Source organism: Phycodurus eques, chromosome 5 (genome assembly GCF_024500275.1).
Source record: "Phycodurus eques isolate BA_2022a chromosome 5, UOR_Pequ_1.1, whole genome shotgun sequence".
Lineage (NCBI taxonomy): Eukaryota > Metazoa > Chordata > Actinopteri > Syngnathiformes > Syngnathidae > Phycodurus > Phycodurus eques.
In genome coordinates this window covers 1,918,272-2,062,450 of record NC_084529.1, presented here as the reverse complement: position 1 = coordinate 2,062,450, position 144,179 = coordinate 1,918,272, and the positions used below count along the sequence as shown (strand labels likewise).

Here is a 144,179-nt window from a genome sequence, read left to right as displayed (position 1 = left end):
CCAGTTGATTTGTAATGAACTCTAATACCTTCTGATTCATGAAATAGTGTTTGTCAGGCTTTGAAGACAGGTTGAAAAGCTTTCAAGAATATAACATGAATTCGTACATTAAAAAACTTGAGGTAATGAGAACAATAAGTTCATGAACGCACATTGAATATCTTAGAATTTCATACAGGTATTCATCGATTTGGACCACACAAAATAACACAGTCAAGACATTTGTCAAGTTTAACCTTCTGAGATAAATCCGTACTCTTATTGTACTCTATTTCTCCCTGTATGAATACACACTTGAACGTCTTCTTGACCTGACACTCCCTCCACCGGCTGTTATCTCCTGGCAAATCTCATTTTTACGATATGAAATCCTTTTTTTTCCATTTCAATGTGATATTTATCGTAAATAGATTGAAAAATGTCACCTGGGAAATATCATTTATACCATGATAAGTGAATCATATTCAAATCCAAGTGTCATTGATTGAAGTCTGAGAACAAAAAAGCACAGCTACAGGAAACACGAAATGGACCTTGGACTTTTTGGATGTAAAACCTATGACTAAGGCAGATGCACTGTGTTATTACATTTGAAGTATGTAGAATGAGACGGCTTATTCCAGAATTCCAGAGGTGGGAGTAGGTCGCACTTGTGCAAGCAACTATGATGCAAGCGTTGTAAATAAAAGTAAAGAGAATTAAATCACTGTACCACTAAAATGAGGAGACCTACAATTACGGTCACCGCTCATTGGTTCGTGTTCAAAAAAACTTCGCTCTTTGGTAGCACGCACTGGGAGCCTCTCCATCTCAAATTCCCGGGCTGAATTTTGGGCCCAGTACGTCCCTGGATGGATCCGTTCATATCCACTCATAGCCACCATCCATCCATCCATTCATCCATCCATGGTTGGATGGATACATTATTCATCCTGTGAGGGAAATTAGATTTATTAACTATGACGAAGTTTTAAAAACTTTCCACATGACTAGGTATTCGTTGTCAAGAGTGAAATGGAAAAAAGATCATGCTTTACACACGTGCGCGCACGCACACACTCGTAATTTTTAAACGATGACGATGCTATGTGACTTCATGACCATGGAAAAACTTTTTTATTCCCGGTGACAAGTTTAGCAGCTGCTCTTGGTAATACAATACAGGGTTTAAACAAGTGAAGCAGTGGGTGACTTAGGACAGAATAGTGAAATATCCAGCAAATACAGGATAAAACAAGACAAGACAAAGCATGGCTCAAAAAACCCCTATGATGAATAAAACAAATGGATGCACGTTTCCCTTGCCAGGACACAGGTCACCGGGGCCCTCCTCTGGAACCAGGCCTGCAGGTGGGGCTCGAAGGTGAGCGCCTGGTGGCCAGGCCTCCACCCATGGGGACAGCCCGTAAGGAGGGGATGCTGAAGAGTGCTCCCGCTGGTGACTCCATCGTTCTATTGGGGACTTCAATCCTCATGTGGGCAATGGCAGTGAGACCAGGAAAGGGGTGATTGGGAGGAACGGCCCCCCTGATCAGAACCTAAGTGGTGTTCTGTTATTTGACTTCTGTGCTCATCACGGATTGTCCATTACGAACACCATGTTCAAGCATTAGGGTGTCCAGACGTGCACTTGGCACCAGGACACACTAGGTCGCAGTTCGATGATCGACTTTTTGATCGTGTCATCGGACTTGCGGCCGCATGTCTTGGACACTTGGGTGAAGAGTGGGGCAGAGCTGTCAAGTGATCACCACCTGGTGGTGAGTAAGCGCCGATGGCAGGGGAAGATGCCGGTCTGACCTGGCGGGCCCAAGCGTATTGTGAGGGTCTGCTGGGAACGTCTGGCAGAATCTCCTGTGAGAATGCGTTTCAAGTCCCACCTCTGGGAGAACTTCAGCCAAGTCTCAGGGGAAGCGGGGGACATTGAGTCTGAGTGGACCATGTTCCGCGCCTCAATTGCCGAGGCGGGCGACCGGAGCTGTGGCCGTAAGGTAGTTGGTGCCTGTCGTGGCGACAATCCCCGAACCTGTTGATGGACACCGGCGGTGATGGATGCCGTCAAGCTGAAGAAGGAGTCCTATCAGGCCTTTTTGGCCTATGGGACTTTTTCCTCCGACATGCCTTCCCATGAGGAAGCAGAGTCTGGGGTCTCTGAGGCAGGCTCTCCTATATCTGGGGTTGAGGTGGTTAGAAAGCTCCTCGGTGGCAGTCAATAAAAGTTCATAACTTTCATAACTTTTATTGACAGAATTTCTAGGCACAGCCAAGGCATAGAGGGGGTCTGTTTTGGTGGCCTCAATATTGCATCTTTGCTTTTTGCAGATGATGTGGTTCTGTTGGCTTCATCAAGCCGCGATCTCCAACTCTCACTGGAGCAGATCGCAGCCGAGTGTGAAGCGGCTGGGATGAGAATCAGCATCTCCAAATCTGAGACCACGGTCCTCAGTCGGACAAGGGTGGAGTGCCCCCTACGGGTCGGGGATGAGATCCTGCCCCAAGTGGAGGAGTTCAAGTATCTTGGGGTCCGGTTCACGAGTGAGGGAAGAATGCAACGGGAGGTCGACAGGCGGATCGGTGCGGCGTCTGCAGTGATGCGGACTTTGTATCGGTCCGTTGTGGTGAAGAAGGAGCTAAGCCGTAAGGCGAAGCTCTCAATTTACCGGTCGATCTACGTTCCTACCCTCACCTATGGTCACGAGTATTCTTTCTCACTACTATATTGAATACTGCTCATTATTGGATGTTTTTCGTGCGCTTGTGCTTGTGCTCTTCACCCTTTTGAATTCTGGCGTTTTCCTGCTATTCCTCCTTGCGCTGCTCCTTCTTTGTTTTAGTCCCTGTATGTTTGAACTTTGATCATTGCTATTCCCCCTACTTGTTAGTAGCACTTTATGCTTCTTCTTCTTCTTTTTTTTTTGGGGTACTTTGTATATTACTGTTTTCCCTACTCATCAGTAGTGCTTTGTTTATTAGTCTTTTATTTTTCTACTTAATTTCCCTACCCATTATTAGTAGTGCTTTATGACACCAGTTTTCTTATTTTGTGCTTTATGTAAACATACTTTACTACAGTATACCTACTAGTTAATATGCACCCATTGTTTGAACTTCACTTGACTAAAGACTGAGTTACTTTTTCTACGCTCCGTGTATGCTTTGGGGTCAGACCAGTTGCATGTCATTACAATTAAAGACATAAAGACAATAACTTTAGTAATTTGACTCATCTATTTATGTATAGAGGTGCTTGATGGCAAATAAACATTTTTGATCGAATTTTGTTGTTTTAAGTTTACATAGTTCCCAAAATTCCCAAATCAATTCCAATTGAAATTTGCCCCTTTTAAATAACTACAAAATGCATTACATTTGCTTATGTAAAAAATGTGTCTTTTTCTTTCTATCAAAAACAAAGTGGTCCTGTTTTCTTTACTTTCTTTCCTGTGGCCTTCAGCTTAGAGGTCAAAGTGCACGGTCGTACACGAAAAACAATCACTAGAGGAGATAAAATTTTCAGTGTTCAGTGGAGCAGATGATGCAAATATTGAGCACGAATGCATGTCATTGACAATTGCTCTGATGTATTGTCTTGTAAATCTCAAACTGTATTGTGCCCTGAAAAAAATAAAATAAAATAAGGCATGGGGTCTGTGTGTACAGTGAATTGTACACATTTAGCGACTCACACACATTTGAGCAGATGCCGTCGACATCCTTCTCATGTGTGGTCCTCCAAGATACAGACCATCAGCTGTGCAATGCACCGTATTCTGCTGCCAGGCTAATAAATGGCTTGTGTCAGAGGCTGAGTCAGTCTATCGGTTGCTCATTTGGAGTTTGTCTGGCGGTTGAGTTTCGAACTTTGCATTCTCGCTGCTCTGCTCAGTGACTGGCAAAGTCCTAACTTTATTGATTTCTTTCTTCAGTGCTCTTTGTCAAAATATCCAAGTGCAGCCCTTAAAGACCTCCGCCATTGCTTGACATCTGCAGCCTCACACGACTCCTCTTATATGACTTGACTGTGGTGCTTTGTTTTTGAAGCAGGTGGGATGATAGGCCGTGTGAGTGGAAAATGATTGGAGAACGCAATCTACACCCTCTGCATCTCTCTCTATTGTTGTTTCCCTCTGTATCTCTCCCTCTTCCTATTCTGACACAGAGAAAATATTGTACAACGACTGGCGTCCCATTGAATCCGTGTTGTGATTCATCGCCCAATTTCAAACTGCCAAGCAGCTAAATTGCACCGGGTCTGCCAAAATTCATCTCAGGAACACGCGGGAGATGTGAAAAATTAAATGTCATGGCGGCACAGTGGAAAACTTTCACCTCTCGTCGGGCAGAATATGCTCGCTTCATTCTGTCCTGATGGATGATAGCCCGGGGCTATACTTAACCTACTTAGTAATGTCATGTACTGCAGAATGTGTTTACTTTTGAAAAATAGCGAGCAAACATAAACTCTATCAGAGCTCGGCATCTCAGCAGTCTTCCACCAAATAAAGTGGCTTTTTATGTTGATGCTGCGATTTATTTCCATTCTCACTATACGTGTGCGGTAGGTCACCCATTAACCAACACTGGAGGTGAAAATGAATATTAGAGAATGCCTGCATTGTTCTGTATCAGTAAGAGTGATTATGAATGTTTTCACATGGCTACTCTCCTGCTGCCAATTTGAAGTTTTATGGGGGAAAGCGACATGTGGACACGTGAACAGATAAAGGTACATTATCGAGCGTGAATAAGAGCGAGGGTGAGAGACAATGGGCAGAAAAAAGCGGAGAAAGGATGTGGTTGGGTGGCAGGGAGAGGATAGGAGGGCTGAGCGATGACTGGCTACTTTAGCAATTAAAATGTGGGGCAAAGACACAGAGGCTCGGTTTGACCGAGAGACTGCACCATTCATCATCCCAGCTGCCATAAAGCAGCAGTAGATGGAATCTTTGATTTGAGCTTCACAGAAACATAAATCAAAATCCAAACCATGGCCTGTCAGGGCCATCGCCAGAATAACCCATCTGAGGGAGAGGGAGAAAGAAGGTGGAAGAGAGGAGAGGTAAGGTTGGAGAGAGGAGTTACTTTTCTGGTACTGCACACAGGCACACACATACAGTACGCAACGATAGATAGACACACACCTTCATCCTTCCATATATGTGTGAAGTTCATCCGCAGCTGCCTCACAGCGCTGCACAATATCCCAACCCAGGGATCGTTGATCAAGTGGCTGGCTCCTGTCAGTGGCCAGTGATGTGCCTGACCTGCCCCGCCCTGCCAACATCCCCCAGCCCCCAGCCCCCCGCCCCCCGCCCCCCCTCTCCTCATACCCTCAAATACAAGGCAGAGAACAAGGAAGTGAGGTCATGCCGCATGTACACCCATCCATCTAAATAGCATGACAACGACAGCTAATAAATCATTCATTCATTGTTTAATCTATTGTCCGCCTGGGCAAAAGTCATGCAGCTGATATGAAGACAGATTTACCCCATGCAGGTGGCGCCCGTTGGAGATGCATTTTTACTGTTTTCTTATCATTTGGAATGTGTTCGTAAGAGAGCTTGGCGCAATTAAAACCAATGATGATTTAAATAACATGTAGGATCTTTTATCAAGCTATTGCCCAATGGATTTAAGTCAATTTAGTCATACATTTTATTTTGTCTTTGGGAATATTCGGATTTACTGGGGTACCCTTGACTGAAAGAGCAACGATTGTTCATTGACGAGGAACTTTGCATCGTACTCCCATGCAAATACACGCTGATCACATTTTCACCCGGGATGGAGCGGAATGACAACTCAAGGTCACAAAAGGTACACTTTAAATGCGACACACAACACCAAAAGGATAAATATTTAGGTTCATCATCCACAGCGATCCATGTTTAATATAGTATAATTAGAGCAAATCTGAGTGAAGGCACCGCTGAGGTAACATCCCTAACATAACCCTATTATGGCGGGTTACGTTTCCCCGGTGCGGCATCATTGTACAACACGTGATGTGCAGCAGCTCGGGACAGGTTAATGAGGCTACATTTGGGAGATGCATCTCATTACAGTAGCCAGAGGGAAGGTTACTAAACAACACTGTTTGCATCTACCTGCGCTTGAAAGATGCATGCTTTAAATTAGACAGAAAGGAGCAAAAACCCAGCGGATCAGCACATTGTTGTGCTTTAAACGAAACACACAAAGTACCCAATGCCCAATTCTACAACGAAGAGGTCATGTGCGAGGGTGCCACACAAGCACCATGTCTGACCTGTTGTTAAAGCAACTGTTTCACGGGAGATGAGTCTGATGCACATTATGATTTAGAAGCCATTAAAAGCTATGAGGTAGTGTTGCTCTCTCAGACAGCCATCTTCAACTGATGGATGATTGAGCTCGGGACGGGCTGGAAAGTGACAACGGGAGGTCAAGAGAAGGCGTACGTTCATTTATGTGACGCCGTACAGCGGCTCGAAGCGCTGTGTGGCACACTTGTCTGTGCCCGCATGCGGAGCGTGGCATTAGTCAGAGTGTGTAAAGCCCTAGCGGTCAGACGGGAGATGGGTTGAGGGAGATGAATGGGAGGCCGGTTCACTTTATTACTGTCACTCTGCTCTCTCCCAGGCTGCTCCAACCTCCCCACTACCACCCGTCCATTAATCACGTTACGGCCCCCTCTCCCTCCCTCTCTCAATGTCTAGATCTCCTCCTTCCACCTTCCTCCGCCATCAATACCGCTTTCAAAACTCTCAATTTCTATTCCCTTCCGGTTTTCATAGCTAATCTGCCTCTCTTTGCTTTGCATTCCTCTAAGGCTGGGCATATAGGTATCAACAGCAGTTGATGACAGAAACATTGTGAGAGCTGTGACATCAGTCAGTGACATCACTGCCAACCTCCACAGGGCGGGCGTGAAGGTATAACAATCCACTGTTCGAAGAAGACTTGGAGAGAAGAAATATACAGGCCATAGCACAAGATGCAAACCACTCATCGGCAAAAAGAATCGGAAGGCCAGATTGGATTTTGCAAAGAAGTGCAGAGATGAGAAAACGAACTTGGAACAAGGTTTTATGGACGGATGAGACCAAGATTAACGTCCACCAAAGTGATGGAAATTGTATTCAATCATAAATCAATCAACATCATCGGAAGTCCTCCAGAAATGCGTTTACATTTTGGAGGTTTGAGAAAGGAATCAATTGGACAAATGCTGGTTAAGGCATTGCAACGTTGTATTTGAAGCCACAGGAACTCAATGGACAAGAGCAGCATTAATGCTTAATAAATAGTGTTGGGAATGACGGTATTGTAAGTAACAGGGTTACTAATGCCGTTCTTTTTTTTTCAGTAAGGGATAATCAAATTAACGACTGTTTTAAAGGTTACAACGCCGATACCATTGCCGACACTGAAATGGGAGACATTATGCAGTGGTACCTAAAAACTGTTATTGGACCCGGCTTGTTGAGTCAGGCATAGCAGAAAATGTTTTCTAGTTTCAAGACCATCTTCAAGACGCTAGCTTTTTAAGATAGTTTTCAGAATTCTAGCGAAGCAAGTATTGCTTACCCCATAGGCAGAATTTTTTTATTTTATTTTTTTTACTCAAAATAAGAAAATCTGACCAAATTTAAGGAAATTTGTTTTATTTCTAGTCAGGCATTTTCTGCAGGTAGAGGACAATTTCATGGTAAGCCAATCAGTGCCAGAGTTCAAGTACTGTTATTGTCCCCTCAAAGCAGTCAAACAAGAGAAGTAGATTCAACATTGGCGAGTCTGGCCTGTGTATTTAGGATCGTAGCTTTTAGGATGGGAATAGAGGCGCTACCGGTACTTCATTGTCACTGATGTAAAAGGCAAGAGCATACATGTAAAGTGTCGATTATGTCCCAGAGAAAGGTGTTTGTCTGCATCTGTTCTGAGTGACACTAATCTCATGAAACGTCTTAACAGCACACGGTATATCAGTTTGTGTTGAATTTACATTTAAAGCACTCTGTTGTTGAACTGTTACGGAGAATATTTTGTTGAAAATACCTGAAAGTAAAGTATGTACCAACGTTCTGGAAGCTCTGTGACAATTTTACTAGCACTGTAACTGTAACTAATCACTTTTCTCAAGTCATTTGTGCATAACTGCTAATGGATTTAAAGTCATTCAAATGCATTTGGCATTTTAACGAAATTTCTCAGCGTTGAAATGTCATTTTTTCACTAACCGCTCGACAAAAACCTTTTAGGTAAAGTAAGTTGTTTTGTGTGTAAGTATTATGAGGTAGAACCCAATGATTTCTCCCAGGCAGTAAGCAAATAAGGATTAATAATGGACCGTTTCTTCAACTGTTCAACATGCTTGTCTCATAATTCTGAATGTATTTTTAGATGGTTGTCCCAGTAAAAGGTTAATTATTCTTTTAAACAATTAGTTTACAGTATAGATTTTGTGTTGATTTATTTCCTACACTTTGCTTGGCATCCATCATTTGAGGCTTTTGAGAAGAGGAGTATTTATTCCTTCACCACCACCAAGTGCTTTGCTGCTCTTGTGTTGGCTCTCAGTAAATATAAAGTTTCTGGCCCTAAACCCGCTCCATATGAAAAGTGCCTTGACATAGCTGTTGCAGTGACTTTAAAATGCAAGTGTACAGTACAGTATATCAGGGTGAATAAGAGTGCGTTTTGCGCGTCCATTAACATGCAGACGTAGTTGAGCAGTAGCATTTCCCCTGCAGCGATGCCACCAGCTCTCCCCGTGTCCCAGCAGCTATCAGCCTCGCTGCTGCTCCCATGGGCCACACATCACACACGAGTGCTGTGTTGATGCTTTTGCTCCATTCTGGAGGTGTGTATATATATATATATATATATATATATATATATATATATATATATATATATATATATATATATATATATATATATATATATATATATATATATATATATATATATTTTTTTTATATATATATATATATATATATATATATATATATATATATATATATATATATATATATATATACACACAACTGCCGCTGCCTCTCCCGGGTACCGGGATGAGCCGCGTGCTACGCGGATACCTGGGCGGAGGGAGGGAGGAGGCCCCCGTAGGCTGGTTGCGCCGCCGCTCCCCGGTTCCTACCGGTTAATGGGTCGGCAGGGATTTAGGAAGGAGGGTGGAGGTGGACAGAGATGGATGGCTGCTGACAAAACTCTCACTGACAACCAGTGAATACAGGGCAGCCTAGCAGAAAGGTCAGAGCAGGGATGGATAAAGGACCGCTTGACTTTCAAAGTTCCCCCCTGCTTGGTGCCACACTCTGACGGTGTGCTGAGGGAAATGTTTTCAGCTCGTCACTTGTTTTTCCCACATCCCTTCAATCGCTTAAATCCTTCGACGAATTTACAATAACTCGATACTCTCTCTTTTAAAAAGTCAAGCCAGTACAGAACAGTATATGCAAGAGCCCTGACATTCGTATTAAGTATCGCCGGTAAGCTGAGTACTTTCTCGAAGAAGAAGTAATCCAAGTCTCTCTAAATGAACTCATCTGACGTTCACCCCAGGGGCTTGGTTGCTGTGTGTTTGTGTTTGTGTGTAGGTGATGTGTTTATTGACTCCGGCGGAGGAGTGGATAAGAGCAGCGCCTCAGACTGAAGAACACTGATCCAGTCAGATGTCACAGGCCCTCAGAACTGCCTCTAATGGGGCCCGAGGGACTCTCTATCTTTCCCTCCTTCCTCCTCTTCTTCTGTCTCTGCCTGCCTCGCTCGTTCTCTTCGTCTCGCAGTGTATATCAGGCCTCCGCCTTTCTGCTCTGTACAGGGCTACATACAAATACTGCTAAATCGACGATGCGATGTAACGTCAATCAACGGTGTGGCGCCAACAATGATTCACACCATATGCTTGGAGAAGCGCATTCATCCAAGTGACCCCGCAGTGCATCTTATTGTGTTTTTCTGCACACACAAATTGCTAGGAGGAAAAAAAATAAGAGAGGTATTTTTTAAAAGTCAAAGTTGGAAAGACTAAAGTTTTACACCACTTCATTTACAGTATGTAATCAAATGTTTTGTACATTTTCTGAGTCTGCCATAATATAGTAGAGTGAGGTGAACACTTAGGGCAGTGGATGTCTAAAAAAAAGTACACTTTGCTCTCCATCGCACACTTGCACATAAAGGTTTAGTAGAAATTGTACCGAAATGTTTAAAAAAAAAAAAAAAAGGGTTCTTCTAGCTTAAATGCAAATGCATTGCACTTGAAAGTCAAATGGGATTGCACTCTCCGGGGACAAAATGTACGTTACATGAAAAGTCATGCATTTATTGGTTTAAAAAAAAAAGTTTCAACCACTGTAACTATGCTCAGTTTGAAAAATGCAATGCTATGGCGTTTGAGATGCGACGGTTTCATACATTCATTGCTAATAGTCCCGCCTGAACTGATTCCGTGTGAAAATGTCCACGCGTATCCGTATTTGATTGGCCTACTTAGCGTGAGCCTCATCATGCGCGATGAGCGAAGACACCGCCCGTCAGCGGCCCGGATAAACGGGAAGGGACAGTTCTCGGCAGGACACCCATTCCTCCCACCGCTCCTAGAATGCCATGCTTCAGCCATGTGTCCATCAACACGGTCGGGAGGCGTCCATTTTTGAGTCCTCACGTCCACTGTCTGAGGCACCCCTGTCTCTTGTACGAATCGTGTGACCTTTTCCCCACGTCAGGTGTCGTGCCCGGTTACGTCAGAGTGGCGGCACGGTGTCAAAATGTGGTCGTGTTTGCGTCTGTACACTCCGTTAATGGTTTTACCCAAAGAGCACTGCTTTGGAGTGAAACACGATCTGATAGGAGATGACAGCGGTGACACAGGCGGGGCAAGCCAGGCTTTATCCGACGAGGTGGCTCTCGTGTCGCTGGAAGCATCCTATTAAGGAGGGATTATTTAGGGTTCGAGATGAAAACTCAAGAATTTTCTATTGCGCGTGTGTGTGTGTGTGTTTATGTGGCACGCCCATTATAAGGTAGCACACGAGAGAGCACATGCTGACCTCGCAACCCCTCACATGCTTTGATTTACGCCCATACAGACATTCGATGTCTTTTCACTGTCTCATTAGCCCTTTTCTTCTCCTCCATTACTTTTTCTTAGGGTGGACAAAGCACATTGTGCTCACACACCATTGCCTTATCACGTTAGAGTTGACTGGGGCTCCAGAGCTAGGGCCCCCCCCCCCCCTCCCCTAAGGCTTCTTTACCCCCCTCACACCCACTGCGACTGTGCACTCGCTTGAATAAGGGTCAGTCCAAGTGACCCTCCAGTTCTGACACACTCCACATTTTCCTCAACATTAAACAACAAATTGTGGCATTCGTGTCAGTTTTACAGTACTTCAGTGGACCTTACGCAACGCTGCTGTTAACTGAAAATGGATAACAATTGTGACATTTTGGCTGTTTACATGACGATGCTTTAACCGACTCTCAAGATGAATGTTCTCGACAACAACACTATTACGGCGTCCTTATAAATGTTGAATTTGATATGCGTTAATCGTTCACTATAGGCATATGTGAATACGACTGCCATTCGGACTGCTGAGAAATGTTCAACAGGCAAATGAAAGGTCAGAAGACGAAGATGTTAAACATTTTCTGGATGACTCTCGAACCCCTTTACAAAGCACATCTGCCATTTCAAAGTGATGATATAGCAGATATACAGCAGTTCAATGGATAAATATGATTCAGAATGCACCTGCTTTTTGCATTCAGCGCCTTCCGGTCTTTGTCTCTTTCTGCCGCTGTTCATTCGGCGTTGTGTGCTATTGTTCCATGCTGTTGTTCCCGTCCTTGTATATTTGTTGTCATATGATTTAGCAATTTCACGATGGTTTATTGTGTGGCATTTGGTTGTACAAATGGTTCAGGCAAGTGGCAAGGTTTTTCTTTTCTTTTTATGCCTCATTTCTCTTTTCGGCATGAATATTTGGTGATCAACAGTATCAAAAGCTGCACTAAAATCAAGCAGAACAAGCATTGGACATTTACGGGTGCGAAATGTCATTCAATATCCCGAGAATAGTTGTTTTGGAACCAGCAATACCCAAAATGACCCTTGCTTTTATCTTAATGGAGAACGTAAGACTGGCATCGAAGAGGCTCTCACACTTTAACCTAGGAAGTAAATTCAACAAAAATGTCTTTCAAATGAAGATGATATACATAAAGCTTCGGTAACTTCCGCACGTCATTTGCGACGAAGGCAACAGATGTCAGTGTTTAACCAGGGAGCGAGGTTAACAGCAGGAATAGTCCTCGGCTTTGGTGACACAATCTCAACAAGAATGGCACAGCGGTGCGAGTAAACGTTCTAACTTGGGCATCAACATCAGCATCAATACTACATTAAAAACCGCAGACCTTTGCGCCAGAAAGCATATGCCATTGCTTTAGTCATTTTTGCACGTTCTTGCAATTTGGCATTGCTTTAACAACGCTGTTGCTTTTGCAAGTAAAACGTTTTAAATATAACTGTTTTAACTAGGTCATTGCACCCTAAAATGTTGCTTTTGTCAGATCTGCATGTCAATGCTTTAATTGTTTTCTGGCCATAATTGTTGAGAGAAAAAAAAGAACCTCCTATAGTAAGTCTTTTTTTTATAATTACGTTTCCCCTGTGAAACGCAATTGAGGTGTTGTTTTTTGTTCTGGTGTTTAACTTGTTTGGAAGACCTGTTTGAAGCCTCAAAGCCTCAGTTGCTGTTAATATGGCAGAACGGCACGGGTGTATTTGATAACCACGGCAGCTCCAGTATGACATCCACAGCCAAACGATGGCTCCCAGCTCTGCAAACAACCGCCACACCCTCGATCCATTTTTATTGTATTTGAGCAGCAGTGTTATATTTCCTGGCCTGCCCTTAGCACCACACACACAGGGCACTCCAAACAAAAAATCCATACTATCGACCTGCCAGTGTCACCACAATTACTCTTCCCAAACAGCCATTGAGGACAAATTACATCTGCACTGCCTTTTCACCCGGTCACTATGGCTGAGGAGTAGCCTGCCCCACTCCGCCCACCCCAACACACACCACCAGCTCCTCCTCCTCCTCCTCCTCCTCTCTCCGTACGCCGTGCCTCGATTTGCCACCTAAGTGCAGCGATGAATATGAGGACAACAACTGGGGATTGGAGGTAAAGAGTGTCTGAATTTAAGCAAAACATACCGTGCACGCTTCCAGATATTACACTGCTGATATTCAATGCCAGGTGAGCTCTCTCAGTAGTTCCAGCCCATGACATGTAATGCAGACATCCAGAAAAATAGCCGACTGATCATGCATCCCATAAATATAGCCGAATGTTCTCTTTCTGGTGGCAGCCCCATGCTGTGCACTACATCTTCCTACACTCACTCCCACACGCAAACACGTGCTCAGACCTCCAGCAGTGATCAGTCCTTTCGCTATGTGGTGTGAAGAAAACCACTTCCCCTGTCTATGTGCATACAGAAGGCCGACAACACAGAAAACCCTCCGCTATTGATTTTCTACTCTGTATACACTGCCAAAAGCATTTATTCACTATTGGCAGAGGTGCTAGCAACAACCGGCGTTTAATGCCCCTCAGCTATTACGTTTCTTTGCAAGTAATCTCCGGGAACGCTCTATCTCTCCGACATCAGACAGCGTGATAAAATTTTCCTGATGTTATGATGGCCCAGGAGGACATTTAAATGATTTCTGGTGCAGGTGGTGTATACCGGCTTTTCTGCACTTGATTCTTTTTTTTTTTTTTTTTTAGATGCTGTGCGGGTCCCCTTTTTGAATCAGGATCATCAGTCACCACCTACACGTCCACAAAAGCACATGCACACAAACACGCACGCACAAACACGAGCATTTCGACACACGTTGTCATTGTCGTAAAGAATGACAGGGTCTAACATTGCTCTAACTGTGATAGCTGCTGTGCAATTTCCACTGCATTTCTCTTCCTGTGCTCGAAGCCCGATCATGTCACTGAACTTGTTTCCGAAGATTAAAAGGTGATTCTCTCCACTGTCAAAACATACAAATCTACAAAATCGATGTTAGGAAATTAATCGTATTATTTTCTATTAATACAGATGGAAAATATGCTGATAATTGCCTAGGCAGACATTGTTTACCTTTTTTTTTTGTGAATGAATCTGACTTCGACTCTAAAGTTCCTACCTATTCTTTAGATTTGATAATATACAGTACACGCTATTGGCAGGACAAAGAACTGCTGGAAAAAATATGATCAAATTAGATATGTCCATTTTCTGTACCGCATGTCCTCATAAATGTCACGGGTTAGAAAAGCCACACTGGCACAGGGAATAAATGCAAGCAAAAACAAGGAGTGTGATTTGAATATAAAACACTTATTCCTTAACAAGCGAGTGCAACTTGATTGAAGTACAGATAGATGTATGTACCTGTTTTCGAAACATGCAACACATAAAATTACAAGTACAGTAAACACGTTAGTTGGACCCTTAAGGCGTCTTTATACTCGCACGAACGGCGACCGCGCTGACGTCATAGTTTGCCTTTATACTCGAGCGCAACGCTAGTTCGCTTTGGCTATGGTCTTTTCACGGCGTAATCCAACTCATAAGGTCCTGACGACGGTATGTGGGCTTTGCCCAAAATGGAGCGGCGTTTCCAAGTGAAAATATACACAAATTCAACAAAAAGAGTGTGGCGTGACGAGACGGCCATTCACTGGCTGGAGCAGACACTGTCTGAAATGTTGATGCATCTGATACCGGAAGATCGATCCTCAACAATAAATGTTGATACTTTGGATACTGCCACAGTCATTTGAAGGACTGTATTTGCAGACCTGTATCACAAAAGAAATTGGTGTTATTGAGCTTTAGCAGAAGGAGCACATAGCGGCACAATCTCGGTGCAGCAAAAGCCATTCAATAAGAATCGCACGCGAGCACCGGCTGAATCGATTTGGAGGATCCGCTGAATCGGTATTGAATTTCGGGGCAGAGAATTGCAATGAATTGATGAATCGATATTTTTACCCACCACCTAATTCACATACTTTCTGACTGGAAGATTAGGAACCGTTTTAGAATAACACCTAAGGTCAGGGCCAACCAACATTAATTAATACAATTGAAAAACAACATTTACAATAAATGAACAATAATACAATACAATTCCGAGAGAAAGAGAGAAATATTGGCCCTTGCTGTTTTAGACATGCCATAAATCATTTGGAATGGAAAAAAAAGTCACTCGTTGTGTTTCGGGCCTGTAAAGTGTCATAGATGACAGAAACAAAACACACATTTTTGCATGTCTCGGCGAAATAGCAATAAGAATGTATCCAAATAACTTGACAACATACTACGCTCCCTCTTTGGATCCCACATTCATGCACAAATCTGTGTTCTAACATTATAAAGGCCCACCTATCTGACAGCGTGTGTGCGTGTGTGTATGTGCGAGTGAGTAAAACATTCATGCATCTGCAAGTGTGTACTTGTATGATATATGGTGATCAGTCACAGGAGGGGTTTTTACTGCGTGATTATTTCTGCTGTGACACTAACGAGCTTTGGCTGCAGATCCACTGCAGACCAATTACACAGGAGTGGAGGCTGCTTGCTTATTACAGTCAGATAATCAGCAGGTTTTACCCTGCGTGTTACAACTCCTGCTGCACACATGAGCATTTGATTTTTTGCAGAATATGCACGGCTGAACGTCTGCGACATTTTTACATTCATTACTCCCTCGTGTGCGTAATGCGGCCCTTTTAAATGGAAAAGTAACCGGTGCCAGATGCCGTCCTCTCTATATCAGGGGCGAGTCTAGCTTTCTGATTTATCACTCCTGCATTGTCTCAATTGTATCTTGGGTGCACCAATATGCCACCTCTGCACATATCAGATTGCGTCCGTGCTCAGTATGAAGGATTTGTGACTGCAGGGGAAGCGCACAAACAAGGACAAGACACATCCAAATCTCTCCCTGCTCACTTTTTGTTTTTTTCCATACGCCACTGTCAGCACTTTCCACTGAGAGTTAAAGTTGGGGAAGAGAAACCTTTTGATGTTAATGTGGGTGTTTGCGCATGATCCACTCTAATCATTTTCATTATTTCCTCTAATTACCTGAAAACCAGCTAATGAAATCCTCAGGAATCCTATCTTGTTATGTATGTGCTCATGTCCTCGCCCATTTGGCACGGCTGCCATTAATTTCCCCATAAACAAATACAATTAGCATAAAATGTTTCATTACAGGCTCGTGGTCCTGGTTTGAAGCGTGCAAAAAAAAAAAAAACACACTATGTATCTTTTTTTTTGCATCCCCCTTCCATTTTAATGTGCACAATGGAATGAGCACAATTTAGAAAAATATGTAATGTTTGCTGTCCTTGGGGGGGCGTACCAGCACGCATGTTTCCACACCTTTTTGTTTGTATTTTGTTTGAAGGTTTTCCTTTTTTTTTTTCCTCCACAAACATCCCTTCCAAGGTCGACTGCAGAAGTGGTACAATAGGTTCGGGCCTAGGTGGACTGATGATGAATGTGTACTTTCCATGACAACAAAAGCATAATGACCTTATTCTATAATGAATGGATTCATCATTAAAACTCTCTGGCCTGAGGCAAAGTCTTTTTTTGCATATTCTGATGTCACCTCCTCTCACATGCATTTGGAGTGTACGCCTCGCGTACTGTGCTTGTGTAGGTGAGTGTGTGGTATGTCTCACAGTGCTTGCATTCACGTTTGTTCAAGTGTGTGTTTGTGTGTGTTCGGTGGCCTGCGCGGTGCAGCATCAATCCTGACAAACAAACAAAAAAAGAAAACAAAGAAGCTAAACATGCTTGCTCCAGGACACTTGTTTTCAGTCACACTTTATTTACACGTTGATTGCCAAGAATGCGCACAACGCGAACAAGGAGTTTGCCCTGGTGCGTCAGACTCGATACACCAGGAACAGGAATTAAAAAATTTGATTCAGAAAATAATAAAGTTATTAAGTCATCATCTAAATCTGATGATGATGATAGTAATGACAACAGTAATACATATCACGTGAAACAACCCTGAGTGGATATGCACGATAGAGCATTTGTATTGAAATCCTTTTTTAGTTTGGATTCAGAAGCGGTCCTGCTCATGTGCTGGGTTGCGAATGACGTCCACCGAAGATGGGAAGTAACTGCTTTCGTGCTAGGATGGAATCCAACCTTCGAGATTAAACCAGAACTGTCATAGTTGCCATTGTTTCAACTTGAAACTCATGGTCACTTGGTGCGACCAGTTAGGTCCTGAGGTATTTGGACTGTGACAGACTTTTTATGATTCGGTCTTTATACGGCATCAGAATGATTTGAACTGATGCTGATTATTAAATATATTCCCCCCCCCCCCCCCCCCCCCCCATTTCACCAGATGAATAAATATTGATTTTGATCTGCTTCAGAAGATCCACGCGGCGCAATTGTGTGCTGTTGTATTGCGTTTGTGTATAGCGTTGAATGGTCTATAATTCCAATGCCATAAAGTTATTGCAGTTAACGAAAACGAACGAAACAAGGCAAATTAATTTCATTAATAAAACAAAATAAAAGCAGGTGTTTATTTTCTGTTTACAGAAGTAATTAAAACAAACTAATTAGGAAAATGTTATGAATTGATGTCTTTGTCAATGAATTTAATCTGTCTGCCTTTTCCACAATCTAATTCACCAACATCACATTTGACCAACGGTCTACCTACCGTGCTAGACTTAGACGTGGTCCCACCAGGTGTAAGTTTAGATCGACTTTCGACCGCCAAATTGTCACGTGCGCCGAATGCAAGTTGAAGGACACACCCTTGTTATGCCGGTGCGCCCGCAAGGTGCAGCCGGTTTGCCAAATTGGTCAACACACTCAGCGAGTACTGCGCTTGCATGAAAAGCGAGATGCGGCGTCTATGAAAATAGAGCCCCTGGTCGTGAACTGCAGCTCAACAAGCCTCACTGACACAGTGTAACGAAAACATGACTAGCTACCTCATTTGATATAGCCTACCGTCGCTAGTGAGAACGTATTGTTGTTTTTAGTGGTTCTAGCCTGATGTTGGTCTGACTAAATACGGTGAGGAAAGTTGAAAAAAATTGCAAAATTGTTAAATTGCAAGAGAGTCATAGCCAACAACAAATAATTCCTGTTCGCACACACACACGCGCGTGCACGCGCACACACACACAGGCAGGCAGGCAGGCACGCACCCATCCACGCATACAATAACACAGTTTTTTCCTCTTTTTTTTTCTCTTTTCGCTCACACCTGTGTGCACACACAAGCAAACACACACCTTTTCTCCCAGTGAGGATTGCAGGAGAGACAATCCTTTTTATTTTGTCTAACCTTGAAAGCAGTATTATGCACTGCACATTTGGTGGGCTCCAATACAACACCTGTATTTGATATGCGGATCCTTGTACATCTGTTTGTTTTTAGTAAGGTAATACATTTTATTTAAATGCAATCTTTTGTTGAGTTTTTATCACACGGTACTTTTTTAATCTTATTAAAAAAAAAAACTAATAAAAACTAAGAATTTTCCAAACACACATTTTCCCCTATTAAAAACTAGCAAGGCCACTAAAAACTAATTCAGACGAATTGAATTTAAAAGCAAAAGTTAAACTGAAATAAAAACAAATGAATGATAAAAGCCAATCTATTATAACCCTGTAGTAGTGGTATTAAGAGGTGGATTAAGTTGGGTAAGTCCACACTGAAGGCCCAGGTACCAAATGCAGGGCCTGCCACTGCATTCGAGAAATATGGCATTCACCATTTAGGAACGCCATTCATTCATTGACATCCAGTAAATATAACTATCATTTGTAATAGAGTTATACATTGATTTTGGAGTGCATCAATTTACGTGCCATCATTCGGTTGATGTTTTTGCTTCGTGTCACGAGTCAAAATCGGAGGCGCAGGCCGCAACATCCGCCCAGCATCCTGCATACAGCTCACAATTTAAAGGACCTATAGCGTCCAAATGGCCTACATTTCACAAACAAGCTCTCTTTATGTGCTGTGTTTTTTTGCTCAAGAAAATGAAACTGGCAGTCATTTCCAATGGGATGAATCCATTTCGGAGCAATTTGTAAATCCCAATCAATGCGCGTCCGTGTCTTCCTGTGACGTCATCGCCAGAACTCGAGCCCAATTGGGACATTGCAACATTGCAACATTGCTTCGTGTCCGAAAACTGCGATCAATCATCACCAAAATGTACAGGTATGTGGATATTTCCACTCATACCCACTTCAACCTCTGAAAATATCAGAAAAATAACCCCAGTATTTTTTTTATTTACATTTTATGTTAAGCGTTTTTGATGGTCGGGACCAGTTCGCTGCCTAGCTGGTGTGGACAAAGGAATTTACAGCGATTATTTTGATCACATCATTGAATGTTTCTGTCACCAAAGGTCTATGATTACTTCAAAAGTGACGATGGTTAATTTCTATGGCTAATGTTATTCGCAAAAAATTAAATGTTTGCACAGACAGACAACTAACTTGCCCGAGGCCTGACGTTATGACTGTTACTTCTGTCGGCAGTCACGTCAGAAGTAAACACAAATAGTAGTTATACCAGTTATACCAGTGCCATAATACAGTCCATGTTAGACCAGACCATGTTAAGCACATGATGTGGTATTTTTTGAGTCATGGGCTGGTGCTTTCCTTCTGAAGAAGTATTACTTTTCAGTCTGTTACGCACGAAAGTCTTTCATCTGTCCGCAAAATCTGATTCCAGAACATTTGAGGCTAATCGATAGCTAATCTATCATCTGTGACAGATCTATGATCTGTCAGTTTCGATGGTGGGTAGGCCATTGGGTTATCGTTTGCAGCGGTAAAGTAAATAAATGATGAATGAATACAGTTGCGCTCAAGTCTGTGTGATGCGGTGCCTTTGTAGACTGCTCTAACTTGATTGTTTAACTAATAACTCTCTGACAGTGGCAATCAAACATTATTATTATGAACTGCTTAAAGGGTGCAATTTGAACTACAGACGATGAATGTTGTTTGCCTCCACTGCTACTTCCACTTCTCTAACAAGAGACATTTAATGGCTGCACAGACACAGCACAGATAGATTGACAGTGGTCAATTATTGGAGTCTCTCTGTACTTTATTGATCCCCGGTCGGACAAGATTAGTAGCTTTGTGTGGATTGCCGTCCTGCAGGTCGTGTAACATGCTCTAACCCCGCCATGGATGCAAATGGCACATACATCTCCTCAACCTCCCCATACGTCACCTGTCAGACAACCAACACAGAATCGGGGTCACACTGTGGTTTAGGATAAACGCACATGCTCACACTCTCGAATGTAAACTGCCTTCATGTTTTCTTTAAATGCCATCAATGTTTGCATCCTCCTCTTATAAGAAAGAACTGAACCAAATCTGCCATTCTTATTCACATAAGAAGAAGCCACAGCGAGCTCAAGGTGTGCTGGGGGGGGGGTTGAAAATGGTGAGCTCGCCCTCTTGTCTGCAGTCAGGTGAGATGACAGGAGATTGCTGCTTGGTGGCTCTGCGGGACCTCTGACAGCCTGTCACAGGGAGATCACTGCCACATGCTTGTCTGTCCACAGCGCTGACGGCTGACCCGTCCAACGCGGTCCAGCCCGCCGGTCATGCCATCTCTGTCTGCTGTCAGACGTCTCTGACAGCTGACAAGACACCTGGGACCTGAGAGGTGGGGGGCACAGCTCTGCTACCTGTATTGACATCACAATGGACTGCAGAAGAAGACTATGATGGGGGAAGGTGGGGGGGTGAACTCGGCTGTGTTTGCGAAAACAACATTTTAACGCACAAGGGATGTACCTCCTGTTATTTGCTAACACAAACGCATTATCTTTCTGTGGACAAAATGTGGTTGAATTGTATTTGTGCAAAGCACGCAAGTCTCTTTAGAAGTGGAGACAAATGAAGCTGGTGAGAGTCTGCGGTGCAGAAACATATGGACCATGTCATTTATCACGACTGCTGCTGAAGGAATGAGAGGCCGTCACTGGCTTGGCATTGATCCGTGCACCAGTTCACCATTGTTCCCAGCAGCACCTGGTGGACTTCTAATGGGGACAGGCAGCCATTTGGGAGGTGTTACTTTCTTTCTTTTTTTTTTTTTTAGTTTATTTATGATGCATGTACACAGAGTACAACATTATGACGACTTGCAAAATGTAATGGGAGCCAATACAAGAGTTGTAGCAGAAAAGCAAATAATGGCTAGTTTTGATTGACATTGTCAGGTATTGTTTTATATTGATTTAACAATATCTTTATTGTCAATGTTGTGAGGTTATCACACAGGTTGCCTTTTTCACGATGCATTTTTTGGAGAGTTGTGATCATTCCTTTCTTTGAGCTACTTGAATCAGTTATTAATGTTGATAGAGGACTGTCAAATAAACGTCACCGCATATCCACTTTTTATCCAAATAAATTGTATACTCTTTGCGCTGTTTATATTTGTTTTATTCTATTCAGAAATATCAGTTTATGTCCTAATATTCTCTCCTGCAGTTAAACTACATTGTCATTACTATTGTATATTTGATAATAATATGATAGTATTTTGGCAGTTGTTTACAGTGAACACCACCACAAACTACAACCACAATAACAAATATGATTAAACTGAGACCTTTGTGACTGATTTGTTGAGTGAAGACAGCCTTTTGATACAGCGCTTGCATTGGATGCCATTTGAATGCGCAAATGTTCCCAACGATGTGGCCAGTAGTGTATTTATCATTCGAAACGCGTACAAAACAGTCAAAGTTAATGGTACCTAGGAGCCCGCAAAGTACCAAAAATTGAAAAGATGACAATCTGCGTGCACTTGTTCCAAAGTGAAGCCCACATGCATGCGACTTATGTTTTGTTGTGCGCTGCTGTGAAAGCGGTGATATTTTTACCTGGCTTTGGTAAAAAACACATTTGCTCACTCAGCATTGTCTGTCTGCAGTAATTCATCACACAAGCTTTGGGCTATTGATGGAACCAGCATCCGTTCGCAGGCCCCTGCCAATGATTCACTCACTAAACCCATCTGTCAGGCGCTCTGCGCTCTGCCCTCTCTTCCTCACCAACACTATTCTGCTCCACCCTCCTCTTCTTCAGTGATGGATGGATCAAGTTGTTGACAGCCTGAAATGGCCACGATCGACATTAAAAACACCGCCCGGATTCTGTGTCGGCGGTTCACGTAATCCGTGCAAATATTCAATCTGTTTTTGTCCCAAAGTCACCTGCAGCGCTGCGGGAGAACCATTTACAACTTTGGGAAAAGAGAGGCTGTGTAGCAAAGTGATTTCTGGAGGTGATTGGTAACTGTTTGAGTATTCACGGCTTAGCCGGGAGGACCGATCGATAAATCAACGGCTCGCCGAATCCATCCCGATTGTGCTATTAAATGCTCTCGATACAGTCAATGATGGAGTGTGGCCGACGCCTTTCTGAGAGGAGCTGCTGGAGTGCCAGAACAATGAAGCACGGGCAAAGGGGATAAAGTACCTAAGTGGAGACGCAGCTGAAGGCCTTGCCGTGAGCACTGATCAGTGGCCTGAGTCAGAGATCCGCTGTGGCATCGTGTGCCATCTGTGGGTGGAGAGGGGCAAGTGCGTGAGGACGTGACAAAAAGGAACGGCACACATTAGTTTGGACTAAATCAAACATAAAGCAATACAAAACGAGGAATTGGTTTATCCTTTTCCGAATTGAGATTTGAGATTATTTGATTCTTTGAAGGGAAGCCGAATCTGCAGGTCTACCTTATAGCAAACTACCACATGACTATTATTATCATTGATAGTTAAATGAATTTTTACCCACTTAAGAGGTGCCAGGATCGAATATGGGCTCAGCAGGCCGTCCTGTGCGGAGTTTGCACTTCTTCTTCCCCACTTTCCGAAAATGTTAGGCTAATTGTAGAGTCTAAACTGTCCACGAATGAATAGTTGTTTGGCTATATGTAAATTGGGACTGACCCAAAGTCAGCTGGGCTCGGCTCAACCTTGCTTGTGACCCTGAGGAGGACGCACACTATTGAAAATGAAGAACTATCAAACGTTAGTATTATTAACTTTGTGAAGGCAGATTTTTTTCACATACCTCTTGCTAATCTTGTGGTTGCTTCAATTTGAACCACACCAAGCCAAAAATAAATGTAAAAAAAAAAAATATATATATATATATATATATATATATATATATATATATATATATATATATATATAAGTGTGTCATGACAGTTGTTTGAAAAGCTATCCCTGCACCTGCCTCTAATATTTCTTTGAATTTCTTTTGAAATGACTTCGGCCTACACTGTAATTTAAACAAATGACTCAACTTCCTCTCACCAGTCCCAACGAGAGTATTGCTTTCAAGGTTAAATGCACGTGCACAAAGTGTTTTGGTGCAAACATAGTGGAGAACGCTCTTTTCTTCACACATTTATGATGACAATTACATGAGCCCGTCTATAACAAACACGTTTTGTAGCACGAATGTGTCAACAAAAGAGCAAATGAGGCGGTCTGCACTCGCGACGTCTCTTTCAATCCTCCACGTAGAGGCCGAGAAGTGAGAGAAGTGACCTCCTCCCATCGAAGTGGACCGCTCACGTCCTGTCTCGAATTGGAGATGTCGCGTAGGCTGCGTTGCTTCGTCACAAGACATGTCCCACTTTTGCGGTCGCCGTCGCTGGCCAGCAGTATGAAAGTGTCTGTCAGGAGCGCTGACATGCGTGCCACTTCACGGGGCGACTGACAGTGGGCCACGCCACGCTGTCACTTCTCCCACGTCCATCGCCTGAGGATAAACATGGACACACACAGACACGCACACAGCGTCACATGCACTCATACGGTAATAGCACCGGAGTAAACAGAGCCGGAATCATTGAGGGACTTGACTGACAGTTTGGCCCAGGCTGAGGAGGCCGTGTAGCTCTGTATCAGGCCTCGTTCTTACAATCTCCAGCTGTCACATCAAACATGCTGCTCCTGTGCTGCTCCACCTCCACACTCAGGGCCACCACCACAAAAACACCGCACCGCCCTAGCCAGACACACTGAGGCCTCATCTTAAATGCGTCCTGACATGTATCATGCACCCTATTAGTGAGTGAATATCACATTACACTGTCAGAAATAGGGGTACATTCAGAGTGAGTTTCTGTTTCCTCGAAGTACCATTGCCACGAACTCAGCCCACCGGGGATAATTAGTGGATTCCAAGGTAACCGGACCAACTCCACCACTGTCCGCTGTCACCACCCTAGTACAGTGGGTGGGGTGAACCCTCGCAAGTCAAACAGTTTCACACCTATGGGCAATTTGGAGTCCTCAATCAACCTACCATGCATCTGTTTGGGATGTGGGAGGAAAGCGGAGTACCCGGAGAAAACCCACGCAGGCACGGGAAGAACAAGCAAACTCCACACAGCCGAGGCCGGGATTTGAACCCCGGTCCTCAGAACTGTGAGGCGGATGTGCAAACCAGTCGTGCGCTGCGCCGCCCTTTCATACTGTTTTTTTTGTTGTTTTTTTTTGCTTTCTTTGGCACTTTTGTTGACAGAATACAAGTGATGATAAGCCCTGTAGGTGGTACTTATCAAATGTTCTCTCAATGTTTTATTGTTTATAGTTGTGCTTAATAATAATAATAATACAAATAATAATAATCAACTGAAATCAAATCGTAGTAGGTGTATTTACTGTAGTGACAGTACGTCATTACTGTACTACTACTACTTCTACTACTACTACTACTACTAATATACATTGTATAATGAGCACAAATAGAATATATTAATACATGTAATCAAAATCAGAGGTCCATTACACGGGCAGTGATTTCTTATGATTCTATAATGTATTTCAATCAAGGATCTTACTTTACAACGTGTGCAGTTGCCGCTTCTATTGACTTACAGTGCCCTCTAGAGCCTGATAGATTCATTCAATCGATTGGGTGTTGAAACGTTGACGTTTTAGAGACAGTTTGATCCAAAAATTGTATTTATTTATTCTGAGGACCGGGGTCCAAATCCCGGCCCCGCCTGTGTGGAGTTTGCACGCTCTACCCGTGCCTGCGTGGGGTTTTCTCCGGGCACTCCGCTTTCCTCCCACATCCCCAAAACATGCATGGTAGGTTGATGGAGGACTCCAAATTGGCCGTAGGTGTGAACGTGAGTGCGAATGGTTGTTTGTTTCGATGTGTCCTGCGATTGGCTGGCGACCGGTTCCGGGTGTACCCCGCCTCTCGCCCGAAGATAGCTGGGATAGGCTGCAGCACGCCCGCGACCCTTGTGAGGAGAAAGCAGTAACAGATAATGGATGGATAGATACTTTATTTTTTTATTGATTTAGCTTATAAGCCTCAATTGCAAAACAATGACTGAAGTGTGCCCATGTGGTAGCCACGCAGTGAATTTGCTATGATAATTGTAAAGTGATCCTCCATTGTCTTTTAGGTTTAATGAACAAGTGTGTGTTGATTATAGGACAATTTTATGTTTCATACGGGTCAGAGGTCAAGGAACGTTCAATTCCACACTGTTTCATCAAATCTCTCCAGTAGCGCCATTTTTTCTGTGGTTGCAAAAACCTGTCAACAGGGGGCAGTATGCACTCATTAAAACATACTGAGCAATGGCGCCTGCAACATGGGTATTAATAATATTAATAGGCAGCAGATGTACTGTTCCATTATGTCTAATCTGATTCTTACTTATGCATAGTGGATGCATTAATTCTCAAACGGCCTAAATTTAAAGCTACTTAAATACTTCAGGGAGTGTAAAACCATCCTCTTATCTTCTCCTATCTCGCTGCACGATGCATTCCGCACATGTGAGTGTCTGCGAAGGCCACAGAGGCATGCGGAAACTCTGTCCCTGCGAGGTTTAATGTCACTACCGCTCAACTCCAATGCGGGCCGATTAAAGGTTCTGTACGCCAATCATCCGAATTTAGGCCAAAACGATATATTGGCTTTACACATAAATGATTCATGTTCAAACCATCAGTTTTTATTTTCTAAATTAGAAGATGATGTTGATGATAAACCAGAAATAATGTATTCTTTGTCTCGATGCTGTCCTCAGTCACTCCCAGCAATGAAGGCAGAAGGATTAACTCGAGAGGATTATTCATATTATGCAGATGAGAAGAATGTCTTGTTGTACTTTCTGTCTGGTAAGCATTTTTGGGCTTCAAATCAGAAGAAATCACCATTTATGTAAACACGTGTGGATCCAACTCCAAATACTATCAAAGCGGCTCTTTTATTTCAAAGGAGATTGATAAAGCAAATGAATAAAATAATTTGTCATCACAAAAATGGTTTCATGAGTCACTAATAGCAAAACTAAACATCTCGTGGGAAATTTGCCACTTCACTTGCAGACTTAGATCCAAACAACTTTAATGACAAATGTACTCCCCCCCCAAAAAAAAACATCAACACTTTTGTTTTGACAGTACAGACCACGAGTCTCAAACTCATGGCCCGGGGGCCAGAGCCGGCTCGCCACATCATTTTATGTGGCCCAGAAAAGCAAATCCTGTGGTTCAACTGCATGTCTCATGCTAAAATACCAAAACTGGAGATTATAGGTTACAGGTTTTTAAAATGTGGATGGAAACCGGAGTACTTGCTCAACAAAACATTTGAACCTTGACCCTTTGAACCCTCGAGTTGACTATGAGGCAAACGTGCTAACCGCTACGCACCATGTCGCCCAAATTGAAGACATTTCAATAGTAATTCGTTCACCCGGCAGTCGATTTGCACGCCCTGGACTGGTCGATACAGTTTGCTTTTAATAGATACCTTTGGCAGTGAACTAAGGCTTCGAACAACCTTTTCAGCGGGCAAAGAACTTGTCAGTCTGCTATGACCACCGTTTGCATCACGCAGGGCAACGCAACTTTACACAACTTTAGGTTGTTTCGCTCGCTGTGCCGACAGGCTCTCTGCCCTTCTTGAACGTCCATCTTTTGCTTGAATAAAGCCGTTTCCTTAAACTGTATTGCACATTTTGTTCAATAATGCTTACGAATACAGCTTTAACCAATTTAGGAACCAAGTGACAGAGACATAAGCTTTTCAACAAAATCACAAGTATCGTGTTTCTATTTTTGTTGAGTGTACCTTTGACACGAGGAGCTCCCCAAAGTGTTTACTGTAGAGTGCAATGCCAAGTAAACAATACATCACATGAGATCATTCATTTGATATCCAATAAGTTCAGGGCTCAATGTTTCAACAATCCACAGTACATTTAGAATAGACTTGAGTCAGATGCCATCCACAGCATCCCAATTAATCAGCATCAGCTCGCTTTGGGATTCGTCACCGATGTCAGAGGACGTTCACCTCCTTTCATTGTTCAGGTTTCTCATCCACTCTTCCCGCAGTTCACTTGCCCTCTGCTCTCCTTCGCTTTGTCTCTCTGGCTCTGCGAAGGCTTGGAGTCTCCTCTAAGGTCGCTGACCACAACTCGGAGGGTTCTGAACTTGTCCATCCTGCTGCTCTGGGCCCCCTGATTCCTGATTTCGGAACCCTGAGATGCACTGAGCGAGCGCACCGGCGCTCGGCCGCGCTCCTTCCCGGACGGATGCCGTGGTGTGGTCCTGGTGCCGAGTTCCTCCGGGTGCTCCATGTCTCTGATGACCTCGCACAGGTAGCGGGCCAGGTCCTGACTGGAGAAGGAGAGGGGCTTCTTGGAGCGGCGGAGTGTCAGAGGAGAGGACAGGGTCTCGGTCTCTGAGGGGGGTACGGCCAGACGCAGAGCAATGATGGCGCTGCCGTTCCCGTTACACATCCCCTTCCTGTTGTGCTCGCGGGGGGGCTTCTTCTCGGGGCAGGGGGTGATGCCTTGCGGATAGCTGTAGCGGAGCGACTGTGCCGAGCTTGGATGGAGGGAACGCTGCAGCTCCACCATATTGAAAGCATTCTGAAAGAAAGAGGGGAATGAATTTCAGAAATAGGCCCCCTGTGTAATCTTTTTAGGAACTTAAGAGATAATAGAAACCGGTAGTGCCACATGACACCAATCTCGGGCGGCTCAGTCACGTGCGAGCAAATGAGGCTGCTCTTGACACAGAAATGAAGATCCAGCTGGAAGGAAGAGACGTTGGCAGTAAAAGCGCACCATTAGGCCATTAATTAATTTTCTGATTGCAAAGAGGGGAAGCAGCTATTACCGGCACTATTAAAATAGTGGAATTAGCAGCCTTTTGTATGGCTCAATTTTACACGCCTGCCTCTTAGGGAGTTGACAGGAGGCTTTCCTTACAAACAATTGTACTGAATGCCTGCGTGTTCTCTTATATGTATTCTACAAATGAAAGATCCTGCCGGGTGATCATATTCATAATATTTACATAGTCCCGTGCATACATTTCAACCGTGTAAGCAAGGCACCAGTTCAGAGGCCAAACTACCATCACGCAAAACTTCAACATGTCTCGTGAGTCTTCGGCATCGTGAACATCCGTACCAGTAGTACCAGTGACGGCAAAGATTTGACGACCAGCACGTGACTGGAAAAGGAACTTGTGATGTAGGAGATTGGCAAACGCTGACTGCGGAGTACAATATGACTAAGGAGCAAAAAAAAACAACGTCTGCGATAAAATAAAAAGGATGGAAAGCTGCATTTAGTCATATCTAAAGAATAGACCCCCACTGCTGCGCGTTCATCATTGTGAGTACAGAGTTTATTGTTTTAAAACGCTGACAAAGCAGAACTTCCAAAGTGGTACAATTTTAGTTAGGCATAATATGCCGCAAAAGTCAAACAAAACAGCAAATCTCCTGAAACGTCTTCAGCTCAATAGGCATCTAAAGCATATATGTTCAATATGTTTTGCTTTTTCTACAACGATGAGTATTATCGATTAAAATGGAAGCAGAATGTGACCGAGGTCAGGCGTCTTGACAAATTGAAACACACAAAAAAATGAAACTCACATATAATTCTGAAGTTTCCAAGTTGTTCATCCATCCGTGCATTGTCTACACTGTCATTTAATTCATTTATTTTTTTTTTGTCCTGTTTCCAATATTTTCGATGCGAGAAATTAAAACTTTCATACAAACTGCTGGATTTTGTGCTTAGTTCATGAGTTACCTCTTTAGTCTTCAGTTTGATTCAAGTTCCATGTGGCCTTCATTGGCCTTCAAAGACTGTGTATCTGAAATTCTTTGGAACCATGAGTATATATATATATATATATATCACACACAAACACAAACAGGGAAAACAGAATACAGCATTAGCAAGCATTGTTGCATAATCAGGTCCTGGATAAAGATCGGGTGCATTGTTTCCCATGTCTTTGGATGGCTTATGAATTATAATGTACAGTAATCAGGTCTGCTCTCTCACATAGACCTTCCCCCTGATAGGCTTTCCTCTCAAAATGTGTTTTCTGAAGTGACGTCACTGAATTATTTCATTTGTCTTCCTCCATTTTGCATCTCTATTTGGCGAGAGCTGTTAGTCAGCTGCCGGTCCCATGGCGGGAGGGCGGTCATAAGTAAATCCAGCAACATTTAGCTCCGGGCGCAAGATTCGTGCGCCCCAACATGGTCCTGTCTCTTGCATGAGGAGGAGCCACTGAGCATACAAATTTTAGCAAGCGTGCAAGATTTTTGCCTCCCCAGGGCGAAAACACGTCACCAATCAGACAAAACAGACAGACATCTATCTTGCTCATCGGAAAATAGATATGAATACATTCGTTTTTTAAATATGTATTCATTTTTTCATGTCTTGTTCAAGGTAATGCGGTGAATGGCGGGGCCGTGCCCGAGCGTCTTCTATTGGCCAGCCACCACTGGCCGCGAGCCTAATGAGGACAAATACGAGCAAATGGGTGGATGGATAGTATTTTCTTGCTTGCACTATTTACTGCTTTCCCTGCTTCTATGGGTTCTTCTGACTCCATTATTCCTTTCACACCAACAAACCAAGACAAATCTTCAGCTTTCTTGTGGGCTTAATTAGGTATCCTTTGATGTCATGTATTGACTAATCACATCATTCCAAATATTTACCACAACAAAGTAAAGGCTTAAGTTTGTTACGTAGTACATACACATTAGGAAAGGGGTGGGGGGGGGGGGGGGGGGGGGGATATAAAATGAAACACTAATAATGTAAACTCTGTCCTTAATCCCTCATTTTTCCCCCCCCTCAGTGATGCCACTGTGTGCTATTAAAAAATAAATATAGCATAACAGTAGTTAAAATGGTCCACAGGGATTTACTCATATATCACAGTGTGCCAATCGACCAGGTGCACGACCCTATACCCATTTATTATTTTTATTATTATTATTATAGCTAGTAAATAATTCATTCAAATACATGGTATAGGAGTTGGTAGATCAGCAACAGTGACATACAGTCAATAACATCTTACAGGAAACACACAAAAAAAAATGTCTGCCAGACGTCATTCCAAAAATGAATAAGCAAGACAGACATCAGTCAGTATGTGTCCTCCTCTCACTCCTGCTTGGCGATTCACTGCCTGCAAGCTTGCCTATATTTAATATACGTAACTATGTTTACTTTCAGTTACCTTTACAACAATAGCGTCTATTTATATTATAAAACTAAATGCAAATCAATGCATTTTCATTCAGGCATCATTACTGCGACCACAGACCCAGCCAGTCCCTGCTCTTCACTTAATGCAACTTCTGATATGCACTGCATGTGAATGCACCAAATCAAGTGTATTTTCTTTATACAATTAAGACAATGCTGTAAGTCTAATGTTCCACTTTCTGCGTGAGGCCGGCAACTCTGCTTCACTTCCACACCCGCTCAGGACCTCAGCATAATTTTGCCCAGCAGCATTCTTTAAATCAAAGGTGTCGAGGCTGCTCCCGATGGCGTGCAGCTCGGAAAAGAAATCCGACATACCGTCATTCACCGGGTCTGAGTCGGAGCTGACAATGCAGGTATGCAGCATTTGCCATCAGCTCGTGGCCAAGTCGTCATGAACACAACAAAAAGGACGCAGTTTCTGTGCTGGATATGCTGGATTCATAACGGTACAGATTTAACAACACTTGCAGAGTTTTTCCTATCAATACAATATATAATGGACATAAGCAAAAGCAATCCATAACATGAAAGTGTTGCGAACAAGTGGTTAAGACAGTAATTATTATTTCATTAATGGAAGCACTAATTTCAGTAACCCCCCCCCAAAGAAAAACAAAACACAAAAAAAACAGAAAATTGTCCGAGACTTCTGAACGCAAAACATATTGTAGCCTGTAATGTTAACAGCACCACAATGTTTTAATTGTGTGGCCAAAATGTCTCAACAAGTGGCAAAATACATCATTATCTATTAGCGGAACATTACGTAAATGTTCATAATATGAGCTTCAATACAAGAGCTTTTCCGTATTTACTCATATAGTGGCGTGCGTATTAATTCAAGTGTACAAAGTAACTTGTGTCTTCAGGGTTAACGCGCTTATGAGCGTCGAGGCCTTGTGAAGTTCATTTGTCATAATAGTATTAAATAACATTTTAATTTTCCTTTCAAATAGTTACTGAAAGTAAATTCAAAAGAATATATATTCATCCTACTGGCACTCGCACTTTAATTCATCTGGAGTGCTTCCATAGGCGTAGCTGTTCTGTTAGCAACAGAGTTAGCTAAGCAACGTAGCCGTCATTGTGAAGGTATTGACAACCACCTTTTTAGCAACAAGTGTGCAGTAACCTTGTTTCCCAGTGGGCAAAAAATGGAGGCAATCAGAATCATGTTTATTCACTACGCAAGAGACATAATTAATGTATTGGTGGATGATGCACCTGTCAATTTATTGAAGAAGCATGGTGTCCATTAGGTCTCCAAATGTAATTGTTTTGTGCTGTGCCTCACAGTTCTTGACTCAGACCTTTCTGTGTGGTGTTTATCCTCCCGCCGTTGTGAGGGTTTTCTACGCGCAGTCTGGCTTGCGCCTGCATTCCAAAAACTTGCATGTGATTCTGAAGACTCTAATTTCTCCCACGAGTGCGAATGTTTGCTTGTCTATATGAACGCCAGTCCAGACTGTCAGATAGAATAGGCTCCAGCTCATTCGTGACCCTAAACAGTGATAGAAAATGGATAACTAGATGGTATTATGTCAATACACAACAAATAAATAAGCTCGTTTTGATAATAATAATAATAATAAGGCAGCACGGTGGACGACTGGTTAGCGCATCTGCCTCACAGTTCGGAGGGCTCGGGTTCAAATGCACCCTCACCTGTGTGGAGTTTGCAAGTTCTCCCCGTGCCTGTGGGGGTTTTCTCCGAGCACTCCGGTTTCCTCCGACTTCCCCAAAACATGCAAGGTCACTTAATTGATGACTCTAAATTGCCCGTAGCTGTGAATGTGAGCGTGAATGGTTGTTTGTTTATACGTGCCCTGCGATTGGCTGGCAACCTGTCTCTCGCCTAAAGTGAGCTGGAATGGGCTCCAGCACGCCCGCGACCCTGGTGAGGATAAGCGGTGTGGAAAATGTGGAAAATAATAATCATAATCATCATCATCTTCATCATCATCCATGCAGATTTTTATTTGTACTGTACATATTGTTATTTCAATATGACTATAACGATGTATTTAGAATCAGAAATCATTGAATTGGGCATGTTTACCCAACGTAATATTATTGTTATTATTCCTATTAGTTGTAGTTTTATAAGCATGCCCATTGGCAGGGAATGCATTTGGTACCTTGGCCTTCAGCAGGGATTTACCTGACTTCATCCACCTCTTAATACCATCACTATCAAAAACACAAAGAGGACTTTCTGGCCCTGTCTCCTCACCTGAGTAAAGCCTACATAGTAAACATACTGTACATTCTGTATGCTTGAAACAATAATGGATATTTATAATGTTTACTACCTGGTCCTGCTCCCCTCCTCCTTCCTCGTCGTAGTTGAGCACATTCTCCCGGATGTCCTCCCACTCGCTGTGGTGCGCCGATACATGGTACACGCCCTCTTTCAAGTCCTTGTGTCTCCTCCAGCAGGAGTACAGAAAGAGGCCCAGCATCAACACTGAGGGGTGCCAGAGAGCGGGTAAACTTTGGGTTATGTCCACCCCAACACCCCAAGAAATCCAGGAAGTAGGTGAAAATGAAATGTACAACATAAGTGGGAAGGGCTGAGTGAAGCGACACGTGGTGAATGAACAGCGTGTATTTCTCACACAATGTAAACAAAAAGAGGAAGGCGGCTGGCATTTTGCAGGCTATAGTTAGTCCAAAAAGACCTATTAGTTCCTCTAATTGTGACGGTGGAACATACTAATGGAATACAGACCCAGAGGCCTTTGCATCCTTTTCCGTATATGTTCTCTATCTTATCAGGCGCCAGGTCCCTGAGGGCCTCTGGACTGAATCGCTACCCGTCCCTGCTTTAAGTCAAAGCCTCGCTGGTTCGGCTGAGAGCACACAGTGGAATCCTGCCAGAACGCGCCGCGGAAAGGTCCTGAAGCATGCGTATCAATCAAAGCAATTGTGTGCTGATTTATACATGGTGGACTGACCTTTGAAGTCAATTAATCGCAACTGTTTTCTCTTAACTTTTTCTTTCCTGACTATATGTTCTACTAGTTAACACTGGTACCAATTGTTTTCATTTTTTTCTGCCTGTAGTTACATTGGTGCTTCCCTCGCTTATTACTCATTCAGTAAGACTGTGCTCTTGTTTTTTATTTCATCTCTCACACTGGATGGAAACTATTTCCAGCGTGCGAGGTATCGGTCGAATTGGAAGTTGGCAGACAAATCACATTAGACTGGAGTTACAATGTACAGTAATTGCTTCTAAAGAGAAGCATGCACCAGCAGCCCTTTGGGGTCACACGTACAGGCAGGTATTCATAATAAAGTCACCACACAGAAATGCCTTTCCTAATTAAAAGCTACCGTATTTAGTGCGACTTCACTTTCACTCCTCTCTATACTGGATTGTGCACAAATTGTCCGACCAGACCCAGATAACATCACTGAAAATACCACAATCCTGATGAGTGCCACTGAGACTTCATCTGTGCTCCTCGTCTGCTGAAAGGAGCTGATCATAAAAAAAATATATATACAATATATGCGATGCTCTATGCCTGCCCCAACAGCCCACTCCGAGGTGAGATGCAGAGTAGGTGTGCACCGTGATCAATAATCACTTGGAGTGGACACAAACACCACAGCTATCCATCCATCCATAATGGTGCTGCCTCGTTGCCCTCTAAGCGCTACCACAGCCTGCACCGCTTTGTGCATTATGGATGAATGGGGGAAAACAACCACAACATCTTGATCAAAACACTTGATCCCGTTGGCTGGAACTGCAGTCGTAGGTTAATTAGGAGTAAAGAGCACTGAGACAGTATGAAACATCAGAGGACGGATGGGGGACAGAAGAAAATTGATGAAGGGACAGAAGGAAAACATCATTTATTCTCACGGGATAAAACAGGCACTTTACATGATCCATGGCCCATATGGGTTGTTAATTTGTCCCACTCTTTGCTCACAAATGGGCACATTCGACGACGGACTAATGAGGCTTGGCCGATCAGACATAAGCCAGGCTCAGTCAATAGCCCACGCCGGATTCACACTCCAGTCTGTCTGTGATGCCTTATGTAAAGTTTAATAATGGATGATCATTTTAACTATTAATGCTCACCGAGGAAGAGTCCCCCTTTAATTTAGCACTAAGTTAGTGGAGTATGTAGCCTATTGGATGTGAGCGCTTATGTACGGCCGTGCTTCCTGCTGTGACAAGACTGGGGATGAAATAGACTGTACATACTGTACAACCGGATGCTCATTGCCCATTTGTAAAACGGCTTCATCTTTATGTTTTAATTCTGGGAGCATATTTATTCAACTCGGTCTATTAAAAGGTGTAGAAATGTAATAAGTCACAGAAGACTGCTCGTTTGTTTTTCTTTTGATAAGTTCTATTATGCACCTGTTGCCTGCTCACAGAAACGACTGCTCTGCCACGGTGTCAGCCTACTTTAAATGTACAGCACTCTTTTGGAGCGAGTCTGTGCAGGTGGGGCATGATTTGAATTCATCATCAGATGTTGAGGTTTGCGCTATACATTTGACTTTCAAGTGTGCAATAAGAGTCCCAACATGAGCCACATGCCCCGGAGGAGAGTGTGTTATGGAGGCAGGGTCCGTGTACCGAGGCTGGCCAAGCGTTTTATAAGACTATCTCTGACACGAAGACTCATAAACAACATGGCGCCCCTACAGAGACGAGCGAGGGCAACAGCATTCAAGGCACTCACACACGTTTGCCCTTCTACATATATGAGGACCCGACATATACCGGAAGACCTCTGGAATTAACTAAACCACGACCAAAAGTGTTAGTTTGTCTTTTTAAGTGCCCTGTGTGCTACAAGGGCATCAGCACATACATATTTAAAAAGGCAATAGCGGCGGCGGATGTGGTTAGTTATATAACGGGAACCTTTCAAGATCTTACACAAGTTACGACGCCATCCAGCATCACTTTTATTAGATTGTTTACACTGGTGGACTGTGTACCTTTGCTGGCGCATTGCTAGAGGGGAACTGATCAGTCAATATTCTGTATGCAATATTTTATCAGAAGACAAATAATAACGAACTGAAGCTGATGGCGTTGGTTAGGAGGTAAAATAACAAAGAAAAAAAGTCTATTCTGGGATCTAGTCCAACACCTCTTTTTGCGACTGAAATTGTTGTACAATTGCATGTGTACTGTTACAACTATAAACAAATCGCTACAGTTTCTACCAACCCCCCAAAAAACAAGACACTTTATAGGCCTGTCAATGCTCAGCATTTGTTTGTATAATTATCATTTTTTTAGTAGTTATATCAATTTTAATCAGCAACCTACATTCTCAAGGGGACCGTGACAGTAGTGTAGAGCGAGCATCTCTCCAACAACTGTCTGCATTTTCTTTCTGTCCATCAGGATTTGCAAAATGTATTGCACACATTTCCTATGCTCATGGTGGAAACCTTTGGGGGTATTTTGTATTTAACCAAGTGAATTAACATTGACATCTGCTTTTAAGTATTTGTAATCTTTTATTTTAGAAATAATTTGCTCCAAACCTAAAGCAAAAATTACTCTCCTGTACTTACTCATTGACAATCTGATAATAGCTGACTATAAATCGGCGGCTATCGGTAATCAATGAGTGCACTCTGGTATTAATATCGACATGTTTTTGTACCCATAATGGCCTTTTTGAAACGTTTTTTTTTTTTTTTAAATCACTGAGTAACTGTATATTTCATATGTCACAAATTTAAATTATTTCATTTTACATCATTCTTACATGTTGTGATCTGGTGATCATTTTTAAAATATGTATTTAATATTTTGTATATTGAACAACCACAACTCACATACATACACTATATATGTACACAGATATATAGAAGGAAAGACAAAAAACATTCCAGGGGAAGTGAATGAGGCAATGTTTGAGTATAAAATCAGTTGGAGAGATGAAAGGTAAGGCAGGGAGTGAAAATGACCTTTGAATCCAGCGTGTAACATTGAAAGCGATAGGACACAGCAGAGAGAGGAAACAGAGAAAAACAGAAAAACACAAAAGAAGCTCGCTGATTCTGTGGAGACTTTTATGACTCTGCTGTCATTCACAAATTACGACATGTAATGTCCTTGCTTTGCTGATCCTATTGCACTGCAGACATTTGCTTCACCTTGCACCTTATTTACAACGGGGACATCTTCATTTGGCACAAGAGATGTACAGCATGTGAGCAAACCGTTATGAGACACACAAACAGGCATGGCAAATCAAAACAGTACATGTTTTGGACTGCTAGCAGCATTAAGTTAATAAAGAAAGAGACAAAGCCAAGTGATTGTGAAAGATGAGAAGGCAAACAAAAGCATGTCAAAATGACAAGACAGGCCAAGAGAAATACAAGAGTCACCACAAGTAGAAGAGCACATAGTCAACATAGCTACCTAGAAAGGCCGTCACACAGATGCTGATGGCAAACATGGAGCTGAGGCTCAGGCTATTGCCATCTTCGTTATGGAACATGGCGAGCGTCACCTCGCAGTGCCGTCCGCGGTAACCCTCGTTGCACTGGCACGTGTAACGGGAGGGCGAATGAGCCACGCAAGTGCCATAGCGACACGGACGGCTGGCGCACAGCGTGTAGATGCACGTTTTGCCTGAAGAGCTCTGCTTAGTGATGTGACCTGGAGGGCACCTGTTCGGAAAGGAAATGAGACGTTCGAGACTATAAGCTCAATTATACAGACCTGATTATCAAATCTGTCTGACTTTGTATGAAACAATAATGCACTGTTAAGTGTCAATGCTATAGACTTTTTTAATGCATGCATAATGTCAACTGCTTCGTATGGACAGTATGTATGTACTGTTTGTACTCTATGTACTATATGTACTGTACATACACACACACACACACACACACACACGCATCCAAGCTGGGTTAGCTCATGGGTTAGCTTGGGGGGCACATTTATATCGCTCAAAAATGCGCGCGGATATAATAGTATTGAATTTTCCATTATAGTTAGTTTTTTATATTGTTTTGACTTTTGTTTTTCAAATTCACTTAGTTTTAATTCATCTTTAGGGCAGGTTTGCTAGTTGTTGTTGTTGTTTTTTTAATGCTTTGTTTTAGTTGAGTTTTGATTAGTTTCAGTATTAGTTTTAATTGTTTTTATTCGGGGTTTTTGTCAAGTGTGAAGAAAAACACAATAAACTGTGAAAATGTCATGTTGTTGCAGTAATCCAAACACCTGCTGTGTCAGCGAGACAAACTCCTTGTCAGCTTTCACATCTGCCTTTCACGCCGGGAAACAGCATTATGAGACTTCCGGCAGTTGTCCATTCTTCTGAGTTTTCCCCAAAAGACGAAAAAACAAAGTGGAGGTTCCATGAAGGCGCTAGCTAGTCGGTAGCCGTATGACATCACTTCTAGGCGACACGCGGTATGTGAACTACAATTCCCGAAAGACTATTTGACCTTCCTTCCGTATCTGTAAAATAATATATATATACATCATGTATGAAATTAAGTGACAAAGACGAAAACGGACATTTTCTCCGTAATTATAGTTAGGCTTTACACGATCAGGATTTTTGGGGCCGATCACCAATCAGCGAGTTTAAAAAACGATAACCGCTCACCGATCCGATCACAAGATGGAGCAATGTGTCTATTTAAATAAAATCATTTACTGTATATACTTGCGTACTGTATACTGAGTATGTTCAAAAGTATTCTCTTGTCAGATCGTGTATTCTAATCAGTCAGGTCAAACCAACATTACAACATGACAGACAAAATGGGTGCTAACTTACTGTAATTCAATTACTTTGTTGTAATTAAATTACTTTACACACACCAAACCTTTCGAGCATGATTCGATAGAACCCCGGCATGTTTACGTACAACCGCTTGCTAGGCTACATAACGTTTTGTTGCCTGCTTGCGAGCCGTATCGTATTAAAAGTACATGATCGTACCTCGAGCATCGGGAATATATCATAATGGTATGGGCTTAATTACTACATTTGCAATTTTTGTTCTTCTTCGACCAGACCAATAACGTAATAAGTTATTATGTTATTGGCCTCAAGTTATTATGTTATAGGTCCAGGACTTTTATTATGTTGTTGGCCAGTTATTACGTAATGGGCCTATTACATTTTAAAAAGGGGAAATTTATGTTATGAGCCGTTATCACGGTTTGGTAAGTTATGTTTTTAAGTTATTACGGTATGGGCTTCTATAAAGTGTTCTCTGTGACTGTTTATCACAACTACCTACTTTTCCACTTTTGTCTGACTCAGCTGAGTTCTGGGGCGGCCCCCAGCGCCCTCTATTGACCAGCTGTCACTAGTTTAAGGATAGTAACGTGCTAAACTTTCGGAGTAGATTGCGAGACCTTTTTGCTTGCAGTCATTTCCTGGTCTTTGTTTTCCAGAGTGAAAAAAAGCTGGCAGATGACAAGTTTAATGACCTCCTTAAGCTCTGCCGCGTTGTTGTTTCATGATTTTGGAGATAAACATGACAATGATGCAGATGAAGTTGTGAACATATTTGCATTTGGAAACTGACCATTGGGACCTTCAACATACAACATTAAAGAGGTGAGGCTTCTTGAGGATGAGATGATGCAAAAGGCAAGAAAAGCAAAACAAACCATGTACACAAACAATTCTTCAATTTAAAAAGAAGAAATTAATCAATAACCTCTAGAACAAATAAAGTGCATGATTGCATATTTTTCTCCTTGGTGAGTAAAAAACATCGAGTCAGTTCAAGAACGCTCTTAAAGAGGTAGATATATCATTGTCAAAGTCAGTAATCGAGAGACGCCTTCATGAATGTAAATACTGAAGGTTTAATGCAAGGTGCAAACTACTGCTAAGGCTCAAGAATGGAAAGGAGAGATTAGAATTTAATAGAAAACATAAAAAAAACTGTCTCAATACTGCAGTGTATTGGGCTACATTAGTATCTTCTTCTAAATGTTGCAAAACTGATAGGATGGCCCTTGTGAATACAGACCGATAATGACCCAAAACACAGACTGAGAGATTCGAAAGGAAAAACATACCAACAAAACAAAAGATAAACAGAAGATAGAGATGGTCCCAGAAATAAGTACCAAGTTGCTCTTCATTTTGATTGGTAATTTGCCTAGTAACCTTTTGATCAAATAAAATTAGAAGATATTCAATTTAAAAAATGGTTGCAAGGGGCAGAACAATATTTCAAACTTATTGTGTTGGAAAATAGGCACAAAAATCTCTAAATGCTTCTGGAGTTTCAATTGTTCACTCTCTGAAAAATGTGAAAAGGAACCGAGATGCTAAGATTGGCTTCTCAGAAGTAGTCCCTCATTATATTCATGCAAAACCTCCGAATATTTTTCACCTCTTGCCCTTAACACCTTGTACCCCGAGGCTGTGCTGTAGTCACAGAATTCGGCTGTTCGGGTACCGTGTTAAGTCACTTGCAGTTTAGGAAGAAGAAAGACGTTTTTGGGAGAAGGAAATCAAATGGCGGTCATGCTGACTTTAAATGCGTTGTCAATACAGTGAGAGCTGTTTCTTTCTAAGGTAGACATCATAAAAAAACCTATTGTGTGTCAAAATTCCATTGTTTCTCTCTCTCGCTCCGTCTCCCTCTCTTTCCGTCTCTCTCTTTTTCCCTCTCTCTCCCTCCCTCCCTCTCTGCATTGCGATACCTTCATAGTTTTTTGTTTTTTTTTAACTCATACCCTGCAGTATATAGTATTTGTGTTGCACACTACACAGTGGAGCATATCACACACACGCAGGCATGCGAGGAGCGATATCACAGAATGAAAGGGGCGTGCAAATTATGTGCACCTTCTGGGTTGGGGGTGGGGTTGGTGCCTTGCTCATGGGCACCTAAACAGTAGCCAGGTAGCAGACTAGCATCCCTCCAACAATTAGTAGGCATTTTCACTTTGTCCACTTCGTGACTGGAACCCTTCAGTTCCAAAAGCACAAGTGCTTACAGATGAGCTCCTGCTGTCCCATACGAATGTCTTCCTATTTACAGTATATAGTTGTTTGTTACCTACTAAAAGGTGCAATATAGTGCAGACCTCTGGTCGTGTCCATGGTCCATGCCCCACCCAAGTATCATGGAAAGCAGGAGAATTCTGCCCTCAAGCAGTGAGATAAATAACAAAAAGAAGTGTACAACAGTTTGGCCATGGCAAAGGTCTGAAATCCCAGGGTGTTGTTGTTTAGTAATGTGATGGTCTGAGGCCCGTGTATCCTGTGTGTACTACTGGTTGAAAACAAGGTTGTATGTGCACCATACTAGTATAAAGAACATGCCCGCACGTGCAAACTTCAAGGGCTGTTTACTATTCTTCAAACTCACCGTACCTGCACTCATGTTGCCTCCAGAGGTCTACACAGACTAGGGGAGGGGAACAGGGGTGTTTCCTGCAGGCTTCTGAAGAGCAGCCAAGGGAGACGCCCTGAGCAGAGACCACCTGAAGCCCCTCTGAAGGCTGCTCCCTGTCGAGGGAAACGGATCGACCGCTAAATCTCAGGTCTCGCATGCAGCCTGTAAAGGAGGAGAAACAAGTGCCACAAATATACAATAAAACAACAGACCTCAGGCAAAATCCTTTATGTACACAAGCTTAATCCCTGGGAAGGAACTAACCTTTAATACACAAAGAATATAACACCTGCAGACCAAGGGGCACTAATGCCCTCATGTACACAAACACAACACAGCCCTTAGGCTAAGTTGCATGGACTTTTTGGGACGATGTTGTCTCAACTGCCCTTTTAATTTGTATCTATTTTTTTTTTTTTTTAATTTTCACCAAAATGAGGTCGACCACATCATCTAAATACAGAGCAGTGCCACTGACTCACTTTTGCTCATTCGACAAAACCCAAAGGATCACTCTGAGCCATATAGTGAGGAGGCATCACAATCAATGACTCCCTCAATTTAATGTGTAGTTAACTCCTCTGGGTACTCTGTATTATGTTACCAGTTAATCTCTACAAATTAATTTGCTAACTCAGTGATTGATCAGCCATCAATAAGGCTATTTAGCCAACAATTAGTTCACTGAATCACTTTTCTGAACATTGAACGCTTCCAATTAGCGGCACCTACCAAGGAAGCTTCTGTTGTGTCCCGAGGGGAAAGAGTTTCCAAGCATCACAACAGAGGGGTCAATAATGATCTCCTGACTCCGCCCAGGTGAGGCCATTATCTCTCGACGCCCACCGCCCCCATCCACGCGCAGGGTGAACTCTCGACCGAAGCGATCCAACTCCAACTCGTGCCACTCGCCATCATCCAGGTTATGGAAAGGCAGTGTCAAATTGTAGTCTCCGTCTCCGAGATTGTAAAAAACGGCCAGCAGACCCTGAACAACCTGAAATATTCAGTTGCACAGTAAACATCAACTTTTTTGGGATGGGCTCCAGATTAGTGGGATCAAAACTGTCATTCTGGGATGGATTTGTGAAGCTTTGGGTCTGCTCCAACAAATTATGATGTGCTGTCTTATCAGTTACAGTATGTCTGTGTGAATCAAACTGTAAAAATGGGTGACACAAATTCTCCACTGATTTGGATTGCTGCCATTTTGCACTGTGGGGACTGGCAAACACGGAACTTGATCATGACAATATAGCTTCACTGGAGAGCAGAGAAAAGCAGAAGCAGAGAAAATGGTTGGGCCAAGTAATTAAAAACAAAAAACAAACAAAAACAAAACAAAACAAACGAAGACTGTGGTGAACCTTCCAGCAAAATGGAAATCAAACTTTCAGTGGCAAAAAGGAATGCTGCAATTTTGCAGTTGCTTGCTGCACAACAGAAGAGCGAATCATCCCAAAGGGAAGGTATACAAGAGCCAACAATTATCTTCAACAGTTAAGGCTGAGTGAACCCGATGGACTCAACCAATGAGGGGCTCCAATAACTGCAGCTCCTACATGTCTAAATCTTAATTGGAAACAGTGGGGCAAGATAATTCACATTCAGCCCAGCCTGCATTAACTATTGCTCACTCAGCAGGACATCTCAGATGGCTCTACCCCAGTAGAGACACAAAAGCACACAAACAAACACACATTCTCACATCCTGGCCCAAAGTCTATAATACATAAATCAATAAATATTGTTATTACATTATTAAATTAATATTAAAATAAATACATACATTAAAAAAAACGAAATAAACTACATATTACGTATGTGAATCTGTAAACTTGCAGAACAACTCCCATTGATCAGTACACCTTTTCACATAAAACAGTAATATTAGTTTTTAATTGATTATTTATTGAGTTGTGATTTCAATGCAAAAATCCATCTAGGCCTTTCTATAGCTATACACTTTAGACTGGTCGTCATGTCATGGTAGGCTAGATATAGACAAATGACAATTCACACCTACGGACAAGCTTTCAATTAACCTAACAAGCAATGTTTTTAGGACGCTAAATGCTTCTCCACCGTGCTGCCAAAAGCAAAAATCATATACGGTATGTATATTACATGTTTGCAGTGTATCTGCTGCCGGCCTCTGGCAAACTTTGGTGGAAAATATTGATATTATCCTATGTCTATTTCTAAGAGGCAAACAGAGATGAAAAGGCTCCTGTGTGCTGTAGTAGACGCATATCAAATCTTTTATACAAGCTCACCTCTTCATTCTACTGTCACTAAGGGAGAGCTACAAGGGAAAGAGAACAACGTTTCCCTTATGTTACGTAGAAGTCCCAAAGAAGAACAAGCCGAGGCCAAAACATTAAACAGCACTAAGACAGGATGTTTGCCAAAGTTATTCAGAATTCAGCCTCAGTGAAACAGGTTCCTTGCAAACAGCTGACCTGTGATTTTATAAAATGTGACAGTCCAAACACCATCTGACAGCCATATATCTCCAGGTGCTGTTTGAATGGGATGAAAGTTATGAATAATAAACAAAAAAAAACAAAAAAAACAACCTCATAATGTTCATGTCCTGTCAGCAGTGTGTCATTCACAAGTAAGTGTGAATACATTGCATTTATATAGTGCATTACTACCTAACCAAAAAAAATAAAATAAAAATACACAATCATTGCTTTCCCTTTGATACTCTTGGGAGGTGGTCGTAGGCCACTCCTTGGAGCCGGTTTTGATGAGCAACCCACTCCACAGGAGGTTTGGCAAAGAGAGAGGCAGGCAATGTGAGAATATCACTTGGAGTGAGCAGTGTCAAAAGCTTCAAGTGCACTGCCAGAGACGTGACCTTCACTCAAGTGCACTCGGTCCTCCAATTACTGTGCACATGCTTTCTCTTGAAAACATTAACCAGAGAGAGAGAACAAGATTAACCTTTTTTTTTTTTTTTTTAATAGAACACTTTTTTTAATAGAACACTTTCCATAGCGATTTTCAGACCCATAGGCTACAGTGTGTCAATCAGCAGCCCCCTCAATAGCCGCTAATATTTCAGGAACCCTGTTATTACTCACTTACAGCCTGACAAGCATTCACCATCCATCCATCCATCCATTGTCTTCCGCTTATCTGAGGTCGGGTCGTGGGGGCAGCAGCCTCAGCAGGGAAACCCAGACTTCCCTCTCCTCAGCCACTTCATCCAGCTCTTGCGAGGGGATCCCAAGGCGTTCCCAGGCAAGCCGAGAGACGTTGTCTCTCCAGCGTGTCCTGGGTCGTCCCCAGGGTCTCCTCCCGGTGGGACGTGCCCGGAACACCTCACCAGGGAGGCGTCCAGGAGGCATCCTAAACAGATGCCTGAGCCACCTCATCTGGCTCCTCTCAATGCGGAGGTGCAGCGGCTTTACTCTGAGCCCCTCCCGGTGGGTAAAGTCACCTTATCTCTAAGGGAGAGCCCGGACACCCTGCGGAGGAAACTCATTTCGGCCGCTTGTATCCGGGATCTTGTTCTTTCGGTCACGACCCACAGCTCGTGACCATAGGTGAGGGTTGGAACGTAGATCGACCGGTAAATTGAGAGCTTCGCGTTCCGGCTTAGCTCCTCCGGCTTAGCTCCTTCAGACTGATACAAAGTCCGCATCACTGCAGACGCTGCACCGATCAACCTGTCGATCTCCCGTTCCATTCTTGCCTCACTTGTGAACAAGACCCCAAGATATTTGAACTCCTCCACTTGGGGAAGGATCTCATCCCCGACCTGGAGAGGGAACTCCACCCTTTTCCGACTAAGGACAATGGTTAAGGATTTAGAGGTGCTGATTCTCATCCCAGCCGCTTCACAATCACCTGCGAACCGCTCCAGTGATCACGGCCTGATGAAGCCAACAGAACCACATCATCTGCAAAACACTGAGGCCACCAAACCGGACCGACCCCCTCTACAACTTGGCTGCGCCTAGAAAGTCTGTCCATAAAAGTTATGAACAGAATCGGTGACAACGGGCAGCCTTGGCCGAGTCCAACCCTCACTGGAAACGAGTCCGACTGACTGCCGGCAATGCGTACTAAACTCTGACACCGGTCGTACAGGGACCGAACAGCCTGTATCAGGTGGTTCGGAACCCCATACTCCCAAAGCACCCTCCACAGGACTCCCCGAGGGACACGGTCGAGCGCCTTCTCCAAGTCCACAAAACACATGTAGACTGGTTGGGCGAACTCCCATGCACCCTCGAGGTCCCTGCCGAGGGTGTAGAGCTGGTCCACTGCTCCACGGCCAGGACGGAAACCACACTGCTCCTCCTGAATCTGAGATTCGACTTCCGGACGGACCCTCCTCTCCAGCACCCCTGAATAGAACTTACCAGGGAGGCTGAGGAGTGTGATCCCCCTGTAGTTGGAACACACCCTCCGGTCCCCCCTTCTTAAGAAGGGGGACCACCACCCCAGTCTTCCAATCAAGAGGAGCTTTTTAACCACCTCGGTGACCTCAACCCCAGAGATTGGAGAGCCCGCCTCAGATACCCCAGACTCTGCTTCCTCATGGGAAGGCGTGTCAGTGGAATTGAGAAGGTCTTCGAAGCATTCTCCCCACCGATTCACAACGTCCGAGTCGTGGTCAGTAGCGCTCCATCCCCACTATACACAGTATTGTGTTGTGTGCACTGCTTCCCACTCCTGAGAGGCCGGATGGTGGACCAGAATTTCCTCGAAGCCGTCGGGAAGTCTTTCTCCATGGCCTCACCGAACTCCTCCCACGTCCGGGTTTTTGCCTTAGCGATCTCCAAAGTCGCATTCGGCTTGGCCAGCAGGTACCCATCAGCTGCCTCAGGAGTCCCACAGTCCAAAAAGGCCCGATAGGACTCCTCCTTCAGCCTGACGGCATCCTTCACCACTGGTGTCCACCAACGGGTTTGGGGCCTGCCATGTCGGATCGGCATCTTCCCCCACCATCGGAGCCCACTCACTCAAGTGGTGATCAGTTGACAGGTGATCAGTTGACAGCTCCGCTTCTCTCTTCACCCGAGTGTCCAAGACATGCGGCCGCAAGTACGATGACACGACCACAAAGTCGATCATCGAACGGCGACCTAATGGTGTCCTGGTGCCAAGTGCACGTGTGGACACCCTTATGCTTGAACATGGTGTTTGTTATGGACAATCCGTTGTGAGCACAGAAGTCCAACAACAGAACACCACTCTGGTTCTGATCGGGGGGGGGGGGCGTTCCTCCCAATCACGCCCTTCCAGGTCTCACTGTCATTGCCCACGTGAGCATTGAAGTCCCCCAGCAGAATGATGGAGTCCCCAGCGGGAGCGCTCTCCAGCACCCCCTCTAAGGACTCCAAAAAGAGTGGGTACTCTGCTGTTTGGTGCATAGGCACAAATAACAGTCAGGACCCGTTCCCCCACCCGAAGGCCTCTCGTCCAGAAATAAGGACGTAGTGACATTCCACGTCCCTAGAGCCAGTTTCTGTAGCCGGGGATTGGATCGCCAAGGTCCCCGCCTTCGGCCACCGCCCAGCTCAAACTGCACCCGACCTCTGTGGCCCCTCCCACAGGTTGTGAGCCCATGGGAAGGGGGACCCACATTACCCTTTCGGCCCCATGGGTGCAGGCCCGGCCACCAGGCGCTTGCCTTTGAACACCACCTCCAGGCCTGGCTCCAGATGACCCACGTCCAGGCAAGGGAAACCTAGATCCATATATTTTGTTCATCGTAGGGGTTTTTGGACCGTGCTTTGTCTCGTCCCTTACCTAGGACCTGTTTGCCATGGGTGACCCTACCAGGGGCATGAAGCCCCAGACAACTTAGCTCCTAGGATCATTGGGACACACAAACCCCTCCACCACGATAAGGTGACGGCTCAAGGAGCTCAAGCATTCACAGAAATCACTATTAGGGCCACAGTAATCATTTTAACGGCACACAGGCACAATCAGAGCCATCATGGTGGAGAAACAAGTTTAGGCTCACCTCTAAACGGAGGTATTCACTCTGCTCCTGAGAGAGCAGGCTGAGGATGACACCAAAGGCGGCACGTGTTCGAATCCCAGCCTGGACTCTTATCTGTCTCGCAGGCAGGGACCATAACAGCTGGAACTGAACGTGGCTGCGTCCATCAAAGGAAAACTCAGGAGCCGCTTTTTCCCATCAGGAACACACAAACATGTTCAATTAATTTAGCTGTCAACTGGGAAGTGCAAGAAAATATCACAGTATGGATTGCTTCTGCTGAAAACACAAAACACAAATCTTTTCACTGGGGCACAGTGGTATTTGTAAGGTTGTTTTCTGTGAGGTTAAACATCCTAACCCCATTGCTTTCCCCAAAAGCTTCAGCAATCACTGACAGCGATTCAAAGTGCTTACGCTGGTCACACTCTGGCCCAGTAAAGCCAGATTCACACTGGCAGCTGACAGGACCCCACTCGCCATCGCATCGCCCCGTCTTGTCACAGTCTTCTTGTCGCTCTGTGTTGGTGCAGTGGTCATCCATGAAATAGCAGCCTGGCACGCTGTTTACAGATTCAGCGGGCGAACCGAGGTCATAAAGCTGAGCAGAAAGGGGCAGCAGGAAAAAAAAACTTTAGTCGAAAACACTAAATGAAGGTCTAAATATTTGAGAAACTGGATATTTCGACATAGACAATAGCAAATAGTAGGATTTGCAACAAATAGTAAAGCACTACATTATATAGATGTTCCTACGCTGGTCCACGCAGCAGCATCGGTGCACACTAGGGAAATGCAATGGCACTCATCAGAGCTCCAAAGAAAACCTTGTTTCGATTACCACCAATTTATATTCCGCATGTGCCTAAATGATGTCTTTAAGATTAAGATGTCACAAAAGAACTGTGCCGACGCTTTGTGGTGGTATTAACGATGGTGAGCTCCGCGGCATAATCATGTGACACACATGCTGTGCTTCGAATGGTACAGTGAGTGGTTGCAGTGAAAAATATTCAACATACATTGAAATAGGGTTCGGACATATTATTTTGAAAGAGTTCATATAAATACAAGCACAAAGGCTGTTCAAGAGACTAAAATATATGTATTTATAATTCCTTGTTTGAATCATTTACTGTACTCAAAACAAGCTAATTTAGAATATAGAAAGTGCAAACACATTTACAGTACAATGACTTTTGACTACAAAGACAAAACTGCAAGAGTGATCTTTTTTCAGAGGTAAAAGTGGCGGCGTCAACATTCTATTCTGCAGCACACCCTTGAAAATAGATGGAAATACTGTACAATATTCAAGTTGAGTCCTTCATTATCTCCTCTAACAATGATTCAAGACAGCAAAGAAAAACACCTTTTCATTCAAACCATCCTTGTGGAGTCAAACAAAGCCTCATTAAAAAAGCCCCACATGCTACTGCTATACATTACCTTGCTGTCCAAACGTAGGTTTCTTATACATCCAATATAGTGTTTGTGTTGCAGCTGTGGGTATTCGTATGATGAGTTCACATTGACCCCTCCCAGTTGCAACACATGACTTGCATTCAGATACCTGGGACGGAAAAAAAGAAAATAAAAGTATCAATACACGTGTGAACAGCATGTAATTTGAAAAGGCATTGTAAACAGCAAAACAGCAGGAGCTGTCAACATTGAAATGTATGGTCTCATTCTTTACTGGCTAAGCCTGTCATCACTTTTATGGCTTTCTGACAACAAAGGTCACATTTTGTTCCTGTTCTGTTTCATTTTGGAAAAAATAGCTGAAAACCACAGTATTGTACAGAACTGGTGAAGAAAAAGAAAAACAGACTGCTGTCCCTTTGTTGCACGCATTTGTTAATTCAAATGAAATTCAACGATAAAGTTATATAGCAAGTAAGCAAGAACTTCAACAGTATTTCTCCTTATGTTTGACATGAAATCTTCAAGAACAAACAACAGAAATAAGCATAACGGAGGAATACACAGTGTAAGCGTGTACGTGTCTTCGGGTCCCTTATAGATCCAAGTAATCATTGAAGGGACTCAAAGCAGATATCTGTGTTTTGTTTCGAAATTCATTAAATATGTGATGATAGCTGGGATAGGCTCCAGCACGCCCGCGAGCCTAGTGAGGAGAAGCGGCTCAGAAAATGGATGGATGGATGGATGGATGGATGGATGTTTGAAGATAAGTGCTGAAAACATATGCAAAGACAAAACAATATAGTGCTGGACTGTTGAGCTACAGCTTAAGCATCTTTTTCACCATTTGAATTTCCTGATTTTGTGGGCGGGGCTAAAACACAGCCCCTTGACATCATGGGGCGTGGGCGTATACTTTTTAGCGCGTGCTACCTCCCCCACTATACAAGGACAAAGTGACATCATTCTGTTTGGTTGCTCGGTTGAGTGTTAGCTGTGCTTAGCTTCCATAACGAGCCCCATTTACTACTCCGAGCTCACAATGGCGACACCCCGAAAATGCATCTTCCTTCGCTGGATGCCGTAGTTTACAGAACAGCTCGGTGACGTTTTTTTAAGCTAAATTAAGAAATAAAAAACGCGATGGATTGACTTTTTGAAGCCACAGGCAGATGGCGAGCTGAACATCAACGCGACTCTACAGTGTGCATTTTACGGGCGATAGTTTTATCGACATTCACCAGAGACGACATGGCTTCGCGGGTAACTAGATACTAGTGAATGGGGCAGCGCCAACTGTCTAACTACCTGGGTTTCCTCCTACCGTCCGTGTTCGGCTGTGACATTGTGTCACCGACAACGAGTGTGCTCATTTTTATGATTATAGTCCACACTAACCAGTTTTGAACTTGAGCCTCCTGGTGTATTTCTACATCATGTAAGCTATTGTAGTGTATTTTTGAAGAGGGACATTTTCACAGGGTAGTGGGAGGCCTGCAGAGGTGTTGACGGCTTCAGCGATTTCTTTTTCAACTTTAAGCTTCAAAGAGGACAATTGCATTCCTGAGACCAAATGCTTATCCATAGATTTCCCGTGCACTTTATAGGGCAATATGTCCTCTGGGTAAGCCATGAGGAGCCACAAATGGGGGCTGTTTGTGTAGCATCAAAGGTTACGATCGCCATTTGGTGGGTCAAAAGCAGACTCATTCATTCCTTTGGGGTTTCGGTTGATCCACTGATAAGAGGACCACCTGCTGGACAAAAAAGTGACACCGAGTATAGGTAAGAGGAAGTAGCTGTAAAATTCAAACCTCAGTGAACCAATCAGGCCTAGGGGCGGTACTTAAGTGTACGCCCACAGATGCGAGACTTTCTAAGCTCGTGACCAACATTTTCGGGGCTGGGCTCATAGCCAATCTGACCATGAAAACAGCTGTTAAAACACAAAGGCTTGTTCAATAAACCCGATTTAGCCCAACCGCCTGTGTCTCGGAGTATTCTTTGCTTCCAGCTTTCTCAGACCCGGAGAGTCACCTCACGATCACCCCTTCAGTATGTTTGATTCCTTTTGGCGCATCCATTCGACACGCCCACAGCATCTGAGAGCTGAAAGGTGGCCCTTATTATTCAAGTTTTGAAACCTGATTTTATATACTTAGCGATTTGTTTTCTTCATTCAAATTTGGTAGGCTTGTTAGCATTACTCTTCTCTGTGGTGTGTCAAATTTCCACGCCATTTTTTGGGCCTGCTTAGTCTCTTACGTACTTACTCTTCTTTCTTCGCATGCTTTTTAGAGCATTTCCACTTTTAAATATTTCTCGCACTGTACGGTGTTTTAATTGTACTTTTATTTTTCTCTTTGTTTTAAATGTTTAAATGCTGTTTTTGTTTTTAAATGCTTTTAATCATGTAAAGCACATTGAGTCAACCTTGTGTATGAAATGCGCTATATAAATACATTTGCTTTGCTTTCCTTAGGGCCACTTTGATAATAAGGTTGCTTCATTGCGATGTAGAGAATGTCTACAAGCACGTACCATAATAAGGAAATGACACATTTAAATTTTTCAGAAATTGTTTGTCGACATTATTTTACCCCTCAGAGAAAATGTTGGAATACTGTATGATGATAATCAACACTGAGTCACAAACTGATTTTCAGTGGGGTTCCAAAGACCCTTTCAGATTATTTTAATGGGAACTCAAGCCTTAGTGAGGAGAGACAGTACAGAAAATTGATGGATGGATGATTTTGAAGGTTGAATTATTCCTACAAGCACGTATCAGCACACTTTAATGTATATTTCATGAACATAGTTTGTTATCATTTGGCACAACTGTGTTTTCATTTATGTGAAATTGATGGGTTTCTCTTTAATCCTGAGGGTCCGACAAATAGGCATCTAAACAAGACACATCATAAACATGATATAAACACTACACATATATGTGATGAATAGATTTATATGCAATTTATTTATTGCTATAGTACTGTGTACAACTGTGGCCATGAAGAAACCAAAATATGAAAATGTAAATACCTGTAAACCTGTAAACTGTCTAAGAATGTATTTCCTACTGTTCTGCCTATATAGAATTCAACTATACTTCAGAACGTCCCAACGTATACAGCGTATATCATCATCTGTCTCATGTGCTGACTTTTATGCTGTATACCGTATGATGGAACTTACTTGTCCCAATTGGGTGTGATCCCTCGAATTTCACAAGAGGAGCGGTCTTCAGTCATTGCCCAAGAGTCCACACCTTCTGTCTCCATGACAATTGCAGTGGAACATCGATCCATAGTAAAGCGCACTTCCTTGAATTGGGGAGAAGTACAGTGACAACGGGGGGTTCATCACAGGGGGTTTTAAAAAATAAAACAACATATTTTAGAGAGAGACCTCTCCCACAAGCTATAAACTCATTTATATTTATTAAAACACACTTTTAAAAAAAAACTGTATTCATATTAGAATTTGAAATGGCAAGTATAAAAATATAATCTGTAGAAAAAAAGTGTACTTTTCGTACTGTATTGTCTATTTATTCAATATGTGTCTTCAAGAGGTTCACCGGTTGGCTCTGTGACAATTGTGAGTGTCTGGCTGTGAGCTGTGGTTGAGAGCAGCTTCATGCAAGCGCTCATCGTGTCCATTTTTGTCACTGATCTATGCGACTGTGGCTCTCCTTTCCTACATGCGAGGACTTTACAGATTTCCCCAATAAAGGAGAGATTTCGGCCGTAGACAAGTAAATCCGTTCCACAAAATAGCGGAAGGTTAACCGCAATACAGTTTATTCACAGTTGCTTTGTGTTTCAATTTCTGAGCCAGACAATTATTAATTATTTCTAATTCCCTCGGCCGACTGGTTAGCACATCCGCCTCACAGTTCTGAGGACTCGGGTTCAAATCCCGACCCCGCCTGTGTGGAGTTTGCATGTTCTCTCCGTGCCTGCGTGGGTTTTCTCCGGGTACTCCGGTTTCTTCCCACATCCCCAAAACATGCAGGCTTTGTTAATTGAAGACTAAATGGTTCGTAGGTATGAATGTGAGTGCAAATGTTTGTTTGATTCTATGTGCCCTGCGATTGGTTGGCAACCAATTCAGAGTGTACCCCTGTACTGTAACCCTAAATGTATTTGTAATATTACTTTTGCTTCAGTATGAGGTTACTTTAATTGAGCAAAATCCGAGCAAAGGTTTTAGTTTTAGCAGCCAGTCGTGTTCATATGTTGACAGCATAAATATGATAGTCTTACTTTGCTGTTACTCCTCACATCAAGGCGATGCCAGCGTCTGTCAGACAGGCCAGCATTGCTTATCAACTGGAGAACTAGGGTACCAGAACCATGGTTTATTTTCAGACTGGGAGCTCCACCAATCAGTTCTGTTGGAAGAAAAGTATATCAACATTATTATGGATGAATGAAAAAAATTATTAAAACAACTGCTGTATAGTTATTCCAAAAGAAGGCAAGGTCAAAAAGACAAAAAAATATCAATCAATAATTGGTAAATTGGCAAAGGATATATACTATACTGTATATAAAAACAAGTATGCAATTTGAAAAAATCACATGGACACTCATGAACCACAGACGGAAAACTAAATGTAACCTCAGTAGTGTTAGTAAAACAGCCAGCAAATCCTCTTGAGACCTGATTCACCCAAATACAGTATATGATTAAACACTAAAGTCAACACTTTGACGACAAGCAAGGATCACTCTTTTTGGAATTGCTACCATGATATACAATATCTTCTATTTTTGTATTCATGAAGGCCCATTCACTACATTTTTAATCCATTGTTCTGGTTGGACATACGATGGGAATAAAAAAAAAAACTCAAACCTATTAAGGAGTCAGTTGCTGTGACTAATGACCAGTAAACATTGAGAAAACATTTCCAAACCATTTAACAATGAAATAATTTTGGAATATTTAAAAAATGAACAGCAAATGAGGAAAATAATGAACATGCAATTAAAATGATTTGTGTTGTTATAGAAGCAATCAAGACTAACAACTGTGTGTATTATATATCAGCTCCTTCAAAATGTGTTTGCCGTGTTGCTGAAAAGAAAGATCATGTGCAGTTACGGGCCACAACAATAGCTACAACCTATTCATCTGGTGATGTCCTATTAAAGAGATGTTTTCGAATTTTGCCAAAACAAACCAAAATATTTTATTTGACTTCAATTGGCAAAACCAGAGAGGCAGTGTGAGGAGAATATTAGAAACACCTGCCAGTATGATTCTGTGCTGTTTTACACCACTGCAAACTAAGGCCAAAATAATAACATTTGGTTTGATCAATACTCTTGTGGTAGTTTCCGACACTGAAAGGAAGGTATTCGTTTAACAATATGTTTATTGGTGTGGTTGTAGTTTGCAGTGGTATAGAATTAAACTGCATCATACTCAGAGCAGCGTTTGATATTTTGATTCTAGACTTGGTGACCAGCTCTCAGTATGATGCAAGACCACTATAAAATGCAACCACAATAATATACATATTGCTCAGTTAATACCTCTCTGATTTTGTCCATTGAAATTTAGCCTGTAAAAGCATAATTTTACACATATCTTGTATTGGATCTTATTAGATTGTGAGGTCACAATGTTGCGCTCAGTGTAGAGTCTCAGCAGTGCAGCGACAAACAAATAAATGAATTAAACACCTGATATTGTATATGCTGAGCTACAATCCAGTAATTAAAAACACCAATTTGAAATTCCAAAAGTTCAAGCAATGATGCTCCAGAGGCCCTGTGGCACACATATAATTACCCAAACCCGCCGTTACCTATGGCCATGAAGTCTTCCACATCTCCAGGCAGTAGAGTGGCCAACGGGCCCGCATACAGCAGCAGTCCGTCATCTTCTTCTGTCATAAACTCCAGGGAAAGATGGCTATCAAAGCATGGCTTCATGGGAGGAAACCAGGTGTAGCCGTTGCCAAGGAAACTACGTCTTGTCTGCTGGCAGTCTGGCCCGTCGTGCTGAGGGGGGCATTGGCACCTGTAGCACCACAGAGAACAAAAAAAATAAATAATCGAAGTAGTACAAAATGAATTGATCTGTGTTGAAATCTTCACACTAATCTGAGCATGGCTTTTCTTTGACAGGCAAGATGTTGTTTAGACACAGACAAAGTCAACCAGGGACTTTGTCAATAGACAGGAGAGGAAAGACCTCGATCAATCAATCATTAGCCTGAGTGGGCTTACGAGCCTACCTTAAATGAATAAAATACTTGAGCGCAACCTGCGTCTATTCGGTCAATCACAACAACTAGAAACAGTTCATGTAAAGCAGGGGACCCCATACATTCCTCCATGGAAAACAAACGGGGGGGGGGGGGGGGGGGGGGGGGGGGGGGAACAATGTAAATGTAATTTCACTGACATGCAGCATACCCACCAACTATTTTTAGTTCGAAAAATCTCACTTTTTTCATTCACACTTACAAGCTAAAATGACCAAACACCAAAGCCTTTGGAGCGCGTCGCTCCATGACATTCAACGGAAGGAAAGTTGTTTAAGAGGAAAATAAGAATAATAAAAAATGTAATAATAAAATAAGAGGAAAATAATAACAGTCTTCATTGCAACTGGTGATTCATGTGTTCCAAGAACATTCTGTTTGATGTGGAGACCCGTTACGTTTCACATCACCTGCAGCTGAGAACATCATGCAGGGCTTCCACTGATTCTGCATCAGAGCAAGTTGTATTATATCAAACATACTGTCACAATGTTTTTCTAGGAGCAACAAATCTTAGAGCGATGCATTTGATAAAAACTCAGCATAAACGTGTGTTGTGTGTCTATTTATTTTTTTAAAAGGTTTTTATATTTTGAAGCAACTCTGAACTTGTTTTTCCACAATTTAAAAAAAAAAAAAACAGTTTACAGAAGGCCTCTTTTGTTTTTCACCATGAATGTGCCCAAGTGCACAAAGCAAGCTACACAACGACATCGTTGGATGAGTTTAGTGTGGAAACATCTGCGAGCCCTGACCTCAGCCCCATCCAATTTTTTGGGGATGAAGTACAACAGAGATGGCGAGTCAGACCAGGTTGTTCAACATTAATTCTCATCTATTTCCAGTTCCTAGAAACCTAATAGTGTTTTGTTTTTCCTCTATAGAAGGTAAGATACCATTGCTAAATGACTGTGTTGGTCAAGATGGATAAAATGATAAAACCTCAACCTCAGAAGAGGTATGCATCAACGAGGAAACACCTCATTTAATCACTGTGACGGAGTGGTTGATCTCGTCTTGTCTCCTGCTCTGGCGGTATATGAGACAAGGTGGCACTGCTGATAATGTCACAGCCATCTATTTCCATGCAGCGTCTGAGTAAAGCTGTGTGTATTGAGGCTGTTAGGGCCAGACTGCTGTTTATTCTGCAGAGGGCCGACACATGTCAGGAATACTGATCTATACTCGCCTATATGGATGGCTTATGCAGAGTGAAGCGTAATGCATGCGTACTGTATGTTCATACCAAGCACAACTTTTCACGCTTTCACTGCTCAGACTCACGAGCGCAACACTTGAGTAACTCAAGTGAAGTGATATTTATCTCACCTCGGATTGACATTATCTCATCAATAGCTGTCAGGAGCTGCTTGTTAAATTATGTCCACATAAAAGTAGCCAAACTATGACATGTATTAGCTTGACTGCGTTCATAGCAGAGCGTTTTCAGCGCATATAGGGAGATATTCTTTTCACAACAAGGGCTCAATGCAGCAGAGCAGCTACAACACAGCCAACTTGAAGATAAGAGTTAAAATGGGTTCTGCGCATCCTTGCTTTGAAGAATATGGCTCTGACAAACTTGTATGTTCACGTAAATGGAATTCAATGAGATTTTCAGAGGTTGTGAGCATAGAGGGGTGCCCCAAATTGGATTAATCCCCCTGGCCTATATTTACTTAATCTGGGCATTAGTGTTAGCATGGAACGTACTGCACGTTGAGTCCTTTGAGTCGCATAGAGACCGCACATTTTAAAGGTTTCTCGATAATGGCAGTCATCTTGTCAAGTTTATGTTAATGACCGTAATGCAAAGGCTATAATGATTCCTTCCTTAGGACAAGTGAGCATTGCGGTAGTAATAAAATGGGTATCTAAATGTTTAACACAAGTGAAAAATACCTGTCGATATACTTTACTTTATGGATAGAAGTGCTTTGAAAATCCTGCTCGTCGTTATTTCACTGATGACACAGCAGAGCAGCTCTAGCAAAGTCAGGTCAAAGTGCAGGTAGGTGAAAGAGAGTTTTGTCATAAGAAGTGTTAGTACTTCTGGCCTCACTGTCAGTAGATCTAAGTAAGCTACAAGAGAGGAGAAGCTACTCTGATTCTGGCCTCACCTGTATCCATTCTGGGCATCAATGCAGGTTCCCCCATTAAGGCAGGGGTTATTGGAGTAGGAAGAGCAGCTTTGGTGAGTCATTTCTCTGGCGGTGCAACCGCAGACGGCCGAGGTCGTCACCTTTACCGAGACTAAGGATAACGCATCGGCGTCTACCAGGGTCGGCGACTCGCCGACGGTCAGCTGCGTGGCGCATCCACCTGATGCCTTACAGTCAGCGTGCACGCACTCATCCACCTGCACCTGGCTCATATTAACATGCAGCAGTGATTGCAGCTGCAGAAGAAGTAGGGACGAACGACAAAGGAGACATTAATGGGTAGTGAAATTATTGTCAGTGAGCATACAAGGTTTAGTATCTCTAGAGTTGACAGAGATGTGAAATACTACTGTAATGAACATACGGAAGGATAAGATGACTTCTGCAACTAATATACATGACAATAAAATGATCCTCTAGTCTACATACGTTCATTTGTTTTAATATTCTATAAAGGTTTGTCAAAGAAGTGGGGTATGTTTAGGTTTGACAGACTAATTAAGGAATGGAGGACCAAACATTGAGGAAAGGCAATGTGACAGAGCAACAGAGATTGACAAGAAATGGATTGAGGAACAAAGAGGCAATAAAAGGAAAAAGAAAATCAGAGGGCATAAAATGCCATTTTATCCACCGAGTGTGTTGTTAACTCTTCAAGCACTTTTTCATCCATCATTTAAATCAGTATGAATACCTTCTTCTTATGCGCAGCAAGAACCCCATGCAGCTTCTCTGAATGCACGTAGCCTGTATCAGACAGCACATAGAAATGGATGTCCACTGATTTCTCCCCCCTGTCGGCAATGCTGAAAATGTTAATGTTGCCTGCTCTGACAGACAGCGCCTCAGACAGGAAGTCCAAGAGTGTCTCCAGCCGACTCTTCCTCTCGACATGAGAGTCGATAAACTCTCTTGTGGTTATGCCTTTGGTAGACAAAGAGAGGAAAGGTTCATGGGATATGAATGAATGGCTCGTCAATGACAACTAGAGAGTAAATCAAATCCTACAGATTTTGCAATAGCATTAGCATGAGAATTACTCCAACATCTCTCATTATTGATCCAACTACAGTTAACACGCTTATATGTGGCCAAGAAGAATCCTTTGATTCTGGAAGGAAAAGCATTACCCCCCACTCCGCCCCCACCCCAACCCAAACACACACATACGAGCGCGCGCGCACACACAACACACACACACGCACACATATACACATCAACAGAGATCTGGCGATCTCATCTGAAGTGGGAAACTTAAAAACAAAAATCAACCGAGGGTCCATTGCAATTTGGTTGCAAAATTAATTCCATTTCTCAGGCCACCTTCCAATAATATATGGAAAATATATCATCTTTAATCTTTCAAAATGATAATGACTTGTCACAGAGGCTTCTATAATAGCATTTAATTCTGATCTCAGATTGGCTTTTAAATGTCAAGGACTTTAACCTGACATCGCCAATTTGACCTTTATCACTCTGATTTGTGAAGACAAAAACAGAAAAATTAACACTCTAACTGTTACATCTAACAATTTCATGGATGTTTCACAAAGCTTGCTAGATATTAAAATGAAATTATTTAAAATAAAAAGGCCTAACAGCATATTATTTTAGTGGAACCGCAGCTGGATTGACAACCTGATAATCACAAAGTGAAAAGAACAATGATCATCGGATCCTGCTGCCTCTTTCAAGATGAGCCTCAAAAAGAAATCAAATGGAAAAAATAGTTACACAATGATGTTTTTTTGTTGTTTGTTTTCATTCATAGCGACAGGATATAAATTACCAGTCAAACGTAGAGAGGCAGATGACAGAACTGCCTTTTCCTCCAGATCTCTCACATGGACTCTAACCCCGGACATCACATCAGGCCACACGCCATCAGACACCCCAACCCTCATCCAGTAACTCCCTACTGGTGCGTTCTGTCGAATAGTCAGCAGTCCTGAGCTTTGGTTCACTCTGAAATATCTGTTGATTGAGAGAAGACAGCTCAGTTTAAGTTGAAAATATGAGCATTATTTTTGTATTACCTTATCTAAAGCCCCCCCTGGGGAAAACTTCCCCAGTCGCCACTGGATCTGAGCTCTACCATGCACCACACTAGTTTTGTTTTGTTTATTATCTCTTTCAGAGATGCAAAAACAGACGGCATCCTTAACAAGTGGATTTTGTTTCAGTCCATGGAATTACTCCAGTAAAAATACATAAAACCACACCGAGGAAAGAGGAAAACAAAGGCTAATCTTTTACCCCTCCAAAACTTCGAAAAGAACTTGATATTTGTCATGGTAACTGTCAGAAATTGGTGTATGAATAAACAAATATCCAATTGGTATTTGTTATCTGATAATCAGGTTTTTGAATACTGAGTAGATGCATAAGATCCCTGGAGGAGTTTCACAGCGCATGTATGGTTGTTACTTCTGTGAACATCGTTGAACCTGCATGGGTTCCAGGTTAATAGATTTGTTTTCCCTCTCTTTCTTTTTTCAAATTACTTTCTTTAAAAACCCTGTAAAGGGACCCCAAAATGTCTTGTAAATTCGACACACCACCGAGAAGGGTGTTGTTAGCAAGTCTGCCAAATTTGAATGAAAATAATAAAACAAAACAAAAAACAAATCGTGAAAAATAAACCCCTCCCTCGAGCTACAGGACTGTGCCGGCCTGTCTGCTGAATGCTCCCCGTCAACTGTCAATCAAGCATGTGCCAGACTGTCTGTGGCTCTGAGTGGCTCACATAGCCACAAGTTGACTGTCGCTGTCTATTAAACAGTTAACTTACCCTCATGTGTTGCTATTATGTGAATGCACATCCATCCACCCAGCCATTTTCTGTAAAGCTTATCCTCACTAGGGTCCCGGGCGTGCTGGAGGCTATCCCAGCTATCTTCGGGCGAGCGGCAGGGTACACCCTGAACTGGTCGCCGGCCAATCGCAGGCCACATATAAAGAAACAACCATTTGCACTCACATTCACACCTACGGGCATGTTTTTGGGCCGTGGGAGGAAACCGGAGAAAACCCACGCAGGCACGGGGAGAACATGGAAACTCCACACTGGGGCTGGGACTTGAACCCCAGTCCTCAGAACTGTGAGGCAGATGCTCTAACCAGTCTTCCACCGTGGCGATGTGAATGCACATCCATCCATCCATTTTCTACCGCTTATCCGAGGTCGGGTCGCGGGGGCAGTAGCTTTAGCAGGGACGCTCAGACTTCCCTCTACCCAGCCACTTCATCCATCTCTTCCGGGGGGATCCCGAGGCGCTCCCAGGCCAGCCGAAGGATGTAGTCTCTCCAGCAAGAGTTGGAGGTCACGGCATGATGAAGCCAACAGAACCACATCATCTGCAAAAAGCAGAGATGCAATACTGAGGCCAGTATTGGAATCTGAGGTCAGCAGCGCCCCATCCCCACTATACACAGTGTTGATGGTGCACTGCTTCCCCCTCCTGAGACGCCAGATGGTGGACCAGAATTTCCTCGAAGCCATCCGGACGTCTTTCTCCATGGCCTCACCGAACTCCTCCCATGCCCGAGTTTTTGCTTCAGCGACCACCAAAGCTACATTCCGCTTGGCCAGCCGGTACCCATCAGCTGCCTCAGGAGTCCTACAGGCCAAAAAGTCCCGATAGGACTCCTTCTTCAGCTCCTTGAGCCTTCACCTTATCGTGGTGGAGGGGTTTGTGAGTCCCAATGATCCTAGGAGCTAAGTTGTCTGGGCTTTATGCCCTGGCAGGGTCACCCATGGCAAACAAGTCCTAGGTGAGGGACTAGACACGGCTCCAAAAACCCCTATGACGAATACAATGAATGGATTCAGGTTTCCCTTGCACGGACGCGGGTCACCGGGGCCCCCCTCTGGAGCCAGGCCTGGAGGTGGGGCTCGAAGGCGAGTGCCTGGTGGCCGGGCCTGCAACCATGGGGCTCGGCCGAGCACAGCCCGAAAGGGTAACGTGGGTCCCCCTTCCCGTGGGCTCACCACCTGTGGGAGGGGCCATAGGTTTCGGGTGCAGTGTGAGCTGGGCGGTGGCCGAAGGCGGGGGACCTTGGCGATCCGATCCCCGGCTACAGAAGCTGGCTCTAGGGACGTGGAATGTCACCTCTCTGGCAGGGAAGGAGCCTGAGCTGGTGTGTGAGGTTGAGAAGTTCCGACTAGATATAGTCGGACTCGCCTCCACGCACAGCTTGGGCTCTGGTACCAGTCCTCTCGAGATGGGTTGGACTGTCTTCCACTCTGGAGTTGACCACGGTAAATGCACATACGACACAAAATAAAGTGAGGCGGACGAGCCGACGCTGTACTGGCGAGCTCGCTGCCTTATTAGCTTGCTTGCCAGTTAGCTCATTAGCTTGTGAGCTAATGCAAGTGATAAACTGTTATCTTTCCCTGAAGTGTCTCCGTTGTGAGGGCCCACACACAGCGTGGCTCTGGCCAGTTGGGCAGGCCCCAACGCCGTTGCGCCGGATCGCTGGTGACAACTAATTATCCCTAATAGTACTGAATAGCCACTGAAAGCACTCAGTACTTGTATGGTGGCCCAAAAAATCTATACAACTGAGATGGTGAAAAGGAGTTTAACGCTATAGCTCAACAATTCAAAAACGAAAATGACTTTACAGGGTCTTTAATGTTAATCAAAGCTGATGTGCATTATTAGTATCCATTTAAGTGTTTCGATACATTAATGTGTCGGTGTTTAATGTAGCATGAGTATAAGCATTTACTAGTTATGTGTCAGGTCAAATTATCCCAATGAGAAAAACAAAACAAAAAAAACAGAGAAATACAGGCTGAATTCAACCCAATGGCAATAGCCAGCGGAAGTTAATCTTCACACATAGGATGTAGGTTTTCCTGAAAAATTCACTGATTTCGGGTGGAAGCTCTTACTTGGCTGCACTTGTCTCAAGAGTGTAGGTCTTGTTGTCCCAGTCATCTGGATCTATTGCATGTACCTTCCCCAGTGATACATTTACCATCCTTCCTGTTCAATGTAAACACACACACACATACACATCCATTGTTTTGGGATGAGTTCTGCTGATGCCAACACTTATCTTCTTATCTTGCATTCTTGTCTACTTATTATGATCATAACTGTGGAGCCTACTGCTAGGATGAATAGGCTCCCAGTGCACCACTTCAGAGAGTGTGGAGCTTCAGGAAGCCGGCCTATCTGAGTATGGATTATGTTATTATCAGCCCGCAGTGCCAAAGTACTGGAGCAGTCTGGATGAGTCACAGTGCTCCTGTTTTCCACCATTACCAGTACTTTCAGGCAGTTTTGCATGCAAAAAAAATACTAACAAGCTTACTTAATTTACTTACTCCAGCGTGTTGACCAAAAAAAAGACAAATATAGTAATGATGACTCTACATTGTAATATGATATTCAGAGGAGCTTTGGGTTAGGAAGGCAAGGATACACTATGGTATTTTGAAAAGATTTGAAGAAGACACAACAAACTAGTGCAATGTAATTGGAACTGCACAATTACAATTCCAGATTGCCCAAAGCAGGTACGGGAGTAAAAACCTTTGCCTTCAGCTGTAGCCCATTTTTCTCCTCATCAATCAATTTGTCACTAAAACAAAGGGGAAGGAGGAAGATAGAAGAGCAAATCAGCAACTCACCAATGCGGCTATACACGTAGATATCTTTCTCCCCTGCCTGATGGGCATTATCATTCTGGTCACCAATGGTTATAGTGAGTGTACTTGTGGCAGTCATTGGTGGATAGCCGCTGTCAATCATCACCACTGGCAAGAGGAACTTGCTTTGCCGTTCCCTGTCAAATCTCCGTAGTGCTGTGAGTGTGGCTGAGCCATTCCCATGATCCTGAAGGTGAAAATCAGCTGAATAGACTGAAGGCAAGGAGAGGAGGAAAGGAGGCCCATGCTCTGGGGAATCTCGATCCACAATCTGAAGCAACGTTGAGCTTGTGTTGAGCTTCACCACTTGAGGTGCCGGACTGTTTTCCCACACCACAGGACTGTAGACTGTCTCGAGCTCTGGACCGTTGTCATTCACGTCTAACAGTGCCAAGTACACCATTACACTGGCAGTCTGGGCTGGCCTACCTTGGTCGATCGCTATTACAACCAAATCAAAACTGGCCACGGCCTCTCGGTCCAGTGGCCTGGCGACTGTAATAATACCAGATTGGCTCACTGTAAAATGTCCATATGGGTCAGATTGAGGAAGAATACTGTACAAAATCTCCCCATTTGAACCTGAGTCAGAGTCTGTAGCTACCACTTGGATGATAGTGGTTCCTACAGCTGTATCTTCGCTCAAAGGAGAGAGAAGATGAGAGCTCTGGGCAAACACAGGGGCATTATCATTCTCATCCTCAACTAGAACCAGACACTGGATAAGGCTAGAGAAATCAGAGTCTTCTACTTTGATAGTTAAGTTAAATTTTTGCTCTCCTGGCTTCTCAAAGTCCAGCTTCCTCTTCAATCTCAGAACACCCATCTGTTCCAGTCTGTGACTAACCATATAGAACTGTTGTTCTGGGTCTCCATCTATCACAGAAAATGCCAGTTGACCGTATGCACCGGCATCAGGGTCCATGGCACCCAACTCCAGAATGGTAGTGTCCACATCAGCATTCTCAGGCACACAAGCAGCACACATCTCCTCCTGAAACTTTGGTACATGGTCATTAATGTCTGTTAAGATAATAGTGGCGGTTGCTGTACTTGCCATTCCCCCTCCATCGCAGGCCTCCACGACTAGCCGGTAACTGTCTACTAACTCACGGTCCAGCCCATCAGATGCCACTGATATTGTGCCAGTGCTGGAATCCATAGTAAAAAGGTCTTCATTGTTAGTGTTCTGCACATTTTCAGTAATTTGGTAGGTCAGGATTGCATTCTGGCCTACAGCAGCATCGTCAAGGTCTACAGCCGTCATTTCCACAACAAAGGTTCCAGGAGGTGAGTTTTCCCGTATGCTACTAAGGCAATTGTCTGGCAGGCAAGAGAAGGTGGGTGAATTGTCATTGATGTCCCACACATTGATAATAACGTCCGTAAAACCGGTTAATCCCTCGCCCGCCTCGTCTGTTGCCATGACAACAAAGCGCCAGACAGCACGTTCTTCTCGGTCCATAGTGCGCTGGGCATACATCTCGCCGGTGATGTCGTTGATCATAAAGTGTGACTCTGCCCCTTGGCCATGGATGGAATATCGAATGGCCCCCTGGTCTGCATCTTTGTCTGGGTCAATTGCTGTTACCTACATAGATAAAAACAACATAAGAAAATTGATTTTCATTGATTTTAACAAGACCAGCTTATAATTATTTCTTGTCAGGTGCTCCCTTCAAGCAAAACGGGTAAGGTCATCGTCACTTTTAAAAACTTTTTAAGAGTGACTAAATCCTACTTTGTCCTGACCTCCGAAAAAAAACACATTTCTATCCATTTGGTCATGGATGGAGATGCACAACTCCAGCAGACATAATACCTTTTCCATGTGATATGTGTGTTAATTACCTGTATACTGTATATAGTTAACAGCTTTATAGGAGAACATCATTTCAGTTGTGACATAAGTAACAGATTTAGAGTAGAAGATCTTTCCAGTTGTGTCATTAGAATGTACTGTAAAACCAGCCATCCCGTTATTATACTGATTATGCTGTGCAGGAAGGTAAACCGATCCCAATAATCATCACAGCATGGACACATAGAGACAAGCAACCATTCTTATACAGTATACTGTACATTTTCAGCACAGAACTGACACAAGCAGAGGGGGAACATGCTAACTCCACCAAGAACATTCCTCTATGGCGATAGCAGTGTTAACCACTTGGGCACGGTGCTGGCTTGAGTGTAAAACCTCTCAGCACTCGTAAAGCAAATATCTTACCTGCAGCACAAAGACCGGAGACCCTTCGAGTTCCTCTGTGATTGATCCATAGTATTCATTCATGGAGAAGACCGGTGCCTCATCGTTTTTATTTACCACTGTCACCACTGCAGCTGCATAATCTTCCCACTTTCCATCTGAGGCAAGAACCAGCAGTTTGTACCTCTTCTGCTGTTCATAGTCCAGCGGCTGTGCGATGAATATTGTCCCCACCTCTGGCTCTATGTCAAAAACGCCACCTTTGTTGCCAGATGTTATTTGGTAGCGCAACTTGGCATTGGCCCCTGTAAGAGAAATCACCAAAATACATGAAAACATGAAATGACTGTGCTGATTCTGATGCTAAACAGTTTTAACTCACTTCCAGAAAAACATTGTGGTGGCATTTGTAAGGGGAAAGCTGAATTAAGATGGACGCTATTGTGTGTATACAAGCCATTTGAATGAAGAATACTCTTTTCCCCTGTTGTGAAAAAAGCATTTTGATCATCCCTGGAAGACGTGTAATGACTTAGTGTACTTTTTGTCTGGAACAACCAGTGAGTGTAACATCAAAGTTATTACACCTCATTTCCTACACAAGATCTAAACATTAGTCGTTTTACTTTAATACGTTTCTTGTTTTTAACTCTTTGCTTTGAACCTCATGTTCTCAGCTTCAATCCTACATTAATTTGAAAAACAAGACCAGACAAAAATAAAAGTATTCATGCAAGACAAAAGTAGAGCAATGCACTCCGATAGTGTTATCGAGGGAATTGTTTTAAAGCTCAAACAGAGGGTTAGGGCAATGTAGTGAATGTCTAAACTCGCCCTCTGTCTCTTTGACTACATGCAGACCATTCAATCAAACGCTTTGACATTGGAACAGATAAAATAATCTCCTGGAATGTACATTATTTGCTTTCAATCACCCCGTTGGGTTAAAGTAGCTCCAATCCCATGTAAATACTCTAATCTGTACTATTAACACAACCAGATCTGACAAAGTGCACCCAGTCTCCCTCTGAGATCTGACAGGCTTACAGCAGTCAAGCTCAGGCTGGAGTTTTTAAACATGATAGATTGAGCATAGACGTGCAACAGTGCTACACTTTAATATTGGGGGTTGGTGTTATTCCACAACTATTCATCATTAGTGATGCAGTTCAGCATAAGCCGCACCCCCACTCGCCATAAATACTTGCTTAACGGACCTAAACGTGTCTGATAAAGGGATCTCAGTCTACTACTGTATGGAGGATGAGAACCTGTTTTTTTTTTTTTTTTTTTTTGCTTAAATCCCACCCACCCACTGAGTGGGAGCTTGTCACTCTTTTTGGAACATATGTGCATCAGTGCATTACCAAACCACGAGTGCTTCTAAATCCAGTGCACTAAACCAGTGTCAACAAAGTGATAGGACTGCTCATGGGGTCATGTTATGCATCCTTTTTACTTGTATTTATTTTTTATTTTTTTTTACAATAAGGACTCTACTTGGCACACCGGAGTCCAAATATAATTACAGTATTTTGAGAGCATGTCATCTAGAAAATAAAAAGGCTCACAAAATGGTTGCAGTTATCTGGTTTGTTTGAGTTTCATTTGTAAGAAGTGTCATGAGTAAAGTCTTCTTTGTTTCTCCCCACTCAGTTGCCTCATGAGGCATACCTTCATCTTCATCATTAGCACTGACAGTGACAACAGCCAGACCCACATCTGCATCCTCATCCACGGCCACTTCATAGAGCCTCTGAACAAAGGCTGGCTTGTTGTCGTTGACGTCGCTGATGAAGACACGCACATATGCCGTGTCTGTGCCAAAAGGAGAGAATGGCAACAGAGAAATTAGAAACAACACCGCATAAATTCAGGCACCAATTTGACAGACGTTTATGTGCATTCTTCTCCCATTCGTTTATGACTGAGTACAGAATAAGACTCATTGTCACACACAAGTGACGTTTGCCTTGACACAATGTGACTTGTTAACATGGAAATCTGGCACAGCGCTATTATGAAAACTGGAGCAAATTATATAAACTATTGGTTTTAGGACAATTTTTTGAACATCGCTCATAAATAAATGCAGCCAATTCTCTGACTTTTTTTTTTAGCAGACTCCAAAATAATAAAAAAACTGTTGGGAAAATAAAATATTTAGAAGTTGACAAGTGTCTTTGTCTTATCTGTACCTCGCTCATTCGATCCTCGTGTTGTTGACTTTTTTTTTGTTCCAAATAGAGTAAATTATCTGTCTTTACTTGTTTTTACATTCTCCCCTCCTCTTGTGTATCCCAGGGGTGATGAAGAAAGACAGGTAATGTTTGCAGAGGAGATGAGCCCTTCTGGATGTGGGAGATACGTCGCATAAGACACAGCTAAAGCAGATTGCAAATGCTAAGCAGGCCAGCCAATCTGAGAGCGAAGGCTTTCCTATTTCAAAACATCAGACTTTACGCATAATGCCGTCTTCACAAACATTTGCACTTTGGAATATAAACGTCATATTCACGTCACAAGAGGATTTATGACTCCCAAAATGCAAGTGCAAATTACAACAGAGGGAGAGGTGAGACATTTCTCAGCTGTTTTCACAGAAAGGAGCATGAAGCAGCATGGTCATGGAGGAGGAATACATCCAATTAAGATTCACAAGGTGGTAGTACCACCCTGGTGGTAGTAAGCTACTTGTAGCCACAGCTGCCCTGGCGCAGTCTGACTGAAGCGTGGCTGCCATTCTGCCATTTAAACCGATTATTCTATTTCCAATAATCGCTATTGGAAATAGAACAGTACATTTAATTACCTGAGTTTGGCTGTTTGTTCTTGCCAGGCCGAGCAGATTCTTGTCCATCCACTGACTGGACCTCCAGCAAATAGGAGCTGCGGGCCTCACGGTCAAACACGGCCTCGGTGTAGATGACCCCTAGTTTGGGTTCTATTCGGAACAAATGGTGGTCACCACTGTTGTCGCTCAGGAGAGAGTAAGTGATCTGCGGATTAAAGGCAGTGTGGTGATTGACCCTATGCTGCTTTTGATATTTAACTTGCTAATTTTTTTCTGGAGCGATTTTAGCGATGGCGGCACAGTGGATGACTGGTTAGCACATGAAGTTTGCATGTTCTCCCCGTGCCTGCGTGGGTTTTCGCCGGGTACTCAGGTTTCCTCCCACATCCCAAATACATGCCTGGTATGTTGATTGAAGACTCTAAATTGCCCGTAGGTGTCAATGTGAGTGCGAATGGTTGTTTGTTTATATGCGATAGGCTCCAGCATACCCGTGACCCAAGTGAGGATAAGCGGTGTAAAAAAAAATGGATGGATTTTAGTTATTTATTTATTTATTTATTATTTTAATTGGGTGGATGGATTTCAGAACATTAATATGAATGGAGAGATTTCTATAAATCTTTTTATTGCACTTTCCAAATAGTTTCTAAAGCGTCACCAACCTTTTTGAAACTGAGAGCGACTTCTTGTGTACTGATTCATGCAAAGGGCTACCAATTTAATAAAAACTTCGGAAATAAATTTGCTCAAATTAACTTTAAATATATGTTATTAATAATGAATGAAATTCCTCAATGTAGCTATATGAAGACACTGATCATGTTAATGATCAACTGTTATCATTATCAAAAAATCTAAAAAAATAAATAAATTAATATGCAACACTTGATATCTATACATCTCTCCAAGTCTTTACATTTTCAAATGACCAATTATACAAAATTCCTAGGAAATCACAATTTCCCATCACTGGTGAGCTATTTTTAGAATAGACCCACTGGTGGTCCTTGGGGGTGACCTGGTCCTCACCGGCAGCATGTTGGTGACCCCTGCCGTAAAGGATTTGATTTGGATTTGGATTTCTCCATTCTTTACATTTCCTGTCATCGCTGTCAGTCAGTTTTATGTTGTGACAGATTTGTAAGTAAAGGTGAGGGTTGTTTTAAACAATTGATTTTCAAATTTCAGCTAATACATCAATATTTATCATATATTATATTAATGATATTGATATACACAGTATAAGGGCCAACGTAGAAGAGGTGAATAATTAAACCTGTACCTTTGTTGTTGATCACTATCTCTTTACTGGTCCGTCAAACATCAAGCTGTGTTTTTGCCAGAACGAAAACTCATTTGGTTATTTTATATTAACACTATTACAGTTACAATTTGGGCCACTGTTGATTGAACAATTTTTTAGATTCATTTGAACCAAAACACATGTGCAGATCGTGACAGTGACAAGTACAAACCTCTCCATTAGGACCCAGGTCTTTGTCATTAGCCGACACCTGGAGAACTGAGGTTCCTGTTTGGGCCCCCTCTGTTACTGATGCTTCGTAGATGGACGATGTAAAAAACGGCACGTTGTCATTCACATCTTGGGAAAGAGAGACAATTAGTTGAAGTTCATTTTCAGAAAGTAGTTAAGTGCCAAAGTTCCTGCAATAATGTTCGCCTTTCCAGGAGTAATATTTCTCCACGTGCATGTAATGTAAAACAAACTGTACAATAAAATCAAAGACTATAAAACATATCAAGCAATAGTTAGTGGGTGCCTAACATTCTACTAAAATCCATCCAGTTACTTTTGTGTTGCAAGTAATTATAAAGCCAAATGTTAATTAAGTTATTAAAATGCTGAAATTGTGACCAGAGGGGAAAAAACTCTAGTTAAACATGTTTCTTTCTTTTTTTTTTTTTTTTTTTTAGAATTGTTAAATTAAAATATGTGTGTTCCAGAAAGAGAGCGAGCGTGGGCCTGTGGGCTATCAGTCAACATGGTGAATGGAATGATTTATTGTGCCAATTATGCCAATACTTTTTTGACAGTTTCCTTCAACGGAAACATTTATGGTGTCATTATATTTAGGTTTTCAGGTAGGGTCAGATAGAAATGCTGTAACAGACAAGGGGTCTCCATCGATTATGGGGGTTTTATTATTGGGATTTAGTGGTAAGTAAAAAAGCATAAGTTGAAGGTCAGTGCTGGTGCAAACGCTATAGCTATTTTCTTAAAGAGGCAAAAAGCAGAAGTACTCAGGCAGGTTACCATGCGACAGTCATCACTGAAGGATTTGCATTGGTACTGATTGCGTTTATTCTGAGATCGGAACAAGTCTATAGGTTCAGATTATGTCAAGATGATTGGCTCAATTGGAATTAAAGCAGAAGGGTCTTGAAAGACAACACAGAAAAAGAAGCAAATAGCACTTAAGAGGTGGCAAAACTGAAGGCTCTTTTTTTTACATCTATTTGACATTCTTAGCAATGCAGAAAATATCCTATACTCTTATTTTTCTTGTTGCATTAAATATGTGATTATATTAATAATATGCATTCATACAATTTTGAATTTTAACTACCGTATATACTTTTAAATTGTCATTGGGTTTTTAATTTTGCCATACTAACTTTAAAAACTGTTACTCATCTCTATAGCCCGACAGTAGTATATTTATCTTATAACTTACACTGGAATGGTATATTTTTACCTTTCATACCTTCATTTTACAGTCAGTAATAAAAAAAAATGGAAAAATGGTAAATTACTGTGAAAACAAGTAATTTACCATACCTCCCATGCTTATACTTTACGTATGATTTATTTATTTTTTTGCTACAATTTCCTCCACTTTTTCAATTTTAACAATTTTAACAATTTTAACCATAGTTCAGGTATGTGTTTTATTTTGTAAGTTACCATCTATACCCAAAAAAAAAACTTGAATCGAAGTTTACCATCCTCATATGACGTTAAGAAGGACTCCTTAATTCTAACATTTTTCAAACAATATCAGATGTTGAGAAGCTCCAGTTTTAGTCCATATTTTTGTTTGTTTACATTGATGTCAGTAAGTATTGTATAACCGAAATGATAACAAAACTAGCTCGTGTTGTCTTTCAAAAGGAGGATTGTTGATTAAGGATTAGTGGCAATAAGTGAAAACCTATTCAAATAAACATGAAAGAAGCTTAATGTTACTGTATAGCTACAATAAAAACAAGCGAAAGCCCGAGCAGCCATACCTGTGATATTCACGTAAACAGTGGTAAACGCTGCAAGCGGCACTGCAGCCACATTCTGTGCTCGCACGCGCAAAGAGAAAGAGGGGTTTGTTTCGTAGTCGAGAGGCTCAGACACCAGGATGGAGGCAGAGCCATCTTCCCGATTGGGGGAGAGGTAGAAACGAACTGGCATGTTAGTTTCCGGGACCATTCCGTCTTCCAGATTGTAGGTCACCCTTGGGTCTCCCAGCTGAGAAGTTGCCTTGATTGTCTGAATAGAGTCCACAGGCAGGAGAGTCAGCCTTAATGTTAACATAGCAGGAGCTTGATGGAAAATCATGGTCAAATTCAACATATATATGTATATTATGTTGTATTGTTTTCGTATGTCCTTGGTTTCACCCTTTAAATACTGCAGTGGTTCCTTGAGATACGAGTTTAATTCGTTCCATGACCATGCTCGTTACTCAAAACACTGCATCCACCAGCGTTCCCCATTGAATTTAATAGGAATGCCATTAAAAAGTTCCAGCCACCACAAAAAATCTCAACCCATTTTTCAAAGGTTTTGTCCCTTTAGGGGTCGCCACAGCGCGTCATCCTTTTCCATGTAAGCCTATCTCCTGCATCCTCCTCTCGAACACCAACTGCCCTCATGTCTTCCCTCACGACATCCATCAACCTTCTCTTTGGTCTTCCTCTAGCTCTCTTGCCTGGCAGCTCCATCCTCATCATCCTTCTACCAATATACTCACTATTTCTCCTCTGGACGTGTCCGAACCATCGAAGTCTGCTCTCTCTAACTTTGTCTCCAAAACATCGAACCTCGGCCGTCCCTCTGATGAGCTCATTTCTAATTTTATCCAACCCGGTCACTCCGAGAGCAAACTTCAACCTCTTCATGTGCTCTGCTTCCTGTTGTCTCTTCAGTGCCACTGTCTCTAATCCGTACATCATGGCTGGCCTCACCACTGTTTTAGAAACTTTGCCCTTCATCCTAGCAGAGACTCTTCTGTCACATAACACACCTGACACCTTCCTCCACCCGTTCCAACCTGCTTGGACCCGTTTCTTCACTTCCTGACCACACTCACCATTGCTCTGGACGGTTGACCCCAAGTATTTCAAGTCCTCCACCCTTGCTATCTCTTCTCCCTGTAGCCTCACTCTTCCCCCACCACCCCTCTCATTCATGCACATATATTCTGTCTTACTTCGGCTAATCTTCCGTCCTCTGCTTTCCAGTGCATGCCTCCATCTTTCTAACTGTTCCTCCAGCTGCTCCCAGCTTTCACTGCAGATCACAATGTCATCTGCAAACATCATGATCCACGGGGATTCCAGTCTAACCTCATTTGTCAGCCTATACATCACCACTGCAAACATGAAGGGGCTCAGGACTGATCCCTGATGCAGTCCCACCTCCACCTTAAATTCGTCTGTCACACCTACAGCACACCTCACCGCTGTTCTGCTGCCCTCGTACATGTCCTGTATTATTCTAACATACTTCTCTGCCACTCCAGACATCGGCATGCAGTACCATAGTTCCTCTCTGGGTACTCTGTCATAGGCTTTCTCTAGATCTACAAAGACACAATGTAGCTCCTTCTGACCTTCTCTGTACTTTTCCATCAACATCCTCAAGGCAAATAATGCATCAGTGGACATCTTTCTAGGCATGAAACCATACTGTTGATCGCAAATACTCACTTCTGTCCTGAGTCTAGCCTCCACTACGCTTTCCCAAAAAAGCATGTAGTAATAACATAATTAAATAGAATGTAAATAATTAAACAGTTTGTGCATCAAGATGAATTCATTCCAGCTCTTTCTGGTGTGCGTGACTTGGCCACCGAAGTGCAGCCTCATACAGACATGCAGGCACATACAAAGAAGAGTTGAACTACTGTAAAGTGACTCAGTAAGCCGCAGTAATATTTGTTGTTTTTCACAGAGGGTAAAGAATATATGCCTGTGGGTTTTTTTATGTTGTCGGTCTACATGTTATTTACACTGTTTCTGTTCATATATCCGTTTCTTAAAGCATGAAAACACAGCCACATTGAAGTTATTCGTTAGCCCGTCTACGGCATTTCCCCATTACGTATTAGCATTAAAGGTCTCGTATTTTGGCTATTTAGACCTCCATAAAGTACTCTCGAACATGGACTTAGTGTAAAAGTGTCAATTTCAATTAAAAAAAAAAAACTTTGGTTTTGTCATACGAGTGTCCAGAAAAGGCCCCTCTGACAGCTACTTCTGTTTGACCCGGTTTTGTATCCGCTTTGTCCATATTTGGCTCTGATTGGTAGGCTCTGTGTAGAAGACCCACATGTGAGAGCGTATGCGTTTATTATGTCGACACAGCTGTCTCGGGAGCGGAAAGGGAAGGCGCAGGGGAAACTGGAGGCAGATGCCGGACTATTGTTAACTGTCCACCAGTTGCTTCGTGTTTGTGTATCCTCGTCAAGTAAGATTCAGTATTCCACTTTTTCCACTTTTCCTTTCTACCTTCTGTTCTCATGTGTTTATATGCTCCTCATGTATAGCTTAGCTTTCTTTTCCATTTGTTAGTCTCTTGTCTTAGTGTCTCTATACTTGTAGTTGTATGCTTTGGGGTCCTACTTTTGTGAATACGTATCATTACAGCTTATTGTGGAGTGGAGTTGAGTCCACTGCCACCATACAGCACTCATATGTCAAGTTTTTGCTCATAAGTCAAAGTAAAAAATAGTCCTGATCCTGAAGAAGTTGGGTCACATGTATCTCAAGGCACTACTGTAATACTCGATGACACCCTGTTTGCAATACCGTGCATAGAAAAGCACCGTGAGATAACAAATGGCAGTATAATATCCTTTAAAATGCCCAACAAAAACATCTCCCACCTGTTCCAGGTCCAAGCGTTGGCTTGGTTTTCTCAATGTGTGATTTCCTTTTTGTAAATTGTTGCATTTGCAAAATATAAAATCTGAATTGGTCGCGTCTGCAAACCGAGCACGATGTGATGATTGACTCAACTCTTTATTTTGCGCATGTATAAAAGTGTGGCACCATAATATATTCCACCAAGGCTGAAGATTTGACCAACTGGGGCACTTCTTGCTCGCACTGCAACTGTTCTCATTCCAACTGGGAAAATATGTTTTTTTATGACTTTTGATTTGTAGTTTTTACTAACTCATTTCATGAAATCGTTCATTAATTTTTTTTTAAAAAAACATTGATCCCATTTACCTACTATTTTTAACTAGAATGTACCCTATTTTAAAACCCTTACTACTTCATTTAACTCACTATTTCAAACCACGTTTACAATAATCATTATTATCAAAATAGACGTGTGGCTTAATCAATGCCTGAATGTCCGCTACCCTGAACATTTGGATCATATCTAGCTAACTAGTGACTGATTTTAAAAACATACTCAAGAATTTACAGATATTTCCTGGGCAGACTGGGTCTTCAAATGATAAACAATGTTCAATGTTATAGTGTGGCTGTGTCTTATCTATGTCATCATGTCTCAAGTCAAGTGCAAAGTCGGTAACTCCCAAGTCAAGTCTCAAGCCTTCTAGTTTTTGTTCGAGAGGTCGCAAGTCATCAAAACAGTGACTTGAGTCGACTTGAGTCCAAGTCGCAGTGACTCGACTTCCCATCTCTGACGCTTACAGTATGTATACTGTATCTTAAAAGCGACAGTCGCCGCTTATTTCAAACGAAGAAATAAATAGCCAGTTCAAACGCTCCATCAGTTGAAAAACGAGAAATGCTGAATGAGTTTGAGAATAGATTTGAAAATATAGAAATGAACATGAGTGCTGAAATTCAGAAATGGACTAAATGTTGTTCTCCTTGAACAACGCCTCAAAGGCATGTGAGTTAAGATTTTTACATTTTCAATTATTACAAGATGTGAGTTTGCACTGACATTTTCTAATCTCAAGGAGAAGAGCATGACTCTATGTCTGAGTTGTGGAAAAACCTATAAGTGGCACCTCAGATAAAACAAGTCGATTTTTTGGGGCAGCCTAAGATATTTACCCGTTAGCTACTACCACGATGTGATCCAAAGTCTTAGTTCACATATCCTTCCAACAACTGTCCATTTTCTATGCTGCTTATTCTGTTCGAGGGTGCTTTATACTTTCAGGGTTCACAGTCTATTCCAACTGAGTTTGGGCGAGCGGTGGTGTACAAACGGACAAGGTGAGCGACAATTGATCTCATTCCAACTTTAGGATAGTCAGCTATGTGAGCCACGACACTACCAATGGCTGTTCAGTTAACGGCAAACGGCAAACCCTTGTAGGAGATCCCTCAAATAGTCTGCCTGTATTCCGAGTACAATAGCACTCAGCAGCACGACCTCTGCCGAGGCTGGACTGTGAACATGAATGGAAAACGTGAAGTGCCTTGTTTGTGTATGTTCTTTAATTAGCAGGCTACTCCAAGTTTTATGGAAGATGATGTAAAATGTTGATGATGGACGGGTTGGTGCTTCTTTTTATTCTGAATGCTCTATAGTAACACAAAAAACAAAAATGCATTGATGAACAGGTATTAGTATCATTGTCAATTAAATGTGGATAGATGGGACTGTACCTTTCTGGGGAGGGTAAAGTCTCATAGGTACTCAAAATGCCACTATTAAAAAAAGAAAAGTTCTGTCCAGCTCCTCCACCGCAACCTAATGGATGCGACCTTTTCATTTTTTCTGAAATTTGCAGTTTTGCAGTTTTTAAGACTAACGCATAACGAACCAAACTACCTTCACACTATTGCGCTTGGCAGACGTAATGATGGGTGAGTTTGATTGACACTGTCGAGGACAGACAGACACATGCAAGCATGCACACACAGCGTACCGTTATAGGTGTGTCTCTGGCAGTGTTTTCAGGGATGATGACACTGTAGCTCTCCTCTTCCCACTGTGGGGGTTGATTTTTTACGTTGGTGATGGTGACGGCCAACTCCACAGATGTGCTCTTGTTCCCTCCATCAGTTCCACTGATGTCCCGTGTGATATAGCTCCTCTGAGTTCAACAGAGACACAAGAAAAAGGTCAACATCAGTAAGAGGTGTCGTTGAGATATAGAAAGCTAACTGATCAATATATTTGAAGAGTGAATAATGTAGTTGCAATAAAATCAAAGCATGTGATATTCCCAGTTGTGCTTCATTAAAACGTCCCCATGTGCAGTCCAATTATGGCTGGTGACAAAAAAAGATGTTACATTTTCCATGTTGTACCAAAATGATAACTCCACATTATCAGAAATGTAAACAAGGAATTTGATCAATAATTGGTTTGATTAGTTTTCATTAAAATAGTATTGTTATTCATCTGTGAAATAAAAGGGTACAATGTACCAAATAACTAAAGTACTAAGTTATCATAAATATCTGAAAGATTTGCTACAGTACAATTAAATACCGGGTAATTCATCACAAATGATAAATGGAAAGTACATCTAGTATTTAGTTGGGGCTGAATGTGAAAGTGTTCTACAGTGAAAGTGACTCAATTGGTGATGAAGGTATTTACTTTATATTTCCACCTTAACCAGAAGGTAAGAAGTTCTATGAGGTAATAATTGAATACATTTATTTATGTTAACAATAACAGAAGCAGTAATGTGATACACGCAAAAGTTGATTAATCCGTAACTCAGGTAGTGCGAGAACTCCTTCATTGTCGTTATTATTCTATAATTGAACCACTCGGAAATAAACGGCTAATTTCGATCACCTATCCATCCAATTTAGATACTGGAACTCCAAATTAGCTAAACACCTCATTGGAGTGTTTGCTTTTCTTTATCTTGATGTGTGACATTAACATTGCATTCAAGAATAAGACTAGTGTTGAAACATTTAACCATTCATTTCTTCATGAGGTGTTTTTTTAACAGAGAATTCAAGCCAGGGTGCACTTTTTTTGTCGTCTTTTTCTGGATTATCTCAAAACCTCAGATGCGGTATGTTCTCAATGGAAATAAGAACCCAGCATTTCTATTATTCTATTACGAGATTATTATAGTCTGACATAAAGAAGTCTCACATCAAAATTACATTTTCTCCTCCCGGTGGAAATTCTATTTGTATTCTTGAGCCAGCACAATTACTCCATGAAACTAAAGAAAAAAATAATTGTTATCCGTGATGTCCATTGTGGACACAGCAGCTGTTGCTTGAAAAGCATGTGAGTTGCTGACTTTATACTGTTCACAAGACTTTACATTAAATTTGCATCAAACGTGTCAGATTTAAAAGCAGAAAATATCCATAAAACATTTTGCCCAATCTAAACTTTACTATCTTTCTCCATTATTCCTCTTAACAATGGAGGAAAACGCATAGCTCTCTGGCATATGAATAAGCGCTGCTGTTCAATGTCAATAAATTCCTATTGGGAACAGTGGACTGTGATGTGAATATGTAGCAAAGTACTAGGTTTCTGCAAACTGAGGCTGTGAGAAGGAAATACAAATTGAGTAATGCGCCAGACAAGACATTGCATACATAACAATTCATTAATAAAGGCTTTTACAATTGGAGTTATACAACACAGATTGTGGCTTGATTCAAATACCATCTGAAGCCATTCTTAAATATGCAACAGCTTTGTTCCGTGTAGGTTTAGGCTTAACACTTTCAATTTAACAAAGTCAGTGGAAAAAAATGATCAGAGAATTTTGACACCCATGCTCTAAAAAGTATGCTGAATAATACACAGCTCTGAGTGCTATCGCAGGTTTTTGGACGAAGAAAAGCTGCATAGTTGAAGAACTGATATATATTTTTTAAATGCTGCGAAAGAAGAAAATGTGCAATGAACCCATGAAAAATGCAAAAGTTGACTTTCTGACACTTAGTCAACAACAAGGGTGCAGCTGACCTCAAAGGGTCCATGTGATGTGTACAAGTCTGGCTGCCCTTGCTTCAACCCTGGGATCGTTAGACTCATAACGGTTTATAACTAAAATAATTAACGTTTTAAAAAGGAATATAGTCAACGCTTGTTCATTCATGAATTGCCATTCACCCACTTACACATTTTTCTGTTGAACATAGCAAAAATGATTTGATGAATAATGCACCTTTTTGCACCTACGCAAATGAGCCTATGAGCCAGAAGAAGGCTATATAATGCTCCAGGAGAAAGTAAAACCTCCTGGATATGCTCAAAGGAGAGAACAAATATTTGTCACGGTATGCCGCCATTATGGTGTGAACAAGAGTATCGCACAGTACAAAATGAACAACAAAACAGCGATATAGGAGACCATAGACGCTACCTTTTGCGGTAGTGCTATGAGAGTTGCAATTGTGCAAGAAAATGATGGAGTCTGCCTTTGTAATTTCCTTTTGGTATAGAATATTGTTAAGGGGGCCGCCAGCTATTCGCAAATCTTTGGTGAGGCTTGACTGAATGTCATTCATTCTTTGTCAAGTACTTTTATTTTTCTTGAGTTGGTATGTGCCCTGCGATTGGCTGGCAACCAGTTCAGGGTATACCCGATGATAGCTGGGATAGGCTCCAGGACGCCCGCGACCCTAGTGAGGAGAAGCGGCTCAGAAAATGGATGGATGGATGGAATTTGGGGTGTGAGGTTGCCATACTTTGCAAATCACATGAATAAGCCAAATCACGACAGTTAAAAAGTCATGTACCCAATTTAATTTAACCTCCTTTTTTTTTTTTAATTCTGAAATTTGCACAGTTTGTAGTTTAAACTTGTTTGAAGCATGTACCAACAAACATTTTCAGAAGGTTGCCAAAATATTTATGGGGTTAGGGTTATGTCGTCAATGATGACACAAGATGGTGATGTCGTCAATGGTGACTCTATGATTTTCTCTATCTCATGTGTCACAGAGCTCACTCAAATCAGGCTCTTGTTCCTTCACCTTTGATCCTGGACACCCACTTTTTGACTGTGCAGTAGCCTATTGCAGCTTCACCATATACATTCTGCAACCTTTTGAAATGTTAAGTGGTGGTTTCCCCTTCCAAAGCACAGACTCTGTGCATATGCGTGCGTGTGTCTGCAGACTGCTAAGACTGACCTGTGATATGGGTTGGTTAACGTACACCCATCCGGTGACAGCATTGACCTTCAGGTATTCCGGTTGCTCCATAGACATGGCGTAAGCGACGACTGCATTAGTGCCAAAGTCAGCATCATGAGCCGCCACGCGCAGGAAACTGGTACCGACCAAAGTATCCTCTCTCAAGAAGTCTACATGGGGCACATATGATATGATGCAAGAGCTGTAATTGTGGAAACGTATGTAATCAATGTTTGTATGAATATAAGGTGAAAGCATTGGCCCAATAACCTGTCAAACATTGACAAAATTTACTAGCTCCGATAGTACTGACATTTATGGGCTGCCATTATTAAAATTTGTACTCAAAATTATTCAATACCAATTGCAAATCATATTTTGTTAAAAGCTTGAAGCCTCTGTCTCACAATGAGAGGCTAATTGGCCAGCCAATAGCAAATCAGTTTGCACCTTGATTTCTTTATTTATTTTCTCCAAGAAACAGTCAATGGCTATCCAGAGCACCATAATGTAGAAATTAGGCAAACAAAAGGTTTTACATTTTAATTATAATTATAAATGATTAGGTAGCATTGGAGTCATTAAGGACTTACACTCATAGCGCATGTTCTCAAACTTGGGGCTATTGTCATTCTCATCCAATATTTGGACAGTGAGCTGACAGATTCCAATGAGCGGTTCCTCTGCCCAATCAGTGGCCGTCACTGTAACGGAATACTCTCTCTGACGCTCCCTGTCAAACCTCTGGGCCGTCACAATCGCTCCTGGACGGACAGACCAGAACGGTAATCAGCTGTCATTTTAAATGCGTACGCACATATCCAACAATACATTCCACCATTCTTAATATATACATGCATTCATCCTTCTTCCATGTGCACATCAATCATAAAGAAAGTAAAACCCCAATTCCAATGAAGTTGGGATGTTGTGTTAAACATAAATGAAAACAGAATACAATCATTTGCAAATCATGTTCAACCTATATTTAATTGAATACACTACAAAGACAAGATATTTCATGTTCAAACTGATAAACCTGATTGTTTTTAGCAAATAATCATCAACTTTGAATTTTATGGCTGGGAAAAAAAGCTGGGACAGGTGGCAAAAAAGACTGAGAAAGTTGAGGAATGCTCATCAAACACCTGTTTGGAACATCCCGCAGGTGAACGGGCTAATTGGGAACAGGTGGGTGCCATGATTGGGTATAAAAGGAGCTTCCCTGAATTGCTCAGTCATTCACAAGCAAAGATGGGGCGAGGTTCACCTCTTTGTTAACAAGTGCGTGAGAAAATAGTCGAACAGTTTAAGGACAATGTTACTCAACGTACAATTGCAAGGAATTTAGGGATTTTATCATCTACGGTCCATAATATCATCAAAAGGTTCAGAGAATCTGGAGAAATCACTGCATGTAAGCGGCGAGGACGAAAACCGACATTGAATGCCCGTGACCTTCGAACCCTCAGGCGCCACTGCATCAAAAAGCGACATCAATGTGTAAAGGATATCACCGCATGGGCTCAGGAACACTTCAGAAAACCAATGTCAGTAAATACAGTTCGGCGCTACATCCGTAAGTGCAACTTGAAACTCTACTATGCAAAGCAAAAGCCATTTATCAACAACACCCAGAAACGTCCCCGGCTTCTCTGGGCCCGAGCTCATCTAAGATGGACTGATGAAAAGTGGTCCGACGAGTCCACATTTCAAATTGTTTTTGGAAATTGTGGACGTCGTGTCCTCCGGGCCAAAGAGGAAAAGAACCATCCGGACAGTTATGGACGAAAAGTTCAAAAGCCAGCATCTGTGATGGTATGGGGCTGTGTTAGTTCCAATGGCATGGGTAACTTACACATCTGTGAAGGCACCATTAATGCTGAAAGGTACATCCAGGTTTTTCAGAAACATATGCTGCCATCCAGGCAACGTCTTTTTCATGGACGCCCCTACTTATTTCAGCAAGACAATGCCAAACCACATTCTGCACGTGTTACAACAGCGTGGCTTCGTAGTAAAAGAGTGCGGGTACTAGACTGGCCTGCCTGCAGTCCAGACCTGTCTCCCATTGAAAATGTGTGGCGCATTATGAAGCGTAACATACGACAACGGAGACCCCGGACTGTTGAACAGCTGAAGGTGTGCATCAAGCAAGAATAGGAAAGAATTCCACCTACAAAGCTACAACAATTTGTGTCCTCAGTTCCCAAAGGTTTATTGAATGTTGTTAAAAGAAAAAGTGATGTAACACAGAGCCTGACCCTGCCTGACATGACCCTGTCCCAGCTTTTTTGGAATGTGTTGCAGCCATAAAATTCTAAGTTAATGATTATTTGCTAAAAACAATCAAGTTTATCAGTTTGCACATTAAATATATCTTCAGTTTACTTCGAAGACATTTTGGCTCTGCCACGGCACTCCGAGCATTCAATTTCAGCAGGAATTGGAATTTCAAGTTTATTTTTTCTTTCTTTAAAAAAAAAAAATTATAATAATAAGATGCAGAGTTCTCATCCGAATCACAAATGGTTTGTGTTGAGAGGTTTTTGTGATTTAGAGTCTCAGATGAATGTAGAAAATCTGTGTTAAAGGGATGTGATAGTCTATCCACTCAAGTCCATTAAAACTATTACAATACTGGATAGTCTGCACTTAATGTTTAATTAATGTGTTCAAGCCAAGACTGTGTGTGTCATTACGCTACCTGAGTCTGGATGAATTCTGAAGGCAGGCATGGCACTGTCTCTGTGCATTAAGCCATATTTGACTTTTCCATTTGCTCCCTCATCTGCATCCACAGCATGCACTTGTAACACAAAAGTGCCTGTTGGCTGGTTCTCCAGCACTGAAGCCTGCTCACGATATTGCTGGCACTGAAAGAGGTATGGTGGGTAGGATAGACAAAATAGTGACAATAAAATACACAGAAAAATCCTCATGTGAGGTAAAATACTGGTAGACTGAGGATCAAACGAGATAAATTAATTCTGTTGCGGGTCAGTGCACATACACAGGCAAGTCCTTCACATGAAACACAATATTGTTTGCCATCTACAGCCCAAGACCCAGTAGACCACATCTGTGAATAGAAAACACTTGAGTTGATTCTTTTGAAGATCCAGCAATGAGCAGCTTTGTCTTGGCAAGGATTCAATCCATTACCTCTAATGAACATAAAACAGATAAAAGGCTGCTTTCTGGAGCCCTTCTAGTTTGGAATCGGTTATAAATGCATGCATCTCTTTCAACCAAATGACCATGAAAAAGACAAAGACGAGTGGAGGAGGAGCAGACGGCAGGAAGTGGAAATGCTGGGGAGGGGTGTGAGCCCAGCTGCACATATAAACCATCATTTTATAGCAAATATACAGTAAATGCCCAAAATACAACATAACAAGCAAGGAATTAGGTGGGTTATGGCTCCAAGACACTGGCCGCTAATTGTTCTTGTAGGAAAGCAAAACAATTACCGATTACAAATATAAGGAGTCAATATTACAAAGATCAGTTAATTACCTGATGCCTTTCTTGTAGCATATATTTTGATTACACTTTGTTTCAAAGTTAAACATCCATTTACACTATACCAAAACAAGTCTTCTTTCTTCTGGATATCAGTATACATGTGTGTGTGCAGAGAGAGAGGGGGCAAGAAGGAAGCGATTCCATACTCCTGGTGTTACTTGGAAATGGGGCTCGTATGTTCAGCAGAGTTGTCCACCAGCAGGCAAATTTTGCAGGTAGGCCTGCAGAGTGGCATTCCGAGTCTTCACCAGACTAGCCGAACTAGTCCGTTGGAGTCGGGCATGGTGTGTGGCTTCGTCTTCTCCCCCTCGTCCGCGCGCCATAGAGTGCAGTCGGTCTGCTCGTGAGTAACTCTGAGAAAAACTTTGTGGATTTGTGAAAGTTGACGAAAGAAGGTGCAGAGTATACTCCCTAATGTTTGTCTTTCCCAGTTTAAGTAAGTCTCGTAATTTCTCCAAAGATGGACGGAAAGGACAGAAATATGGACATTACTAGAGAACGTGTTACAGAGTTGTTATTTCTATTGTTCTTTGCCAGTGCATATGGCAACATTAGCCCTATCTTATGGGCTTAATCACTGGAAAACATGCTTTTTTTGGAGATACGTGTCATGCCGTAATCTCTCTCGTGCATGCTTACACGCACTATTTATAAGATGCGGTCAGCAAAGCGCTTCTTCATTCACTCATTTCGGTGAATAAAGCATTTAATGTTTCTGTATTGCCCAATGCACGTGTTGTTGGTTTATGGGCACTTAAAATTGAAAAGGTGGCATGTGTGTGTGGACATCCATGTATGTATTATTCATTATTTTATTTGACGTTCATGCTCTGATTTAAATTGAAATTGATTTTGACTTGAGCATTAGCTTCAGACCCTCCCTTGCTCCGGTGAAATAAAAGAAATGGAGGAACCAAATTGGAAACTTAGTGGAACTTTGGTTCACTAACGACTCGGTTTACGGACATATTTTTGGGACAAATATTGCCTGGATCACAAACTGTTTCCTGAGATCCACATGTAATGCTCATTCTTTTTGCTGTAAATTAACATTAATTATGGCTCCCAACAAAGTGAAAAGTGCAGTGATTGTCAGCTTCTTAATAGCACATTATAAAGCGGAAGTTTTTGGAGTGTAACTTGCACTTAAGAAAGACAGACGGCTCGCCTAACGCAGCCAGCAGCTGCTGTGCGCAGGGGGGGAGAAAGAGAGAGTGTAATGTAATGTGAGGTACAGCACTCACTCGGTCACGTCATCTAAAGGCCCAACACAAACATTGGGCTTAATTATATTTCAAAAAACAAGTTTATTTCTTTCCATTCTATTTCATTCTGTTTTTATATACAACTCATATTTTAAAATACAGTGCTAATTGCTTCTTCTTTTTTTTTAAACACAAAATTGTGGTTCTTTTTGGGGAGGATGGATAAATGGCATTTCCATTCTTTCTAATTGATGTGAGATAAGTAGGGGTTGCGTAATTTGACTCGTAAATCAAGGCACCACTGTATAACAATATTAACAATATATTATAGATAAACAGTTATTGGAGTGTTACTCTGAGGGCCCTATAAAAAGTTAACATCTGTAGGGGATGTAAAACCCTTTTTTTATTGCTACTTTAAACACATCTCACACTCAAGTTGCAAAGACCTTCAGGAGCAACAGTATGCAAGGGTTGATCTTCGGACGAAGCGTTTCAGTAAATTCCATTTCATTAGGAAGTTAATTAAACAGCTATTGTATTGTGTAGTGATAATGTATTTTTTTCAGCTATGAATTGAAATCCCAATAGGGAACCGTAAGATAGAGTTGGTGCACAGGCTAATCAGAACTCTTGAGAGAACAGAGCGGAGAGAGATGGTGGCCAGGGAAATGGGGAAGAAGGATAAGAGAAAACAACAAGGGAGCAGGATTGACGAGAGCACATCAGCACAATGAGGAGAATGTGGAGACTGAATAATTGAAGCAAGCGTAGGATGAGTCTTTGATTGTGTAGGCTTCATTCAGCTTGACAGCAACCAAAAACAATATTTTTAAATGTCTGCCAAAATATTAAAGGCAAACGAATTTGAGTCTAACAAAGTAACATTTCTCATTTCCCGAATACGCAAATGTAAGTTCAAATCAAAACTCTGAGCACAGACACTATGTTGAAGTACATGAGTGGTGTTACTAGGCTTCCTTGTTGGAAACACAATTTCACTTTGGAAGTAACAAAACAATCGAAGAAAAAGTGGCCCTCACCTCTTCAAATATAGGTTTGTTGTTGTTAACATCATCAACTCCCACTATAATACGTGCAGTGGATGAGAGCGGGTGCAGCCCGCCCGATGCATTGTCATCTGTGGCTGTTACATTCAGGATATACTCCAGGCCTTGAAGCTTGGGCAAGGGCGTGGAGCGGAGTCGAATCAACCCTGCAAAGCCCACAGAGCCATTAATATACACGTGATAATCATGAAAATGCAGACCTCAATGTGGTCGGCTAGCGGGCAGCGCAGTCAGTCCAAAAATGTAAAAAGCTGATATGTCGCTGGAATCCCAAAAACAATTTCACAGTGGTGACTTCACACACTTCTAATATAACTGACAAGATTTCCAGCCAGCTCATCCACTTGAACAAAAAACAAAATACTGAGTGAATCAGGTTAACCAAGCTCAGCAGAAGGTTCTATCCTCTTCTTCTTGGACCGCTTTGTCTACTTTCATTTAGCTGTCAAGATAAACGGAGGGATGAGAAGATGTCGTCTGTGAGTCGACGTCTTTCTAGTTAACAGTAATACAGACATGATCATCAGAGGTTGCAGGATGAGAAAGCAGCCTGTGATGTGCGGGAAAGTCATTGAAGTGAGAGAACGAGGGGGCTTTTTTTATTCTCCTGTTGTGATTCTATTCCTCTCTTTCAATTCTCGTGATTGAAGACGCAGCATGCCGATGCACACAGACGCGAGGCCGACTCTCCTCTCGCCCAATTTACTTACGGTTCCGGCTGCCCACGGAGTCTTTGCTCCTAATGGCAACGTGTGACATTGTCACCACTGCGGCACAACATTAATATAAGCGAGCTGCGGGACGTACGTATTTATTCTCACAACCCAAATGTCACACTTGTTTACCAATGACATGAGCTAGTTAATGAGCTTGCCCTCTTTGCATACACAGTACAGTGATTGGGAGGTCGTACGGTGGAATTTCAGAACATACAAAGGATATCTTCCTGGATACAGAGAAGTAGAGGAAAGGAATATAATACGATGACACAAAGAGAAGAGGCGCTTGCAGAGCATAGCCTGGAGATTGTAAACTATGATTGTTCAGTTCTTGTGAAATGGAATTGAAATGGATGGGTGACAAATGTCTCAGTGATTGCCACTGGATTTGGATCAAAAGGTAAATAAGAAAACCTCGGAATTGCCGCAGAGCATTCCTTGCAGCACCGCTAAGAAAGATCCACTGTGGAATTTTCCTACAAATTGCCGCCTTTAATATTTATGAACATTATTACAGAAAGAGCAGCATTTGAATCAAAATTACCTTTTTTTAATGTCTTCACATGGTGACATTGAGAATTTAAAGGGCACTCATTTTCACAGGAATTTATTATGGAATATCGACTGTGTGATTTGACGGATTGGACTGTCAATTAGAGTAAGAGCAAATGCGAAGAATTCCTGTAAAATAAGGACGCGTCACCTTTCTGGCTGTCAATGACAAAGTTCCCCTCCTCATTCCCAGCAGTTATGGAGTAGATGATCCCATCACCGTCAGGATCTTTGGCCAGGACAGTGGCGACGAGGGTATTAGGGCCTGCATCCTCCGAAACAAACGTTCGATATCTGCAAAGAAGAAGTTTAACAAGGGCAAGGGATGAGACTTATAGATGCGGCTTTTCTGCGTCACTGTGATTTAACCTGTCTTCTTAGCTGGCCAGACCAGGAACAAATGATAGCGTCTGGTGGCATGCTGGAGTTATTGCACAAATGGTGCTTTCGCATACCAAGCCTACCGTGGGCCATTCGATCCAGAACCTTTTTAAAATGTCAACAGTGATTTGCTCGCTCAAAAGTGCCGGGGAGTGAGACGCCCAGCAAGGCACAGGAGAGCGATATAGCCCTGTGGAACACAGCACTCTGAGGTGGCGATCAACTGTGCCTCTTGGAGGACACAGCGAGGAAGAGAAATGGAACATGAAGCACTGAGACGGACCAGAGGACAAAAAGAAAGTTGGCACTGATGTGACAAGCAAAGTCATATGCGAGGGGTGAGAGGTTCATGAGGAGAGAGGAAAGCAAGAGAGTGAGCGGAGCGAAGTGAGATAGGGTGGGTTTTCTTTTTTTTCCTCCCAGAATTTCAATTGTGAGATTTAGTGTTGTTTCCTGAGTAACTGTATTTGTGTCTGTGGTTGTCTGTAATGGCAGTGGGGTGTTGGTGTCTACGGTGACAAGTCAGAGGTGATTGATGGTTTACTAAAGAACACTGATGGGTGATTCATCTCTGCCAAATCGCAGCGGGGTCTGTGGCATCATGGCTGACCTGTAATCTGTCACTCAGCTCACAGGCAACATTTACTCTCCCTCGGTTTGTCTTCCTGCCGAGTCTCCCGCCATCTCGCCGAAGTGCGAGCCTCCACACAACACAAAGTGGTGTCCTACATTAAGAAGCCAGACTATTGACGTCGGCGCACCTCTTGCCTGTCTGCCTCTCACTTGCAACTCATTTAAATGTGAATTTAGAGGACCACTCCAGGGAGTGCTGGATTATTTTAAGAAGTCTGATTTGACTTTTAATTTCATAAACAGAGCAGGTCATTAATTGTGCCTACATGTCTGTCTTTGTGTTTTTTAGGGCCATTCTCCTCAGCCAAACAACTTTACCTGACAAAATGCCTGCATTTCTAACTCTTTGCAAATCTGACAAAGATTTATTTGTGTGATTGGCGACAGCCTCCACCGTTAATCTGCATATCTGGAATGTCAGTCTGAATGTTTATTTGTTTTATTTTATTGTTTTAGGATTGCCTATCTGCTTCCTATAGTAATGGAGTACATTAAGAAACAGTCATTATGAAAATATGAACAAAGTCTCCTCTTATTCACTTCATCAAGAAAACTGGAATTGATGTTTGATTATTTGGAACATGTTTCTTAGAGAGCAAACAAAACAATGAAAACGACAGAGAAGCTCATTGCATAATTCTGCGCTTATGTCTATATATTATATAAATTGCATATTTTCAGCTTTCAATATATTAGATTAGCAGTGTTGCCACAGTTACCTTGAAAAAGTAACTTAGTTACTTTACTGATTACTTGAGCTTAAAAGTAACTGCCTTACTTTACTGATTACTTGATTTTGAAAGTAACTAAGTTAGAAAAAAGTAACTTTTTAGTCACTTATCCACGGTACAAAAAAGCATTAGCTTGACTGTACCCATTACTTGGTAATGTATGCCACACCAGTTAAGGAATGATGTCCTCAACATGAAAAAACAAATGAAATATGAGTGTAGTTGAAGCCACATTAAATGAGCAAATTAGAGCAGACTTGACATGCTAACTAGCCACCTAAATATATACAAGCACGCCATTCTCAGTACACTACAGACTGTAGCAACACTACCGATTGTGTGGGGGTCCATGAAGGCAACTGTGTGTGTGCGTGTGTGTGTGTGTGTGTGTACGCACATAGTGACTTTTTTTAAATATTGCAGTTAGTCGTTGTGTGCATTTTAGTTATAGATAGTTAAGAATATTGTGTGTTTTGTTTGTTTTATTCGTCATTACTAAAACAAAGGCTGAAAATTGGTCTTCACATATGACATGCACCGTGACTGAATCAGGGGTCATGGTTATTGACTGGCCTCATGGTCCCAAGCAATGTAGTTTGTTAATGATAAATATCTGTTGCCTGACAATAAATAGCATACTATGCAAAAGCATGTTTAGCTCTGGTTCCCGTAAGCAAAAAAGTAACTATTGGCAGCTAAATCAAAGTAACTGTAATATGACTGCTCAAATATAAAAGGTAACGTGTTAGGTTACTTATGACATCACTGCACCACATTTTGGCAGTCACTGTAGATTGGTCATGAATTGAGATGGCACAGTAGCTGGCTGGTTAGCATATATGCCTCACAGTTCTGAGGACTTGGCTTCAAATCCGGCCTCGCCTGTGCGGAGTTTGCATGTTCTCCCCGTGCCTGTGGGCGTTTTCTCCAGGTACTCCGGTTTCCTCCCACGTCCCAAAAACATGCATGTTAGTTAACTGAAGACTCAAAATTCTCCATAGTTGTGAATGTGAGTGCGAATGGTTGTTTGTTTATATGTGCCTTGCAATTGGCTGACAACCAGTTCAGGGCGTACCCCGCCTTTTACCCAGAGCCAGCTGGGATAGGCTCCAGCACACTCGCGACCCTAGTGAGGAGAAGCGGTACGGAAAATGGATGGCTGGATAGTAATGAATTGTACTTACTTGGGTAGTCGCTTACTTGCTAACTTACTTACCTACTTACAGTATTTACTCTATGTCAAATTCTGAGATCTGTATCTGTTTTTTTTTTTTTGCGCCTACTTTGAAGAGTTGTTTGGGTAGAAGTGTGTGCATGTCACCAATGATCACATTCCACTGACGTGTGACGTGACAGGGTGTATCTCACATTTCAGTCACATTGGCAGCTATCCATTTAATGATTTCATTTATGTATGATAGAGTTGGGATGTGTATCTAAGGATATACAATGCCCTGCAGTTTTTTTCTGCTTACACTGCTATGACTCATATGGACCACATGAGTGGGAAAAAGGTCCGAGGTGGGTGACTTGAACTCTGTAGTGTAGGAAGTGTTCACCTTGCGTGACCTTGACTGGACATATTCATATTCGGGGAGTCTTAGGTTTACAAGAGTTATATGGCAACCTGTATCTCTGACAGAACTACCTTTCTATTTGAGACCAATGTTTAACTACCATGTAAAGTGCTCCACTGATTTGCGAGGAGGCAGCACAGGTCTCTAGTGGTTAGCGCTCCCCGGGCACTTCAGCTGCCCCCTGCTCCAGTCTGTTCCACTAACCCGTGTATGTGTTCACTGTTATGGGTAAAATGCAGGGAACAAATTTCGTGTGCATGCGTGCATGTTCGTGACAATAAAAGGTGATTCTTCTTCTTCTTAAGTCTGCCTCACAGTTCTGAGATTCTGGGTTCGAATCTTGGCTGTAGCCTTCCTGTGTAAAGTTTGCATCTTCTCCCAGTGCTTGAGTAGGATTTCTCCTCCCGCATTCCAACATGCGTGTTAGGTTAATTAAATACTCTAAATTTGCCCTATATTTACGATACGATGGTCTGTAAATCAGTCCAGGGTGGAGACCCCCTTATGTCAGTCAGCTGGAATTGGCTACAACTCACCTGTGGCTCTGACAAGGACAAGCGGTAAAGAAAATGGATGGATAATTTTGGAGGATAGCAGCTTGTGACCTCGTGGTCAGCATGTCTCCACAGTTCTGGGGTGTCTGGTTTGAATCTTGGCTTTGTGTTTAGAGTTTGCACGTTCTCCCACTGATTGCGAGGATTTTCTCTGTGTACTCCCAAAGTCCAAAAACATGCATGTTAGGTTAATTGAAGACTAAATTGCCCATCATGAATGGAAGTGTAAATGGTTGTATGTCAATATGTGCCCTGAAATTAGGTGGTGACCTGTCCTAGGTGTACCTGGCCTCTGGACCAAAGTCATCTGGAATAGGTTTCCAGCATACCCACGACTAGCAGTATAGAAAATGGATGGATGGGTGGTTTGGAAGGCAAATGGTGGATGTGCCAAATCCAAATGTCTTCTGATTATTTTTGAGGGATGGCATAGAGTTGAGGATAAAAAGTACTCACACAAGCTGGGAGAATTCTGGGGCTTCGTCGTTGACATTAACCATCCTCACACGGACTGTGGCGGTGCCAGAGTGAGGCCCATCACCACCATCCACCACCATCACCACAAATTCATAAATATGGTTAGGCCTTTCGTAGTCCAGCCGAACCGCGGGGAAAATGGTACCATGTGGCGAAATGCTGAAGTCGGGGCTCAGGGTGTAATAGGTTAGCTCAGCATTCAACCCAGAGTCACAGTCAGTGGCCATCACTGGCAGCAGGGGCAGAAAAAAAACATAAATTAGTAGTTCTTCCAAACATACTGATGAAACGACAGGAGCTGATGACGTGACATTATATGTTGACATTTGTGTAAATAGTTATCCTTTAATAGGCTCTTGGAACGTCTAATAGATCATCAACCCGACAGCTACGATATTATCACGCACTTGCAATGTCACCTTAGAGTTACACTTTACACCGATCTGATCGGTTTGATCGCTATCGGCCGATAATTACTATTTTATGATGATCGGCCTTAATGTCATAATTCACCGATCCGATCAATGATGCCATTGATTGGCTCCGCAAAAGACATTTACTCCACGTCGCCATCATGTACAGTATATGTGAATTAAAAAGCTGGTTTATTTTTAGCCTTGTCGTGTGTCTTTTGGCCTACTACTGTAAATATCTGATCGGCAATAAAGTTTTTTTTTTTTTTAAACGTCAATGGTGTGGGACAGACAACACATCTGAGACAGACAACACGTAATACGTGGATCAGATGACAAGACAAATTTGGTCTTTACGATTGGACTATGTCAGACTACTGCAATAAAATCTTGTATTCCGATATCACCGCATCTCATCTTTTACGGACACTGAGCTTTATCTTGTCAAATCAAACGTGACCGGATACACTCGTTACCATGGCCACAACAACAACAATCGATCACGTGTGTATTGTGCAGGTCAAAAAAAAAATAATAATGGGGGAAAAAACGTGGTGGTGGTCACCGGCGCTCAGGAGAAGACGTTCGTTGAAGGATTGCTTGAGGTATGTTCACGTACTTTTAACACGATACGGCTCGCAAGCAGCCAACAAAATGTTATGTAGCCTAGCATGCTAGTGCTAGCACTCACGGTTGTACTTAAACATGCCAGCGTTCTGTTGAATCATGCGCTAATGTTCCGGTGTGTGTGTGTGTGTGTGTGTGTGTGTGTGTGAAGTAATTGAATTACAATAAAGTAATTTAATTACAGTAAGTTAGCACCCATTATTTCTGTCATGTAATGTTGGTTTGGCCTGACTGATTAGAACACATGACCTGACGAGAATATTTTTGAAGATACTCAGTATGCAGCGCACAGTATATATCAACGAACAAGTCATTTAAATACACATTTCTCCATCTTGTGATCGGATGGGTTATCGTTTTTGTTTTTTTTTTAAACTCGCTGATCGGTGATCGGCCCCAAACATCCTGATCACATAAGTCCTACTTAGAATTATTACAAGCATTTGCAGAAACAATCTTCAAGGAAGCCACTGACCATTAAATGGCAATATTTAAACATTTTGATGAGAGGTAATTACAATAAAATGCATTCAATGTTAGACTTAACCCAGATACAGTACCTATAAATACTGTATCTGTAAATAATACAGTATTATTTAAGTCAAATTGTGATTTTTGGTGAACTGCACATTTTCATTCTCATGCTGTCGCACTAAAAACCAGCTCCATTTTCCACACTGTTTTAAAAGTTGTTTTTTTTCCTCGGTGAGAAGAACTGGCATGTATATGCTCATGTTGCTTTCTACTTGAAAACTTCAGAATACCTTGTACTTGAGATTGGCAGTACTTTGAATGATATGTCAAGGACATTAAATATTATTAGTAGTATTTTTTAAATTGAATTATTATGATAAAAGTTGAAGTGTATGCCCCATTGTTCCATCCCTACATGTAGAATGATGGACTGTCTTTCCCATGTGCCAAAACCTGCACATATAATTATCTGTGCAGTCTGCCATATGTAAAAATGCATTGCATCTTTAAGCACTGTAACTCTTTTCCTGTAGATCATATTATGCACCTCCTTTATCCTCAAGAAGTATCCATTTTTAAGGAATTCCATGTGCTTCTGCACTGTGTATGCAATCAAAAAATATCCTCCGTAACATTCTGATCGTTCTTTCAAACACTCCTTGGGCTAAACGTCAACTTTTGTTCATTCTCCAGTATTGCTTGTACACTGAATTTGTGTGATTGTGCATTGGTTTGAAATTGTTGCCAGTTTCCCTCACTGCTAGCTTCACAGTGTACACCACTGCAGGCATTCTTTTCAGACAACATTTCTTCAAATGTGCCCACACAGAATTGGTTCCAAAGCACACAACTCTTAAGAGGCTAAGAATCACCTATGATGGCCCACAGGGGACAGACAGCCTACCATCACTTGAACATCCGACTAAACACAAAATAACTAACGGTCCAAAATATTTATATCTAAAATGCAGAGTTGTTTACATTAAATGTGTTCCTTGTGCATTTGCAAGTGTATGTACACATTGCCGAAGCACTCATTTATCTGCTGTTTCAAAATATAATTGACAAAAGCTCAACAGGCTGAGCGTAATCACAAGTGTAATTTTGTTCAAACAGCAAACAATGAATTTGATTTAAGCCTCATTTAACATAATCATTATTTATCTGTCACATTTCCAGAGCAAAAGCAAAGGCAATACAAACACCCTCCACCTCACACTTGAAAATTACGGGGCAACCTTGTGCAACGGAGATAAACTGATATGCAATTACATTTATAGCACCTAATACATCCAAATAAAGGCTTGATTTTCTTTCAAATCCTTTAGTTATTTCATTAAAGAGCCCAAGATAATGATACAAAAAACTACTTTCACTTAACAATTTGCGAGATTGGTTAAGAAACATTTTGAGCCAAATGTAAGGTTTTCTTTCAAATAAGATTTTGATTACCTGTTGTTTTGCTCAAGTTTTTTTTTTTTTTTTTTTTTATTAATAATAATAACAGAGGAACAACTTAAAACATTGGGTCAAGTATCTTACCCTGCAGCACAGATGTAGCTGTGGTTACAGTCTCTGGAACGCCATCCACACTGTAGATGGACTGGAGAAACTCTGGGACACAGTCGTTCTCATCTGTGATCAGCACCTGAACCTGATTAGCATTGCAGCAAAGGAGAGGAGAGGAAGAGAAAGAGAGGAAAGGACAGGAGAGAAGAGAAGAGAAGAAACAAAACCCGAGTAGAATTACGCAAACTTAGCTTTTGCTAAATACCCCTCAAATCCCGGCGACAACCACAAGATTTTTTTCTGTGCAAAAGCCTGACCCCAAAATGAAATCCAAATTGCATTTTGCCTTTCTCAAGTTGCTAGTTCAACATATCCTTTATCTTCCACTCCATGATTCCTCTAAAGTCGAAAATAGAAATGTTCCAAGCATGTGCGAGCATTACTGCGTGTTTCAGACAAAAGGCCCTTAGCCGCCATCCAAGCTCCGTGTCACCGCTGTGTGTAAACTGTGAAGTGACAGCTGAGTAATAGTCCTAAAATAGCCGGGAAAGCTTTTCCTAGTCTGTGTCTTCTATTCCACAACATGCTGCTGAGCAGAGGAAGATTTGACTCCTCAATCTGTGGGGTAGAGTAATTGCTTGGCATAATAATTGGGATACAAACTCTTTGGATTAATAATTTAAATCATACTGAATTCATGAATACTTTATCTAGAAATGTTCTGTTTGTGAATTGCATTTTTAGATTCTGCTTCTCGTGGCAAGTATGTTCTATATTTCATGTAGCTCATCTTTATTTGATACTGTCAATAAGAGACTTACTGTCACCCGCAAACAAAAGAGTGAAACAAAGCATGAGGGAAAAAAAAAATAATCACTTGGGCCTCCAGAACATTTGGTAGTGTTTCAACGTCACTCAGCCATGCATGAAGAAAAAAAAAAAAAAAGCTGCTTCCCCTTTGCGGTGTCGGCGGGTTAATGCCGAATTCGGATCACAGCAGCCTTGTCAGCCAATTTGAGCCACCTAACATTTAAGAGAAAGCTGGTTGGCCAGCGAGGTTTGCGTGGGCAAAGTATTAAAACATTTTCATTTCAATGAAATTCCGTGGAGGAAAAGAGGAAACCTTTACGCGACATGTCGTAATAATATTAGAGGATAGCTCAGATTTAGGATCATTTTACCAGAGTGCCTGCATTTGTTTTCGTGACTCGTTTAGCAGCCTGGATTACTTTCTGATGAAACTAACCTCTGTGGCCGTGCTCAGGCTGCCCAGTTCCTCGCTGGCTCGCACCATCAGAAGGTACCGTCGCTGGTCACTCTCGTAATCCAGCGTCCGGGTCAGACTGATCTCCCCTGACTCCTGCTGAATGTGGAAAAGGCTGCTGGGATTGATCAGCAGGCTGTAGCTGATTGGCTGCTTTTGGAAGGAAATGGCAAACACAGCGAGGAAGCTGTAAAAGAAATGCAAAATGATTAGCGAACAGGAAAAAGGTCCCTAACGTTTGCTAAGAGAAGAAATTGCACATTAAAATCCAAATATTTCCTTTTTACGTCAGACTGTGTGCTACAATGAATCCATCACATGGCCAACTGGCCAAGTAATAAGAATTCAGTCAGTCAGTACTTGTTAATACTTGTAATAATTTCATTACATTTTGCAAATATCAACGTTAAGTATGGTTGAACAGGTTTGTGGTCCCCAAATGGCACATAATGATGCATCACTTCAAGTGTGAGTCTGCTGCAGTGACAATGAATCATCACCAAAACCCGGTACATGCTGTTGTTTAAATTGTTCATATCTATCTATCTTTCTAGGCTGTGGCCTGTTAGTATTTTGGATGTTAAAATTGAATGCTAAAACTCATTGCTGGTGTCAGTCATTTCTTGCACGGAGACATTTGGACAGACACACAATGAGGGACAATGGGCGGAAAGATGCAGCAATGATGTAATGGCATTGGCTCACCAAGCAGGGTACACGCATACTCATTTTAACATCTTTACTGATTTTTAAAATGGAGGTGACCTCACAAATGATGGAAAAAGTCGGCAAGTGTGAGCTTACTTCTTTTTTTGTGTGTGAAGTACTCGAAATGACAAACGTGGCACACCACATGCTGTCCATCATGATGTCCCCGCTCACAATCGCAAGTTTGTTCCCATAAGCCTGATGTCTATTGCAGTACCATGACTGACCTGAGAGAGGCACTGTGGTACACTTCAGGAAAATACAAAGAAAGCGTAATAGAAGAAGAAATAGAGACTTTGCTAATTGTTAGTTTAGTAACTATATCTGGTTCCAAACTTCCTTTTCATTTTAATTCGCATTACATTAAAATCACTGATCGACGGGGAGAATCACGTTCAAATCAAGACAGATTGTATGCACGTGTCTAGCCCACTTATGCGTCCAATCGGGTTACTCTGACGATGTCAAAAAAACTGCTAAAATCACCAATGGGGTATATTTGCATACCATCAGGGGATTTGCAAAAACATTTTTTAAAAATTAATAAAACAATGCATTAACATGTAATATACTGTAGGTCCTCTTTTTTTCCTTCTCAGGCATTTTGAGTTGGTGACAGCGATTTTATCACATGCAATTTCTGAGAACCCGCAACCCTTGTGAGGATAAGCGGCTCAGACGATGGATGGATGGAATTTCTGAGAATTTAATGACATAATATATCCATCCATCCATCCATTATCCGAGCCGCTTCTCCTCACGCGGGTCGCGGGCGTGCCGGAGCCTATCCCAGCTGTCATCGGGCAGGAGGCGGGGTACACCCTCAACACCCTCGCAGGGCACATAGAAACAAACAACCATTCGCACTCACAGTCATGCCTTTGGGCAATTTAGAGTTTCCAATGAATGCATGTTTTTGGGATGTGGGAGGAAACCGGAGTGCCTGGAGAAAACCCACGCAGGCACGGGGAGAACATGCAAACTCCACACAGGCGGGGCCGGGGATTGAACCCGGGTCCTCAGAACTGTGAGGCTGACGCTCTAACCGCTCATAATATATAATTTTCCTCATAATAATTCAGAATAATAATTAATAACTAATCATTTCATTTATAACTGTCATTTGCCCCACTCTTGAGATTGTAATAATTCATCATAAAAAGTTACTATATTTTGCAAATCCACTTGGACTTTTTTGGGGGTGATCTAATGTCACCAAAAGGTAATTTTGACATAATGCCCTTTCCCATAAATCTATGTAATTTCAGTACCGCTTATCCTGTCTAGAATCGCGGAGTGCTCGAGCCTATCCCAGCTGAACGGCAGACTACACCCTGAGTGGGAACTGAATCCATGCTGCATGCAGCGAAGTCAGGCGAGTGTAGCTTACCACTATACCGTCACTGACTATAATGCCATTTTCTTCCTTTTATATCATAGTGGATTAAATGGGATATTTCAAGTGTAAACTCGAAGAAGAACTACAAGGGTCAGGTGAGCAGGATCCGATAAATTGAACAAAAGCTGATTGGAGATGTATAATGTATGACAGAATATATGGAATGAAAATGGTTGAAGATATTTCATTCAAAAAAATGGGCAGAGGGAAATATAACAGCGCAACATTTGGCAGAGAACTCCAAGTGTGATGGAATAATGCAGTTCAGAGAAGTTGCGGTGGCAAGATAATGATGTTGCTTGCGTGCATCAGCCATAATTCATTCCTGTTTACACATGCGCTACTCACGGCTGTCCTTCGGGCGTGTTCTCTGGTATGGAGATGGAGTAGCTCGCATCGGTAAACTGCGGCGGTCGGGCTCCTGCTACCACAGAGAGCATAGCGGGCGCACTGCGTCCGCCAAAGCCGTCGATGGCCACTACACCTAACAAGTACTCTCTGTCCCTCTGAAGCTTTTGGTTTGTGGTTGCCACCTGTCCTGTCTTCTTGTCCACAGCAAAGCAGCCATCGCCACCTATAAAGAAATAGACACACGACATTACAACAGCTGCACAATATACTGCATTTAGGAGAGTAATTGTTCTTTACAAAGCTATACTGATACTCGTACTTTATACTGTGTGTGTGTGTGTGTGTGTGTGTGTGCGCGTGCCTGCATGTTTGTGTGTACAATATTACACGGTTTATGTTAATGAACATACTAAGAGTAATTAGGTCTGCAGCTAACCATAATTTGAATAAGAATCTATTTTTCTTTACTTTCATTTTTGCATCCTCAAAAATGGCACATTTAAATAGCACATAGGACATTTATTTATGAGATATAACATTTCAGACTGAAACCAGTAAAACTTGATTTTATTATTTATTGTTCATAAAGTGGAGCCAAGCGTCGGATTTTTTTGTTACAAATTCAATTACCAATGAATGAATGCTCTCTGATATTTGCTATTAACTGCGCAAAGCTTACTGAGAAAAATACAGCTTGAAGACTCATTGTAGGTGTACTGTAATATTGAATGGCCTACCTTTTTATAAAAAATATTTTCATGAAGTCTCTGACAAAAGGAAAAGTTTCCGATGTATCTTTAACCCTAACTCAATACATTCTTTACTTACACTGTAATATAGAATTGTTCCAGTCTGTACACATAATTTTAGTTTTCTTTTTTTTTTTAAAAACTAAATCAACATGTATGAATCAATCCTACAAAAAACTGAGAATATAACATAAATTCCTGACATTTACTATCCCCAATAAACCAAGAAAAAGCATTCCACAAAAAGGTAAGTGGTAAGAAAAATGAGAAGCTGTTTTTTATAATCGTAATAGCTTCATCCAAGTCTTTTGCTTTTCATGGTGACAATTTCATATGTCGAGGCTTGCTTTATTGCTTAAAAAATCTAATCCCTTCCGTGCAACTTGATGACTAAATAATCCACATACAATCCAGAAAGGACATGATTTTAATTTATTTCAGTTATTGCTATTGTTTTTAAGTGTTTGTGTTGTGCATATATGTATGTGTGTGTGTGTGTGTACGCGCATGAATGTGTGCATGCTTGCGTGCATGTATGCGTGTGTTTGTGTGTGTGCGTGTGTGGTTGTGCTTGGAGGTCAGTGAGTCCAGGACTTGATTTACGGATTAATTCATTGGTGCTGTACTGCATTTGTGTTATAATCATAATCAGTGTTGTTTTCTGAGTGTTGGTGGAGTTGACCAAAGACACAGCACAAGTCAGGAGGGTCGTTGAAGCGGAAAAGAGCAACAGCAAAAACTGGGAGAATTAATCCACAACACCCAGTTGTGGCAACCAAAGCCCAGTAAGAAAGATAACAAATTTTACGGTGTGAAAGCTTAACAATACAAATCGGTGGCAACCACCATTGCATATTTGAGAAAAACATCCATCCATCCATCCATCCATTGTCTGAGCAGCTTCTCCTCACCAGGGTCGCGGGCGTGCTGGACCAATCTGCCTGTCGATCACCTGCTCCATACTTTCCTTACTTGTGAACATGACCCAAAGATACTTGTACCCCTCAACTTGGGAAAGGATCTGATTTCCGACCCTGAAGACCATTGTCTCAGATTTGGAGGTGCTGATTCTCATTCCATACACTTCAGACTCTGCTGTGAAACATTTAGTGAGAGTTGAAGATTGCAGCTCTTTGAAGTCAACAGAAACAAATCATCTGCAAAAAGCAAAGATGTAAATCTGAGGCCACCAAACCAGAACCCCTCAAACACCTCGACTTCAACTAGAAATTCTCTCCGTAAAGATTATGAACAGAAACTGGGACAAAGGGCAGCCTGTGGAGATTCCAACCATCACATGAAACAAAGCCGACTTACTGCCGGCTATGTGGACCAGACTCTGACACCAGTCGTACAGGGACCAAACTGCCCGTTTCAGGGGGTCTCGTACTCCATACTCCGAACCACAGAGTACAAGCGTTAAAAAAAATGATCAGGTTATCATTAATTTGAAGTAGGAAAAAAATGCCATGTTTGCTCAGAACTATGGAGCTAGCGCTTTCTGGTGCCATAGTTTTGAGCAAGCATTGACCACGGGTGTCTCTCAATTATACTTTAGCTTGCATCAGGGAGTAGTGCAATGGACTAATGTGAATGAAAGGGAAGTCAGTCGTGTTTTGCAAAATCCCATTGGGAAAATTGATTAGCCAACAAACCTCTAAACTTAACCAGGCGGTCTACCATTTGGCAGATCTCCATACACATTTGTGTGTTTTCACGATTGTCTCTTTATAAGAACAGAGAGAAGTAGGCAGATACGCAGAGGTGCACGATAAGTGAACGAACAAAAGTGTGAAGGCCTTTGGCTGTCACTGTGCGTGCCGAGGAAAGAGATACTGAGGGCGAGATAGATGCGATGGAGACGACAAAAAAAAAAACTAATAGATGCTTTTACAGCGCATGGATGCATGAATGAACGTGTGAACGCCTGTGGCTGCCTGTCTGAGTGACTGTGCCACAGCCTGACTACATGGATTTATTCCCATAGTTCCATTGTGCGTCATGCACACAACTCAGCCTACTTTTTTCCACATGTTAATTTAAACGTGTGAGTGTGAGCAGCCAAAATCTTACCATCAGCCAAAAAATATTCCACCTCCCCGCTTCTGCCCTCGTCCCCGTCGAGGGCCTGGAGCTGATAAACAAAGGTCCCTGCAGTGGCATCGGGGGACACTCCAGCCTGGTATGGGTAAGGCTTCATTTTCCACTCAGGGACATTGTCGTTGACATCAGTGATCGTCAGCTTCACCTTGTTCAGGTACCAGTCGGGGCCTGGGGGAAAGAGCAGATAGTGACGGCACTGTGGCTACTGAAAGTGACAGCTGTCATGTAAGTGTGCGTGTGTGTGTACAGGTGAGGCAAGCAGACAGCTGAATCTGGAGCACAGACATGCAGCCAGTCAGCCGGGGTGCATTTCTGATCATGACATACACCCCCGCCTTCCAAAGGTATTGGAACAGCAAGGCCAATTCCTTCATTTTTAGACTGAAAGCACTTGGTTTAACATCAAAACCTGAATATAAGAGGTATATGCAGCACATCCGAATCGGATAGACAAAGCATTATTTGTAAAGAAAGACAGCATTTTTAGGTGAGCAAAACTATTAGAACAGATATACTGTACTTAAAATAGACTGAAGTGAATAACACCAATGTGATTGGCTGGTGACCAGTCCAGAGTCTACCCTTCCTCTTGCCTCAAAGTTAGCTGGGCTAGGCTCTAGCTCACCCACGACCCTAATAAGGACAAACAGTATAGAAAATAGATGGGTGGATCGATAAAAAAGACTCCATTTTTATTTTGTGATGCTTTCACCACCACCTCGTTCAGTTGTGGTTTGTTTTCAGCTGTCACTCCCATCGATCTCCTTGATAGCAGATCAAAGTCATGCTCTATAGCAGCGGTTCTCAACTGTTGTCACCCTGGGACCTGTGTTTTCCTATTGTCGCAAGTTGCAAACCCCCGTTTATAGACGTTAAGAATATTCAAGAAAAACTTCTTTCTTCTTCTCCTTTCGGCTTGTCCCGTTAGGGGTCCCCACAGCGTGTCATCTTTTTCCATGTCAGCCTGCATCTTCCTCTCTAACACCGACTGCCCTCACGTCTTCCCTCACTACATCCATCTCAGAGCACTGAATTGATTGCCACTCGATTGAATTTCAAACTAGTTTAGTTTGAAAATCATACTAAACTTTGAGCTGACTCACTTATAATTCCATGGATAACAATAACTATCGAATTAAAAACATCAATTTTAGTCCATTTAAGTTCAAGAGCTTTTTCTTCCTAAGTTAATCATTTGTGATTGTTTGGAAATGTCACATACGGTGGATGTAAAAAGGCTACACACCCCTGTTCAAAGGCCAGGTTTTTGTGACATAAAAGAAATGAGACAAATATGAGATAAATCATTTCAAAAACTTTTGCCACCATTAATGTGACTGAGAGAAGTTAGGTAAAAATAAACAAGATAAGATAATCTGGTTGCACAAGTATGAACATCCTTTTATAAATGTGGTCTGGAGATGTGGCTGAGTTGGGAATTAACCAATCACGATCAAATTCATGTTAAATAGGAGTCAGCACGCAACTGCCAGCATTTAATGTGCCTCTGATTAACCCAAAATAAACTGTTCTTGTCGGCTTTTCCTGACATTTTTTGGTTTTGTTTTCTAGCAGAAGCCTGAAGGTTTTGTGCTAACACTGACTGGAATTTGGAACTGTTCATAATTCCCCAAAGCAAGTTGCTGCCAACACCAGGTTTTATTGTAGGTTGGGTGTTCTTTTGAGGATGAGCAGTGATGCATTTATGCCAAACATACTGTATGCTATCCCATCTGACAGTGTGTGAGACGAAAACTACATCCTGAACTGTTTGGTTAACGTTCCTTGTGCTGGGAGCGAAAGAGTACCAGAGGTTTGGTGCTGTGAGCCCATGGCGGTCGAGCGGGTAGGCTATCTACGACGAGTGTGATATGACTAATTGAGGTGGTTGGGGTGATAAAGCAGGCTGCAGAGTTGTGGACCAGATAGAGTTTATGGATGAAATTTTGGGGTAAACCGAAACGATGGGAGTTGCAGTGGTCAATCCAGGAAGTGATCAATTTGTGGACCAAGATAGCAATGCGGTGGGGCAAGTTGGACGGAAGGGGCTGAGGTTGATGTATGCAGAACATCCATCCATCCATTTTCTATACTGGTTGTCCCCATTAGGGTGGCAGGTGTGCTGGACCATATCCCAGCTTACTTTGGGCGAGAGGTCGGGTACACCATGGACTCTTTGCCTGCCGTTCGCAGACCATCTATTGAAAAAAACGAGCACTGCCACTCACATTCACACCTATGGACAACTTGAAGTCTTCAATCAACGAAACATGTATGTTTTTGGGAATGTAGGAGGAAGCAGAACTACCCAGAGAAAAACCGCACAAGCACGTGGGAACATTCGAACTCCATTCAGGAAGGCCATGAGTCGGGATTCGAACCCTGAACCACAAAAGTGGGACGGAAACGTGCTACCCACTCAGCACCATGCTACCTAGTATGCAGAACAAGTGCTGTTTTTGATATAAGATTGAAATGATTATATGTTGTGAAGTACAACAGAGATTCTTTACCTATCATATTTCAATGTGTGAGGAATAGTCTACAATCAACCTACAAAAGCGTGGGGGCAGGCTCTCTAGACAAAACTATGCTTCTATTATCCATCAAGACTCCCAGGCTCCAATGGGACAACCCCTCAGCCACAGTCTCCTCTAGCAAATTTGTAAGTTGCCTTTATCTTCCCGCAGGGGCTCTGGACAACGCCTCATGACTGCAGGCATTTGGTTCCCATCTCACTTGCCCACTAGAGTGTCTAAGAAGATTCCCTGAATCCAATTATCATCTCGTGTGACTGGTTGGACAGGAAAAATAAACAGTACCAGTCACACTGAAGCATAGCCAGGAATGATTATCAGTTATTGTTGCTAGCTCCATAAAAGGAACGGAGTGATATGTTGTCTAGAACAACGGTCTTCATGCATGGATCTTGGCACAGGTTTGTTGGGAATTTGTTTAAGTGGGTATTTTGGGAAATTTGTTCCTAAATTCTGAAACTATCATGAATTTGCCAACTGTGAAATATTTTAATGACCACATCAATGATGTTAATAGTTAGAAGGAGGTACAGTAAACTTTCATCAGCATCCAGGATTTTCTCTGGATCCGACTTACCATGACAACTTTTTAGCAAACTGGTGTTTTGCCCATTTAAAAAAAAAAAACACACACACAATTTTACAATTTTGTGAAACCTGCCACCAAAAGAGAGGCAAAAAAAATAAAACACCAGATAAATTCCTTGGTAATAATGATGATAAGAAAGGTCCAAAGTTATTGCTTAGCTTTCCAGTTTTAGTGACTGAATGTTCATAAAACAAAATAAACATATCTAACGCATCACTAGAAAAAAATTCAACAGCAAGTGCCGATGCACTCTGACACACTCCCCAAAAATGGATCTGTACACATGCACCAAAAGTCCACTTTATTTTTATAAACATTTGGATTGATTTTTACTTTTTTTATTGAAAGCATGTGAGGAAGGAAAGCCAAAAAAAAAAAGCAGGAAGCAGAATTACCGGTATTAAATGATTCGAGCTCTAGGCCCCTACGTGGGGTTGCCTTCAACCACTTTCTGTCGAAATGCAGCACTGTGCAGTTGAGTCAGGCACTTAAGGCACTTGCGCTGATGCCATTGCAAGGTTTAATGGGGCAAAAGTGGAGCATTGTAAGCTAAGGCACTATTTTTAAAAATATGAGCTGTGATCTTGTGTCAATGTGGCATGAGGAAATGTCAGATAAGGTGCCAAACAGTTTAGTAGGCAGCCATCAGAGGTTTCAACTGAGAAAAGAAGAACGAACCCCTGCTGGGACACACAAACATGCACACACGGATAGAAACACAAGCACAAGGGTTGGCAAGCAGTGATGTCACACCCTGACACATTATACATGATACAGCTGATAAGCATGTAACTGTCTTCCTGTCAGACAAACACAGACATGCAAAGTCGCACACCATCTTACACATACAAAGGTGAGTTACTAGAAGCCTAAAGGTAATTATGGATTTCAAATCCCATTATAAAAACAGTCACCTGCGTAAGGCGGGAGGCTATATGTGTACTTTTAAATCCAAGACAAAAGTAGCAGCAGATTTAGTCCGTTCACTACCTGAGCGTGAGCTCTCCTTGGAATAACACTGTTTCTCTTTGCTGGTGTCTGATGAAAAACATAAATTCCTTAAAAAAACAAAAATGAAGCAAATTACAACTGCTAATAGACTTACATTAGCACCACAAACAAAAGGTCTTTTCGCAGTCTTCATTGTATGTTGTACATATACTATACCACTATATTGCCACTAGATTGCCTTGACTCGGATATGAATTTAAGTGACATCCCATTCTTAATCCATTGGGTTTAATATGACATGAGTCCACCCTCTGCTGTTATAACAGCTTAAACTCATGTGGGAAGACTTTTCACAATATATAGGAGGTATATAGGTATAGGAGTGTGTTTACGGGAATTTATGACCATTTTTCCAGAAGCACATTTATGAGGTTACACGCTGATGTTGGACGAGAAGGCCTGGCTTTCACGCTCCGCTCCAATTCATCCCAAAGTGTTCTATAGGGTTGAGGTCAAGATTGTGCAGGCCAGTCAAGTTCATTCACATCAAACTCTCTCATCCGTGTCTTTATGAACCTTGATTTGTGGAAATGTCCAAAATATTAGCCTGAGGTATCGAAGGTCACGGGCATTCAATGTCGGTTTTCGGCCTCGCCGCTTACATGCAGTGATTTCTCCAGATTCTCTGAACCTTTTGATGATATTATGGACCGTAGATGATGAAATCCCTAAATTCCTTGCAATTGTACGTTGAGGAACATTGTCCTTAAACTGTTGGACTATTTTCTCACGCACTTGTTCACAAAGAGGTGAACCTCGCCCCATCTTTGCTTGTGAATGACTGAGCAATTCAGGGAACCTGCTTTTCTACCCAATCGTGGCACCCACCTGTTCCCAATGAGCCTGTTCACCTGCGGGATGTTCCAAACAGGTGTTTGATGAGCATTCCTCAACTTTCTCAGTCTTTTTTGCCACCTGTCCCAGCTTTTTTGGAACATGCTGCCCCCATAAAATTCTAAGTTAATGATTATTTGCAAAAAACAATCAAGTTTATCAGGTTGAACATTAAATGTCTTGTCTTTATCGTGTTTTCCTTTAACGATGGGGTTGAACATGATTTGCAAATCATTGTATTCTGTTTTTATTTATGCTTAACACAACATCCCAACTTCATTGGAATTGGGGTTGTATACTCGTGTACTGTAAAATGCAGCAGCTGATACTTAAAAATAATCCTGCTCATTCTTTTGAAACCTGTTTACAGTTAAAGATGCACTTTGATGAGAAATACACTATGTTACACTCCACAGAGTTCACAAGAGAAACATAATAGCAGTTAAGTATGTGACAGCTCCTAAAAGGATTGTTAGAGGGATAATAACAGAGGGAAGAAGAAGCAAGCGGAAAAGAATTAATCTATCTGCCTGCACACGCTTTAAAGTTGCTCTGTAGTGAGAAAAGTTCTGGGTTGAATCCTGAAGATAGTTCCTTTTCAGATAAATTTCCACTGTATCGTGGGTGCTGAGAAACTAATCAATGTTCAGATGGTATCGCCTTAATGTCGACAGGGGTGGTTTACGCAATTCAAGCCTCGATCATCCTGGAACCATCCACTTGATGAATAATGGTACACGATAAAGATTTCAGCGTAAAGCAGGGCCGTTAATCACCATAGAAATCAGAGCTCTAGCTCTTAACATTTAGTCGACTATCAAATATTTGCAGGAAGACACATTCCTTGCTTCCTGCTTGCTGGTGTCTTTCCATAACACGTCTCTCTGGTAATAGTGGGGATGATTTTACAAGACTCCATCTAATTAGCCTGTTACAGACACTAATCAGAGCCAAGGCAGATAATTAAAGCCTATCCGTTCTGGAATGATAATGAAGTATATATGAGTGTGCACGCCGCAAGTGAGAGTGCATGCAGCATGTCTTGCACAGCAGCAAATGTGTGTGACTTCTCTCCTAATCTAGTATGTAGCACAGCAGCTATGAGTAAGTCCCTAGCAGTTGCATGACCCAAGACGCCAGACAAAAGATGGGATCAAGTAACGGAAAATGGTAAAGGCTCACAGGCTTCACTGGATTTCCAATAAGTCGAGTTTGCTTTTTAGTCTCAGGGCTCAATGTGATAAAACACTGCACTGTATGCAGCAAAGTCCTAAGTATTTGAAAGAAGCATTTGTTGGCAAAATGATGTATCATAAATAGGGTACAAGGGTACAACGTGTGCTTGACCGTCGTTCGCGGGTATGGTGTGTGTGTGTGTGTGTTCTATCTTACTGCAAGCCATTCTGTTATGTTCCCCGCTGTTAATCCTTTCCTTGGATAGTTGCTATATAAAGTTCTTAAGTGGCTTGTGGAATAAAGAGAAAGGTTGTCTCAAGTGCCTATGTGCACATATACACTGCCTGTGTGCACATAGAGTGTACACTGCCCACAGTAAAAGGACACGCACTGTGTGGGATGAGGGATGAGAGTCAACAGTAAAGCAGAGGATCATTGATACAAAACATGCAGAAGATCCACAGAGGGAAATACAATGGAGGAAGAGAGAAGTGCGAAGGAAGGAGTGTAATGTAACGTATGGAACATAAAGTAAATCTACCGGGTATTAGGACAATACAATGCTGGCAGCGTCGACACTATGTTTGGAAGAGAAAACAAAACTAGCGCAGAAGAGACTACACATGAATAACGTTAGCACAGTTTACACTATTTAAAATATACTCATATCAGTGGGTTGTTATGGATCCCTGGGTTCTCTTGTACCCAAAGAGGAATCATTTCAATAAACAAATATTTGCATGAAATTAAATAATGTGTGTCTGCAAGCAAAAATGGCAATGGCCCAAACGAGACATAGAAATTCAGGGGTGCCGTCTTATATGCAGGTGAATGGAAAGTTAATATCAGTTCAGCGGAGGGTACGAATTTGTATCAATAAGCCTTTCCACACAGACACACAAATGCGTACACACACATGAACACACGCACCCACGTGAGAACACAAAGAAACACACCCAACTCAGCCAAGCTCTATGCTTAAAGAAAAATGCACATGACAGCTAGAGATTCAACGGCATGTGGAATACATGAACTGCTACACGCACTCAACTGCAGCAACAATGGCTGAAACCAACGGCTGAGACAAAATGGGCGTTCGTTACACATTTGATATTCATTCAAATATGAGCCAAAGGACATTTTATAGATGCTGCCTGCAGGTATGGGTAAAAGAACGAACCCAAAAAAAAAAAAAAGTCAGATGAAAGGGCAATATTTGGACTGGATCAATGAGAACAACATCAATCTAAATATACAATATGATAATAAGATTTACATATCCAGTACACTGGCACTGGCAATGCTAGAAAGATAAACATAATCTAATTAGATTAAATACAGAAATACACAACTTGTGTCACAAACGGAGTGTTTCCAAAGCTATATTTGTAGGCTACGTGAGAGGGGCAAATCTGGAGTGTCAGTGTCAATCTGATTATCAGTGTGGGAAAAGCTCGTTTTCTACACAAACTTCTTCGTTCTTTTTTCCCCCAATATGTTGCTGCATGATATTAACCTCAAAATGCTGACATTGTTGCCACCCATTTGGTCCACACGAGTAGCCAGCTGCAGCGTTCACCCTACAGTCTCAAAAACATGAGGAAAAATGTGTTGCTTCAGTGGTCCCTTTTTTTTTTTTAACGAGGAATTAAAACAAACCCAGGACTGCAGTCCTTAATGTGTCAACACAAACACAATCCGACGTAGAAAATTCGGTATCACGACGTCTCGCTAAGTTTTCTCACAGTCTAGCACATTATTGGTGACGGGCCGTGGGGGGACAGGCTTATGGGGAGAGATGTTTCCAAATTATTTACACAAATGTATCCACAATTTACACATGCTTTTCAGATCCACCGATATATCCACGATTTATACAATTTATCAGATCCACAAATATATCCGTGATTTACAGGTTTTTTAATGTTGTGTGTGCATTTATCATGACTTATCCTTTGTAAATATTCAACTCTGCGTGTGAATTGTTGAAGGCGTGTTTGTGGTGCATTTATTTTTGAGACAAACGTAAAGCAAACTTAAGCTATTCATTTGCGGATCTGAAAAAAACGAGTCCCGAAGGCTCAAAGGCGCGTGACAGTTCGACCAGCCATTTGCCACGGACGAGAGTAGTTTCCTTCCGGCCTGTCATGTTCTTACTGGGTCCCTTACGGCGGAATCGGATGAAGCTTCCCTGCCAGGAGTCGGTGTCAGTGCAAGGGCCGCATAGTGCCGCCCAATAGAATTTTTTCACTAATCCGTCGCTTGTAGCAAAACCTGTAAAACAGGCTGTTTTTTCACATACCCTGTGCATTGCATTGCTCGAAAATGCAGAGGAGCCCTCTCTCCCGCTCACTCTTTCTCACACACACGATCAACATGAAGCGTTATAAACAGGTAAGCCCCGGCAGGGATTGTAGGTTAATTAAACCTGTGGCTTAACTTTAGAAGAATTGTTGGCGGTGAGTGTGGGCAGTTATCAATGTATGCGACAGACAGACCCTTCTAAACTTGCACGAGCCATGTCAAACCGTAGTAGAACAAGCCCATTGACCGTCACATGCCGGGATGCACCATGATTACAAGCACCGAACACCCCAGCTTGCCGTGATAATTGCAACAGAAAGTGACACAGCTCGAAAGGAGCTGGAGATAGCACCGGGAAATAAATATGCTTCCCGACCTACCACAGCCCGCCTCCAAGCTTGGATACGCCCTATTGCGTACTGTCAGGTTTGGGTGGGTTAACTGCGTTTTACTACGGCCGACTAGTTTCCTCATCAACACCTTGACCGCGGTCGCAAATGTTGAGAGAGTTTAACATTTTTTCCAGGCATCCGTGTCAATCAGGACCTGTCACATTTGCCCAATTTGTCCCACTGTGTTGTCTCATGACCATCCCGGACCCGGGTTCCTATCCAGCCTCGCCTGTGTGGAGTTTGCATGTTCTACTCGTGCCTGCGTGGGTTTTGCCCACATCCCCCAAAACATGCATGGTAGGTTAGCTGAATACTTTAAATTGACCACAGGTGTAGATGTTAGTCGAATGGTTGTTTGTTTCTATGTGCCCTGGCGACCAGTTCAGGGTGTACCCGGCCTCTCGCCCCGAGTCAGCTGGGAGAGGCTGCAGCACCCCCGCGGGCCTAGTGACGACAAGCGGTATGGGAAATGAATGAATGAATTATATAACTGTCACATTAAAATAGCCACTGTAGTTGTGCGTAATGATGCCGACAAATAGGAAAACAAACAAACAAATAGCATCTAAAATGTCAATTATACAGCATAATCTATGGTGAAGGATATAACAATAAAAAAATATATAATATTCATACACAATTAGTAATCTGCGGAGTTTTTTCTATTAGGATGAGCAACGGAGCATGAACACATCAGATGAACATTTTGTTTTCCCTGTCATTATATTTGCCTCATAGCTACAGTATTTATTTATTTTTCTTCACGCTTACTCATAACAGGGGAGGATTTGGACAAGAGTGTTGAAGAGCAAAAGCTCAAACACTCGTGCTTTTTAACCAGAGGGTAAACATTTAAACATTTGAAAATGAATTCCAACAAATACAGTCTTTAATTCCTTTTGATATACAATTTGTACAATAACATGATAGAGCTACATTTAAGGACAGTTTGGAAAGCAGACCTCGGCAAAGTTTGCTTTTGCAATCTCATCTGGCCCAAAATGACTTCCTCGTTATAACATTTTGTCTTTGCAACGTCCTACTAACAACTGGACAGAGATACAAAGAAACGTATATCTAAACGTATAACAAAGGTGTCAATTAAATACCAGTAAGATTTACATGAAATAAACAGAAATGCATCATCACCAAAATGATTCCAAACGGTTTGCATTCAGCATACGTTTCTTATACTTTAGTTGTCCTATTTGATAAAACAGAAGATTGTTATTGTCTCTAACTCATATCTCAAATTGAATAAAACCAAATTGAATAAAACACAAGTCCAGTGCATTTGACTGTTCAAATGTTACTGTCGATTTGTTCTTGATTACTTTTAATTCAATTAATAGATTGTAGACATTATCTTTCTGTAAATGAACTTAAAGGTAAGAAGTGATATGTACGCAATATGTACATTATGCCATGGACTAAATTGCTTCCCCACATCAGAGTTGATCCAGCGTTGACCAGCAGAGAGTCAGACTCAATTTTTCTTAGAGTTGCTACAAATAACAGGCCACATAATCTTTGAGTCACCAACTGTCAGAATGGAATTCAAAAGTTTTGGAACAAACCTCCCAATGATAATTGGGAGGTTTTTTTGAACCATAAAATGTATTCAAAATGATTACGCACAACAGATTTGTAAGACCTTTGCCAGATTTCAAACAACAACATTTATTGAATTTGTAGCATTATGCATGAGGTTATATTTACTGAACTCAAAAGCTATTTCAATCAAAAATATCTTAACAAGCCGAGTTACATTTTGACACTGAACCCCTTATTTCATAGCGGCTGCATAATTCTTATATCAATTCAACTTGTGACTTTTGGGAGAGTTTCTGCTTGAATTTCTTTTGAGATGGTGCATTGTCATGCTTCGAGATGATCTTGTTCATGAAAGCACCAGTTCTTCTTTTAGCACCATGGAAGAAAGTGCTTAGCCAGAAAGTCCAGACACTTTTCATAGGTCATTATTACACCTTCAGCTCTCTCCCTGGCATGTTTTCAAAGCAATTTTCACAACACACACACACACACACACACACACACGCACACAACTTAAGCATCTGTTGGTCCTTTCTTTTGCAGTAAACAACTGCCTGTCCAAAACTTAACTCACTGGAACCCTTCTACTGAACACAACTCCCACACTACACCATGAACTTTAACTATAGACACACATCTTCGTATTTTTAAAGTATTAGGTCCAACCGTGGGTCAAGATTGTTCACAACACACGCACACAAATAATCATCAATTGCTTTTTACATCGCAAAGGAGGTACCGCATTTTGTCTTAGATTTATAATTCTAATGTTTGCAACGATCTTAACTTGAAAACCGCTTAGCAATTTATGTAGACTGTGAAATGAAGAAGTGGGCAAAGTTCCAATAATAAAATCATTACATATTGGTGTGGCTCCAGGAATATTTCATATAACAAGACGCCGAACACGGCACGCGTTCTTGGTTATGTCCTACTGTCGTACTGTCTTCCATACAATATTATACATGCTGCTAGGGAGGAATCGAAAATCTGGTGTTGTTAGCAAAGGTCTGCACTTGATTGAATATCCAAAAACTGAACCAACCATCATGGATATGATGAAGGTCCCAAATTATGGTGACCCCCGAGGAAAGCTAAATTTATTTATAGTTTATTCTCCATCAAGGCAGTCCATGGTAATTTCCAATAAATCGGTTGACCGTCTTGTTTTACATCAAATACTGAGTGATAAAACATTGGGTTTTTTTCCTCAAATATACTATATGCTCCATAATACTGTTTAAATTATATGCAAATCCAATGTGTGAGGTCTGTAAGACATGGAAATGAGTGGAAGTAAAAAGCTCCAAACTTCTGAGCTTAGCACATGTAAGGCACCTGAGCAGAGTGGGATCAGCTTCCCACACACCTTCACATAGATCACGTCCAGTACAGTTATGATCATCTTAATTGGTTTATATCATGATATGCCAAGCTTGGAACTTAATTAGCCCCATGAACCCTCAGCTATTTTCAGGGTAATTTCACTACCTTCAGTTTTTATGTGGCTAGGCTCATCATTAAAAAGTTGTCTTATATTCTACAACTTATTTTTCAACTTATATCTCCCTACATTTGATCTGATAATACTGATAAGTTAAACCTTACGGTATGCTTTTGCTTCACTACACTGTGGCATCACAGCTATTGTTTGATAATTAAAATGTGTTTTTTATAGGAACTCCCTATTTACTCTATACTATAATAGGTTACATTATGTCAATATTTAATATCCATTCAGCCAATATCTTTTCACATCTAGAGAAACAACCATTCACACTGACATTCATCTTGGACAATTTAGACTCATCAATTAACCTAACATGCATGTTTTTGTTATGTCGAAGCCAGAGTGGCCACAGAAAAGCAATGCAAGCATGGGCAAAATGTGCAAACTCCACCCAGCCAGCTTATGTGTATACAAAAAAAAAAAAAAAAAAAAAAAATATATATATATATATATATATATATATATATATATATATATATATATATATATATATACTAAGTAACACAAACAATTTAAGAAGGTACAAATAAATGGATACAAAGACAAAATTAAACAGGGTGCAGTTGTGTGTTTCAGACCCACAAGTGCAAGCCTGTGAAAATCTTGTGATCTAATATTAAAAGGCACAGCAAATTATTTGGCAAATTTTGAATGTGACAAACATACCGTAAGTACTGTTTCTTATATAATCACATGCTGTGTGAAATGCTGTGTGAAAAAAACAACTGCTGCTGTTAATGCAAGTGAGCTCAGCTCATATTGCGAGGACGCTGTGGGATGCACAGGATGTCAGCTGATTGCTGAGACCGGTCAGATGCACTCAACTAACTTTAATCTTGCGGTCGTGGCAAAGCAAACTGAGCGCCCACGTGAGCGTGACTGAATCCAGGTGGGGCAGACCGAATGAAAGCGAAATCTATGTGACGGAGGCTGCACACTGGTGCGTTCACTGTGAGGCAAGAGAGCAACTCGGTCACTGGGAAGCAGCTCCTGTGCTGTAAGCGACACCGGTGACAGACGCAACAGGTGGAGAAGAGGCTATATATCTTCACTTTTACTGCTTAGTTTGATGCTTTTTATGACCACTTGGCATTAAAAGGGGCCATCATTTTTCTACCTCATGGGCATGTAGACAGAAAGCAGCCCGGTTAACTGAACCAAGACCTTTCTCTCCATAACGTTCCTCTTTAAAGGTAAAATCTGTAAAAAAAAAATTTTTTAAAAAGCCTTCGTAAGGTCTCGGTCAAGCAGCTGGCTGTGTAAAAATATCACACACCACATCACAAGTCTGTAAAATAATGAGTCATCATGTAGATTTGTCCAATATGAACCATGTTTTCCGAATTAATTGTACTCATTCTAATTCCGCAAGAGGTAATCCGTTTTATATTGCTGTGTATATTTCTCAGTGGTGTCATTATTTAAATGAGCATTTCTTCCACGAGTTGCAATTTCTTTTGGTCCACAGTGGGACTTGCCCAGCGAGCTACTGCCGCCCTGAATAACGTTGTGTTGGTTTTTCCCAACGATGTTTCGATCCCTTCAAATAAAGCTCATGCTGGCAATGCTAATGCAGTTTAATTCCTTCCGGGAATATTATATACCTTAAAGCAATCCTAGCTCAAATCAACTTTGTCCACTAGGAGGCAGTATCATGCAAATATACAGACACATACGAAGAAGCGTTTGAAAACTGACTCAGTAAGTTGCTGTAATATAAGTCATATTACGCAGATGATGAAGAAAATATGCCTGTGAGTATTGTAATATTGTTTGTCTTCGTGTGTTGCTGCACTGTTTTTATTTGCAAATATCCATTGTTTCAATAATACTGTGACAGCTATGCTGTTCGTGAGCCGGTCCATGACCTTTTGCGTTGTCTGTTAGCATTCAGCTAACAGACTTTCGTCAGGCAAACCTATGTGGTTGTTTAAAATACATAAAGTCAAATTCTCTTTGTTAAACATTTAGTTTTGAGTCGGCGACGGAGAGTGGTAATAAACAGCATTTGCCGTTGTGTTTAATTATTTGTTGTTCTGATTAGCTATTTGCTGTTGTGTTTCTTTTTTTTTTTTTTTTTGATTCGCTGTCCTGTTTTTTAGTTAGCCGTTGTGTTTAGTTATTTGCTGTTGTGTTTTGCACTTCAGGGCCACTGTAAAGTTGCCTTAAATGTTGGAAGATATTGTAAGGAATGGCTTACGTAAAAGATCAGTTTGTTGTACAGTATTAAAGCCTCAAACCTGTATGGTAGGTAACACAGGCTGCTAAAATGTGCATATGAATCTATTTATTTTATTTTTTTTGGCTCTATATATTTCTCCTTTGAGGTCTTGATTGGCAGGTGAGAATAATTGGTGCACATATATTCAAGATTCCATTGTTACGTAGGTACGTCTACATGTGCACCCAGCTCCAATATAAGGTTACATTCTAAAAGTGCTGCATCAGTAGTCAAGTGTTGTATTTTTACAACTCTGTGATGTGCATAATTTGATGTGAGAGGGACGCACGTTTTCTATTGTCAAATTTGTGGTCGAACAACGACCACGTTAACTAAACAGACACTCGATGCTGAGATAATTAGCACTCAAGCATTCATACAGTACACTCACGTACCACCGACTCCGCGGCTTGACATGAACGTGCCGATACAGAATCACGCACCTTGTCCTATACACACACGCGCACACATACGCACACACGCATCGGCAGCAGAGGTGGGTAGGAACGCGCTACAATTTACTCTGTACATTTACTCAAGTAACATTTTGGATAACTTGTACTTGTCAGAGCAGTTTGAATGAAGCATACTTTTGACTTTTACTTGAGTATTTATGTTAAGAACAAACGGTACTTTTACCCCGTTTCAATACTCCACATGCTGCTCACTACTTTCATTTATCAATAATTGCCTGCGCGATCTGTTTTTAGACTTTCATTTTCGACTTCCGCAATTAATCCACCTCCCGTCTCAAAAAGATACAAAAATAAATCAGTTAAGTTGTACAAATTCTAGGTCACACTAACGGTGGAAAATTTTTTTAAATGTTTTATCTCGGTCAAAATTCTTTTACAACACAAAAACCTGGCATTTGAAAAGCGGTGTGTCGATTTTTCATATCCACTTTTCGCTGGGTACTTTCTTATTGTTACTCAAGTAATTAGTTTGGAGGACTACTTTTTACTTTTACTTGAGTCCTATTATTCAAAAGTAACAGTACTCTTACCCGAGTATAATATTTGGCTACTCTATCCTCCGATAGGGGGGTTGCTTGACTATTTGTGTGTCTCTAATTAGTCAGAGTATTAGGCAGAGTTTTATCAAATTGTGTCATATGCGCACTCACGTGTGCCTTGTATGTGCATTCATGTATGTAGAATTTAGGCGTTGAGCGCAATTGTGCATGTACGGCACTGACATGATGTCACTCCACCATATGTTTGTTACCTCTGCCAATGACAGGCATTCGCTGTTTTACAAAATGTTGTTTTTTCCCCCCCCCCATCTCTAACTTGAACCAAATCATCTTGTGTCTTATTTTTCTGATGAGTAGAAATTTGACAAATTTGAAGATACATGTTTTTTAGTGACACGGTTTTGTTTTTTCACCAATTTCTTGGCAGCAGTTTTTTGTGTACATACCAACCTGGATTTATTTAAGTGATGCCGGGACTCTATCAATGATCAAATCCACTCATTCATCACCCCTTCAAACGACCCCTATATAAAAGCGGCCAGATGCTTCTTCGTCGGGGCAAGCAAATGGATGAGTGGGTTCCAATGCCCTCCTCAGCTTGCACTTGCCCTGGGTTGGAGTTTGGAGAGATTCAGCGAAGCTACAAATAAATAAATCCTATTTCCCCAAGGGATGAAGTGTGGGGAAGGATGGCAAGAATGATGCAGGATTAACTTGGATGTTTACCAAGAGAAGAGAGGAGAAGAAATGGTAGTTGAAATAGGAGGTGAAACCATGATGCTCTCTTTCGTTCCAGCCACTGAGGTGCACTGCTCAAAGAGGCTTTCATTCGGTCGTTTGTCTCTATCAGCAGCCATCTCACAGTGTTAGAGTGTGCCAGAGAAGCTATCTTTCTGTGTCTTTCTGGTTTGATGATAGAGAGGTAATTTCACTTTTCTGGCTGTGTGACTCTAATGCTGAAGTGGGCGAACGCACGGCGGGATGGGAAAGAATGCGTTTGGAGGGGAAAGAACAACGACTGTCGCTTGCGGAATCAACGGCTATGATTTAGGACTGTTCAGCTGACCCATTATCATTTAGAGAGAAAAAATGGAATAAAACATTACAAGCAAAACTGGAACAAATATCTAAACCAATGCACATATTTCTCAATTGAGAACTTCAAATTGACTCATTTTTGACCAGAGTGAGAGATCTTTTTGTTTTTTCAGGATTTGAAAAAGAAATATAGAAGAATGAAATAGCGATACAACCTCAAAACATTTACATCTACAACAGGAAGTGGAACCCGAACAAATGAAAAGGTTTCCACGCATGTCGCATACAAAAGCACACATCTGCTCTCCCTGCATGTAAACACAATCATTGGGTCTAAATGTCGCTGCTGTTCCCATGACTGAATGGGATCCTAATGGAAAGTAATGAGAGTGTTTTCCGGCAGATGTGCCCTTCAGCAACTGTAAAAGCCATCGAGGAAGGACATCATCCAGCCAGTTGACACCATCTTCTGTGATTAAGCCTTGTATTTGTTGAGGGAATTTGAATGGTCGGTACGCCGACTTTGCCTCATGTTGTCATACCCCAGGATATCAGAGTAGGTTCCACTGAGCACCCCACTGAAATGACAAAAGCATTGGCATGTCAGCCATGCCCAAAATCTTTCAGAGACCCATCTTCTTCACTGGAGTGTGAAATTATTTGAGCTCCCTGCTCATTATGGGATTGTAGAATGCATTATAGTTAGGGCTTTTATGGTGTACCGCAGCATTAATTCAATTTGCCCCATTCACGCTTTGGTATTATCACGCTCAGTTCACGCTACAGGGGAGGAAGCCGCTGAGCAGTGCACGCTGGCCTTATCTCTAAAGGATATAAACTACACTACCCAGCTCAATCAGGGGCTCCTCTCACCATTCCTCTTCCTTCCCTCCGCATGCCGTTTCCTGTGGCAACCTCCATCTCTCTATCAATCCTCTATCGCTTGCTCTTCATTTCCCTCTGAGCTGATGATTGATGGAGGTTGTCCTCAAAGCCCTTTTCGATATCTTTCCATAGAAGCATACACAGGCACGCGAACGTAAACACACACACACAGGCGCACAGACACACACATACGCAGCCAAGCCGAGCCTACTAAGAAGCTAAAGAAGCCACGCGAGTTTATTAGGGAAGAAAGTAGGACTGACAGAATGAACCAGAACTTTGTTCTTTGTTTGTTCCGTGTGCCATTCTGGGAGCATGTGCTGTTGTGCAAATGCGCAGTTGTGTCTTGAACCTTGCGAATGCATCGGAGTGGAGCAGCTGTTGCTCCAACTTAAATGCCGCACGCTTGCACGAATGCAAAAGTGACAAAACGCGAAGGAACACGGTTTATCCAGTGTCTGCGCTTGGCTATACAGTACACCCTGCTTACGTTGTATGCATTGTGCTTTACATCAACATGTGGCAGGCTTATAGGAAATGGCAGAGGAGGAGGCGAGGAGAAGGATAAAGTCCTCAATTAGACAACTAATCCAGTGAGCAGCCTGTGCTGTGAGGACCATCATCTCCTGTCATTAGCGACCAGCAAGATTAAACAAGATCAATGTTTATGAGTCACTGCGCATGAGACAAATGTACGATTAAAACTGCTCCATGAGTCATTCTGTTATTGTCTCTCATCATGCCTACGGCTATGCATGATAATATGGAACATACGTAGGTGCGAGCAATTTTATTCAACAGCACCGAATCGATGATCAGATCTTTTTTTTTTTTTTTCCAAGCAATAACCATCAGAAGGATTTGAAGTCAATATTTTGTCATCTGAAAACTGGGTGACTCATTTGCAACACCGAGGCGATAATTGCTGAACAATAGGAGGCGCTTTTGGGGATACAGCTTCCATTTAATGCATGACAGACAAAAAGATCCTCATCAAAGCCAAGATATTGCCCATTTGTCCATGGAATTACTGAAATAATGTACAGTGTTGTAGCAGAAAGGGCAGCAGTAATTATGAGTCAATAAAGTGCCAATGTAGAAAAAACTGGGCTGATTCCAACACTTCAAAATGAATTATGTGGAAACTTTAAAAGCTTGCTGTTCTCTTCTTCCCCTTTTGCTTTGTTTCATTTTGAGTAAAAGAGCTTCAGAGGACTGCAGCAAGCTCTGCCCTCAGCTCCAGGTCTTGATCGTTAATGTGGGGCAGTTGAGCGCGTCTGTGCGTTTCTACGGCACGGCTGGCACGGCTAACGACACAGCGGCATCCCAATTCGGCACATCACAGGGCTGTACAGGCCATATGGTGTGATTGGATCACTGAATTAAAGCCCTACCCTGTCGAGGCGCGGCAGCAGCAAACCGCTGATGTTCACTGGGGAAGCTCTGGCACAAATTCGGAGCTCACTTCAAGCACTAAAGAAAACCACAGACATTTCATTTCTGACAATTCAGAAATCTAGATGGGGCCCCAAAAACATCCGTCAGATCACAAAGCAAGTAGAAGCAAACTCGGTCCAGCTTCCGTTTTAACGCATCGCACTCTCTGTTTCCTTGCTCGCCAATTGGGCTGCTCTCTCACACGCAGTCAAACTGCCTTTTACAAGTATCCGAACGGTGAAGAACATGCTGTCTCCTAGATGTTGTTCATCAGCTCTGAGAGGCTCTACATTATGTCTGCTTCAAATACATGTGCTCCTCTAATCAGCCTTCATCTGGCTGTGATGGAGCAACAGACAGTGTCTCTCTCCCCAAAATGGATTAAATTGCCGGGCCCAGAGATGGACGTCATCGTCAAACGCAATCCCTTTGCATTCTTCATTCAGTCCGTGAACTTTAGCAAGACTATTTATCATCTCTCAACGTGGCAGTTTTATCTGTTCGACAAAAGCTGCAGCAGGGTGTAGCAATTTAGTATCACGCAATTAGTGCACTTTTGCTCTTTCTGCAATTTTTGGACTGTCCTCTTAAGCACCATTTACAGCATGTCAAATAGTACTGCATTAAGAATATCCTTGGTTAAAGTTCAATAGGAAAACCTTTCAAAATGTCTGTGTGTCTGTGTTGAACCGTTGGCCTCTGGCCCCCTGAGAGCAGAGCGCCAACCATTCTCAAGCTCACTTAATTGGACCTCGGGGTACGAAAAGTTGCAAAATACAACACCAAATAGATAAATAAGCACAACGTATCCCGACACAAGCTTCAATTTGGCACCAGTGTATTGGTTGAAAGGTGGCCAGAGCGGTTGATTCATTGCGGTGCTATCAGCTCTTGAACTCGTGCAGACCTCTCTCTCTCAGACTTTGTAAACTGACAGAAACAGTCTGTCACAGCCCATTCTGTGACATACAAATTGTTGTTTAAAATGTTGTTTTGTGAGAGGAAGCAAAACAGCTCCTGGTTTAATCGATACCACAAAATCAATGCAGCTCCACTGGGAAATGCCACCAAAAGGCCGTCAGGCATGCAAAGGTAGACCTGAAGAAAAGTTGTACATGGAAAGAGAAAACAAAGGGTGCCGAGGGGGGCCTTGTTCGTTGCATATCTTTCCGGTCCAATCATGTGACGTACCCAAGATATCGGGAAATTGAAACACAATTAAGGAATTGGTTCAACTTAAATCTTGACCTCCCTTCAAGTCCATCATATTTTCAAATGAATAGAATTACATCGTGTCAGATAGGAAGAACATGATATCAAATGAGCATGTTGCGCTCATTTTGTCACAGAGGCATAAATGTATTGTGTGCGCTATTTGAAGGTCAGCGAGAAGTTTGCCGGAGAGGACCTGCCTCCTCGCTTTGCCCGCAGTTGACGAGGTGTGTGATAACGGGCATCAATAATGTCAACTTGAATGTAGCCATGAGTGTCCTCGGCTGCCGCTCACCTCTCTCGCAGCACCTCACGCACACACCGCGAAGTGTAATTGATTATGCGGGGCTAATGCTGAGGTCCCTGCAGTAATGAGAGGTGCATTGCTCATGCAAACAGAGTGGCAGACGTACTCAATCGACATCCTCAGCATTAGAAAACGTACCTTGACGTCCGCATGCACAAATATTTCCTCGTTCTCAACCTATTTTGCTGTGACAGTTTCACCGCTCTGATATGCCAGATGTACGAATACTGACTTTATCAAGCTAATTTAGTGTGCAGGTGTTCACTTTGTTATTTTTGGGAGTGCCAAAAGAGTCAAACGTATTCGCACTACTAAACAGTTTAATCGTGTCTGAAGGAAAAAAATGACAAAAATGAAACAAAATGTCAGTCAAATGTCAAATGTACAGTGAGCAGTGGCAACGAGAGCTCTTCAGGTAAAGTTATCAAATGTCACTTAATTGTTCAGAAATGTATTTATTCAGAACAAATACAGTATCTTTGTTCATCTATCAATGCCAGTGACGTATAGTGACAGACAGAACCAATTCATGTTCCTCTATTAAATGGAAGAAAGTACATAATTGACTTGTACTGTATATCCACTTCTTTTTTTTTTTTTTTTTTTATCTTATATAGCGCCTTTCATGAAACCTTTTCAAGTTTTGGTACTAATGAAAGGAGTGATTTTAAAGACAGTTTTGCAAATGAAACAAGTTCACCATTCTTATCCATCCATCCATCCTTCCGTTTTCTGTACTGCTTCTCCTCACCAGGGTCGCGGGCGTGCCGGAGCCTATGCCAGCTATCCTCGAGCGAGAGGCGGGATACACCCTGAACTGGTAGCCAGCCAATCGCAGGGCACATAGAAACAACCAACCATTAGCATTACAGCAGAGGGATTTGAACCCCGGTCCTCAGACACGTGAGGCAGATGTGCTAACCAGTTGTACACCATGCCGTCCTTCAGCAGTTTTATTTCATTTAAAATCTTATATATTTTGATGTGGAAGCCAGAAAAAAAGTTTACAGTAATACCGTAGTTTTTTTTTTATAGCATTTTAATGACTGTTTTTTTTTTTTTTTCTAAAAACAGAGCAAAATAATAATAATACGTTTTTACTAACATAACATATGAGTGAATAAGGCCCATTCGTCCTTTTTTTTTTCATTTCATATTCAAAGGGCAGGTCAGTATTCAGTATTCCCCCAATATACCCACACTAGATGATTGAGACAAATTAGATAGAACGCATGCCCTTTTCCCGCTGTACACTATTGTATTTTTCCGGAGCCCTTGTATCCTGCAGCCATTTGTTCTGTACAGGCACACCTGCACCACCACAATAGTTTGTCTCTTCTGCCCTCAAAGCAATTTAAGATTATGTTTCACCAAGCTGACCCCACATTAGTACCGTACAGCTGGCCGTGACTAATCGGGCTGCCCTTTCCTTATCGTCTTCTCCAGAATTGACTCTTTCCCGCCATCTTTTTCTCTTTTCAACCTTGCATACATTTCTCATTCGCCCAGGTCGGTGCACCTTTGCCTTGCGTAATCTTTTTCTGTCTTTAAGTCACGCTCTGTGACCGTGCAGTCAGCAGTTCATGCTGCACATTTGATGCCCCTAATAGCACTGCCTTGTAATCACTTTACATATATTCTCCGTGGGTCTCTCTGGGTTCTTTTGAACCAAATGCTGCAGACTTTATCTGTAATTGATGATCGCTAACTTTTTGTCGTATCGACACATTTATTAATTGAATGACTTTGTTCAAAGTTCAAGCTGTTAGCATCATAAAAGCTAATCTACTAACACACTAACTGTGCAGGGCAATGTCTTGCGTAACATTTGTCAGGCCCAAAATAAGTTAACCCACTGTGTAATAAACCGTGACGATGCCTGACCGACACATTGGAAATGGAACAAGAAGGTGTTCACTGTAAATAATACAGTAACTTGCATGTCTTGAGCTTTGTGGGTGTTTTCTCTGCATGCACTGTTAAGATAACTGATAGTCAACATTGACATTATGAAATAAAAACAAACAAACAAAAAACACCTTTTGGACATAGTGAAAATGTGCCGTTTGTTCGCAAAGTTCTCTGGTCATTTAAAAGCCATTCTACTCTTGTTACATGGTATTTAAAATGGAATCTGCTTGGTCAAAATGTATTTGTGTATGCAATTGATATGTATTTATTTTCATGGCTGACATTGTACTGAGCATCCAAATACTACGTGCGGGTGCAATAAGAGAAAGTTCCTGTTCTGTGGTTATCATCGCACTTGTCCTTTTTTGACAAACTTGAAAAACACATAAAGTATATAGAAAACGCAAAATGACACTTTTGATTGACAACTCCAAGATGATCAGTGGGCTGAAGTCTAATGATAGTTGCTGATGTCTTGTTTGATGTCACACATGATGATGATTTCAAATCTGAACTGAAATTTTGTTTGAGTTTTGAGGCATGTTTTATTTTTATTTTTTTTATTTATTTATTTTTTTTTTAGAAAATGCTGATGAAACTCTAAAGTGTATGACTTTTGGAGCTTTCAACTGTACTTTGAACTTCGAACTTAACCTGGCGATCCATCAATGTGCAATTGTGTGAGTAAAAACAAAATAATAACAAATAAACCCTCAAGTTTCTGCGTCATTAAATTATGTAAATGTAGCTGCCTTGCCAGAGGAGTTTATGCAAGGTCCACTTAAGTCTGTGCTCCGGATCATAACCTGCATGAGTATAAATCCAACATGACGCAAATCCGTCACACCTACTAAAAATGTAATAACAATAATCCGGCCTTGCCTGTGTGGAGTTTGCATGTTCAACTCGTGCCTGGGTGGATTTTCTCCGGGGACTCCGAAGGTTCATTGAAGACTCTTTGCTCATGGGTGTGTGCGAATGGTTGATTGTTTATATGAGCCCTGCAATTGGCTGGCGACCATTTCAGGGTGTACCCCGCCTCTCGTCCAGTCAGCTGGGATCGGCTCCAGTACGCCCGCGACCCTAGTGAGGATAAGCAGTACATTCAGATTTGGCAGGCTTGTGAACACGACTCTTCTCTGTGGTGTGTCGAATGTACATGCCATTTTTTGGCCACGCTTAGTGCCACTTTAAAACATTTTGGTGCCTCTTTATTTAAAAAAATAAAAAATGTATTGTTCTACATTACAATGCCAATGTTCAATGTTTTTTAGAACTGAAAGTTAAATGTTCTTAAAAAGGATGTACTTGAATTATTATGCCCTGTAATATTACATCAGTGGCATTAAAAAACATCAACGATACTGTTGTTTATTGTGATTTTCGAGTGTGTTTTTGGGAAATATATACAAAGAAAATCACTATTGTGGCAGGCCAAAACATAATATATTGAGAGAGCAAGAGCAATGGACAAGACAAAAAATATTGTACAAATTGTAGAAATAAAAATCGGCAATATAGTGGAACTGTGAAGCAACAACAGTCATATAGCAGAGGATTCCTGAATCTGTACTCCGTGATAATATATTGCAGGGACTCATTTTTCCAGGGCTGGGACTCATTGTTTCACATAGTCTGAATTGTAAAATGGTGTGTGTGTCTTGACTGGCCAGTTTCTCGTCGTGTACAGTACATTTAACTTTTTTTTTTTTTTTTGTCCAATAAGATTTCATCTTTTCTGTGTTGCTATATAAATGTGATTTGCTCAAGGCTTTCAGAATCCCGAGTGCAGGCATCAAACACCGTCACACCTTTGAAATGGCTGTATCTTTTTTTTAACCACTCAGACTTTAGATTCACCGACCTGCACCTTCGTGAAGACCGAGCGAAAACGGCTTTTTTTCCCCATCCTCTGATTGGTTCAGCTAAATAGTCTTCTGTGTACAGCCCTCAGAAAGGTTGAGCTGCATATGTGCATGAGATTGATTTACTGGGGAGGACAATGTCAGACATGATTAAAATATAATTTTCAAGGTGCACTTCTCAAGAGAAACCTGACTTTGTGAGGCAAGGTCAACCAACATAGTTGCTGTCTGGCTAGTTTCAACACGGACAATTTATTTATTTTATTTTTTTTTGGGGGGGGGGGGCACTTTTCAGAGCAGCATGTATGACCAAGCCAGTTAGCTTACACAGACAGGCAGGAAAAAAGCAAGGAGGTCTGCTGTGACTTTATCAGCATCTCCGGTGAGTCAGATGTATTTTATGTTTTTGTTGTGTCATTACCATAAATATTGATTGTGAAGTGCTCAGGGAAGCTCTACGCTGGGGCAAGCCTCCTCAACTGTCTCCTCCACTTCGTGCTGTGTGCCGGTGGCTGTCTGTGCAGCACTGTCTGCAGCGAGATTGTACATATGGCTACAAAGTCATTTTTTGTTTGAGGATGTCAATCTTTATTATTTAAGTGCCTTCAACATTTTATTAATTTTGTATAGTGTTGTTGTTTGAGGAGTCTTTGTTTGTTTGTTTGTTTGTTTGTTTGAGGAGTCAAATTAATGATTCATTCTTTGTGCATATGTGACATTGATTAGTGAAAGCTGCTGCCGCGTGGCAACTGTGAAGTTAGTCCGCCACCGGATGTGGTGCAATTCTTGAAAGTAACAGTTATAAACAAAAGTGCTGCGTTTGTTGCTTGAATGTTGCCGCCTTGACATCATTTTGATAAAATGGGATCGAATGCCTTTTATTGTTACTGTACGAAGATTTGATTTGTAAAGAGTACTTATTGGTCCTATGTTATGTTTTTCGTCCTTCTTTCTTGGAAAACCACACCCATACACCCAGACAAATAAACATATACTGTCTATGCACAAAGAGACAGGAATTGTATTGAAGGGAAAAACTGAAGTAAAGGAGAAAAAGTCACACAAATTTTGTATTTAGTTTTTTTTTTTTTTATCATGAGTGCCCTATAAAGGGTTAATCTATTACATTTGGGAAGCACAAGCTTTTTTTTTTTCCCCGAGCATTCCGGTTCACATGATTTGTGCACGTGTGGTAACGTCACAGTGGCTCGGAGGAGTGAAGCTCGCGATGCAGATGGTGGAAGATAGCGTGTGCACATTGTACAGCATTATAAGGCCGGTGCTAGTGAAAAGGCCGAAGTCGAAGCTTGTCTTTTATTTTAGAATAAAATCATGTCTTTCCTTTGAGGGAAAGAAGAGACCAGTTGCTGCCACGATTGCGATGTTTTCTCTATGCGTGTGTGGATGAAGAGCCTGAGTAAACTATACACAATTTATCACGTTGCTCTGCGTTTTATCACCAATTTTAAAGCGCTCGCACATCATTGTGTCCTTTACGCACGTGTAAGATGGTCAGACATGTCGACCGCACGCTACAGCATTGGCGTATGTTAATTTACAAAGTTACCTTGGGTCTGCTCCCCTCATACCTGTCGAGCTACATCTGCCCGATACATTCTGGCAGTTGTGAGACTCGATCTGAAGCCCTCATGCTTTTAACTGTACCTAAGATCCGCACTGAGCTAGGGAAACATTATTTTCAATAAGCAGCTTCTTCTTCATGGAACAAGCTTCATTAACAGCCGAAACTGAAGGATCTAGTCTCACTGAACCCTTTTAAAGGACTTTAAGCAGCTGGGAGGCTGAAACATCAGGCTGTGATTGAATTGAATTGAATTTGGTTTGAAAGCGTTCGGACGGATGCTGCTGGTTGTTGTTTATGAGATTGTTTGTCTGAATGTTTTTAGCTTGTCCTGTTAATCTTGTTTGATGTGTTTGTTGCCTGTCCTGACCAGAAGACTCTTGTAAGAAAGATGTTGACTTTCAGTGAGGTTTTCCTGGCTAAATAAAGGTTAAATGAAAAAAAATATGAACTTTTGTTCGCCTGTGTGCTTTAATGACGAGTAGCGACATACAAGTACACATGTATAAGTTCCCCGTTAACAATACCCAGTACCTGTATGTTATATGACATTATGGAGTGAAAGATGCCCCGGAGCAATATTTGTTAACGGCCAAATAAATAATGAAACAAATTATATCTCTCTTTCTGTAATGCCACACATTGTTGTATTGTGTTTTAGTATTTATTTATTTTTTTTAATTGCAACGTGATAGTGGTGGTATCTGCGATTGGCTGGCAACCCGTTCAGGGTGTACCCCGCCTCCTGCCCGATGACAGCTGGGATGGGCTCCGGCACGCCCGCGACCCTAGTGAGGAGAAGCGCGACAGAAAATGGATGGATGGATGGATGGATGGATAGTGGTGGTATGAAGAGGTGGGGTGGATTGGGTCTCTTAAAGGTCAGATGACAAAGATGCTATGGGGTCAGTTAAAATTAATATTTGCATTGTTTATATGTTATGTAATACATGCACGTAACTTCCAGCAGGTTTTCAACCACAGATTAGCTAAAAATTAGCTTTTTATGACGCATATTGAGTCATCCCCGAACATACCCGAAGCTTAAGACACCCGGGTGTGGTTCCTCTATCCACCACAAGGGCTACCAGAAGTGACGTTGCCATTGACAAACACAGCTCGCTACACACTATACACAATGGCGAGCAACGTGTTGGAATATGAGGAGGAGGAGCATTACTAAGGAATACAACCATCCATCCATTTTCTTTTACCGCTTATCCTCACTAGGGTGGCGGGCTGCTGGAGCACATTTCCTGTTTTAGGTCAATTAGGTTGACCAAAATTATTTCTATTTGCTGAACGGCAGAATAATGAAAAATATATATTTTTTTAGACAAATACATAGGATATAATAGACAATAAAGTCATGGCTAAAAACATTGGGCACCCGTTTTTTAACATGAATGTATATGCGAGCGTAAAAAAAAAATATATATATATATATATATATATATATATATATACATTATGCAGAGTATACACACAAGCAGCGATCCTCACAATTCCACAGGACATTCACAAGTACATTATTTAAACTGAATTCAATATATGAAGTTACACTTGATGAAATTGTCTTTGACTGTCTTCTCTTTTCTTCTGTTTTCACATCACAGAGGTAAAATGCAAATAATGTGGGGGGAGATGATGATGATGCTGGTAATCAGCAAAGGGGGGAGAGCAAAAGACAAGCCTTAACTAAACAGGCCTAGTAGCTGCCAAAATAGAGAGAGAGAGAGAGAGAGAGAGAGAGAGAGAGAGAGAGAGAGACTTTGAAGGTCCTTTCCCCTGTTGTGCTTCACAGATCCCTGCACCATTGGTTCAATACTCCATGTAAACCATCACATGCCATAAGATATTCTTTCTAAGGTGAAAAGAGAAGGGTTCTTGGATGGAACGACCAAAGGAAAAATTCCCCTCCGGCGCAAATCTGAACTGACATCCTCTGTGGGTCCGTCCAATCCTTCAGTGGAAGAACTGTGCAGGAGGTCTCTCGCTCGCTTGCCTCCAAACAGCACTAAAACTGGTTGTTGTGAGTCATGAGTCATGGCCTACTTCTGTTGCCTTTACCTGTTTTTCTCACATTGCGGAAGCTGTGGTAGAAAACTAAACTACATCAGTGACGTTGCAGTTTAGGAGGCAAACATGTCCAGCCAGTTAACAGGGGACGCAGTCATCGAGAAAAGAGGGAGCATAGCATTAACAAAGCAAAAAGAAGAAGAATTAAACTGTGTGATCTGAATCATCCAAGTGTCAAAGTCCAAACAAGTAATGTCGCCCTTACTGCACTGGAACTCGTCTGACAAATTCTCCATTGGACAAATGTGCAGTTTTAATATACATTTTCAGAGTGGTATCAATTTAACAGAATAGTAATTATTGTGCTTGCGGTCTGCAGTGATGTAGAAATGCAATGCATTGTATTTTTTTTACATGAAGTACTTTGGTTACCATAGCGCTTGTAATTGATCTCATTAGATTATGCAACTCTAACTAATGAAGTGGCCAGTGTAAGTGCATACACTGAGGTGCTTTTTATTAATCATTCTTAATTAGTTAATGACTTTTAGGTACGTTAGTTAAGTAGTAGGCTAACTTAATTGACAAATTGCAATTGGACAAACACAAATATGTCTTTTGTTCTGTCAAAAATCAAGAAATGTCAAAAGTAAAAAAGTAAGTGGCATAATGACTCAAGGTATGGTGATAACTAGATAATAGCTGACTATTATTTCATATATGTTGCCTTCAAAATTAGGCGCAGAGTTAATGAGAAATGGCAGTGATAAATGAATAATGCATCAGTAGCAGTGGCAAAACTCTTATTATTATTATCATATTGTGGAAGAAAAAAAAAATAGTACCTCCATGCAGGATGATAGATCGAAAAAAAAATCTGGTTGAAATATGTGCTTGGAATTCCACTTTGTTTTAGTAACTGGCAAAATATCACATTATTCTTTGAAGCACTTTGTTTGATATGTCAACAGAATAAAAAGTGCGTTGATTCATCGGGTTGTCGATGAAGATTGGACTGTACAGCATGTCATTGACGATGCATGATTACCGTACCTGCTTATCTGGACTGTGCCAGAACACTTTGCCTTTAAAAACACAAAACCCATTCAATGACAACTTTATGAGCAATCACCTGGATTATCAAAATGGTAGTCACGCCTAAATAGCTGCCATGCAGGCATTTTCTTGGACCACTTAAACAAGCAGCAGGCTTAACAATGTCCGGAAGAGCAAACATTTTGCAGCGGCGCATTATTGAAATACAGTAATACCGAGGAATAAAAATGTTAATGTCAAGGAGGAAAAGGGTCTGGCTCTGGAATGTCATCAACAAAAGTAGAGCGCGTTAATATGGCGGATTTGCTACATGGGGAATATGTGGTCTGAATGTTAAAGTAAACAACAATAATTCCCTCCTTTCTGAGCCCTGGGTCTTTACATATTAATGTCAGCACGCAGGAAGTGTTACTTAACTTGCATGTTCTTCAAAATGATGGTGAAGCGCTCTGTTTGGCATTCAGCATGTGACTTGAAGCCGCAACGACCGTCCTGAACGGGCCCGAGTTCATTAGACGATGCAACACACGGGATCTTGTTCGAACAGAATTCTTTGGTCAGTTGACCAAATGAAATTACATTCATGAGTCATGCAGAGGCAAATGCATAGATCCATCCATCCATCCATTTTCTGAGCCGCTTCTCCTCACGCGGGTCGCGGCCGTGCCGGAGCCTATCCCAGCTGTCATCGGGGTACACCCTCAACTGGTTGCCAGCCAATCGCAGGGCACATACAAACAAACAACCATTCGCACTCACATTCACACCTACGGGCAATTTAGAGTTGTCCATTAACCTACCGTGCATGTTTTTGGGATGTGGGAGGAAATCGGAGTACCCGGAGAAAACCCACGCAGCCACGGGGAGAACATGCAAACTCCACACAGGCGGGGCCGGGGCTTGAACCCCGGTCCTCAGAGCTGTGAGGCAGATGCTCTAACCAGTCATCCGCCGTGTATACTCACATTTCCTCACATAATATGATTATAAAATTGGATTTGTCACAAGGGTGGCAGGGTGGATTTCAATAATAAGCCCTACATGTTACATCAGTGTAGGATCTGTGGTCTTCAAACTCTGAGCTTGTCCCAGAGGACTTCTGGGTAGGCACAGCAGCTCCAGAATAATCAAGAAAAAAACATTAAGCTTTTCTTTCAAAATTGATTGATTTGCATTATGGTGACAACGAATACACGTACTGTAGTAGTGTGTTGCTTATAAACCAACGCCACGTAATGATAGCAGGAGACCATTGAAACACCAGCATCACACTTGAGACGAGACACCCAAATTTCTTGACTAAGCCGTGGGCATACAGTATTTTTTTATAGGATGTCCAATTTTTGTTGATGTAAAGTTTCACCGATGTCGTGTTGATGAATAAATTCCAACAGCAATAGTATCGCGACGACGACGGCCGTATCCAAAGCCAAAATACAAATCAGGTTTGGAAGGCTGCTTCAATCAGGCATCTATCTGCGTGCAAGGATTTGGGAGGAGACGAGCAGAAGAAAAGGCCTGCCTATCCTCCCAGACAAGCGTCAGGATTCTGTGTGGAAAGCTGTACGACGCATAAAGGACGTACCAGGCCTTTGATCAGGAAGGGAGAGTTACCGAGGTGGGAGAGATCAAATGGAGGAAGGTATTTGAGTGTCTCTCAGGCTAAAGCAGCTTATTTAGCCTATGCATCTGTGACAAGATATTTTCAGAAATCCGCCTAGTTTTTTCTCCCCCCAAAAAAGACATCACGATGCCAATAAAAGGCCTCAATCAGGTCTACAATTACAATCCAACACACATTGTACAATGAAACAGCAGCAGGCAACTCCAATGGCAACAGTGTACAACGTTTCTTGCAATGCGCAGCACAATTTACCAAAAAGTTTGTTTTGTGTATTTTTTACTCCATACGTCTCGACATCACCTGCTACAACATGCAAACGAAAAGCTGCATGAACAACACGTGCGCTCCGCCTTTCCACCATTAATTTGAGGGCTTGTCAGACTGTGGCAGTGCTATTTCAAATCCCTCAGCCTAGAGAGTGAAGAGTGGAGGATTAGAGGGGTAATGCCAGTTGATGATAGCGGGAGGGCCACAGTGGTTTGCCACTCTGCAAGGATTAGCTCCCAAAACTACTTCACAGTCACCAACTATGTCAATCAAGGACATATTTTATTCAGCCAGTCTACCAAAGACATCAAAAAACATCTGCGAGCAACAAATGAGTGTGTGACTTCATTGAAATATCTTCAAAGCGGGAAGTGGTTAGAGACCATCAAGAAAGACCTTTGCTTTTATTGTATTTTTTTTAATTTTTTTATTTTACAAAATGATCTAAAATGATGGTTATGCTGCCACGGCAGGATCATAAACTTAACCGCACACTGACTCATGATCTACATCTTACTCAAAGCATGAGGGGAAACGTGCAACCCTGCTGCAATTACTCCAATTGCACAACGGCAACCTAATGCAAGCTGCCATGCTACCATAATGATTGATGCATTGTACATACAGAGGGGGGGGGGGGTTAATTTTATCTCACTTAGTAAGAAAGTAACACTGCCCAATTGTTCTGGTTGTTTATTGATTTGGGTAATACACAGAATATCAGTCAAAAATTCATTTTGAAAGAAAACTATGAATCTTGCAAAGTATATTGTAGAGTATTTGATCCACTCCAAATCAGCCAGAATTCTGACTCCCACAGATTGGCTGGTGTCCGTGTGACACACAGCTGTGCACAATATACCAATTTATCAATACTCCTGATCCCAACTTGTCATGTGTTTAAAGCGCACGTGTTCTAAGAATCTCTTTCCTACTTTGCAATCTCTGTTCCGCCAAACGCAAGACTAAAGAGACCCGCACACGGCTGTTATGGGTTACAAAACCATCTTTAAAAAAACCCTTGGCGTGAAAGTAATAACAAATTGCACCATTATTTGAAAGCGGAAGACACAAATGTAGGAGTCGGACTCGCGACCCTAAAATCCCAATCGCTACTTGTATTGACAGTAACAAATGACTAGCGAATCACAATTTCATTGTTACGACTTGGACTATTTCAAAATAATAGCCCAACAAATGAAAAATCCTAAATGTATTCCAACCCCAATTCCAATGAAATTGGGACTTTGTGTTAAACAGAAATAAAAACAGAGTACAATGATTTGCAAATCATGTTCAACCTATATTTAATTGAATACACTACAAAGACAAGATATTTAATTTTCAAATTGATCAACTTTATTGTTTTTAGCATATAATCATTAACTTAGAATTGTATGGTTGCAACACGTTGCAAAAAAGCTGGGACAGGTGGCAAAAAAGACTGAGAAAGTTGAGGAATGCTCATCAAACACGTGTTTGGAACATCCCGCAGGTGAACCGGCTCATTGGGAACAGGTGGGTGCCACGATTGGGTAGAAAAGGAGCTTCCCTGAATTGCTCAGTCATTCACAAGCAAAGATGGGATGAGGTTCACCTCTTTGTGAACAAGTGCGTGAGAAAATACTCGAACAGTTTAAGGACAATGTTCCTCAACATACAATTGCAAGGAATTTAGGGATTTCATCATCTACGGTCCATAATATCATCAAAAGGTTCAGAGAAATCACTGCATGTAAGCGGCAAGGCCGAAGACCGACATTGAATGCCCGTGACCTTCGATCCCTCGGGCGGCACTGCATCAAAAACCGACATCGATGTGTAAAGGAAATCACCGCATGGGCTCAGGAACACTTCAGAAAACCAATGTCAGTAAATAGAGTTCGGCGCAACATCCGTAAGGGCAACTTGAAACTCTACTATGCAAAGCAAAAGCCATTTATCAACAACACCCAGAAACGCCGCAGGCTTCTCTGGGCCCGAGCTCATCTAAGATGGACTGATGCGAAGTGGAAAAGTGTTCTGTGGTCCGACGAGTCCACATTTCAAATTGTTTTTGGAAATTGTGGACGTCGTGTCCTCCGGGCCAGAGGAAAAGAATCATCCGGACTGTTATGGATGTAAAGTTAGAAAGCCAGCATCTGTGATGGTATGGGGCTGTGTTAGTGCCAATGGCATGGGTAACTTACACATCTGTCTTTCTGTGAAGGCACCATTAATGCTGAAAGGCACATACAGGTTTTGGAGAAACATACGCTGCCATCCAAGCAACATCTTTTTCATGGACGCCCCTGCTTATTTCAGCAAGACAATACCAAACCACATTCTGCACGTGTTACCACAGCGTGGCTTCGTAGTCCAGGCCTGTCTCCCATAGAAAATATGTGGCGCATTATGAAGCGTAAAATACGACAACGGATACACCGGACTGTTAAACAGCTGAAGCTGCACATCAAGCAAGAATGGGAAAGAATTACACCTACAAAGCTTCAACAATTAGCGTCCTCAGTTCCCAAACGTTTATTGAATGTTGTTAAAAGAAAAGGTGATGGAACACAGTGGTAAACATGACCCTGTCCCCGCTTTTTTGAGCATTCCTCAACTTTTTTGCCACATGTCCCAGCTTTTTTGGAACGTGTTGCAGCCATAAAATTCTAAGTTAATGATTATTTGCTAAAAAACAATCAAGTTTATCAGTTTGAACATTAAATATATTGTCTTTGTAATGTTTTTAATTAAATATATGTTGAACATGATTTGCAAATCATTGTATTCTGTTTTTATTTATGTTTAACAAGTCCCAGCTTCATTGGAATTGGGGTTGTATGTCTGTGTCTCCATCCATCCATTTCCTGTTCCGCTTATCCTCACTAGAGTCGCGGGCGGGCTGGAGCCTATCGCAGCTATCTTCGAGCGAGAGGCCGGGTAAACCCAGAACTGGTCGCCAGTCAATCGCAGGGCACATATGAACAACCATTTGCACGCACATTCACACCTCTGCGCAATTTAGAGTCTTCAGTCAACCTACCTTGCATGTTTTTGGGATGTGGGAGGAAATCGGAGTACCCGAAAAAAATAACTAAGCAGTCGTCCACCGTGCCACCATACTTTTACGAGGATCGCTCGGCGTACCTTGGCCACAGCTAGAATTCCAGGTCTATTTTGCACTCGTCTGTGCCATAAATCCTCGCGGACCAGACCTAACTGCCCCCTTTCCAGCTAGCCTGCTGCTACTGAGCCTGCTGGCTAGCTTCACGCTGTGCTGGATCAAGTCCGGCACATCAAAAACTAATGTGTGGAACATATTAATTAGCCCTTAGTTCCGTAGGGGAATTATGTCAATCCACAACTACGGTAATTTCATTCCAATATGATATGCAATCTCTAATGTTACAAATGTATATATTATACGGTAATTTTTTTGCTGATCACCCAAGAATCATGACGTCCTCGCGGGCACCGCCAGATCATCTATAATATCTGTCCAGATGCACTATTAAAATGTTATACTTATCACATCATGGAGCATTGATTTGAGTCGATCACAGTCTTTCTTCCTTGCTTATATGAGAACACGAGGGGGAACGGTGAGGTTTTTCGAAGAAAAACCTCATGAAATGCAGATAATAACGCAAAGTGTTGAGCATGGATAGCAGCAAATTGATGGTGCATATATATATATATATATATATATATATATATATATATATATAACACATAGGTATAGTAGAAGGGTTTTCTTGATTTCTTGGTCAATATTGGGGATGCGTATTATACATGAGAAATTACAGGACTTAATACACAAAAAAACTACACGTTATTTTATATTTTTTTTACATTGTGTGCTTTTTAGCTTCACATTTTTTCTGACTGATAATCTCTATGATATAATGTATCATAAAATGCTTCGTCTATTACCATAAATCAATAAACAACCATATAATTCGAAACTACATTTCTTTGTAAGTGAGCAAATTTATTCAGTGATGGTTATTTATTTGTTTTTAATTATTAAATGATTAAATTAATAATTAAATGAAGTCAGCCAAAAGATCTCAAAAATCTGAAACAAAATGCCACGAGCCAAGAAATTCAAAAGAACAGATGGGACCAGGCAACAAAAAACGTGCACACCGTGAACTGGTCGCCAGCCAATCGCAGGCCACATATAGACAAAGAATCATTCACACTCACATGCACACCTATGGGCAATTTAATGTCATCAATGAACCTACCATGCATGTTTTTGGAATGTGGGAGGAAACCGGAGTACCCAGGGGGAAACCCACGCAGGCTGAATGACCTTAAAGAAAAGCAAAATGAAGGTTTTGCAGTGGCTTAGTAAAAGTCTGGACTTTAATCTGATTTAAATGCTCTGGCATGACCTTAAAAAAGCCATTCATGCTCGAAAACCCTCAATTTTTGCTGAATGAAAACAATTCTGCAAGTAAGAGTGTGCAGAATATCTCAACATAGATGTGAACGATTGCTAGTTATAGAAAACGCTCGATTTCAGTTCTTGCTGCTGAGGGTGGTCCAACCGGTTTTGAGGTTTAGGGGGCCATTACTTTTTCCACACAGGGCCAGGTAGCTTTCATTTTGTTTTGTTTTTTTGGTGGGTTTTTTTCCCTGAATAAATAAATTCACCATAGAAAAACTCCATTTTCTGCTTCATCTTCGGCTGATATTTACATTTGTTTGCTGATCTTCAACATGAAAGTGCGGAAACTATGAAAAACAATTTGAGAAACGGGCCGATACGTTTTCATGGCTCTGTATAAGAGAGGTATTGATCTGACAATTGCAATTATTGTGGTTTACAGTGTTACGCACCGTGGTGTCGAACTCCACTGTATCATTCTCTGCAATTCGTGTAGCTAAATCCATCCCTCTACATCTTTTTTTCCTCGTTGGTGTCATCAGCAGGTGACTGGTGGAGAGGTGGCGACACTGGACTGGTCACCAGTCACTCACAGCGCACATTAGAAAACGTTCTCGGTGTAGATATTGATTGAAAAAATAGCTCATTTATTACTCCACCTGTCCTTCTAACCACAAGAGCATCAGGAAGGCTTTTCGTGACTCTTTGATTGCCGCGAGCTCTCGTTTAACTACTTGGAAAAGGAAAAAGGAATTTTATTGAATTCACCTTTTTATGTCGACTGCGAATGTAATCTGACTTCCTGCGCTAGGAAACCACACATATTGACACTCTCATAAATACACTCATCCTGAAAACGCTTATTTGGTGTAGTTGGAAGGAACCATCTCCCGTCATGCAACAGCAGGGGTGACCAACGTGGTGACCGCGGGCACCGGGTAGCCCCCAAGGACCATTGATAGCTTACCATTGATAGCACATTGTAATTTCTGAGAAATGTTGTACAAGTGATCATTTGCAATCATTCACTTGCAGAGATTTGCTGTATAGAAATAAAGTGCAGCATATTGATATTTATTGGTTTACAGCGTTGTTAAATCACTGTGGACAATCTTTGAGACATCATTGTCATGATAACTCTCTTCCCATCGATGTTTAACTTTAACTCCTTATCAATCATAACATTTAATTCAAGGTGTTTGCCAAATTTGTTATGATGGAAATATGTATCAAACTGGGCCTTTTGGATTAATGAGTACCCAAGAAGTAGCTCTCACTTCCAAAAAAGGTTGGTGACCTCAGTGCTACACCAATTCAACTACAGTCACTAACACAGCCACCATGGTCTTTTCCACTTGCAGCTGACTTTGGGCGAGAGGAATCCGGGTAAATCAGCTCAAAAAATGAATTGTCGAAATTTTTGCAGATTTATGAAACAAGGAAAAACAGAAATCTCGCACAGCCATAAGTATTCCGACCCTTTGCTCAGTATTTAGTAGAAGCACCCTTTTGAGCTAATACAGCCACGAGTCTTTTTGGGAATGCTGCAACAAGTTTTTCACACCTGGATTTGGGGATCCTTTTCCATCCTCTCCAGTTCTGTCAGGTTGGATGGTGAACGGTGGTGGACAGCCATTTGCAGGTCTCTGGAGAGTTTAAGTCAGGGCTCTGGCTGGGCCATTCAAGAGCAGTCACGGAGTTGTTCTGAAGCCACTCCTTCGTTATTTTAGCTGTGCGCTTAGGGTCATTGTCTTGTTGGAAGGTGAACCTCCGGCCCAGTCTGAGGTCCTGAGCACTGAAGAAGGTTTTGGTCCAGGATATCCCTGTACTCGGCCGCATTCCTCTTTCCTTCAATTGCAACCGGTCTCCCTGTCCCTGCAGCTCAAAGACACCCCCACAGTATGAGGATCCCACCTCCATGCTTCACTGTTGCGACTGTATTGGACAGGTGATGAGCAGTGCCTGGTTTTCTCCACACATGCCGCTTAGATTTAAGGCCAACCATTTCTATCTTGGTCTCATCTGAACAGAGAATCTTATTTCTCACCATCCTGGAGTCCTTCAGGTGTTTTTTTAGCAAACTCCATGCGGGCTTTCATGTGTCTTCCACCGAGGAGAGGCTTCCGTCGGGCCACTCTGCCATAAAGTCCCGACTGGTGGAGGGCTGCAGTGACGGTTGACTTTCTAGAACTTTCTCCCATCTCCCGACTGCATCTCTGGAGCTCAGCCACAGTGATCTTTGGGTTCTTCTCGACCTCTCTCACCAAGGCTCTTCTCCCCCGATTGCTCACTTTGGCCGGAAGGGTTCTGGTCGTCCCAACCGTCTTCCGTTTCAGGATTATGGAGGCCACTGTGCTCTTAGGAACCTTAAGTGCAGCAGAATTGTTTTTGTAACCTTGGCCAGATCTGTGCCATCACCACAATTCTGTCTCTGAGCTCTTCAGGCAGTTCCTTTGACCTCATGATTCTCATTTGCTCTGACATGCACTGTGCGCTGTAAGGTCTTATGCGTGGCTCTCCTAATCAAGTCCAATCAGTATAATCAAACACAGATGGACTTCAATGCAGGTGTAGAACCATCTCAAGTATGATCAGAAGAAATGGACAGCACCCGAGTTAAATATATGAATGTCACAGCAAAGGGTCTCAATACTTATGGCTGTGTGACATTTCAGTTTTTCTTTTTGAATAAATCTGCAATTGTTTTCTGTCAATACGGGGTGCTGTGTGTACATTAATAAGGAATAAAATGAACTTAAATGATTTCAGCAAATGGTTGCAATATGACAAGTAAGAGTCAAAAAATGTAAGGGGGTCTGAATACTTTGCGTACCCACTGTATCCAAACAACCATTTACACTCGCATTAACAACTACGGCCAATTGGGAGTCATTAATGACCGTAACATGCGTGTTTCTGTATTGTGGGAGGAAGCATGCCTACCCGTAGCACGCAAGCACTTGAAGAACATGCAAACACTCCACAGGAAGACGTTGGCCATCTGATCCAACTGTGAGTGTAATGTGAAAATATGACATTTATGCACACGAATACATGAATAGCCCCCCGAAAGTGTCAGTTAAAATTGGGCATGACTGTTTTTTGGGTTTTTTTTTTTTTTTATAAAGTGCAAACATTTTTACTACGGCTCTTGTGTTGGCTCTCATTGAGGCCTGTCTGTGGATAGCTGAACCAATGGGGATGTACTGGAAGGCACACCTGTGGAATGATGTGCGTGGATGTGATGGACATACCAAGTATTTCTAGGGATACAGTACACAAATGGCGGGCATTCCTTGTGGAACATTCCGTACAGGAAATCATCTGACAGCACCACAAGGCAAAAGATTCGGATTTCTCTTGTGGGGATTAGTAATTGTGCAATATTTACATACCAAGTTTGTCCTGAATCTTAACAGTGAGGTCCACGGAAGGTTGTGACTCCCTATCCAGCCTCCTGGTGATGGTGATATCTCCAGTGTCGTGACCCACGGACACGGGGGAGCTCTGTGAATCCGGGTAAATCAGCTCGAAGCCGGCTGACTGGAACCTGTTGGGACTCAGGCTCGTGATGACCGAGCCGATGCTGGCATCTTCAGACACGTTGAGGGAGATTGAGGCCGCCGGGTAAAGTGACGCCCTCGGTGCGCGCCTGGCCCTCTCCGGAGCCGGTTTCTCCAGCCACCTGCGCGGGGAGAAGGTGACCACCGCGCGTTCGCTCCTCAGTGGCGGCCATCCGTGGTCCGTGGCAAAAAGGGACACTTCAACTGCACACCGCAAGCCTAGAATGGAGTCGAGCAGCAAAACCTCGCCCGTCTTGGGGACCACGTAAAAAGTGCCATTTTTGGGCGACGACGCATACGTCAAGTCTGCGTTCTTGCCGCTGTCTGCGTCCACGGCGCTCAGCCTGTAAACGACACTCCGGATAGCCGTGGTGTCGTCTAAAGTTATGTGCGCGACTTGGGGAGGACGAAAAGTGGGCTCGTGGTCGTTTGTGTCCAAAACGTTGACTTTGACCGAGGCTACATCCACAAGCGCGGAGTCCGGCGCGCAGCTGTGGCAGCACAGCGCGACTCTCAGCAGGTATTCGGAGCGAACTTCCCGGTCCAGGACCCTGGAAGTTTTTAACAATATATTCCCCCGCCTGTGGTGGGCGAAAGCGCGGAAATCTTGGCTGCCGTCGCCGTCCACTTTGAGGTGCATCCCCGGCACCGGGCACCATTTTTGCGCCTTGATGCGCCTCACCGGGATGCTCAGTCCGTTCACTTTAGAAGCCGCGGGCGAGTTCTCAAAGACGTGGCCGTGGAAGAAAGGCGCTCGCTCCGGGGTTTCGTGTCCAGCTGCTGGCGCCCAAAGGCAACACAGCAGCGTGCAAACAGCCCAAATCATTTTGGTGGCAAGTTTTCCAGAGCCTCAAGGGGTTGACAGAAGATGAAGAAAAGAAAACTCGAGTTCCCCTCCTATTTCCAGGAGACACCTTGAACTTAAAGCTCTTGCATGCTGCGTGGTTCGTGCGTTGGCCCCACGCGGCACGGTGCAGTGCAGACGCTCCACGGCGCTGCAGGCTGTTGGCTGTGATCACATCCAGCTTGCACGACCCACAGTGCCGGATAGCGCCAAGCGGTGAGGGATGGAGGGAGGGAGGGGGTGTGCTAGTGCAGCCAGAATGGGGGTTGGGGCGCTGCTCCTCTATGTGCCCCACCCTGCGTGATGGTCAACAGTCCCCATTCTCCTCGCCAGTGCACACGTAGAAAAAAGAAAAAAGAAAAAAAAGCCTCGCCGTGCACTCGTGTCACAAATCCGCCATGAGATTAAAATGTTCTCGACAGAGGGGAAAAAAAATAAAAAATCACTCAGACTGTCACAGATGAGCAAGTCGAGCAAACACATATGTTCTTCTAAAGATCCGTCTGAAATCCAAATACTGCCCTAAATATGGTTCACTGGGCATTGCTCTGGACTTGATTCTCTATTAAGTCTCCTTGACAACATGTTCATTGTTACTGTTTGTCCACTTGACTTATTTTAAACCACGGATAAAAATGTTGGTTCATTTGCAACATTAACAGTGTCACAAATGTCAAGAATATTTCTTTAAAAAAAGAAGAGATGACTTCTATACAAAGGGTTGACAAAAAGGTGCAAACAGCTGGTAACATTCGAGAACAGGAAAGCCAGATTAAACTTTGCCAGAAAAACAAATTGCTATATGTGCACAGCCCTTATGATTATATTCGTGGACTGTCCTCTTATTTGCACTTAAAGTGCTCTATTTTCATGGCTGGTGTAACTCCAGCACTGCGCCTGGCGTAACTTTGCAAGGAGGCCGGTTGGACCCGGTGTCGGTCATTTTGTGGACCGGTGTAAGGAAGCGCATTTCGAAGTGAGACGTCTGCGCCGGTGTGGCCGTGTTCACGGCAAACTTAAATCTTGTCCAATCGGAACGGCTTCTCTCATTCCCATTAAAAGCGGCGCGCGAGTGCTGCATGACAGTCTTCGACACGGCAGAAGAAGAAACTGTTTTGCTCGACTCCGGTAGGTCAAAGAGTGCAAAGCACGTTCATAAGGAACTGCAAGCAGACCGCAGCGGGCGGATCGTGGAAAGTTGGCTCGGGAGGAGATCGCACATCTGGACCGTGAAGTGGGCACTTGGAGACTTGGGGTTAGTTCTTGTGTTCCTGCTGTCTTCTTCGCTCAAACAATCCAGCAGGTGAGGACAGTGTTCAGCTGCGTCTCGATTCGACTTCTTCACACGTGTGCTCACATATTTGTGAATGAAATACATCGGCTCAAGCACATAAATCCTGGCCTACCTTGCACCAAAAATTAGACACGGTTTGAGCACGCGGAAGTTTAGCCACCGATCCTTCATTTGCGTCAGGCGGATGACAAGGACGCACCCTTGTTGTGTCGGTACACCGGTCTCGTCGTAGACCGGTCTGCCAAATTGGCAAACACGTGCGGCGAGTCTTGCCCTTGCACGAAAATCGAGATAAGCCAGTTTTTACGCTCTAGCGCACCTGCGCCGTCTTTGAAAACAGAGCCCGTATGTTTCTACATGCTCGCGTTCAGCCAAATGCTGCAATACTCCGTAGGGTAGATGAATGATGACCTAAACATACTAACGAACAATAAATCAATTCAATATTCTACAGTGGTTTGGTCAGTACATTTCATTGTTTGTCATACTAAGAACAGCGTCTTTGACGTTCAAGAGCACTAAAGATATCAGGAGACCTGACTGCTACATCTATTACAGAAAATGGAAATGAAAATGGTTCAGAATCAATCAATCAATCAATCAATCAATCAATCAATCAATATGAATGAAGTCAGTTCCATGAGAGAGTTTGTTCGGGAGGGAGAAGATTTTGGAGGGCGCAGCGCCTTCACCCAATTTGTAAAGCCGAAAGCAAAATGTCTTGGTCGGAAGAGTGACTATATAAGGAGATTTACATTTCCCGCTAAGCCCTGTTGATTAAAGTGTGTATCATCAGCCGTTTGCCCGCGGAGCGTATGTTTACATCCAGTGCACAGTTACTGTACATCTATGTAGCTGTGTACAATAAGTGCCCAAAGCACCGCTTCACTGTGTCTGCCTTAAAAAGAGAGTCCTCTGTGTGACAAGTCACATTGATGGTCTCAATATTACACGGACCAAATTGTCAGATGACGGGGGGGATGTTGGGTTGGAAATGCCAAAGGCACATCCGTGACTCTGACATAGCTTGTCCTCTTACATGGCACGCACTGATCAATATTTACCGGATCGGCTTTGACGTTGGGATGTTGTGTGGCATACGTATGTACACTTCATCGCGACTCGCTTTGAATATTAATCAAAGTGTTGGCTGAAAAATCCGGATCCATTTAAAAGCGTGATCCGTCGACGCGATTTCAGAAGAATCCACTATCCGCGGCAAATTGTTATTTTCGAGGCAATAACCGGAAGTGAGCCCCTAGATATTTCTGCATCACAACCGGCAGCTGGAGCACAAAGCTCATATCGGTTCATCACTGCGGTCTTTCACGTGGCGCAAGCTGTGTGCGATGTCACCAAAACACGGCAGCCAGCCCACCTTCATTGGCGTTCTCACAAGCGCTGGCCTGTGAATGAAAATAACTGCAATAACCGCAGAGTGACATGACGAGAGGCCCAATTGCTGGGAAATGTCTCTGCCGTGCTTCTGTGAAATTGCGATTTGAACGGGAAAAAAGAGCATCCCCATTAGTGTGGAATCAGCTACTCTCCAACTTTCCTTTCAACTATTCAATGAATGTGAGCCAGATTTCTTTTCTAATTCAATCACAAAGCCTGACCAGAGAGTCAGGGTTGGTTTACTTGAGAGCTATTAGAGTTGAAAGAGCAACATGCACGTCAGAACCACAAAGGCTTCATGATTTGTTTTTTTCAGTCTCATCACCCGTCGTTTCCAACAAATAACGAAGAGCCAGAGGGGATGACGCAAAAATACTGGTGAGAGCAGCCCATAAACATAAAAAGCTTCATGCTATATTCATGAATAATTGACCAAATCCATTCACTTCACTGAAACCAAGACAAACATTTCAAGGCCGAGTTGGAGTTCTATCGTCGTCTCGAAAAACACAACGTGCTGCTCTGTTTTCCGACATAAGGGTTGACGATCCAGTTATGCGACATCTGTGTTGTGTTAGTCCAGTAGGATATTTGTACATAAGACATTTTCAGAAGCATTCAACACCATCTAAGGAGCAATTTTGCTCCTTAGATGGTAGTATGCCTACACTACACTGAGAAGAAAACGACTCAACAGAAATCAATGGGAGATTGTCACGGATGCTTATTGGCCAACGGTTGGTAAGTTTAAAATGCTGACAGGAGCAAGCACACTGAAGCGTTCATCGTCGTGTTTTTGAGTATACGGGTCCCTGAGGACGTTTCCTCTCAGCAGATCCTCAGGCAAAAAGCAGTTAAGGAGCTAGATAAATATAAAGACATCTCTCCAATGTATTAGCTACGGCTAATTAGATTTGATCTGTGATCCCCCCAAGGCTTCTACCACCCACCGTAGTATTTAAACTGTGCTACGGTCGAAAAACGGCAGCGTTATGAATTACGGAGCAATTTCACAATTTACTTGCACAAACAATCATCCAGTGCAGCAAAATGTTGTGAAAGTGTCAGCTGTTGCACAAAAACCACATTCAAGCCAGACCACCTCGTTATTGTGCCCGTATTCACGCTTACTTCAGATGGCACGTTGAGTCGGAGCGATGCAGTATTTTGTTTAGTTGGAGACTGTAAATTAGAAAAAAGAAAAAAGAAAAAGGAAACTGGTATGAAAAGAATAAGTTCAAAAGGAGTCCATAATGAAGGGAAAGTGTGTTACGTCTACAGAAACAATGTCAGGGTCGCTTGATTTAAAAATATGTGCAAATTCCTTTGACAGTCAGTCCTTTGTTTCCCATCTACCGTACGTAGCACTTCAAATTCAAGGGTATAAACATTCAGTGGAAAGATTAGAAATGGAGTGAAGTCAAAACAAAAGGTGCGGTGGACCTGCAGCATGGCCTATCATCCGCACACGAGGCCAAAGACATTCCCACCCCTCATTAGCTGTGGTGAAGCCACGGCTCTCATTCCGCTGTACGGAAATTGTCAAGGATTTGTGTCGCCGTTGCTGGGCTTAAAATAGATCCCCGACGTGTGTCGTATGTTGTCATTCTGGAAGTGAAATTGTCCATAGCAGGGCGTTTGATGATTCGATGGACTTCTGGCTTTTTTCAGCAAACTCCATTTCACGACTATCTGCATGTTGCTGTTGTGTTTTCAAATCGGTGCTGTTTCGTCTTTATATAGGTTGGTCTGTTTGTTTCAAAGTATTCCCCCTGACAGTTGCGTGAACAGCTTTGTGCAATTGTTTCTTGGTGCACATCCGATCATTTCTGAATGCGGTCACACTCCAGCAGCTTTGTATTGGCAACAGCGCGCGGGTGTCCCTTTCGGATGGTATACATCCTCCTCCCCTCGTCTTCCTTGCATCAGCTGTCTCTCACACCTGCCAAATGTCTTCCCTGGAGTAGCAGGGAAGACATTTTAGTAGCATCCCCAATCGCTCGCTCGCTTTTTGGCCAACGAGTCGAGGATCTCTGGCGCCCTCATGTGCATTTTCAAAAGACTGCAGTATCCCTGTGCGGTTGAATATGGCTTCTGTTGAGTGTGCATGGCGATTTATATCAATCAATAGAAATGTTGTATATTTGTGTATATTAAAAAAAATAAAATAGAGCTAGTGGTATTGACGCCTTTAAAACGTTATTATTATTATTATGATTATTATTATTGTACTGCGATTGGCTGGCGACCAGTTCAGGGTGTACTCCGCCTCTCACCCGAAGTCGGCAAACGCAACCCTAGTGAGGATAAGCGGTTCAGAAAATGGATGCATGGATTATTATTATCATGATCATTATTATTATTCGTGAGGTTCTACTTTTTAGTGGGATAGA

At 42.2% G+C, this 144,179-nt stretch overlaps 1 protein-coding gene across 3 annotated transcripts; it reads right to left on the bottom strand.

The window, feature by feature from the left end:
- Positions 1–26,465: 26,465 nt before the first annotated feature.
- LOC133402830 (neural-cadherin-like) lies at positions 26,466–139,285 on the bottom strand. 3 transcript variants are annotated; one of them, XM_061677009.1, is made up of 34 exons: positions 138,083–139,285; positions 99,970–100,167; positions 97,145–97,370; positions 94,672–94,876; positions 93,459–93,570; positions 90,382–90,631; positions 86,201–86,343; positions 84,752–84,924; positions 81,683–81,851; positions 79,569–79,739; positions 78,973–79,145; positions 75,768–75,935; positions 70,918–71,167; positions 69,141–69,268; positions 67,681–67,867; positions 66,543–66,686; positions 64,890–65,173; positions 63,507–64,250; positions 62,642–62,846; positions 61,898–61,991; positions 58,784–58,968; positions 57,686–57,915; positions 56,950–57,227; positions 54,368–54,582; positions 52,815–52,942; positions 51,742–51,869; positions 48,565–48,688; positions 47,533–47,716; positions 47,137–47,303; positions 41,877–42,141; positions 41,123–41,306; positions 37,177–37,427; positions 33,062–33,216; positions 26,466–28,079 (listed from the first exon to the last, which is right to left on the bottom strand). In XM_061677009.1, exons 1-34 carry the CDS (start codon positions 139,074–139,076, stop codon positions 27,522–27,524), a joined length of 8,070 nt encoding a protein of 2,689 aa, XP_061532993.1. In that variant the 5' UTR covers positions 139,077–139,285; the 3' UTR covers positions 26,466–27,521. The 3 variants fall into 3 exon arrangements, with proteins under 3 accessions (XP_061532993.1, XP_061532992.1, XP_061532994.1); XM_061677008.1 differs by having other exon boundaries at positions 62,642–64,250; XM_061677010.1 differs by lacking the exon at positions 37,177–37,427 and having other exon boundaries at positions 27,845–28,079; positions 62,642–64,250.
- Positions 139,286–144,179: the final 4,894 nt, after the last annotated feature.

Coding starts and splice junctions, on each gene's coding strand:
- LOC133402830 (XM_061677008.1), bottom strand. CDS start 139,076: ATGATTTGGGCTGTTTGCACGCTGCTGTGTTGCCTTTGGGCGCCAGCA. Junction 67,868..69,140: donor ACCTGGGTCCTAATGGAGAG/GTTTGTACTTGT, acceptor TTTAATCCGCAG/ATCACTTACTCTCTCCTGAG. Junction 47,717..48,564: donor ACCTACGTTTGGACAGCAAG/GTAATGTATAGC, acceptor CTTTCTGCTCAG/CTTTATGACCTCGGTTCGCC.